The sequence below is a fragment of the Nelumbo lutea genome, chromosome 1, assembly GCF_056320005.1.
Source record: "Nelumbo lutea isolate HS-2025 chromosome 1, American lotus-T2T, whole genome shotgun sequence".
Taxonomy (NCBI): domain Eukaryota; kingdom Viridiplantae; phylum Streptophyta; class Magnoliopsida; order Proteales; family Nelumbonaceae; genus Nelumbo; species Nelumbo lutea.
In genome coordinates, this window is record NC_142684.1 from 208,676,180 (window position 1) to 208,820,358 (window position 144,179).

A 144,179-nucleotide genomic window follows, 5' to 3' on the forward strand; every position below is an offset into this window, starting at 1 on the left:
AAACGCTAATAAAAATAAGATTCTTAAATATAAAAATATTAATTGATAGTTATAATAATATTATTAGATAACTTATGAGTTGAGACCTTAATAAACACTAATAAAAAAATATTAATTGATAGTTTTAAAATACCAACAATTAATTAAAAATTGGAAAATTTCTAAAAAAACAAAACATAAATAAAAAAAATATTGAAAATTAACAATATTTTATATTAATAAGGGTATTTACTTAAAATAATTAAAATACTAAAATATAATTAATAGTATTTTATTATAAAAAATACCAAAAACTATTAAAAAAAATACTCAAGCCAAAAATTATTGAAAAATATTGAAAAGTAGTTGTATTTTGTAATAACTATGGTATTTATTTAGTTATTTAATTATTTTTACTAAAAGCAAATGCAAATTAATTTTGTAGTGAATAATATGAAAAAATAAATGATGAAAATATTGGAAATTATTGAAAATACTCATATGCAAAAAATACTAAATAATAATGAAAAACCACCAAAATTTAATTAAAAATCCAAAAATTCTGAAAAACCTAAAACTTAATTAAAATACTAAAAATAATTAAAAAATAAATTAATTGTATTTTATTGCAAAAAATACTGAACAATAATTAAAAAATAATGTATTTTCATTATTAATGGTAATATAATTAACAACAATTATTTTTAAATTATAATTAACAATAATTATAATTTAAGCTATAAATAGTAGAAAATTACATTTAATTAGTTTTAGCCAATAAATTAGCAATATTTCTGAAAATATGATAATTTTCAAAATTTATTGTATTTTAAATAGATACATTAATTTAATAATTATAAAATTTTAACAACTAACAATATTTTAATAATTTATAATAAAAAGTAACAAATCATTTATAACTTAACCTAACTCGATTAGGGCTATAAATTTGCAGGCTCAAGCAACTATTTTCTTTTGAATTAGGTTTAACTTATCAGGGATAATTAGATCCAAAGTCTAGTTGGGTATCAAACTTTTGGAGTCCAATGATAGCTTTAACGGATAGGACCCAAGCAAAACAACCCCTAATAATCTCAACTTGGAAATTATATGCATATATGGTTTATATTAACATACATAGAAATGCTATATATTTTTTATACTAGACTAGAATTAAATAAAAAATTTAATTTGTAAAAAATCATAGTTTTATAATTAACACATGCCTCTTTATCAACAGAAAATGTGCAAGCCCAAGACCGAGCCTGGCTTGACCATCAGCCCTAGATCTTGAGCTCGAGCCCAGCCCTTATATAAAGCCCAAAGACCGATCTGTACACAAAATGTCTTAATTTTAGTATATTTTTATAAACTAATATTATATTAATTTAGTAGTAATTTAATAAATTAATAAACTAATTTATATTTTCTAATAGTAAATTGATATTTATTAAGAAACACACACACACACACACACACACACACACATATATATATATATATATATATATATATATATATATATATATATATATATATATAACATAAGTACCTTTTTTACATATGTAATAGTGTCAGGCTGGGCTTATTTGAGAAAGCTCAAACTCGAGCCCACGAGCCTAAAATTGTCCAAGCCTGAAAAATAGCGAGTCATGCCAAGTTGGGCCGTCAGGCTACCTGGCCCATGAATATGTCTAATTGTATATATAAACAATTGTATACATCAAAAATCATATAAAATAAAAATTTAAACGCTTTTTTAAATGGACCTCTCATAGCTTGGCTCGATTTGCGGCCTAGCCTAGCTCAAGGCTCAGCTTAGCATGACCCAATTTACACCTCTACTTGAGTTTGCCCAATGTTGGGAATAGGGTGGCAAAATTCGAGGATTTCCCATCCTTGATGAGGAGTGGGGTGCCTTGCCCCTGAACTTGCTCGACATTGAGGAGTGGTTGCCTTGCCTTGAACCCGCTTGACATTGGGGACGAGGTGGGAATGGGGTAGAGTGTCTTAACGATGGGGCAGGGACAGAGATGTCGGTGCCCTGCCCTGAATCCAACCGTTGTCATTCTTATATAATTGTTAATTATTAGTGAAATTAATAAAAATGTTAGTTTTGTAGTTATTTTTATTTATTTAAAGTTCATCAAATTTTCATTTAAAAATAATAACAATTATTAAAATTACTATAAATTATTAATAAAACTAAATTTATTAAAAAATATTTGTTCATATTAAATTAACAATAGTTACTTTCTGTAAATCAACATTAAATAAAAATACAATTATTAAAATTTTAGATATTAACAATAACTTTGAATACTTGTAGTTAATTAACAAAAATTTTTTATTATTATTTTAATATTAATTAAAATTAAATAAAATTATTAAATCTTTCAGATTTTCTCGTGCATTGCACGGGTCCCCGCTAGTTTTTTAATTATTTCATCATATATATGCATGTTTTTTATAAAAAAATAAATAATATAACAAAGTTATAAAAATGCAATATAAATAATATATTTATAAATAAATGAATAAATAACATATATATGGATTTTATCTTAACAGGGGTGACCCGAATTCAACCAAATAGGATCGGATCTCCCGATCCAATCAATTTGCACCTCTACATCTAATCCAATTATTAAACGGATGCAGATTTTAGCATCCAAATCTGAGTATATGATGAATGGGTGTTAAAGTAGGTATTGGATTTTTGGAGTCCATTGACAGACCTACATATATGAAATGAGTCCAGGCCGGATATGCTGGCCACATTAACACGGCCATACATTGCAAAGCAAATATCAGCGCTATAAAATATAAGAGATGTTCTCAATGTGCAGTTGAGTGAACGTGGCCAGCAGATCAAAAAAAAGGAGTCCGGATCTGTTCCTCACACCGACCTTACAAGCACATCTCACCATGTATTGGGAACATCTCCCGTATTTATGTGTTATTATTCATGGGAGATATTCCCAATACACAGTGAGATGTGCCTATGTGGTCAGTGTGAGGCAGGCTTTGTGAGGAGCAGATCTCAATTCCTGAAATAGCTAATTAGCCAATTTGATGAATAGAAACTAGAAAGTCTGACAGTTGGACTTGGGTTGGACTAGTTTTGTTCTCAACCCAACCCAACCGAAGGATTGGGTCAGGCCGTTTTCAAGTTGGCCCTACCCAACCTTCTAAAGGGAAGTTTAGACACAATTATGGAAGTCCGAATTTGCTCCTCACAAAGCTTTCTTCACAAGAACCTTACATCATATTCCAGCTGCACATTGGGAACATCTCCCATACTATTGGTGGGAACATCTCCCGTACTTGTAAGTTGGAAGGGAAAAGGGGAAGGGAGTACACTAGTGGTTCCTTGTAGTCATCTCATGGCATCGCCTTCCATAGGATTCCATTGTTTCGTGCCAACCTGTCATAATTGAACAAATCTCATGGTTTATATAACATTGGCAAAATTCACTAGAAAAGCAACGAGCATCACATCTCTCTCTCCATCATCAATTTGCTTTTCTCTTAGAAATGACATCTCTCTTTCCCACAAAGGGCCGCCCCACAGTACATCCCCGCCGTGTATTGGGAACATCTCCCGATGATGACATCATCGGGACTGGTATTATCATCGGGAGATGTTCCCAAAACACAGCGGGGATGTGCTGTGGGGCATTGTGAGGCGGAGATGTGAACTCTTTCTCTTACCATTCTTAGAGTTATTGGAAATTTTTGACTTTTTTTTAAAACATTTTGGGTGTTGATCAATACAAATTGGTGAGAAATATGTATTATCCCATCACATAAGAGAATCACTTCAACTAGAAAAATGCATGTATAGAACTGCTCATTGAAGTTTCAGGTAGAATCAGCAATTTGTATTAATCAACGGAGAATGTATCAGATGAAAATAGCAATGGTACCAAACACAACCCAATGTCTCCAATTCCGACTAATTTCAAGACGATTAACAGAGTAGTCTGTTAGTTCATGCCCAAGTAGGCAAATTAGACCTGTTTTCTAAACTATTTCTGCTATATACAAGTTGGTGTTTTCATAGTGAACTCATAACTCGTTTCACGATCTGGGCTTGGGCTGGGCATGACCTGTTTGGTACTATTGTTGTTTCTATCTGATTATTGATGCTTATAGCTGAAACTAATAGCAATTTGTATTGATGATAGAAATTTCAGATAGAAGAAAAAAAAAAATCTCCTTCACAAAGCTGCTGTATTCATCAACTCAAAATGTTTTGAGGTAGAAACAGCAATGGTACCAAACAGGAAAAAATAAAAAATAAATAAATAAATTCTTGTTCTATGGGCCTCGGCAAGAGTGCAATTCACATGAAACATTTAGTTTGCGTGTAGATTTGGAGAGAGGATTTGGATTGGTATTGGAACCTTCTAAGTTAAGTCAAAGAGGAAGGTGAGTTTGATAGGCAATGTGGGACCAGAAGTCTTTATCAGTTTATCTAAGCCACAAGGCTTGGACAAGAGAGACTAAACAGGGGTAACAAGATTGATTCATCTAAAGAGTAATGTGGTAGCATTCTCAAAAAGGTAAACAACATCAAAATGATTTAAAGAATTTGATGCAAAAGGGTAATCATCAAGATATGTATAAATAAATAAATGGAAAATTATAATGAGAAATAGCTATTTTGCCAAATGGCAACAGAAATTTGAGAAGAAGAATGGGACCATTTTGGGGTTGTCCTTTTTGCTGAGTTGAGCTTAGGTTGGCTACTTCGCCCCAGCCCCCAATCCAACCAGCCTGATGAAGATGCAGAATTGGTCCTACAATTACAATTAAAGCCTTGAATTAATGTTTACTACCATCAATTATAACCCATCTTAATTACGCCCAGAAAAAAAAAGAATTGAATGTCAATCTCCTAAACATGTTAGAAAAACCTTGGCTGTCCTCAGGTAGACTTGCCATAGTCTTCATAGTTTTATATTTTGAACCAAGTGAAAATGTTTGGAGAGCTTGGCAAAACTCTCTGGTAATAGGAATTTGAGCAAGCCAAACTCATACAAAACAATGACATGGTTTAGATGAAGGGCCCAAGTAGGTCAATCAAATGGTGTCTCAGTTAGAACCATCAAGGGAGCAATAAACTTGCCAAGTTACAGTAAATTCTAGTAGCAAACTTCACCAAAACAGATTATCCATATTAAGCTTGTGTCCAGGGACAGTAGAAATTGTCCTGATGTAAGTTCTCTTATTCTCAATTGCTTGCACCTGATGTGCCTTCCCCAATTCTCTCTATAAGAGCAACATGTACTTGATAGAAATCAGAAGAGACCATGAACCCTCTATTCTCTATCTTCTCCCTCTCCTTCTGGCTCCTTCCTCTCCTCTCCAGTCATAACAATGTCTTTGTATCTAACATCATCGACCGCGCCTGCAGAACATGTGCAGAACGGTCTCCACACTTGAGCTACAACTTCTGTGTAACCTCTCTCCAATCTGTCCCTGAGAGCAGCAGTGCAGATCTTCAAGGACTTGGAGTCATTGCAGTACAATTGGCCCAAGAAAATGCCACCAGCACAATTGCAAAGATTAAGACTCTGTTAGAGAATGAAGATGATCAACCCGCCATGGCAAGCTTAAATGATTGTTTGGAACTATACTCGGATGCAAATTCTACACTGAAAAACTCGATCAGGTACTTTGAATCTGAGGATTACATTAGTGCTAATGCATACATAAGTGCAGCAATGGAATCAGCTTCGACATGTAACTCTGGGTTTGAGGAAGAAGGTGTAGTGACTCCATTAACAAAGGAGAGTGACAATTTCATTCAGTTGTGTGAGATTGCTCTGGTCATCAGCAAATTGCCCCCTTCTGTGTTTCTATATGCCTCACGGGTGATCTCAATCCTTAGTCATCTGTTTATACAGAAGTGATCTACATTAGTCTGTGTTGGTGTCAAAGTCATAGTTTAGATCTATATTTGTATAACCCATCTATTTCTGTTGTGTGATGGGGGTGATACATAGAATTCATGGAGGTTGTTCACCTGTTGGACTTGGCTCTGTATAACCAAAATTTCCAATGTCCAGATTGACAATTGTTATTGTAATTGTAACCTTCTGTTTTTAAGGGAGTTAGAAAAAGATTTTATGCTATAAACTTACAGAAAGAAAATAGTCCACCATATCTGAACATAGGAACTAAATTGCAGCACAACATCTGAGGGCAAACCAACTTTAAGATCAATACCAAGGCTTAACTGAGGGCTCTTCTAGTCCTCGCAATACCCAAGACTAACAGAAGGTAGCTTGTGAATGCACATTCAGGCTTGGGATCTAGGTGATTCTTTAGAACCGCTTAATTTCCTGTCTGATTCTTGATTCATATCCTCTTTGGCTGGTGGAGGGGCTTACCCAATTTGCAGATTTCTCTATCAACTGAATTTTTGAATTTGGAAGAGTATCTCTATCTCTGTGATTGCCATTCCTCTAGCAGAGAATTACAGAGTTTCAAGTATTAGGTGTCATCACTGGAGGCTGGAGCCCATGCTCTCACCCATTAAAAACCATCTAAGATTGAACTACCACCCTATCTACTTTTGGAAAGTTATGGGCCCTTCCCTTTTTCAGAAAATGTCCATGGTTCTTGATATCAAGCAGTATTCTGAAGAATCTTAATCATATCGTAAATTATGGAGAAGGTTGAATCAAATGGAATCATGAATTATGTCATAAATCACGAGATTAGATTATTTGGTTTTAAATAAATTATTAAAAATTTAAACATAAATATATATATAGAAAATTAAGAAATAATGGGAATGGCATCACACAAAACGGAATGGCAAAACAGGTTTTATATAGCCGACCCCATATATTTGGGATAAGGCTTAGACCATGGTTTTCCAAACCGGACCGGACCGACAATCGAATCAGAAAAACCGGGAACTGGTCAGGTTAGGTGACCGATTCTGTTTTACCTAAGAACTATCATTTTGCCAAAAACTGTTGATTTGGTCAGTAAACCACTGACTCGGGTGGTCAAACCATTCGAACCGTCCAATGATTTTGCCCGTTTATTTATTTCTTTTTTTTTTGTCAGAATGCGCCATCTGTTCAGTTTGGACGGTTGGACCATTTGACCTAGGAACCAAACCCCTGATGGATTCGTTGTCCAGTTCAGTTTTAAAAACCTTGACTTAGACAATGATGATGATGATATAGAACATCTCAATTAACTCACATAAAACTCTTCTTTAACCATGATGGAAAATAAACCCAATAAGGCTTCTAAATAGGTCTTAAATAACCTAAATAATTCCTGGTGAGGACAAGTGCCCTGGAAAATAATTTAAAAAAAAAATAAACATAATAGCATGACAAAGCAAAGAACTAGATCTGTCCCTTTTTTTTTTTTTTTGAAATGCGCAAATAAATAGCATAAATTGTAAGCTTGAGTTACCAAAAAAATTTGTAAGATCCATGCAGTAATCATAATTTTCTTTTCAAGGAAAAGAAATTCAGACATGATATTTGAATGGAATCCTTAGGGCTGTCAACGGGTCAGGTTTGGGTAGGGTACAGGTGGAATTGGAACCGATCCAATAAAAATTATTAGGGAGAATGACCGATAACCCCAGGGTCAGAATACATTTGGGGTAGGTGCCAGCTCTGAATTGATGCCAATTAATGGGTGGGTATAGTATGGTTTTTGAACCTTCTGAATGTTTATAGCTTTGCAATGGGAATCAAAAATCTGCATTAGGCTGTCCATACTTTTCCGAAATTATTAAGGACTTGGAATCAAATCAGACCCAATAGGGTCTGTAATTGTAGACCTAGCTAGAACTGAACAGATTTTTTCAGGACAATTGGGTCCCGACCCAATGGCCTTGATTATAATAACATTGAAAATATTATATATAATATTAATTCATTTAATGTATGTATAATTAAATTATATATAATATAAAAGGTTCAAAGTATTGATAGAGGGTGATACACCACTAGGGCATATCAACCTGTATTGGTCCTTTTTTTAAGTTTTATTTATTTTTTTCAATACCGGTTCAGAGGGGTCAGTTTATAGTTTTCAAGGTGCCAAGGCGAGGCTAGGCGATAGGGGGGTGCCTAGTCACCTAGGTGATGGATTTTTTTAAGTGAAAAATACATATTACACTGCTAGGGCATATCAACTTGTATCGGTCCTTTTATTAAGTTTTATTTATTTTTTCAATACCGGTTCAAAGGGGTCAGTTTAAGTGCCAGCCATAGTTTTCAAGGCGCCAAGGCGAGGCTAGGCAGTAGTAGGGCGCCTAGTTGCCTAGGCGATGGATTTTTTTAAGTGAAAAATACATATCCTAGGTAGTTTCCTAGGTTCCATAACCCTCTTTCCTTAATAACCATCCATAATTTTCATAAGAAAATTATAAACTTCATGTTTTTGTCTAGAAAATCAACATATTTATGAGAAGTAAAAGAAGAAAGAAAAGAAAATTCAATAAATATGGGGACTGAACCCCTATTTTTGTTATAGGAAAAGAAGAAAAGAAAAGATTGAAGAAGAAGAAGAAGAAGAAGAAGAAGAAGAAGATTTGATGAAGAAATGTGTTGATTAGACAAAACTTAAAATTTTCCCTTACTTATTGGTTCAAATTCTGAAGTCTTTGAGGGTTCAACACAGCAGTTAGCAATGTTTGTGTTGATCAAACCCTAACAAATAAGAAAATAATAAAAAGAAATAGTTTATAAACACAAAAAATGAATATTTTTGTTTAATAATGTCTATTTTCTAATTATAATCTCAAAAAAGTAACAATATAAAAGTATATTATAAGACAGTATACAAAACTACTAAGCGACTGGGCGAGGCAAGCCTCCAAGGGCACCTTGTCGCGTAGGCGTTGCCTTGACAACTATGGTGCCGACTACCCTCTGAACCAGGCCCTGACCCAATACAACCCCTATAGGAGCATATCAGGAAGGGGCCAATACGTAATGATTTTTTGAACATTGATAATATATATTAAATTATATATAATTTAATATTATATATATTAAATATATATCATACATTTAATATATATATAGCTCACTTCGGAACTGGGTGGAACTGGTTCTAACCCGTTAAGAATCAGGACAATATACCAGAAACTGGAACCAATCCATCGATTCCAATTCCTGGAACAAGAACCAACCCAATCTGTTTGGGTCCAACAGGCCCAACCCGACCCATTGAGAACCCTACCCTTAGACCCAATTGGTTTGGGTCCGTTAGGCCCAACCCAAACCATTGAGAACCCTACCTTAAGGATTCACAATTTGAATCATATCATAAATTATAAGAGTTTGGCAGCCATGCTTGATAGAGAAAATGGCAGGACAGTTTTAAACATTTTTTTTTTATTTTTTTGGTTGAATAATGAGAAATTTGGAATTCAGGCAAGACTGAATACCACCTGATTGGTCATCTCTTTGAAACTAACTTAACCGATGCTCAAGGATAATTTATGGTTTCTCATTTGTTCTCCAAGAGTGGATGGCAAAATCGATCTGATATTATTGTATTTTATTGTTTTTTTTTTTTTGAGGAGATACATTTATATTGGGAAAATTCTCGATTAGTACCCTGTACTTTGGGCCTAGTGCCAATTTGATCCCCAAACTTTAAAATGCGATAATTCAATACCCAAACTTCCAAAACGTGCCAACCCAGTACCTATTGCTAACTAACAACTATTAAGTAGCATTTGAAAAGACACAAATGCCCTTTGAGCATCATTTAATTCTCTTTATCAACCATCCAAGTATTGATAAAAATAAAGTCTCAAATCTTTGCCTCTTCAATTCAAGAAAGTTGGAATCACCAAAATGACCACTGAAACGTAACCCCAACTTTCTCAAATAGAAGAGGCAAGGATTTGGGACTGTTCATTTTTTGTCAATGTTTAGATGTTTGCTAAAGAGAATTAGATGACAGTTGAAGGGCATGTGTCTTTTAAAATGACACTTAACAGTTGGTTAGCAGACTGGTTAGCAACAGGTGTTGGATTGACATGTTTTGAAAGTTTGGGCACTGAATTGTCACATTTTAAAATTTGGGGCCCAAATTGGCACTACGCCCAAAGTACAGGGTACTAATCAGGAATTTGTCCATTTATATTTCAGCAGAAAAAAATATATATACATTTACCTTAACTCATTTATCTGGCCAACTGGACATAAGATGCACGACGCCATTTTTGCCTTTCTTGAACATGAGATAATGGTTGTGCTTAGTACCATCTGTTTCTACCTATTTTTCAGGGTCTTGGGCTTATCAAATTTTCTGTGAGAGAGTATTTCATCTAAAACATTTTGGGTTTATCAATACAAATTGTTCGAACACTAAAGTTTTGGCCCTTCACTTGTATAAAAAGTTAATGATGGGCTGATCAAAATACAAATTGTTGTTTCCTCCTGAAATGCTAAATTTGGCACTTCACCTATATAAAGGCTACTAATCAGTCCAAACCAAGGTTCAAAATATTAACACAGTTGATATGTTGATTGGGGCATATCGGCCTTATCTTTGCCTGCTTTTATTTTTTTTAGATCTTTTTTTTCAAACTGGTTCAAAGGGGTCGGTTTAAGGCTTGTCTATCCCTTTAACCAGGTCACACCCCGAAACACCCCCTATAGAAGTATATTGGGAGGCCACCAGTACAATATGTATCAACCAATACAGCCCAATACATATTGAAATTTTGAACATTGGCCTGAACATGCATTTTTCAACTTAAAGCGGCACTCATATGGGATGTGGTAACACATATTTCAAGTAGAAACAGCAATGGTACCACAACCAATGGTGTCAAAACGATGGGGAGTAAAAACCAATATTCTAAAAAACAACCCAGAACCAGAACCGCTTTCGCTACCAGTTTCTGGGTCAGCGATTCAACCGTCTAGTTTAAATGGATCAACTTGTTGTAATTTAAAAATAAAAAATGACCAAAACCATTGTTTGAGTTGAACAGGTCTACAATTCAACCGCCTGGATTCAGATAGGGGTGCAAGTCGGGCGGGTTGGGCTAGGTTTATGGTCAACCCAAGCCCGTCCCTAAAATTTGGGCTTAAGGCAGTCAATCCCAATTGTCCCGACCCGAGCCCAACTTAATTGGCCCTATAATTTGAACCCGCTCTAAATAAATAAATATATATATATATATATATATATATATATATATATATATATATATATATATATATATATTTATATGTGTGTGTGTGTGTGCAAAATTTACATATATATTCATATGTATGTATGAATCTATGTAGTTGGGTTGGGCTCGGGCTGGGTTCAGACTACCCAAAGGCTAGGCCCGAGCTTGGCCCAAAAAATAAAAAAGCCCGAATTCTTGGACCCAATACCAACTTGAGGACCAAAAAACCAAACCCAGTCCATGTAAAATTTCAAGCTGGATCGGTTCGGACTAGGGTTAGGCCCGCCCAAATTGCACCCCTAGGATCAGCAGGTCATGACCAAATCAATGGATTTTAACAAAATAATGGTTTAGGGGGAATAGAACCAATTGTTTGGCCAATTTCCAAACCAAATGGTCTGACCATCCGGATCAACAATGGTTCAAATAGGGTTGTTCATAAGAAGGCCCAACTCGACCAACCCGGACCAACCCAACCCAAGTTGGTCGGGTTTCCGTCAGCACGGATCGGTTTTGGGTTGTGCAAATTCCTAAACCGATGATTCAGGTCGGTTTCGATTTTCACACAAGAAAATCGACATTGACCCGAACCAAACCGACTTAGTTACTAGTTCAAACATGAAGTTCCAAAGCCCATTAGGTCACCTAGTTTTTGAATGATTGCAAAAAACTTTGGATTAGTGAATAGACAACTTTTGTGATTAACTTTTCATTTAAATTTTATCATAGGAGATAGCTGAAATGATGTTCAATTTATGATTGTTTTTAAAATTAACAAGATTTTATCACAGGGATGAACTTAGAATCGAAACCGACCCAACCCGACTCAAACTGACCAGGTCGGTTTTTCTTAACACTGGGTTGATTTCGATTTCTATGTCAAGTAACCCGACCAGGTCGGATCGGTTGGAAAAACCACAGTAAACATAGAATGTGTAGGTCTAGTTTACCTAGTAGGAATAATTCAGTCATACCAAACTCAAGCTTTCTACCATAAAATATAACGTCCTTTTACAAAGGTATTTTTGGCATTGAACCATCCATGAATCCGGTTCACCGCATCTACCATAATTTGATTGTGATCCGATGCATATGTCCAAAACGGCAGGCCCATACCTCCAAAGTCTCACATCTGTCTGTCTACGATCAACTTCTACGCAAGTAGTAATCGAAATTTAAGTATTCACACTTTACAGTTAACGAATTTTTCCGAGCTGACAGGCTTATAGTAATATACCAGACCTAACCGACAATATGACACATCCCCTTACTTCAAGGTGGCCAGCCCCATGGAGCGAAAAAATGACCCTTCAAAAAGATTCTTCATAAGATTTTTAAAAGGAAAATGATCATACCCCAGAATTTATAAGTTCAGTGTACTGTTGGGATAGGTGCCAGTCGGAATTGATGCCAATTCACGGGGGGGCATAAATGTATAGTGTGGGTATCGGTTCATTTGAATGTTTATAGCCCTACTGTATAAATCAGAAATCTGCATATTACTAGACGCCGCCAAGTCCAATCGTATTTCTTAGGCTGCGTTTGAAATCAAGGATCATCGGTGTAATGTTTTACACTGAATGACTGAACCTGAACTGTGAGAGTGCCTGTTGCTTTAAGTTCGATAAGTTTTACATCGATTATCAATATAAAACTTTACATTTGATACGTTTTACATCGATTATTAACATAAAACTCCACTTTGTCCAAATGTGCGTAAACATTCTCTTTCCAAATACGGATAAAATCAAACCAGTGCGTTCTTGATTTACACCGATTCTAAACGCAGCCTTACCAGCTGTACAACCAGCTTCAGGGATATTCTAATGGACCTCACAATAGAAAATTCCGAATCCAAATTAGGGCATAGGAGGAAATATAAGCACAAAACGCGCACAAGAACATCTCACTTTCCAAGAAACTAAGTTCTTAGGATCAATGGATTGATTTGCTAAAAAGAACACTAAAGAAACCATGTATTATACAGATAAAGGTCATATGATCAATCAAAAATCATTTTCAACCAAGTGACTACTGGAATCAAATCAAAAAGATACCGAGTCTAGGTCAGATACTATCAATCTATCATACAATGTGACCTTTGTCCCGATCCGTCCTTTGCTTTTCCATTGATTCAAATCATCACACAGGCACTCGTCTGCTCCTATACCTATCAAAGAACTGCGAAAAGAAACAATCTTCAGCTTGAAAACTATATCCATGATAATCCATCAAAAATAACTAAATGGATGATACAATATACCAGCATACAAATAAACCTTCCACAGCTGTAATGAAATATGATTACACAAAACATGGTCAATGATATGTTGTCCCAATAAATACAAGGCATCTTTGGCAAATCAGAGACACCGGATCCTCAAACAGTCACATGCAATGGTACTGCAAATGCCTTCTGCTAGCAGTGCATGAGTTTAAGCAACCATTGGGTTTTGCATAACAAAAAACTCATGTAGGAACTTAGCAAAAAACTATGTAGTATGGTAGCAGCACTAATTGGTATTTACTTGAGAGGCCATAACTTAAACTTACAAAGTTTAGGATAATAATCGACTCAATGCTCTTAAAGGCACTGATTAAACTATTTTTAAGAAACCAGAAGACAACTAATCATTCCACTTTTTTGCAAAGGAATTCGGATTAGTTGCGAACAATGAATCGATTTCATGGGCATGTGATACAATTTCATTTGTGATAGTGCTGATATAGTCCCGCTGCCCCTGCTTGTTAACATCTGAACTTTGTGGCTGCACAGGTATTGGATAGGCATACCAATATCTTAATCCATCCAAAGATCAATGGCTGAAAGGTCAATGCTCATTATTCAACTAACCTAGTTAGTTATAGGGTATAGAAAGTTAAACCAGATGTAAAGCTACGGGATACAAAACTAACAAATTTGCTTCTATTAAGTCTTCTGAGCTTAAAGTGTTTTAACTGAACACCAAAACATATTTTCTGCTGTTAAGAAATCAGTATTCTGAGTTCCAATTATCCTTACCGATGTCACAAATGGTTGCTGAAACACCCAACCAATAATTGGAATCCTCTGCAGAAATACGGCCAATGTAGGCCAGAAGCCACTGCACAGAAATCTCAGTCATAAATCAAGAATATTTAGAAGTAGATTATTGAGAAAAAAAAAATTGGAGGAAAAAATCCTACCTGAAAAGTACAATAAACCCATAGGCCTCCAAGATCATTCCCAATATAGGCCACCCAATGAGGACAAGAAAGAATCCAGAACCAAATGAGATTGTACCCTGTCCAACCACCGAAAGAGTACCCCCATGAGTGAGTGAGTGAATGTGTGTGTGTGTGTGTGTGTGTGAGAGAGAGAGAGAGAGGCATATAAAAATAAATAAATAACAACATAACATTAAACCTTGTAGTTTTGACGTTTCATGAAGAATTGCATGGTGGATTTCAAACCAATTGTTAGCATCACCCCTGACAAGAATAGGATCTGATTAAGTGCCAACACAAGTAAAACAATGGTTAAAAAGGCATCATATAACAATCAGATCAAAGAAGAAATAGAGAAAAAGCAATAAGATAAAACTAAAATGTCTAACTTACATTCCCCATGGCAAGAAGTCCCTTGTCGAAGAAGAAAATAATTCCCAGAAAAGAGAAAAATATGCCAAATCCTGTCAATCCTAGCCCAATCTCTGTTTTATTTGAAATTTGAAATTTTAGATGATGGGAACTTGTATTGAAATAAACATGGACAACAATAAAATTTTAAAAAAACAAGTTAACAGCTAATATGTAATATCTACAACTACAAAAATAATACATGTGATCACAGTGGTTTCATACGTTGAGGAAAGGTAGGTGCAAGGCAATCCAGTTGTTGAAGGCTTGAAGCCCAAGGTATAAGCCCCAAGGTGTAGGGTGTAAGCTTCATGAGCATCCATTTTTAATTAATAAATATATATTTTATGACTTTTTAATTAATAAATATATAAACAAAAATAAATTATAGAAATTATAAGTAGATATAATTCCTAGAATTTTCTTGTGCTGCTTGTCCATATTCCTAAGGAAGTCTTCCCTATTAGCCCTTACAGATAATAAATTAATCAAATGTATGGGGAGAAGACAGATCAGCATGTTCACTAATTCACCATGCTCTTTTCCTTTTTTTTATGAGTAACTGAAACAACTTTTATTAAATGTGGAAAGGAATATGTTCCTTAAACCCCATGAGAACGAAGACTCAACTGCTCACTCTTTAGTTCAAACTTTATTTCCTTTTAACAGTCTATCCCCCATGGCTATTTCCCAGAAAAAAAAGGAGAGAAAAGAAAAGATTCCTCCGTGCTCCTTGTTTGGCTAGTGTATCAGCTGCTAGCCTAATCTATGAACCAATTGAAGGTTGTGTTTGGGCTATTAGTCAATTGCTTGACTATCTCAATTAGGTGATGATATTGTCACTAATTTACCATTTCAATTTTAAATTTTTAATATCTTAATATATTAAACATTCATTATCAACAATTTAATTAGCAAGGTGGAAGAGAGGACTGCTATCCGAAGGAGGTACAGTAATTCCTATCCAGAGTGCTCTCTCAAATTTACCAATATATTACTTCTCTCTCATTCATCAGAAAACATAATACTTCTCTCTCCTTGGAGCACCTTCAGATATTATCAACCAGCTTGAGAAACTCAAGCGTGAATTCCTTTGGGAAGGGGCTGAGGATGAAAACTAACTCCATCTAGTGTGTTGGAATCAAATTTGTCTTCGCAAACAAAGGGAGGAATTGGGTTAGAAGCCATGAATATCACACTTTTGGGCAAGTGGATATGGCAGTTTGGTACTGAAAGAGAAGTTCTGTGGAGGACAAAGCAGCCAATTTAGTAGCATTGGCTGCAATAAGGACTCGGTGTCATCGTGTTAATAAAAAAAAGGTTTGGTGGTATATCAATGAAATGGCCCACTACAGAAACGAAACTTCTAAAGCTCAGGGACTTGAGAGTGGAACAAAAGGCGGGGAGACTCAACCATCTCCCAAAAAGAGATGCAGCAATGTTGAAGAGAATTATTTAACTTGCAAGCATATTTGGGTGGGATCAAATATATGTAATCATTGCTGATCAGCAAGAAGAACATCACTCTTTTGGGCTAGTGGATATAGCAGTTTGGTACTGAAAGAGAAGTTTTGTGGAGGAGGATAATCCAAAGTATGGGGAAGATGGTTTGAGCTGGACCACAAACCTGCTTTCTCGGTCATATGGATCAAGTTGTGGGAAGGGTATTATGAAGTACATGGAAAACTTCTCTCAATGGACTTCACTCAAGGTAGGAAATGGTGAAAGAATACAATTCTGGAAGGATATATGGTGTGGCTCCTCTCCATTGGCAGATTTTTTTCCCACATGCTTGAATTAGAAAGAGAGAAGATGCTTTAGTGCAGAATGCTTTGAAGTTATTGGTGGTCAAGTGGTTTGGAAACCATGGTTGAGAAGGAGATATTCAAGATTGGGAAATGGAGGAACTGAGCTCTCTGTTGGCAAGAATTATTTCCATTTCTCCCACTCCTGGTGGATCTGATAGGATGGTGTGGAGAAGGAGCAAGGAGTAATGATGGGATTTCCTTGGTAAAGTTTTATTCTCTTCTTTTATCAGATCACTGTTAAGATGAAGTGCCTTGGAAGTTGATCTGGAAGTCAGGCATACCATCCAAAGTGATGTTCTTTGCATGGACTGCTATCTTGAATAAGATCCAAACTGTTAACAATCTAATGGTTGGAGATAGGCTGATGGTGAACCAGTGTTCTTTATGTGAGAATGATTGGGGATCAGTCAAACATCTGCTTTTTAACTGTCCATACTCATTCTGTGTGTGGGCTCACTTTGTCATGCTTTTTGGTAAGGTTTGGGTAGATTTTTGCCCTGTTTTCTGTGTGGCCTGAGGGTGGTTTCAACAAGAAAGACAGGCTTTTGTCGTTGTTCTCTCCCCTTGTAATTTGCTGAGTCTTGTGGAGGGATAGAAACAAAAGAAGATTCAGGGATAAAGCATCTCAAGTGGAGGCTCTGATAGGCAAAGCAGAAAGGCTATTGACCAAATTATTGGCCATGACCTTGTCTGACTTTTTTGGTTGATCATTTTTTGTACATGCTCTGTATAGCTCATACCTGAAGTAATGAGACCATATAGTGTTTGTGAAAGCACGATGAATGAATAAATTACTTGTAAGTTTCCTCCTTCAACCCACAGAGGGCAGAGAGGGAATTACAACTGCCCATGCCTCTCCTATTCAAGTTATCCACCATGAGACACATGCCAATAAAACCAAAAACTACCTTTCCCTGAAAAATCATTGCAACAAGCAAAATCCCCAAACTTGTTTGTGCTTGTGAGTTTATTGATAACCACTTATTACAACATTATGTACCCGTCATTTGTTCCATACCTAAGTGTTGATGAGTTGATCAATATGATGGCAGCATCATCTCTGAGTTCAAGATCAAGAGGAAAGACGGGAACATAATATAACACAGAACACATTTTACAACTTATATCTATTGTTCTTTGTGTGTGTATGTGTATGTGTGTCTTTGTGCATCTATGCATGTGTAGAAAGCCAGACTGATAGTGAGAGAGATGCTATTTCATAGAGCCATCATATTGAGTCTTTGTGCATCTTTTCATGTGTGTGTGTGTGTGTGTGTGTGTGTGTCTTTGTGCATCTTTTCATGCATGTGTGTGTGTGCGTCTTTGTGCATCTTTTCATGCGTGTGTGTGTGTGTGTGGGTCTTTGTGGATCTTTTCATGTATCGAGAACCTCCAACACGAAATTAAATTTCAAAGTTTCATTCATACAACCAATTTGAGTATCTATGACCCCAGTATATGTAGAAAATAAGAGAAAATGATATTGATGAGACCTTAAAATAAAATCATGAGTTCCACAAAGAACAGATAATGAAATTAGACAACTAGCAATCATTCAATAAGCTAAGAGCATAAGTAATGGACTAAATTGTATATGTTTGCAAGGAATGATACAAATATGTCGTTTTATAGAAAGAACGCGTACTTTTTCTGTCGTTCATCTCAAACGAAACCATCTTGATGACACTAGAACCTCCAAACGTGAATTCTCCCAAACTGCAGCAGAATCGAAATCGGACTCAAACCACAAAATATTGACTTAGAAAGACTATAATTGCGACTATTTACCATGTAATATTATCTTCCAGTTTCAAGATCCATAAATTAATTATATGCCGATAAAGATCCTCGGTTAGTCCAATTCATCTAGTCTTTTTAGGGTTTCAACGTCAAATAATAAAAAAAAAAGAACAAACAATGGCAAGAAAATATACAACAATACCTTTAAATGTAAAGAAACAGCACTTGATCCGGCAACAATAGATCAATCTACGATCACCTACAACACCAAGATCGATCTAGATCACCAATTCCCCACCTACAAATGTTTCAAAATCCTGAACTTAATAAAAGAAGAAAAAAGAAGATCTAAAGCACAGAGAAGAAGAAAATTAAGCTTCACTAGAAGAAGAAGCCCCAAATGATCGGAAACTCTATGAAAAATCATAGTCTCGGAGCATTTTCATCGCAATCCAGCCAGAGAGAGAGAGAGAGAGAGAGAGTACCGGTCAGGCAGCCACCGTGGCTGCGACGTGAAGAGCTTCAGAACAGAAGAGAGAAATCGGGAGCAGTAGAGCTATTAGTTTGAAACCCTCGCGACGACTCCAATTTTATTTGGGGATGAGATGAAGATGTACGAACCACGAGGGGGAACCGAGATGGCGAGAACGAGAGGGGTTAATTTTCAAGTTGGGATCTACTATTTTACTGTAAACAAATGCTATAAGCTAACGCCATATATACAACACCTGACAGCTGTATAACTGGAGTTGAATAAATATTATAGGACAGCTGTCCAAATATTATAGGCTATATAGCGTAAGCGTACAGCATTTTTAAGTAGATCTTGATCATTGTTAACGAAAGTGATGCGGTGGATTTACACCTCGGCGCATGCTTACAACCGAAAGACAGAGAGAGGGGGCAGATCTGTTTTTTCCGAGCAACTGCGGCAAACGTCGTATTGCTTGTCTATTGGACCCGGACAAAATTGAAAATTGTTGCTTTTTTTATGCGTGGCCCAGGGCTGTAAATGGGTCGGTCTGGTCCGGGTTAGGTAAACCGGTTGCTGTTCAAACCTCGTATCTCATTATCGAGCTTGGAACTGTCAATTTTAATCCCAACCCATTTGACCCACCCATTCTAGTGGCAGGTTCGTATGAGGGTGGCTAGTTAGCCACTTTTGGTTCAGAGGTTAAAGATTTTAGGGTTTGAATGTTCCTCTTCTCATGTTCTCAATTTTTCTGCAATTTTTTTCACATATGCTATTCTCATAAATTGGTGAACAAAACCAGAGGCAATTATTCTTCTTCTTTGCATCATCTATTCATCTTAATTCCTCTCCTTTTTAGCAAATTAGGTGAACATGATTGAATTTCCTCATTTGCTGAGGATTAGGAAATTTGTCGGTCCAAAAGAAACACATGTTACAATCAAACTGTAGCTTGGAGATTTCTGAGATACACCTAGAAGCCAGTACTCTTTAGGTATGACCCATAACCACAGAGAATTCTCTGAATTCTTGAAACTATTATCTTCTTTCAATTCAATACTTCAATTGGGTTTTATACACAATTAGAGAGGGGAAAAGCTGTTACAACTATTGTAACCAACTCTTACCGACTTTGTTACATTATTGTTATGACAATCCCCCCCACCACCCACCACCACCAATTTACCATTGTCCTCAAGGATTGAAATCTAAGAACCTGTTGTGAATGGAACTCTAGTCTTCACACGTAGCATCTTCTAGAGTTGTGTGTGACCACTGAATCAATGCATGTGTAACTGGAGCATTATGTTGTTTGATCATTCAACGTTTTAGTACTGCTATTGGCAGAACTCTGAATTGATTGTTCGAGTCTGTCATTGATAGTGTGGGTTGGGGATTGATATTTAGCCCAACCTTCCATTTGAGCTAGGAAACATGAAAGATAGGATGCACCATAGAAGTAGGCGGCAGGTCCAACTTATAAGCAATTGTACCAATCTTTTGGAGAATCTTAAAAGTCCTCTTAGTGCAGCCCTTGTCTACTAATTGTTTCATTCTATTTTGTGCCAGGGATAGATTATCTTTGATGAGTTGTATCATTTGTTGTTTCTGTAGCAAAAAAAATCATCAGTTGCTGCTACTGTAGACTTCAATTATGGGCCAATAGACAATTGGGGTGGAACATAACCATAGAGGGCCTGAAAATGGCATCATTTTTAAGGCAATATGGTAGTTATTGTACCATAATTCAGCCAAGGACAACCATTTGCACCACAGTTTAGATCTTTGACCCGTCATGCATCTGAGATATGTTTCCAAGCACCTATTGAGTCTCTTAGTTTGCCCATTTGTTTGAGGATGATAAGTTGAGCTGAAATGGAACTAAGTCCCTAATAATTTAAAGAGCTCCCTCAAAAATCCATTAACAAAGATTGTCTCTATCTATGACGATGCTTTGGGGTAACCCATGGAGTTTGTGGATGTGATCTAAGAATAAGAGAGCAATGGACTCAGTAGAAAAGGGATGTGCCAAGAGAATGAAGTGGGCATACTTAGGAAGTCCTTCGACAAAGTCCATGCAAATATGGCTCCATGACTAGTTGGGTATGAGTAGTGGTTGAAGCAACCCTGGATAAGGGACAATCTCTTCTTTGTTTTGCTGGCATACATTGCACTCGGTCACAAACTTTTAAACATTTGTTTTTAGGCCAGGCTAATAAAAAAGAGACTTAATCCTATTGTAGCATGCATGAATGCCTAAATGCCCCCTACAGCTAAAGTATGTAGGCTACTAAGAATTTGTGTCTTTAGTGTGTTGTCAAAGCCCACATAAATTCTGCCTTGGCACCGCAAAATGCCTTGGTGATACTAATAGTGAGGTTAAACATCTTTACTAATGAAAAGGGATGCAATGAGTTGCTTTGCTTTATCTTGTCCATAGCTTTATTGATTTTTTCCATCCATAATGGTTGAACACAAGACACAACATTATAGCAACATTGATCTTCAATTAGCCTACAAGAGCATCAACAACTCTATTCTCCACTCCCTTCTTGTATTCAATTTTTTAGTTGGATCCCAACAACTTAGCAAGCCACTTTTGTTGTAGAGTAGTAGACAATTTATGTTTTAACAAGTATTTTATGCTTTGATAGTCAGATCGTATAGTAAACTATTGTCCCAATAGGTAAGACCTCCATCTTGTGATTGCAAAAGCTACTACCATGAGTTCTTTCTCATAGATAGAAAGGCCCAAATTCTTGGGGCTTAATGCCTTGCTGAGATATGCTGATGGCTTTCCATTTTGCATAAGAACAGTACCACTGCCCAAGTAGCATGCATTAGTCTCTACCACAAACTCCCTTTTGATATCAGGTAAGGCAAGAACATGAGCTAGACCATAATTTTCTTCAAATACTCAAAGGCTTTTATTAGTAGTCTCCATCCACTGAAAATTATCCTTATTGAGCAATTCTATTAAGGGCTTGCTAATGGCTCCATAGTTTTGGATGAACTTTCTATAATAACCAGGTAAGCGTAAGAATCATCTAAAAGCCTTCATATTAGTTGGTTTGGGCCAAGATACCATGCTTTCCTCCTTAGGTTTATGGCCACCTCCTCTCCTGATATAATATGGCCAAGATATTCAATTTGTACTTGTGCAAAAGAGCATTTGGACCTTTTTGCATAAAACTGATTCAGTTGCAACACTGTAAGCACCACCTTTAGGTGTTCCATATGTGCGAGGATGTCCAGGCTATAGGCCAAAATATCATTAAAAAACCAGCATAAAATGTCTAAGGTAAGGCCTAAGTATCTATTTATAATAGACTAAAATGTTGCTGAAGCACTGGTGAGGCCAAAGGGCATTACTTTGAATTCATAATGCCCTTGAGGTGTTTTGAATGCAATCTTGTGCACATCCTCCTTCATTCTAATTTGGTGGTAGTTTGCCCTTAAATCTAATTTGGAGAATACTTTAGTGCCTTCCAACTCATCGAACAAGTCATCAATCAAGGGAATAGGATGCTTATCTTCAACAGTTATGTCATTTAAGCCTCGATAATCAACAAAAAGCCTCCAATTGCCTTCTTTTTTTCTTTTTTTACTAAGATGACAGGTGAGGCAAATGCACTAGTGCTTGGTTTAATAATGCTAGTTTTCAGCATTTCCTTCACCAATTTTTCTACATCTACCTTTTGTACATATGGATACCTATAAGGCTTATAGCTAACAGGGGATGTATTTGGCTTAAGGTGTATTTGATGGTCTTGAGGCCTATGTGGTGGTAGTGTAGTTGGTTTTTTAAACACTACAAAAAAATCAGATAACAATCCTTCAAATTGGTAAGAGTGTGTTATCTATGGGTGCTGCCCTGTTGTGGTGTTCATCAAGAATAATTGTTTGAAAAGCCCATAACCCTTCCTCTTAATCATCTTATGTAGTGAATGAACATTGATAAATTGCAACTCTGCCTCTTCCGTCAAGCCTTTCATTGTCACCTTCTTACCCTTCCGACTAATGGTCAGCTAGTTTTTGTTGAAATAAAAAATGACTGGACCATGAGTTTTCATCCAATCAACTCTAAGGACCATATCACATCCTCCCAATCTAATGGTTATAAGATCTACTGAGAGTTCCATCCCTTTCACCTTCCAAATAAATCCAGGGCATACAGTTCTACTAACCATCCTATTTGTTGTGCCACCTCTAAATCCAAGAAACATTGGGTGCTCCCACTATTTATGAGAATGGTAATTGGCTTCCACTTGGCCAATCCTTTAATCTTGAGTCTAGGCTGGGCTGTATTGCCTACTAATGCATGCACAGACAATTCCATGTCCCCTTCTGCAACAATTTCTTCCTCCATACTCGCTGACTCTCCAAGACATTCATCCTCTTCTTCCTTAGGTGTTGCAACTATAATCATATGGAACTGCTTTTTCTTACATCTATGGCCAAGCCGCCACCTCTCATCACAATAGAAACATAGACCTTTTCACTTATAGCCTTTATTTCTAAGTGGTAGTGCAGTCTTTTGGTAGGAAGAGTTTCATTTGAAGACTTTAGTGGGTTGGGTTGGGATTGAGCAGTAAAGCTGTAGGTGGAATTAGGATTAAATGTAGAGGAGGGAAAATTTTTCTAGGTTGTTGATTGGCATTAGTAAAGGATGTCCTAGAAGTTGCAAGTGTAGGCAAGCTCAAATGGGCCCAACAATTTGGTTGCTCGAGTGGTGAACTTGGGTTCCGAGACAGAGTCTTGTTCCTTTTATTAAGGGCATCTATGGTGGTTTCCTATAATCTTGCCAGATTGAAGGCTTATGAGAGGGTCATGGGGTTAAACATCAAGACCATGCTCCTTATTTCCTCATTCAAACCACTCAAGAAACTATCAATGAAATATTGCTCAAAAAGCCCCTTGCTTTTGAGAATCATATAGGATTTCAGTTATTCAAATCGCTTATGATATTCAGCCACTGTAGATAGCTGTTGGAGCTTATTTAAATTCCCACACAATATTATCATACCCCATTTTGAACCTCTCAAAAAGAGTTGAAATTAAATTTGGCCATGTGATATGAGTCTTACCTTCCTGATAGTCCGAATACCATAGTTCTACTCGTCCTTCCAGATATAATGAAGCATATGTTGACATTTCTTCTTCTGTCATTGGGTTCATTTGGATGAACCTTCACCATTTATGAATCCAACCCCGTAGGTTCTCTCCATTAAACATAGGGAACTCCATCTTGGGTTTCTTGGAACACCATCTTTTCGAATGGGACTTGGCTCGATTACTAACTTGATCTTCAATCACTGCTAGGGCACCTTCTGGGGTGGAGGCAGACTCTCCTCTTCCTTCTTTTTCTTTGTCTGTCATTAAGCACCTCACCAGTTCTACAATCTGCAGCGTAAGACCATCCACCTTACAACCTAGCTCCGCAATCTATGACTCGTGTTGTACAAGTTTGTGATTTACCTTCCTCAAGGCTTCTTCACTAGTTCTTGATCATGTTGCATCCGCCATGGCTGAGGTTCTGGCTCTGATACCAATTTGTTATAGTCAAACTATAATTAGTTAGGAGATTTCAGAGATACACCTAGAGCCAATACAAGCTCTCTAGGTATGACCCAAAAACACGAAAGAGTTCTCTGAATTCTTGAAACTGTTATTGTCTTTCAATTCAATACCTCAATTGGGTTTTATACACAATTTGAGAGGGGAAAAGCTATTACAACTCAACTACAAGCCTACAACTAACCTTTAATTATTGTAACTAACTCTCACTGATTTTGTTACATTATTGTTATGACAACACCATTTCGAGCTATGGACATTGAAACAAATTCAAAGGGGATCTACTTTTTTTTTCCAGATCCATGGTTTGTTGGAAAATTTCCACCTTTGCTCTAGGAAAGGGAAACTGCAACTGCATGAAGAATAGATTCATTGCATGAAAAACAGACAATTTCCACCCTTGCAAGAGAAATAGATTCACCATGCGAAACAAATGATTCCTGCCATTCCCCATTTCAACAAGTCGTACCCACTTCACCATGAGTCTACAATTTCTGTTTTTTGCATTTTTATATATTTTTGTATTTTTTATCTTTTCCCTTACGTTTTATTTGCATTTTTAGTGCTTATATATAATTTCTAATGTTTATAATTTATTATGTTTTTCCAATTTCTACATATTCTTATATTTTTGTATTTCTTTATAGTTTTTGTTTTCTACAATTTTTATAATTTTATTGCAATATAATTTCTATTGTTTTCTTATATAATTTTTGTTTTCTTCAAATTTCTTGAGTTTTTTATCATTATCTATAAAATTATGCAAATTTTGTCATTTTTTCTAATTCTCTATAGAAAAAACTGTATTTTTTTGCATTTTTTACAAAAAAAAAGCACATAGATTTCTACATTTTATCAATTTCTTCAAATTCTGTATTTTTTCAATTTATTAATATTTGTATATATGTGTTAACCCAATCTGGATATGTCACGTGGCTTCCAAAATAAGGAACATTGGAATGGAAGTTTGTGTCTTTTAAATCTCCAATATTCGGGTGTGCGGGTTGACCTAATTTGTATTCGCATTTATAGGTGAGGGTAAGTGTGTCAACATGGGTGAGGATGGACAAGGGTCAAAATGGATGGGTCAAGTGGGCCAATATAGGTGGGTTAGGGTCATGATGGGTTGGTGGGTTAACATGGGTGGAATTATACAGTCCAAATATAGAGTCCACCCACCTACAAGTACAACCAATGGGCAAAGTCTGAATTCAGGTCTATGGTATAGTGATGATTGGCCACATCATTCTAACCAGCGGTCTTGCCATTAATGTCCCCATGCATCTGGAACTTCAACCTCAATCATCGCTTATTGTTCAAACTAAGGGTTCTTGTTGATAAGGGCAACTTTTGGCCCTTAATATCAATAAAAATAATCTTTCTAATATAATCTCTAAAATAGGACTACAAGATGTAGGCTTTTAGCCGACGATCTGCACCATCGGCCAAAGTGAACAAAACAGCTACAATAAGGATATCCCAACGGATGGACGACGATCATGTGAACGTCGTGTAATCTAGTGTCATGGTAACTTTGGCCGGTAGTTGTGTAGACTACCGGCCAAAACATCGTTAGGTTGGCGGTCAAAACCGCCACTTAAAGTAACAATATCCGCCAACAAATGATTGAAATAAATGACACTTTTAATACTTTTAGTGATAGGTTTGTTCACCATAAAATTTACAAATGAAAATTAAAACCATTGATACAATTTAAAAATCCACCGGGAAATGATGAATCCACTTTTGTGAGTAGGCCACTTCAATTCCAAGGAAATACCGTAGGGGACCTAGATCCTTCACCTCAAATTGAGTGGCTAATAGATCCTTTAGCCTTTGAATTTCAACTTTCCAATCACTTGTGATCATTATGTCATCAACATACACTATCAAAGCTGCAATCTTTTCTTCCCCCTTTCACAAATTGTGCATGGTCAGTTTGACATTGTTTGTAGCCAATCTGCTACATAGCTAGATGAAACTTGTTGAACTATGGTCTTGGTGATTATTTTAAACCATCATCAACACCCAATTTTTGCTTAATCCCTACACCCTACCTCTTTGTACCCTCCTTTGATACAATCCATATAACAAATAACAACCATGAGATCAATGTTAATGTACGATCAGACATCATCCCTAGACTTGGAAAATTATAACTTAGTTACACATTAATTTTCATAACTAAACTCCAGAGATCTACCATCCATCATGTCAGCCCCTTTCTAACGGTCCAGATCTATGCGACATTCTAAATCCAACTCATTGAAATCAAATCCAACACACCCATCACCTCAAGATCACTAGGAAACAATCAACTAGTGAACCCCACCACAAATCTACGATGATTAATTGCAAAAACATCAAGATCTCATTCTAATGGCCCTGAATGATTACCAAGATCGAACATATATTTCTCAAGATTAGAACCATCCACATGACTCCTCACCCTAATTCATACCTACCTACCAAATTGTAGCTCAAAATTCCCCTGTTTGACCCCCCCATCAAGCTTAGATCCTATTTTAACAAATCTCATTAATTAGAGCTTACTATCCCTAATCCCAATTTCATATGACCAATCAGACTTTAACATTGTATTTGGAGACACAAAAAACCCCAAAACATCAAATTTCACGACCAAACTCCACCATTTGACCATCAAAAAGGTAAGATTCCATTTTGGGCCCTCTCGCCGGTTGAAAAACCATAAGCTCTGACCACAATCTGAACTAAATCAGTCAATCTACCCCTTTGATCAAAGACCCATCACATCCATTAGTTTCAAGATGTTCAAAAAGTGCTAACCTACCAAATTTCATCCCAAAATTCCCCTATTTGACCCTTTATTAAACAAAGATTATATTTTAGCAAATCTTGTTGATTCGAACTTTTCAGACATAGATCTCCATCTTCCCAACCCTATTTGTTCGATCAGATCTCATCACTGTGTTCAGAGACCCAAAAACCCCCAGCACGCCAAATTTCATGACCAAATTCATCTTTGATCGATAAACTAGAAAATACCATTTCGACGCACCATATTAAATTACCATGTCATTTGTCCCAACCTAAAGCCTCATAATGGTGATAGCTGATGCTAGACCCATTCTTGACCCATTAGAACACTTGAACCAATGAAATAGAGCCTAATAGTCCCCAAATCCTAAAAATCCAAGATATTCATACTCAAAGCCAAGAAAAGACAAAATAGCATTTTAAAATTCATCAAATTTATATTTTCTGCCACTGACAGCCCCAAATACGAGATTTCCATGATAAGCATGCCCTAATCTCTCGTTGGACACACAAAACCCATGAAAACCACTCCTAAATCAAAGAAAATGTTTCACCAAATAGGAAATCTTGATTGGACATCTATTTCTTTGAAGAATCATTGCCTATTTGTATAAAAAACCTATGTTGAATCCCAAGCACTGTAGCTGAACAATTTCAGACCTGACCCCTCCTCCCTTCCTCTATAAATACTAACCTAATTTAATCTCAAAAAAAAGGAGAAGAAGGAAAAGAGAAAAGGAAACCTAAGGCAGGCCCCTAAAGAGAGAGGAGAGCTTTTTCCTAGCCCATATATTGCCTCCTGTTCACTTGAAATTCGAAGGTGCTTTGAACCTCAAATTCCAAACTTGCCTCCATTTTCAAGTGGAATTTGTTGCAATCAAAAACACTTTTTAGCTCAAGAACCCATTTAAACTTCATTTTATCTCATCTTTAGCTACTGAAAAACCTTTGACAATGTACATACGAAAGGTAAGTCTTTTTTAGTTTTTCTAAGTTACTAAATGTTCTAAAATGTTGGAGAACCATCATTTTCAATTTTTTCTTGACTGAGAATATAAGTAGATAGGCAGGGGTCTTAGGGAAACCAATACCTAAGACCCGATAACATCATCTTGAAATCGGTCTTAGGAGAAGTTGAAAGCATGTTCCTCCGAATTTAAGAAATTTCTACAACCATTTATGTTTTTCTCCAAAAGAAATTGAGTTTGAACAACTCTCATATTTGGCTGCTAAAGCAGCTTGGAGAGAGGGGTTCCTAATACCTTCCCTCTCCCAATCATTGGGACCTGAAATCTCTTGGTTATGTGCCTTTCCCATGGAGGACGTCACGAAGCCACTATCAATGACTTAAATAAAGTTTTTCAAATCTAAAAATGATGTTCCATTTCCTCTAAAAAATGGGTGGTGACTCCATCTCTTTGATCCGACCATGAGCTTCTCGGAGCTCATAGCTAGCGACTCTACTAGGGAAAACTAAAACCTTTACTAGGTGTTGTTCAGACTTAGTTTCATTCTATTTGTTTTGTATTGGTAAGTTTAAAAGTTGCTTGATTGTGATTCAAAATCACACCTCAAGAAGGTTGGGCATGATAGACATTCCCAACATAATCGAAGCCATTCCCATTCCAAAATCACACTTGAAGCTTTATCCAGAACCATACCTTTGTCAAAATTGCAACTCAAGTCCCATTGCAACCCAAAACTTTAAAATCACAACCTCTTACAACTTCATCACAACTTAGAAAACCAAAACCGCAGCCTCTTGCAACTCCATCGCAACCTAGATGCCTAAAATCGCACCTTCCTTCATGCTCGTTGCAACGCAGAAGCCTACAATCGCACCATCCTTTATGCTCATCACAACCCAAAAACCTAAAATTACACCTCCTTCATTCTCATCGCAACCCAAAACCCGTTCATTGTACCTTCCTTCTTGCTCATCACAACCCAGAAGCCTAAAATCGCACATTCCTTCATGCTCATCGCAACCCAGAACTCGTTCATCACACATTCCTTCCTACTCATCGCACTCTAAAACCTTCTCATTGCACCTTAGAACCTACTCATCACACACTAGAACTTGCTCATCGCACCTTAATACCTTCTCATTACACTCTAGAACTTGCCCACCGCACCTTAGAACTTGCTCATCGCACTCTAGAACCTACTCATCGCACTTTAGAACCTGCTCATCGCACACCAGAATGTCAATAGCTCACCTCATAATACCTTCATCACAACTGGAATCACCTTCTCTACCTTTCCCACACCCTGTTATCGTACACCATATCCTCCCTTGCAGCGCACTAGATGTCTATTGCGACTAGGCTTTAGCATCACTGAAAAAATTTATAGTTCCCGTCTGGCAGGCCCCGAATTTTTTTCCTTTTTTGTTGTTTTGGGTTTTTTTCTTCCCCCCCCCCCCCCTCCCCCCTCTTTTCCTTTGGTAATCTCAAAATTTGTAGTTTTTGCTTTCTTTATAATTGAGTGTAATTAACCTTATTTTTGGATAGGGGTAAATTGTATTTGTTTCTTGTTTTGCCCTTTCCTCTCTTTTGTTTTAGTTAAAAAGCATAAATAGAACTTAGCTTCTATTAGATCCCCAAATATGACCACTTGGAGACTTGTAGGATTGCTTGTAAATTTGAACATGTGGTTATATTCTCCCTTTGTTCTTTGTTGCTTTCTTATTCATTTTTCTTGCATGCTTGAACACTTTCACACACTCTCATGGAAATAGAATTGGAATCCCATTTTACCTATTAGGGTAAGGATAGTAGGTGTGTGCCTATAGACTTTAGTCCTCAAAGGCTCCACCAAAACTTTCAAACTAGCCACCAACTAGAGATGCCCATTTGTCCATGGGTGGAAGTTTAAAGGCTAGCAACCTTGTTGGAACTTTAAAGTCTAGAACCCACCTAACAACTCTATGCATCGCACCTAGAATATCCATACATAGAACCCTCATATGTAAATAGGATAGAGGAACTGTAGTGTAATTAGGACTAAGACACCATGAGTGTTGCACTATGTGGTTGCCATCTTTAAAAGTAGGATAAAGAATGAAGCCCAAACTCTTTCAACCTATTAAAAAAGTAATAAAAAAGAAGATTTTATTTCCCATTAAAAGACACTAAAACATCGTAAAAGTCACTGAAGGCAACACCTATGTCTAAGTTTCCAAATGATACCCAAGTCTAATCTAGATCCAAATGATACCTGGGTAAAACCTTTGCCACCAACTTGACCTTGTACATTTCTATTGTGCCATTAACCTTGTGCTTCAATTGTAAACACCCACTTGCACTCTACTGGTTCCTTACCCTCAGGAAGATCCACTAACTCCCATATACCATTTTTGTGTAAAGCATTTATCTTTTCTTTCATTACATCTGTCCATTGAGGTACTAAGAGAGCTTATACCACATTTTTAGGATCTGTCCTCGGGGAATCTGATCATGTTGGTGGTACAGTTTCAAGTTGCTCCACAATTCTTGAACTTAGTTGGCCCTTGCGATGACAAGAAAAAACATGAAACATAGGAGGGTCAAGCAAAGGGGGAAGAACCTCAACTCGTTTCTCCTCCACCTTATTCTCCTCCTAAGGATAAATACATAAAAAAGGGTCACTCTCAAAAAAAGACACATCTAAAGATACATAGTATTTCCTAGAAACATGGTCAAAACATCGATAACCCTTTTGAGAATAAGTGTAACCCAAAATACATAGGGAATGGTACGAGGACCTAGTTTACCATGAGTAGGAGATAAGGCAGCACACAACACAACACCTAACCAAAAACGTTTAGGAACATTCATGTGTATGAGTAACCCACGAGCAACTTCAAGGAGGTGGCGATTTTTTCTTTAGGCAACACCATTCTATTGGGGGTTCTAGCACAAGAGCTGCGGTGTATGGATCCACATGGAGTAAAAAACTCCGTGAGATCGCTATGAAAGTACTCTTTGCTATTGTTTGATTGGAAAATTTGGATCTTCGTTTAAAATTGAATGAATACCAAGCGTTGAAATAACAAAGCCCTAAACATCAGAATAAATAATATAGAAAGGAAAATCAAATCTATTATTCTTTGAAGTAAAATGATTTCTACAACGTTTGCTCAACTGACAAGTTTAACATGTGAAATTCAACACTAACACTGACTTAAATAAATCTGGTAACAAAACTTTCAACAATTCAAAAGATAAATGATCCAAACAACTATGCCATAAATGGACTTGACTATTAATAAACAGACTGTTAGACTCAACAGCTGCAAGATTAGCTTTATTCTTGTAAGCATAAGAAAAACCGGCTCACTTGCCACTTGGGTTGGAAATGGAGTCATCACCCATCAAATACGGAAATTGAGGTGACGAGACTTCCGACATTAACATTGGAAAGTGTGTTTTGTTTTGTTAGTGACTCCAAAGCCCAAACACCGGTCCAACCAGTCTAGGTAAGACCTGGCTGGGAGAGGGAAGGGGTTAGGCACACCTTTTTTATATTTTTTTATGATTACAAATCTCTGAAGGGATGAGAGATCCATCATATGGATGGCTGAACCCTGCAGGAAGGTTGGGCGAAAAGTTCAAAAATTTCTCTCTCTCATGTGGGATCGCATTCCCTATTTTAGAAAACTGAATTTCAATTATCAACCTTGAAACCAAACCGAACCACATCTGAAACCAAAAGGAAGGGGAGGGATATACCTGATACAAAATAATAATAACCCCCAACGAAGGTGTTCACGCCCAAGGAGAAGACCAAAGACTGCTTCCAGCAAAGATGACACGGTGTGAGGTGAAGCAGAAATCAGTAGGACGGCTCTTCAGCAAGAACCGAATTCTTCAGCAAGAATATGATGGAGGGCTAGTGAGAACGACTTTAGATTGCCTCTTCTAGCAAAAGGCAATATCAAGAACCGTTCTTAATCACTCCCACTGGTGGAGATCGAATTGGGTAAGGGCGGCAAGAGCATGAAAGAAATGTACAGAAGACAAAAACAGTCAAACTGTAATGTCTTCTTTCTGTGATCTGCGAACTCTGAACTCTTGTTCTGTTGTTGTGTCTGGAGGTTCACCCTGCTCTTCTATTTATAGCCTTAAAGAGAGGATCTCCTAATCCCATTAGGAGTTTCCTAATCTAAATCTTTTATTTGTATTTGGACTCTCTTTAAGAGATAAGGATAATCTCTTATTTTATCTACAGATAAAAATCACCATTCCTAATCAAATTAGGAGATTCCTAATCCAAATCTTTATTTGGATATGGACTCTTTAAGTGGATAGGGATAATCCCTTATCCTATCTGTTGATCCAAATCCCAGAATCGCCCCTATTTAATTAATCTTATTAAGCTAGTTCGAATTGGGTTTTAAGCCCAATAAGTCTATGTGCTCACTTATCCTCTTAATCTGCTGCCCAGTTGGCTCTCCCTATATGGCATGGGACCCAAACATTTATCTACACATCAGTCATATGGGTTCAGCCCAGCCCCTGTTACAAGGCCTGGCCGAATACACTATAGGAGACAGTGAACCTCTGAGTCCGTCACCATGGGCTCTTAATGGGCCCAACATTTACACTAAATAGTCATTGAGTCAAGCCACCTTATAAAAACCTAAGGACTGTGGGCAGATGCAAGATTAGTCCATCAAGTATTACCCTCAATGGTTTTACAGTTAACCTCTCAGCCCGTAATGATCAAACACTGCCCGACAAGAGATGACCTCTCCATCGGCTGCAAGGTGCAGTGCTGCACTCTCTACTCACACAGATCCCGAGAATTAAAACCTTTTGCAAACATTTTGAATTAGGTTTCCATTAGAGAGAGTGCATCCCAATCATTCACTTTGTCCGACAAAGGGGCTGAACCTATCACTATAATCACCCACTCAGATAAATTCTCGAATTGTCCCAACATACCCTAGTTTTGACCCCCTCTAAGGATCTCACTGATTGGCATATCAAAGACAGTTCAATCTGACATCTAGTATAGTATCATAATCGAATCTAGGGTCACGTGTAACATTCTAGTTTTTTCCATCTATCTCCAAGGTCCAGGGCAATATTGGAATTTTGGCCTGGTTCAGGGTTTTAAGAAAATCTACACTGCATGTACCTCAGGTCTCACCCTGGAAGTTGAGACAAGCCACCCCAACCAACTTAGCGGTACATTAGTGTCAGTCTTGGCAGGATAAATCTCCCCAAATCTACTCAACGGCTGTGAAAATTCTAAATTAACACGAGTCTCATAATTGTCCAGTTTAAGGGTATTACACAGAAGCACACCACAATGACATGAATCAATTATGTACTTTATTCATTTACAATAAATGTCAAAAAGGTACATCAATCTGATTGGAGCTAAAGGGCATAATTGTCTAACAATCTCTTTTTTCTTATTTGCTACCATTTAAATTTTTATATACATACATTATCTCCTTTTTTTTTATTTGTCTTTTTATATTTTGAAATCTTAGTGATGCTTAAGCTATTTCTCTCCTCTATTGTCATTCCCAAACAGCGAAGTCACGCCAGTCTAGCCTACAAATTAAACTCCTCACCGCAAAGATTCCCTTTTTATGTTTTTCCTTTTCCTTTTTTTTCGACAAATTACTGTATATTGCTATTATCTACTCACCAATCCATTGTTCCAAACCCGCACTCTCTCTTTCTCCCTTTTTTTTTTAATTTGGTCTACTACCCGAAAGAATTTGTTTCAACCTTTTTTGATAGTTACCCTCCTTTTTTCTTTTCTTGTATTTTTTCAATTTTTGTTTTTCATGGCCACTTAATTAGTTAATGCATTTCTATCCATATGGAGGTGGAACGTGGTGAAAGCTCTGAGAGCTCAAACCCCAGGCTATCTTTATTTCAGATATGACTGAACTCAGGTGAAAGATCATACGGTCTAAGCCTTATCACAAGTTCAAAGAATATGAACTACTGCTATGCCAATTTACTCTCGGCAGACGAAATAGGTGAAACAAGGAAAAGAAAAACAACAGAGAAGCGCACACAAATGACAAGGATGGGATTCAATTACTTCTACTAATGATTATTCTGAAATAACATACAGGAATGAGTATAGCTTGATGCCCAAACACGAAAATGAAAGCAAAGCGCATATTAAAAGAAGGCAATAGAAATGATTCCAAGAGTAAAAACTAAATTCGCACCACTAATTTACAGAAGTTGGTTCGGTGACCACCTCATCACCAACTTTGCTTATCCCTTATTGTAAAAAATGACATCACTACCAACACTGGTTGATAATCCTAGGTAGCTCTCAATGAATATTAGTCGATACAATGAACAAACGAAGTTAAAAAGAAAACAAAAATTACTGAAGTTCTAGAAATAACAGAGCGAGTTGTTAATCCTTATCGGCATTGGTTATTAATCATCAGCTTGAGAAGTACGCCGTTTGTCAATCATCACCATCCTTGACCAATCCCCCAGGTTAGAGTATATAAATAAAAAATACATCAATCAACTGGAGATTACAGAAAAAACAATTTCAAACATCTCATGCAGAGGAGTATTCGGTTAGATGACATGAAGAAGACAAAATAGAGTAATACCCCTTGTCACGCATTCACCATCAACCTGAGACCTTCAGAGACGGCTCAACCGAGTCTCACTATTGTCTCTAAGGGTTGATCTGTTATTGCATCTAAGAAGGGAAGTATATCAACCAAATACAGAAGCTAATGAAGAACAAGAAGAGTAAATTTACTTGTTGAAGCTGAATTGCAATTAGTTTAGTATTTTGGCCAATGATGCGAACGACGACTGATAATGAATATCTGTGTGAAGTTCTCAGGAGGTAGTACCTGAAGGTGATGGTGAATTTGACGGAATCTGGCTGACAACCTAGTGGCTTTCGCTGCTACATATCAATTCATTCACAGCCACAGAATAAGTAAAATAGGGGATGATTAGCTTTTCTCCCCTGTTTGGAACTTCCCTCTTCCTCTCTTTCTTGCTCTTTCTTGGCTATTCTTGCCGCACCCAAAATGAAGCATTTAGGTCTCCTTTTAAAAAAGATCCAATGGCAACTTCGTAAATTCTTATAAAACTAGGGGGAGGCTGATAGCTTTGTTCATGCGGGTCAAAAGGGATCTAAAGGGTTAATCCAAGTTCGGTTCAATGATGGGTGATTCGGTTTAAAGAGGATTGCGACTAGTTTGAGCCTAAAGAGGGTTTTTGTGCTAATAGGCTAATAAAATTGGCAAAAACAGAATCTTTCCCAATTGATGGGTAAATAGGGGGTTTTTTGGTAAAAACTACCAGGGTGAGGTTTTTTAAGAGGTCCTGAGTTGATTGGTGGGGTCAAATTGGTCTAAATGGGCTCGGATTAGACAGATCTAGAAAGGGTTCACTTCGGTTAATCTAGGGTCTCAAAATGGAATCATTGTGCGATGGAGGGGTAAGCAGAGGTGTTTTTGGATGAAATTTTATAGGTGAGTGTTTGGAGGTATCTAGGATTTGATGGTGTGGTCTGATCAGTCTTAGAGGGTCAAGATCACAGGAATTTGGGACAATGGGATATTTTAGAGTAGAATCTTGGTTTGATAGAGGGATAAATAAGGGAATCTAGGGTTAAAACTTCGTGGGTAGGTGTTTTGGTGTGTATGGAGTCTAAAGGTGTGGTTTGATCGGTTTGGGTGTGTCTAGATCAAGGTAATCTTGGTTCTGAGTCTTTAGGCTACTGAGGGAGGTTGAAGTGGAATCTTCTTTTAATGAGGGGGTAAAAAAGGGAATCTTGAGTTGAAATTTTATGGGTAGGTGTTTTGGGAGATCTTGGGTTTGATGGTTATGTTAGATCTAGTGGTTGAGGTGTAAGTTTGGGTCAATTAGGGCCATCAGATTGGTATCAAACAAGTTTAACAGTGGATCCGAGGGCCCTCAGGGTGAAACTTAAGTTTTCTAGGTTTTTAGGTGTTTTGGAGAGGTCGAAAGGGTCTGATCGGGTGTTTGGGGTGAATTGGAGGCTTAGGCGACGGATCGAGCAAAAATCGGGTGTTGACAATTCTTCAGCATGTAAAGACCATCCACCATATGACCTCCACCAATCATCTTCCCCGAGGCCAAATCCTATATCATACAAGAGGAAGGAAAAAGGTTGCTGAGCAGTTTAACGAATTTGTTATACTACTAATAGAGAACAAGTTTATAGGTAGTTTTAAAACATGTAAAACATCAGAAATGGTGAGTCCAAGAGGAAGGCAGATGGTTCCTCTTGGACTTACCCATCATATAAAACTAGCTATGGTGGAGAAAGAACAATTAGCAAGTCTCACATTGTCCCGACCAGATAATAGGTGATAAGATTGAAAACAATTGAACTTACCCATCATATGATTTGATGCTCCAAAACCTATTATCCAAGGAAAGTATGAGGGATGTGATGACACATGGAAAGTTGTGGCAGAATTACCGTTACTTGAAGTAGACGCAAAGGAAGTCAAGGGGGGAGAAGCAGGATTCATCTAGCATATTGCCCTCCCATACAACTCCAAATGGTCACTGAAAAAATTAATGATATCTTCCTTGGGATCAATCACAAAAGAACACATGGTAGTGTAGACGATTGAGGCTCCTGGGAGGCTAAGTTAGTTGCATTAAAATTCTTTTGGCCTTGTTGTCTCAACTTCTTATTTTGGTCTAATTTTTAACTCAACTCCTGAACCCACTTTGATTTCCCATGAAGTTCCCAACATGTATCCCGAGTATGTCTAGATTTCTGACAATGTGTGCACCATAATTTATCATTGTCCTCAACTTTCTTTTGGAAGTCACTCTTCTTAAAGGAATTACCACCTCCCATAATAACACTCCCTTTAGCTACTAATGCAATATGCTCCCCCTCAAAATTATTCATTACATTCCATCTATTGTCTTTTGACTATAGTAGAGCATACACTTCTTGCACTGATGGAAGATTTTTGCTCCCTAATATCTGAACCCTGATAGATTCATATGTGGAATTCAACCCTAAGAGGAAGGCAAACACCCGTTGTTAAGAAACTAGAGAATTGTATACTTTAGCATCTACATCATAATTCTAGTCTATATTCTGATAATGATCTAGTTCTTTCCAAACACAGGTAAAGTCTGAATAGTAGACGGAGAGACTCCTCTCCCCCTGCTTACAAGTAGAGGAGGAAGCCTGCAACTGATATATTTTGGCATAATGGCATTGTTTCGAATATGTAGGTTTAGCCTACTACCATATCTCATGAGCTATTTCTGCCCGCATGTAATTCTTTTTCACTTCTGGCATCATGGACGAAAACAACCATGACATCACCATGTTGTTTTCCTAGTCCCACCTATCATGTTCTACACATCCAGACTATGGTTCTTAACTCTGATATACCCCACTTTTCCCCTTGTAGCTATGTAGAGCTTGATTCCCCTTGACCATTCTAGGTAATTGAGACCATCAAAGGGAATCACAGCCATGGGAAAACTCACGTCAAAGCCTCCACTCATTCTACTATGACTAGAGGTCACACCAGACACACCAGAACCCTTAGAAGACATGGCACTTGATTTTAGTTCAGTCAAAGAACTAGTTCTCAGTTTAGTTCAATCAAAAAATTTAAAACCTTAGTCCGGCCACAGTTCTAGGCACAAAAAAAATATTGTTCTCACACAGCATAATCAAATATGATCACACAACATCACTTGTTCTCATATTACAACCCAACTGAACCAGCTCAGATGTATAAAACATATCAAAAATCGGGTTTGACCAGTCCCTCCAAACAATAATTCATCAATTTTTTACACAACCACTAAAGGAAAAGCTATTGTCACAATAGTTACAAAACAAGAGGGGAGAGGAAGAATCACACAGCAAGCCTCCTCACGTCAACTAGAAGTCCCTTTTCTTTGATTCGATCACCAATGGACAAAGAAAGCATCTAGAGAAAGAAAAGGATTGATTGCCCTACTCCTAAGACTTGATCTATGGCTTTGATACCATGTTTTCTTGGTAAACACATAGTAGGATCTCAAAAGTAAGAGAAGAGGAGGGAGAAGAGAGAAAAGAGAAAAAATGTTTTGGAGAGAAAAAACATCAGCTGGCGGTGCCAACCTTTTTGATATTTATATTAGGGCAATCACTCAAATAATAAAACAATGTAAAATTACATATGTGCCCTTACGACACTAAACAAAAGTAAGACTAGCTTATTCAACATATGCTATGTGGGTTCACAAATGCTAGAAGAATTAGAGAAGCGAAAAGATGTTTTGACGCAGTGCCAGAAAAGAATGTTATCTCATGGAATTCGATGATTGATGATTTGATTAGAAATGGTGATGTGGATGAAGGAAGGTTATCAAAGAGTTTAGTAAAAATGGGTTCAATTGATATATCAAGCTAGTAAGCTCATGTGTACCCATTACTCAACCACAATCTCAAGCAACTTAGTTTTTTTTTTTTATAATAAATAATTTACCTATACAAAATACAACTACTACTCCAAATTTCTGAATCATACAATGCTGCAAATGCAACAATATATGGGGTTCAACTATAATACTAGAAAGGCATGATACCATTGAAATTTGTAATAAATCAACTGGTAACTAATCAAGTGGAATTCATCAAAATTTATGGGGAGTTTTGATTGGTAAAAGCCTTCTTTTTGGCATCATATATCCACGTGCACTAACCAGAAATAGATGGCTCATCAATGTGGCCTACATGGTGCCTTTAATTTCAATAAAAGGATAAAAGCATCCCTAACACAAATGTTTGCACAAACCCCTGTTTCTTACCCCCCTAAAAAATTGTTTACATTATGTCCTACGATTTAAAGGTTTGTGATTGCTGATGGTATGAAATACTAGTATTTCTCTAAAGAAAGAATGCATACAGGATACAGCCACCAGAACCCTAGTTTACAACCACCATATTGCACTCTGCACTTCTAGCTGATTCCCATTTTTATTTGAACCAAATAATAGTTCATTCAAATTCTGATTCTAGTAGATTTCAACACCAATTGCAATTTTGACATATTTTCATTCCAATTCTAATTGCCAATTAAGGGTGGATTGGACCCCGTTCAGTCCAAAATCAATGTGGATAGACCAACAAGACATATCGGATTGGACCAATCCGGTCCAAAATATTTATTAGATTAGACTGGACCTGGTTTGTATGTAATAAACTTATATTGGATTGGGTTGGACTAAGCTAAAATATGGTCCATTGACATAAGATAAGAATATAGGTGTCGATGGATATGGTTTGAGTTTAAACCAATATGAATTAAAACAAATTTGAATAGATTGGACGACATACATTGAATTGGACTGGTGCAAAATCATTCAAAATATTAATTGGATTAGATTGGACCTAGTCCATTCGTAATGGACTGGATCGGATTGGACCAAACCCAGCCCAATTGACACTCCTATTACCAAGCAAATGGACCCTGAATACATTGTCACTTCTAAGGCTGCATTTGGAAATATAAATGCTTATATAACTTTTCAATTAAAATAAGCAATCACAGCTACTATACAACTCAAGTTAGGTAACTTTGGATAGGTTTTAAGCAAGAAATATAGGGACAACTTGATCACAACTTAAACTTACATTCTCATGATTGTGAGCCCGAGATTTTACCATTACACCAATATTAAACACAATTGTATGGTTTTATAGTTACATAGATTTAAAGGCATGAGGATTAAGAATCTACTAGCTAGAGATAGAAATGCAAGTTTTGCCAGTCAATGGATCTAATTATTTTACTAGTAATGGTGGGGTGCAATGTAAAAGGAGAAACTCTTTAACTGAGTACCAAGTTTCAAAGTATCTATATCTATATATATTGATGTGCATTGTACGACATATATTGGTTTTTGAATCCACTAATATGCTAAAGGAGTGTTCCACAACATGGTTGGTTTTGTTTTTGAAAACAAAAACAAGTGCCATATCAACAAAATCAAGGTTCAAAATTTCGCAACATATCGACTGATATGTATTGTATCTTTAAGGGGTCAGCACGACAAATGATACAATCCTTTGTATTGTATCTTTTCATTGTGCCAACCCCATATCGGGGCGTATTGAGGGTGTATCGAGGTGTATCGGCGAATGCACTATGACTTTTCTGTAGCCAAAAAATAAATTTAAAACTTTTGAGAAAAAAAGACTTATAACTCTTTCTAAAAGTCTTATTTCTCTCCCAAACTCACCAAATCATCCCTATACATTCTTTGGTTGTAAGATCTTAAAAAAAAAAACTCAAAAAGAACCTCTAAAACTCAAGATTTTTGAAGTTTTTTCAACTTTTTTCAAAAACTGCAAAAATGGGTATTTTTTTTCAACTTATTTGATAATATGTTGCAATATTCTTTATATATTTTTTCATTTTGATGCTTGGAAATGATTTTATATAGATTGATATATTCTCCTTGTGTTGATAATCCTATATTTTTTGGTGCTTTAAATAGATCTATGTAATTTTTTAAAGAAAATTCAGAAAATATAAAATAATAAAAAAAGAAAATTTCATATTTTTTATGTAATCTACCCATAAAAACTAATTGTGTCATAGATATATGGGTGATATTCAATTTTTTTTATAATTTTTAGAATAAAAAATATTTATTAGTTATTTTGTTATAAAACAAAGAATATTTATTTTTGTAACTTTTTTTTTAATTTTAGAATAAAAAAATATTTATTGTTTCTAATTTTCTAATTCATAGATCTATTGAAATTTATTGTAAAATATTTATTTTTTATTTTTTAATAATTAGAATACAAAATATTTATTTTTTCTAATTTTTTGTGTGATATGACCATAATATTTACCATGTTGTAAATCTATGGATGATTTATCATATCCATGGAGTTATATTTTGTTATTTTTTTAATTTTTGTTATAAAAATAAAGTAATTATTTGAATAAGAAAAAATAATTATTTAAAAAATTACAGAAAATGTTTTCTTAAATCATTATTAAGCTTATATTTTGTACTTATAACCTTATTAGAGAATACCCATATGTTCCCGTATGTTGATTATGATATGTTTTTTCATAAAAATCACTAAATGATATGATTTTCATGTATATTTAATGCATTTAGGCATTATATTTAATGTTATTGATGTATTTTTATATTGGAGTATCTATAGTATTTCATGCATATCTTAATTTATCGTCTGCATTCATGCATATCCAAGGCATATCTCCATACATCTCTTACATTTGTTTTTCTAATACACTTAGTGTTTTCAATAATATAAACCATGAGAAAAATTATATTGTTTTGATGACATGGTACTTGTTTTTTATTTTCAATAACAAAACCATGTTCTCGAACATCCCTAAATATTACACATTAATTAGGACATTTGGCATTTTTAAAGATTAACCTCCCTAGAGATGTCCTGGCTCAATTCTTGAAACATAAAAAAAACCCAAGAATATCACCCATTTTGAATTGCATGACACACAATTCTTTGAGTGTTGCCAAAAAAAAAAAAAAACTTTGGGTGCTACCCATATAAATACTTTGAACCTTGCTGAATACTTTGGGGAAGAGTAAGAATTGGAGGGCAAATTTGTAATCTTATGGACAATAAGCTAGAGAATCGAGATACTTATGACTAGACCTGTTCATGGGCCGGGCCGGGCCAGACTTTCACTCTGTATTAATCGATTTTTCTAAGGCCTGAGCCCGAGCCCGACTCGACCATCGGGCCTACAACTTGGGCCCGAGCATGAAATTTAGCCCATGCTGTTACTACTACTGAAGCAGCTGAATAGAGAGAGAGAAAAATTATAAAGAAAAAAATAAAAAATGCATATATTAAATTTTAAATATATATTTCAATAAATATTATATTATTTATATATTTTATATAATATATAAAATGCATATTATCTATTTTATAAAATATATAATGCTGAGTCGGGCCGGGCTGGGCTTTTTTGACAAATCCCAAGCCTGGCCCGAAACACAATCAGGCTTACTGTGTTAGGCCCAAGGTCAGGCCCACAGGCCTAATTACATGACCAAGCCTGACCGGGGTGCGGGCTGGGCCATCGGGCTACCCGACCCATGAACAGGTCTACTTACGGCTATACTAAAGGGACAAGTTTTAGGTACAAGCGAAAGATTTAATAATCAGAATTGGATTGGTCTATTCTCATAATTTGTTTGGTTCAGATAGGAATCAACAAATGTGAATTAGAATGAATGGGATTTATTCCCATGGAAAGAGGAAATGACCATTCCCTCAAATGGGGAAATGCCAATACACTAGGAATGGGAGTGGGGTTCTGATTATAACATTCCGCTTAGAGAGTAAGGTTGAGCTGAATGCTTTAGCTGAACAGCCTGCTGAACAGCTAAAGCGTTCAGCTAATCTGAATTCCCTTAAGTAAGCAATCCCAGAGTAACTCACTTGTTATGAAACAAAGCTGGAACAACATCGGACATGGTCTGACGGCAGCCCAAGCAGTTGATTGCTGGATGAGGGTCCACCATTTGGGTAATCTATTCCTCTTTTTAGAGTTCACATCTATGCCCCACAATGCCCCACACAACAATTCCACTTTGTATTGAGAACATCTCCCGCTAACAAGTACGAGAGATGATGAGACACTCTTGTTATGAAACAAAGCCGGAACAACATCAGACATGGTCACACGGAAAGCCCAAGCCCAGGCGGCCCAAGCAGTTGGTCGTTGGATGAGGGCCCACCATTTGGGAAATCTATTATTTTTAACTCAAAATTCCGCCCCTAAATTTGGTGCGCTCAATGTCAATGGGCAACCCCAACCCGTATAAAATGCGCGGAAAGACAGCGCCGAGTCACCGACCGTTAAGAAAAACGGCCGTCAAGGAAAGAAGAGGAAAGAGGGGAAGAGAAGTGGACTGAAGTCCGAGACAGGAAAGAAAAAAAGCAGAACTCAACTTGTATGATTCCCTCTCTGTTTCTCTCTGGAGGAGTTCTTCTATCAGTACACCATCTGGTTCTATCAAGGTAGGTAGGTTAAAGTTATCCCGAAGAGGCGCTGGTTGAGGTCTCTCCCGTGTTCAATTACCACGACCATGGCTACCAAATCGTCAGCTGTATGTGATGATGACTACTCGTTACTTAAGGATCTTAAGATGGAAATCGACACAGATGAAGGCACATTCTCTCTCTGTTTTTGGATTTACCTATTAAATGCCACCAACCCTCCGTCTACAATCATCCGACAGGTCTGAATTTCGCCTCTCGTTTCCGTTTTTTGTCAATTTTTTCCATCACTACAAGCGTTAATGCTGAAGTCTTGTCATTTAGGAAGACTACCCATTTCAGTATATTCACCTATGAAGTTGATTATTAATGCTTTTATGGTATTATGTACATTGATGATGGTGGAGATATGGCAGAGTTTAATTCCTTCTCCGGATTCTCAAATGCATTCCTATTAAGATTCTTTTCGTTTCTTCAATTGCTTTTTTTTTTGGTTGTTTTTCTTTGTTTTTTTTTTTTTGGGTACTTATAGCTTTGTGCATATATTGGAGAATCAAATATTCTGGATTCAGATTTCAAAATGAATGCCGAGGTGCAAGGGCAAGTACCTGTTCGTATTCTTATGTCCCTGCCATTTTTCACTGGAGGAAGTAATTTTTTCCAGTTAAATAAAGCTGTTGTTTTACTTCTTATGGTTTGTTATATCCATTTTGATGCATTCCGTCATCCATTGCATCATCTGGGTATTGTTTTGTTTTCAACAAGCTCTAAGGTTGTTTTGGATTAGGGCGAAAAATGGAAAACATGGATGGAAAGGTATTCAGGGTTCCTCTTCTTTCTGTATTTTTTTTTTTTGCTGCTTGGTTCCTGAAATAGCACCAAGTGATATGCAGGAAGGATTTCTTTCTTTCTTTCTCTGTTTTTTTTTTTTTGTTGCTGATATATTCTATGCTCATAACGGTAACAAACAGGTACTGCATTTATACTGAATTAATGTTTGTTTCTGAATGTGCAGATGCAGTCTGATATTGAAGGTGATGCTCCCTTTCTTGTTTTGAATGAGGAGAAGAAAATGACACTATTTCCGTTGTTGTCCCTACATGAAGAAGCTCCTCATCCTGGAAACTCCACTTCATTGTTCAAAATTCCCTGCATATCTTCGGAGGTTGAGTGCCCATTGGAAAAATGGGTTCATGTTGGATGTGAGGTTTGTTTTCATCCAAACAGAAGAATTAGTCTGTTTGAAGAGTTTGTTCCTCGCCTTAGCAATTTCTTTTTCTTCCTAGTGCTATGAGATGAATCAGTTGATCTGCTAACAGCAAGTCTTTCATTAAATGAATATGGGATACCACTTAATGTTGGTTTATTTAAGTTTATTGTTTTTTGTCATCTATATTAACTTACCCAATTTAGCCATATAATTGTGGCTTTATAGATTTTAGCAGCTTTTGACCAAATGACATTTAGTTTTAATGTTTGCATTTTCTATTCATTTATAGGTTACATAGAATAACATCTTTACTATATAATGCTGAAACTTTGTATAAGCAGCCTCATGACAATGCCACCTTTTCTTTATGTTATATAGGTAGCTTAAATATAAAAAGGTAAAAATTTTAAGAATTTTTTTTTCATAATATATATATAAGGGTAAAAAGTAAGCTAGGTTTCTCCCTCCCTCCTTCCATCTTCCATCCCTTCCTCCCTCTCTCTCTAACGTGCATTTAGTGTTCTCTCTCTTCCCTCTCCCACAAAATAGTGATAGGTTACACTAGAAACAACAATAGATAGAAAAGAACAATTAAATTGCAAACATTAAACATGTGATCCCAGACTAACCCCTTGTACTTTCATTTTCTTATCTATTAATCCACCTCTCTTTTTTCATTGTCAATTATACATTTAAAATAACAAAATTTATTTAACCAAATTATTTAAACTAGTTGAATGAATCCAACAAAAATACAAAATAGAATATAAAAATATTTGATTATCTTTCATTTTGATCAAAAAGGTTTCTGCAAAGCATAAAATCAATTGTTCTATCTAAGCATATTAAAGGACAATGGTTAAAAAAGAAGGAAAACCAGCATTCAAGTCAAGAATCCCTCTATTAACATATTGTATATGAGATTCTTTCTAATCCTATTGAAGGACAATGGTTTCAAGAGAGGGTAAAAATGGTACTAAGTCTAATAGTGAAAAAAGGGGAAAAGAGGGTCTTCAACCCTTTACTAAAGCATGTGCCTTTGTGCTAGCATTATATATGCATTTACTGTTATTATGGTAGTTGTTTCTCCTTCCATATTTAAGTTATACTGTTTTATATGTACATGGATCTTTACTGTTGTTTTTTTGGGACTCACGTGGTGTTTAATTTTAGTGTAACATTTATATACTTTTATGTAGTAACAAATGAAATATTCATTGGTTGTTGCATTGACATCAGGCATCTAAAGATCGTATGTGTCTTCATATAAATGGGGTGGTTGTGGGAGATAAACCACTGGCGTCTTCCTTGAAGAATGATTCTAGCCCAGATGATTTGAAGAAGGTAACTTTGGCTGGTAATGATGGAGGTGATGGGAAATTTCAGGCTTATGTCCATCATGCACGAGTCTTGCCTGTGACAGCCTCTGTTAAGGATCACTTTATGGAGGTGCATGACTGGAAATCCTGTTTTCTTTTCATAATTTCTTCCTCTCCTTGAAAGAGATGCATGATTCTATCTTAAGAAACGTTTTCTTAATCTGATAACAGAACCCACCAGTGGAATTATCCATTGACAGTTCATGTGCCTCAGAGATTGAAGAAGGCGGTGATGGTGTTTGGAGTGTTGTTGGTGGCAAGGTTAGAGATCTCTACATATAAGAAGAAAACTACTCTTCTGTAATAGTATTTCTCATGTTTGAAGTGGGACTATTGCTTACCTTTAGTTACTATTATTTTGAGTATGTCTGTAACTCCACATGTATGTGTTTTTTTAGGTGTATTATTATGATTTGCCTTGCGTTAACTATCTCAGCCTTCTGCAAGAACAATTTCATAATTGAAGTGTTTAGTTGTTAATGGAACATGCCCACAATCTGCAACTAAGTCATGGTTTAATGAACTTTATCTTCACATTTTTGAAAACCTTATCTTACCACTGACTTTATTAACCTAGAAAGCTACAAGGGTAACTGTATCTTGATAAGATAATCCTGAATTGAATAGTTTCCCATGCTTTGTATACCATCAACTTGAAGAGGTGGAGTCTGTTTTTTTATCAGGGCATGTTTGTCATGACATATATTCTTACTTTTAGTTTAAAAGAGTGTAAAGAGATGGTCAAGAGCTACTCTATGGATGATAATGGTGCTATAGTGAAGTTGCCATTAGGGGTGAAGGACCGGATTACTTTGTCAGGAATAGAGGAAGAGAAATAAGCATCTGCAACTGAGGAGAGCAGAGAGGGGACCTCAGAAAATTAAAGCCATAAGACAAGCCTAGGCTCTCACAGATTGGGACTGACAATACTAAGGTCTGCTTGTCCAAGGCAAGTCTAAATAGGTTGGGGAAAGACTTATATAGGGGAAGATGGCCCTACCAAAGGTCAGTCCAAATCTGATGAGGTTACCATCCCCAGAGTGAATCGAATAAAGCTAGAGAGAAGAAAGACTATGATTGAGTGATACCTTTCCATGGATTGGTGATAGTGGACCTACTTAGTGACTGAGAGCTGACCCTACCAATACCATTCCTACCATATTTGCTGCTAATAATGGAGGCCCAGAGAGAATCAGGTTCGTTCAACATCTGCCAGTGCCATTTGCCAAGCAATGTAATATTCCTTTCAGCTATACTACCCAGACACAAACCACCTTCCTTCTTGGATTTGCAAATAGTCTCCCAGTTCAAAAAATGATCTCTTTTTCCACCACCTCCTACCCCATCCGGAAGGAAATTACGTTGTAGCTTTTCAATGTGATTTCTCACCCTGGCAGGCACTTGAAGCACTGATAAAAAGGTAGCAGTCTTTGGATTTCAATGTGATTCAATAGTCTTCCAGGAGTTCATTCTTCTTCACACTTTTCAATTACTGGATCCCAAAAGGTAGCAGTCTTTGGATTTCCACCTAGTGGCAACCCAAGGTCTTTTATAGGCCAATTCTCAATGTTGCCTCTTGTAGCATCCCGTGGTTCATCAACTGCTGAGGGATATTAATTCCAATGATATTGCTGTTCTCAAGGTCTGCTTTCAGTCCAGTAACCGCTTTAAAGAACTTTGCGGTTCTTTTCAAATTGAGAAAATACTCTGCATTTCCTTGAAGAAAGAAAAAAGAAGATTATATTGTATCATCAGCATAATGTAAGTAAGAGATGTGAATTTTGTCCCTTCCCACTTAAACCTTGGATAAAGTTCAAAGAAGCTGCCTTCCAAAGAAAACATCAAGGATGGGGGGAGGGGGGGAGGGGACCCTCCAGAGGCTTTAAAGAACTCCCCAGAAGGGTACCATTGATAATGATAGAAAACCAAGATGATTGGATACCACACTTGATTCAACAGATCCAACTCTCCTCAAAGCCTTTTATCTCCACTATGTGCTACAAACAACCCCAATCCCTTTGTCATATGCCTTTTCATAAAAAAAAGTACTCACCTAGTCTACTTGTTTGACAGTATGCATGTCCATATGAATGCCAAATGATTTTTTAACCTTAGAATGACAATGATAAAATCCTGTTTGGATTTATTTATTTTTGTGTCATCATTAACTTTCTCATATTCCTTTATTGTTTCTGAAATTCTCCACATACTTTTGACAATAGGTTCATCAAGATACATTTATGCTTGGCTCAATACAGTGTTAATTTGATTTTTTTTTGGCTTCAACATACTAATAATACTTTAATAATTCATCAAATAACAGGCATCCTGTCGGAGGAACTTCTCACTGGATGTTGTTCTATCAGATGCCTTTGGCCATCCTGTAAATAAGGAAATGGAGGTCTCTTCTTTTTATTATCCTCCCACTCTCAAATGCTAACATATTCTACATAATGTTACGAAACCTGCTTACCAGTCACATTTAAATTGCTCTGTTATTTACAATGGTCAATTGCTTGTCTTCTTTAGGTTGTTGCTTCACTTTTATATGCTGACAATGGGATGCCTGTTGAGAAACCAAGAGATGCAGAAGCTCCCCTTTTGACAAGCTATGACGGAATTGAATATGCTTCTTTCAATAGACCAAGTAAACTATTGCATGGTCGTGCATCCTTTAAGCTCAAGATATCACAGGTGCATATATATGTGTATAAGGGGATTTTTTTTTTTAAGATTCAATCTGGTTTATATGTACATACTATGTAAATAAGGACATGAAGAGTCGTGAAGAGAAAAACTCTAAAATGATTCAGGTATCTTACATTGTCAAATGTGACAATGTTGTATAGGGCCCAAAACAACCTTACATTTTTCTCTTCATCTTCCATCTATAGAAGTTTCAACTAAAAAATTTGATGGAAAAAAATATTGTAAATTGAAGGAAGAAAAAAAGATCTTTTACACTGTACAGAAAGATTAAAAGATCACCTATCCTTTTCCCTGTTTATTCATTTATTTACAAATAAAAACCTCTTTTCTTTAGAAAAAAATAAAACACAAGCAATGTTCTTTCTTCTATGATTATAGTTTTCTATTACTTTTCATGAAACTGCTTTATTTATGTTGAGAGTGCCTGTAATAAAATCTAATACATATATGTACATATGACCTGAGAGTTATTAAATTAAAAAACTCCATGTTGGACGTGCAAAGTGGAAGACAAAATAAATGCTGGCAATTACCCTTCGGGGTGGGGGGTGGGGGGGGTCATGCTATTGGAGCAGTGTGTGGAAACTAAGTGATCTGGTTGGGAATCACCTGGTCTGGATCAAGTGGCAGGAGGTGCAGCAGGATTGGATGTTTACCAGGTGTTGATTCTGTAAGGTCTTCCTTGAATTGCAGTATCATTAAAGTACTTCAATCAGGTGACTACTGCAGACGGATCAAGCAATCTGGATTGGCCATATTTTATAATTGAGGAACAAAATATAAAAATTGTGAGAAGAAGCTGAAGCAGTGTTGATTGAAGATAATGTGCCCATGGAGCAAAGTGAAGTGGATTCAGAGAGTGGGTTGAATGTCGGGGTAAAGTAAAGGTTCGAATTAACAAAGTACATTAGGTGCACAATCAAGGGGCGATTGCTTGCTGTAATGGTAAAATATCAGGCTGACAAATGTTAGCACATTGGTTCGAATCTGAGAGTGGCTACTTTGTGTGAAAAAGTGCCGAAGGTTAGGTCCATATCCAGTGCACCTTTCCCATGACCCTAGATAACTGGGACCAACATTGGCCTAATGGTTTTTTTATCAGGTGCAAAATCATTTCCCTTTGGATGAATTGGTGGTTAAACAATGCCCAAATGGTAAAATATCTTTGTTTATTTTTCTTTGGGGGAGGGGGAGAGGTCTGACAGGAATTTACTGTGGCCACCTTTAATAAAAAGGAAATGAAGTTTTGTTGAGTAGGAGTAAAGGCTTGAGCTATAGAGAAAGATTATGATAATAGTGCTGTCTAAAGGAGATGACATGGCAGCTCAAGATCTTGATGTGATTGCAGTCAGATGGAAGTAGGGGGTGGTCAGAAGAAGGGGCAGAAACAAAAAAGAGTTGTCTAAGGCTGTAATTGTTTCCTAAGCCCTTGTGAGGGGATCCACCAGAAGTACCAGAGGTAAAGAATGGGGTGGGGGTGGGAAGAATTTTTTTTCTGTATTTTCTTTTGGGTGGTGATTGAGGATATTTGTTTTGCTTTCTTTAGAGGGGTTGGTTTGGCTTTATGATTCTGTAAAGTAAATGTTGTTATTTATGTTAATTATACAAAAATGTTTTTACTTGTGTTACGGAGCTCTTGATTTTTGTTATATCTTTTTTTTTTGTTTTTAATTTCTATTTAGGCCATCAAATGGGGTCAAGTTGGGAGGGGTTTTAGAGAATGAAGGCGAGCCAGTGATTAACGATGGTGAAGAAGGAAGCCAGGTATAGAATTTGGCCTTTGGATGATAGTGCTGAGAATGAAGATGAGGGATGGGATGGAAGATGAGCATGCGGAGGTGGTGGTTTTAGATGAAATTCATCAAATTGATGGAACTATTGATTTGGAAACTATCATAAAAGCAGAGGTTAAAGTTAGCTAAACTTTGTGATTGTTTTTCTTGGGTGGAGAAGAATTTCTGAGGGAGGTTTTTAAGGAGTTGGAGGAGAAAAGTTGAGAGAAAGATAATGAAGATTTAGTGACTTGCAAATAGGCTGGTTTTAATTTAGGGATAAAAGAATTTCTAGATTGCTTAAGTTTATCTGGAGCTTCAGGGGAGATTGACAGAGAGGGCGGAGAGATGGCTGTAATTCAAATCTTTAAGAAGAATATGGTTCTAGAGTTAGAGAGGATCAGTGCTAGATCTAAGGAGTTGAAGGAACTTGGGAAAATTCCTGATACTGTAAGGCACTTTAGCAGGTAGAAGAAACATCGAACGGAGGTTCAAAATTTTGTCACGTGCATATTGTATTGGTGGATCACCAATATGCAAAATAATGGACCTATGGGGTTTTGACTTATTTCAGAAGGTAGACAGGCCTAAAACCTACCCCTGACCTATTTTTGAAAAAAAAAATAAAAAAGGGGTTGCACAAGGTTCAAAGTACTGATACACCCCTTCCACCGTATCGGGGTGTATTGATATTTTGAACCTTACATCCAAATATTCAGGTTTCAAAAGATGAATAAATCAAGGAACGGTATTAAGAGTAAAGAGGTTCCTGTTCAAGCAGCTGGAGACATAGAATAGGTGAGTCTTGATTGGTGTGGTGTTAAGTAGGAGCATGGTGGTCTATGGTTGTAAGCTTTTGATAGTTTGCTTGGGTTTGGTGTTTTTGCCATTTGGTTGGTTTGGTGGTTCGTTGTAAACTTTTGTTAGTTCACTTTTTTCTTTGGTTTGGTGTCTTTCTATTGGAGATTTTTTGAATGCGATTTTGAGGGCTAGGAGTTGGGTTTTGGTTGGATGAAGGGATGTTATTTTTTCTCTTTTCCTTTCAGGTGATTTCTTGCCACCTTTCTTGTAATCTTCTTTTTATTTAATAAATTTTATTTTACTTCCAAAAATAGTATTTCTTTTAATACATTTTTAATCTATTATAAGAAAGCATGGATTTGGCACTCCACACTCCTCATTTAGTTGTTCTTTTTTTCCTTTCTTTTTTGATCAGTAACTGTTGGTAAGGTCTATGGCCGCTTGTAATGGAAGCTTGGAATCAAATCCCACTGCCATCAGGGTTAGGGGTTAAGGGTAAGGGGATGGGATACCCCCCATTGCGCATCCCCATATCTTTTGTTTGTTGAGAAATTTCCCCCAACTTTCTGTTTCTCTCTTATTTTCTATCAAACCAAACATAGCCTTAGATTTCTCCAGTACAATTGCTCTCTGTCAACCCCCTGCTTGGCCATAGAGTCAGCCAGTCCATTGGCTGATTTGTGGACCCAAATGAATCTTGTTTCCAGCTGTCTTGCAAGTGCATAATTTAAATAGGGTAGCATTTTGGCAAATAGACTTTTTTTTATCAATACCATTGAATTTTATTAAGGATTGAGAAATTACATAGAAAAGGATCTAAAAAATCTTAACTCCCTAATACACCAATGTACACCCAAACCATAAAACAATTACAAAAGAGCCCAAAAAATAGAGTGTCTATTCACCCCTTGCCTAGCTAAATCATCTGCCAATGAATTTGCACCTCTTTACCCATGTACAACGAACTTCAATGTCCTTAGTCAGCCACTTAAACTTCCTCTTTTCATTGCTGTTATTCCAGAGCTTAGAGTTGTCCTCTTTTAGCCAATTCACCACAATTTCTGAATCACCTTCTATGAGCAACTTTTTAATATGCATGTCCTTGGCCCTTTGTACCCCTTCAAGAGCTCCTAGTATCTCAGCCCTCAAGGAATCTCCCACCCCAATTGGACCAGAATACATAGCTAACAGATTCCCTTTTTCATCTCTTATCACTCCCCTATTCCGGAGGGCCCTGGATTGCCCATACTGCTGCCATCAAAATTCAGTTTGGTAAAGCCGTTAGGTGGAGGTGTCCAACAAGAACTTGAAGCCTTCTTAACTGAAGCTGAATTTGCAATCTCCTTCCAATTTCTTAGCATCTCATCAACTGAGAAATCTGTAAACAATTCCAAAGTTTTCAACCAATGTATCACCCTAATGTGAATAATCTCCAAAGTTACTTCCAAGCTTCTCTCCTTATTTGAAAAAATCTGTGAATTTCTCTCCTCCCAAACAGTCCAACAAACTGCAGCCCTAACACATCTCCACATGGTCTTGGCCCTTTTTGTTGGCCAATTAGGCATGGAAGTGAATAAGCTTTGCACATTCAAAGGGGGGGGGGTCCACCTGCACCCAAACAAAGAAATCAACCATTCCTAAATAACTTTAGCAAACTGACAGGAAATTAGTAAATGGTATCCAGACTCACCATCAAATTTATAAAGGACACACTAGTGAGGAGACAAACAACTATTGGGTCTTTTCCTTTGAAGTAGATCTCCTGTATTAACTCTTTCTAGAAAGGCTTCCCAACAAAAACTCCCAACCTTTGGAGGTATAGGTTGACACCACACCTCTTTAACATGGAAGGATAGTCCAACATAAGAAGGATGTAATAGGGCCTTAAAGAAAGAGGCATAGGTGTAGAAACCCGAGGGAGTTATCTGCCTTTGGTGGCTCTAGGAAGACCCCTTCAAGAATGGATAATAAGGCTGAAATACAACCTAACTCTGTGCCCCTGATATCTCTTCTCAAACCTAGGTTCTAGCCGAATCCATAAGGTGAGTTAGAAGGTACAAGGAAAGAGGAAACTAGTTCATTTTAAGGGTAGAGATAGCAAAAAGAGCTAGAAATTGTTTTTTCAAAGAGGAATCCCCAACCCAAACATGTTCCCAGAATTTAATGAGGTTGCCTAAGTGCAAGTCATACCTGATCTAGGGAGAGAACAAGGGCAAAATAACTTGAATAGCTTTCCAAAGAGATGCTCTTGTAGTAGTCCTTGCTAGAATCCCAAAGTCCCATCCATTGTTTGCCACCCCATGAATACTTTCCACTATCTTAATCCAAAGTTTTTCTTTCTCCAATGAAAATCTCCACAACCATTTCTCTAGTAATGCTAAGTTCCTATTCCTTATGTTCCCAATTCCCAGACCTCCCTCCTTCTTACTCCTACACACCACCTCCCACCTAACCCTATGGTCCTTCTCCTCCTCTGGCTCCCAGAGAAAATCTGTCATTAGTTTTTCCAACCTACTAGCCACCTTAACCAGAATCTTAAAGACTGACAAAAAATAGATAGGAAGGTTAGCTAGTGTAGACCTAATTAGAGTGATTGTCTCTCCAAGAGACAAATAGTTTTTCTTCCAATTGGCAAGTCTCTTTTCAAATCTCTCCACAACCGGAGCCCAAAAATCACCTTTCTGAGGATTATCTCCCAATGGCAAACCAAGGTAGTTTAAGGGCCAATTAGATACTACACACCCCAAAATGTTTGCACACTCACATACTTCCCCTTTCCTTATATTGATTCCAACTATAAAACTTTTCTCAAAATTCACTTTAAGGTTTGGCATTTGCTCAAAAAGTTGTATAGTGAGCTTCAAGTTTCTGATCCTATTGAGATCCCCTCCTTCACAAAACAGAATTTTGTCATCTGCAAATGGCAATTCCTAATGCAGCCCATCATCCACTTGCACCAATTGTGTCCAAACCCAAAATTGATAAGCACCTCCAATAGGAAAGACCAATCAGCCAAGTCATAAGCCTTTTCCAAATCCAATTTGCAAACCACCCCTCTTTTCCTAGATCTCTTGAAATCCTCCAAACTCTCATTTGCTACAAGTATCTGATCTGTTATCTGTCTCCCCTTCAGAAAAGCTCCTTGGTTATTTGCTATGATTGCTGGGAGCACCTTCCTAATTCTAATGGACAACACCTTAGTGATGATCTTATAAAGGCTATTAACTAAGCCGATTGGCTTGTAATCCCTCGGATGGCTTGCATTCATTTTTCTTGGGTACCAATGTAATGAATGTGGAATTTAGCCCAGGGTTAATCACTCCTCTAGTATGGAATTCATCAAATACCAGCCTTAGGTCCTCTTTTAGTATCTCCAACAATCCTGATAAAAAGCCATCGTAAAACCATCTGGGCTTAGTGCCTTTGATCTATCCATAGAAAATACCACCTCTTTTATTTCTTCCAAATCAAATTTCTTTTCCAGCCACTCCCTATCTTCTAGCATCAGTGTTGGCCATTCCAACCCCTCGAGCCACACACTATTATTTAGGGGCCTTCTAAATATAGACCTAAAGTGATCTGCAATGCCCTTGCAATCTCTTTTTGATTGGAAATTGTTGCCCCTTCAATCTCCAAACTTGAAATAATGTTTCTTCTCCTTCTTCCACTTGTCATAGCATGAAAAAACTTGGTATTTCTATCCCCCTCTTTCAGCCATTTGCATCTTGACTTTTGCCTCCAACTTATTTCCTCCTGAAGAAGATAGTCCTCTAACTGTTTGCGCAATTTCCATCTTTGTTCCTTATCCTCTTCTGTTAGGTAGCCCCTCCCATCTTTGCTATCCAGGTCTTCAATTTATGCAATCACACTCTGTTTCCTTTCCTCCAGTCTCCCAAACTCTAAAAGGTTCCATTCCTTGATTCTAACTTTCGAATATTGGAGCTTTTTGTGAAACCACATCCCACTCCACTTCACTGTTGGGTTGCTGTCTAACCACCACTCTTTAACTTTCTTAATGAATCTTGGGTGTCCTAACCACATATTTTCAAATCTAAATGAAGCAGGACCTGCATTTCTCACCTCCTCCTTCCAAATTACAATAGGCCAATGGTTGGAGGTCACCCTTGGAAGTGCTCTAGAGTTCAGATTCCCCCAATGTTCTTCCCAATCATTTGAAAATAAAAATCTGTTCAGCTTAGAGCAAATTGGATTGACTTGGAGATTGGACCAAGTAAAACACCTATATGACAATGGGATATCTTTAAGTTCATAAGCATCAACAAATTGATTAAATCTCCTCATAATTGTGGTTGACCTCTGCCTAGGACCGTTTGTTTCTTCCAAGAATCTGATTACATTGAAATCACGTCCTAAGCACAATAACCCATCCCACAATCCCCTTATGTCGGCCAGTTCTCCTCATAATTTCCTCCCCTCTCTGTAGTCATTCGGCCCATACACATTGGTTAACACCCATTCAAATCCATCCTCCACTTGCCTAAACTTTAAGGAAATTGAAAATTGTCCTATCATTTCCTCCATACCTACAAGTACCTCATTCTTCCACATTGTCACAACACCCCCCTGTAGACCCCCAGGAAGGTAAAGCCATCCAACTAATCCCCCTACCTCTCCACACACTCCTTGCCCACTTGATGTCAAATTCTGCTCTTTTATTTCCTGCAACAGTACCACATCTCTGATCTTTATTCTTTATTCTTTTTTCTTCCTTGCACTACCCAGTCCCTTAACATTCCAGCTTATGATCCTCATTAATCTCTATTCTCCACCCCTTAAACCTATCACCTCCACATATTTCCTTTCCCCCTTTCCCCTCTAACACCAAAGCTTTTATCTCCAACATCCTTCAACAGTCTTTCAGCCTCACTTATTTTTCTCCTTTTAGCCTTAACTTCTTCTCTCTTTTTTTGTAAGAACACTTTCAGATCATTTGGATATTTCAATTTACACCCCAACTTCTGCACAAACACTGCTACAGAGTCCTCACTAGTCAGCTTTCTTTTGTTTGTCTTTCTATTTCTCTCCTCCTGACCTATGTCCCCACCTCTACCTTCTTCCTCCTGAGTTCCTTCTACACTAGACTCCTCTGCCCCTTCCTTCTGTGAATTATCATGCTCTCAAGGAATTCCAGAATTCTGTTATTTCTTTTAGCTTCCTTTTCTCTTCCTACCTCTCTCCTGACCCTCCCTACCTCTGCTGCTATCTCTTACCCCTTCCTCTCCTATACAGGCTGCAGCCTCTGGACTGGGAATGGTATCTGGCACACAGGACACAGAGAAAACATTAGTATCATAACTTGAAAGGACACAGTTACCTGGGTTTTGCTGGGAAAGGATAGGAATACTGGAACTGGAGGCAAAAACTATCAGGTCGTGAAATGGTGTGTGAGAGTCATCTAATTCCTTGGTTCGGTTCTGATGAGTTTGCCTTCCTGTCTCCTTTGTTATACAGTGATCTCTTCCCTCACCTTCCTGTTTGTCCCTGACTACTATATTTCTGTTTTGTTTCTGGGAAGTTACGGATATTTCCTTACACATCTCCTGTCTGGCATAAAGATTTGGTGATGGAGCTTCTGAGAGTGAGTCAGGGTTTTCGCCCCTGACATTAGGAATGTGTTTCGTTCTGTTGATTGTCTCACAGTGTAGAGGCTGTTCTTTGCAAATTACTTCTGCTTCTTCTGTAAACAGAGTGCCAAGATTTAGAGTTGCTGCCATTTCTTCCTCTGACATCTTGTCGAGCTCAACACTTCCTATGCTGGACTGGTCATCAGAGTCTTCTTCCACTTCTGCTTCTTCCAAATGACAGTTCTACCCAGCTCTCATCAACACCCTCCTCCTCAATGCATTCTCTTGCGTACCTGGGATTTGGCCGTCCCTGTGCTGATTTCCCTTCCCAGGTATTTCAGAAACTAGGCGAGGAATCCACTATAAGGAACCTATGGCTTTCTCAGTCCGCCTGGTCAAAACTGAAGCACTGCCGAAAGTCTTCTTCTTCGAAGAAGATAGATGATTTCTATCGTCTATAGTCCCCAACATCTTCTCCTGGTCCACGTGCTCACTTAAACAATCACGTGGAATGGGTTTCGACCCCTTGGTTGGACCGTTCTGTCCTCCTATTGGTTCAGATAGACAGGCCTGCACCAAACCTTTGACTGGTCCACCCCTCTTTTTAACTGTCCGGGCCCCTAAATTTTCAGTTAATTCAAAATTATTCAATTTTTTTTTCTTTTAATGGCTTGCGTGTCTTTTGGTTTTCCACTACCAACTTTCCAGCTTCCCCTTTAGGCCTGTGCTGTTCTTCACCTCATCTTGCCAACACCTGTGTGTCACATGTAACCCAGCCCACCACGTCATCGTCATCTTCTACCTTGGTTCTTTGCCCCCAAAGCTCCATCTCTACCTCTGAAACCAGCCAAACTCTATACGAAACTCCATCAGCAAGCACTTTGATTGTTCTTGGGAGCGATTCTGGTTCCACCCCTGTAATCCTAACCTCATTAGTGGGAAAGAGGCATATGTTAGATATCTCCTGGATTGGGTGGATAATTTTTTGATCAAAAGGTAAGTATAACTGTATTAATTAACCAGTCCTCTGTACAATGAGAAGCTGTAAAAAACAAAAGGACCTCAAAAAAAGGAGGCTATCTGATCAAAAGTCCTACTGTTTCTTTCAGTCCACACTGCCCACAGAATTGCCAAAGGAATAGAGGACCAGCAAAAATTTCTGTTCTTTGTCATGCCAGATATGTACCAAGCCTCCAAACCAGTGTTTTAAAAGCGCAAGGTGCAGAGGTCAATTTGTGCCTGAGGTGCAAGGCGCAAGGCGAGGCACGTGCCTTTTTGAAGCAAGGCGCAAAAATACAAAAAAATGATAAAAATAAAAAAATGTCAGAAAATTCAAAAAAAAAAAAATTAAACATAATATTAATAAAAAATATAAACTTAAATTTTAAAATAAATGTTTTAAAAAACCTATTATCTAAAATTAAAATACATAAACATAAGATGTAAAGCATATTCAAATGAGAATTTAAAAATAAAATCAAACATATAAAACATTTTCAAGCATGTAAAACCTCTAATCTCTTTTTTCACTCAATTTCATTACTTCAAGTAGCTAATGTAATGTAAAACATATTACATTTCTGATTCTACGAGCTGCCTTTGTGCCACACCCCTCGAGGCAAGCCCAAGCAAGTCCATGTTAGGTGATGGGGGTCTGAGGGCGGAGCCCTCGGCCCAGCCGCTATGTTCAAAAAAAGCAAAAAAAGCGTCAAATTTTCGAAAGGCGGACGCCTGGGCTGAGGCGCAAGGCACATTGGGTGCATGCCTAGGCGCACCAGGCGTGCCTTTTGAAAGGGCTGTGCCTAGGACCTAGGTGAGGCGCATACCCCTAAAATGCACCTCACTTGTGCGCCTATGCGTGCCTTTTAATCCACTGCTCCAAACATGCTTTAACTGAGGTAGGCATGCTCCAGCTTACCTTTACGTTCTTTAGAAAATAGTTCCAAATCACTGTTACATACTTGCAGTGTAAAAAGCAGATGGTTAATTGCTTCCATCTCCACACTACACAGACAGCATCTCATTGCACATAAAACCTTTCTTCAGCAGCATCTCTTTTGTGAGGCATTTCTCTAAAACTGCCACCCAAACAAAAAATTTGACTTTAGAGGGTGCCACTGTCCCCAAAATGACCCGGCTAGGAAAAGGTACTTCATTTCCTCCTACTAAAAATCTGTAGAAGGACTTAACTGAGAACACTGCTGATCTATTCCACTTCCACACCAGTGAATCCTGACTTTGCAAATTCAGAGTCTGATCTTGGAGCAAAGCTAGGAGATTTCCTGCCTGATGAATCTCCCAATCATTAAAGTCCTTTCTGAAAGAGGGGATCCAGCAAATGTTATCTCCCCTCTGCACAAAAGAGTCAGCTACCAGCACCTCTTTGTCAACTGCCAGATTAAACAGAATGGGGAACAGCTCTTTGAGAGAGCTCTCCCCAGTCCAAGGATCTAGCCACAATCTGATCCTTCTGCCATCTCCAATTTTAAACCTGATGCAACGTCTAAACTGAGCGGTGGCTCTACATATTCCTTTCCACAGGTACAACCATAAGTCAAAAGTGGAGGACCACTGTCCCAACCATTATTGTCCAGCCCAAATTTCTCAGATATTACCTTCCTCCAAAGGTTGTATGGTTCAGTATCAAACCTCCAATGCCAACTGTCTAATAAGGCTAGGTTGAAGGACTTTAGATCTCTTATCCCCAAGCTCCTTTGTGAATGGGTTTTGCATATCTGACCCCAATTCACTAGATGATGCAAGTCTTTCCATCCTGCCCACAGAAGACCTACTTTGCAGCCCATCTTTTTTTTTTTTTTTTCTAAAAGCCCCACTACCTCCGAAGGGATTGGGAAAAGAGACAAAAAATAGGTAGACAGGCTGGCTAGAACACTTATGATAAGAGTTACCTTCCCACCTTTGGAAAGATACCTTGCTTTCCAAGTGGCCAGTTTTTGATCCATCCTCTCTAAGATTGGGTTCCAAATGGCTTTTGATGTGCACTTGACACCAAGTGGCAGCCCCAAATAACTGGTTGGTAGAAGACCTACTTTGCAGCCCAAAAGATCAGCCAAACTCTATATGTTAGAAACTTCACCCACAGATATCATTTCACTTTTTGCTAAGTTCACCTTTAACCCAGAAACAATTTCAAACCAGAAAAGGAGATGCTTTAGATGAATCACTTGTTCCTCCAAAGCTTTGCGAAAAAAAGTGTACTGACATTGTTAGAGACCCAGATGGAGATAGCAGGCCAGGGCAGGTTGAGGTCTATTAGAGCAATGCCCATCTTCCAAAGGGTATACTATAGAAGGCCATGTAAGAAGAAGTCAGCAACTGCAGTTATAGCTGCCTAATGGTTTAACAAACACTGTAACCATGAAAGCTGTTAGAAGTTAGTTAGACTGAATAACTTCCAGTCTGAGTTGTTACATGATGTAAACCTATGTAAGTGAAGGTGACAATAATAAGAGGTACTTATGTTTGCCAGTTCTCTCTCTCTCTCTCTCTGGAGATTGCATCCTCTCAAAGTGGTGCCTCAGTTGGGCATTGTTTTTGTCAGTAACTACATCATTTGGAAACCCTACTCATCATATTAATGACATACTTATTCTTGAAATGGATAAAACTGTCTAATTTTAGTAGGTCAATTATATAATTTGAATAGTGAGAATTCTCTTGAGACTGAAAACTGTGAAATTTTGGGTGTAGTCAATAAAAAAAATGTTTACTTATTTATTCACTCGCTATCTTCTGATATACTTGTTTCATGCCATAACCACTACTTAATCAATGAGGCTAATGAGTTTAATCCCATGACAATAGATAATGTTTATAATATTATATTATATAAAATTATATTTATAATACATATTATTTTTAGAAAATAATATATAAACTTCCAAGTCTACAGTTTGGGCAAAGGGAAAGATGGAGTCTGTTGAGTTATTGGGCCGGTGTTGAGTTATTAGGCCCAGCTTTGTTTTATTTTTATTTACTTTATTCAGTTAGGAAGTTATTGGGCCTTAGGCCCATTAGTTTATGTTAAGTTAAGCTGTGTCTTTTCAGCTACTTACAAGTAGCCGACCTACTAAGGGTATTCTTTTATTTGTACATTCTTTTTTCTGAAGTACATAAATCAAAGGAAGGGGGTGGCCAGAATTAATTCTTTTTGGCTTCCTCTCATTCTCATCTACTTCTTCTTCTCTTCCTTTCTAGCTGAAACCTTTCAGCTCTTTCTTCTTTTCTTCACAATGTTTATATTAAAAAACAGCTATCAGCTTTTCTACTGAGTCAAAGAAGGAGACTTTACAGGTGGACATGAGGAAAGTGGGGAAGTTGGAGGAAAGGATGAGGGTGTTGAGAGTGAGCTTGGTTGGAAGATTTGTGGGTTTGGATTTGGAAGTTTACAAGGTTGAAGCTTGGGTGAACCCCGAATGGGAAAGGACATGATATTGGGGGTCAGAAAATTGAATGGAGGTATGCTCCTTGTTTCGAATGCAGCTACAGTAACCCGAACCAGGAGAGAAGGAAGAAGAAGATGAAGAAGAAGAAAAGAGAAAGAGAGAACAGGAGGGTTTAGTCAAAACTGATTCGTTCACTGTTTATTCGACCCCCTAATGGTTATTAAGTTCTAATAACCTTTACAAAGACTAAACTGCCCTTACTTAAGTGTGGGCAGAGTATCTCTAATAAAATTGCCACATAAGCAAGGTACTTAACAAACATGAGATGACTAAACTACCCCTATTCGGTTCACTTTAATACTCCCCCTCAAGCTGGAGAATATATGTCATATAATCCCAGCTTGTTACATAGATAGTTCACTTTCCCTGAGCTTAGAGCTTTTATAAACAAATCTGCCCATTGATCATTCGAGCCCACATGTTCTGTGTTTATCTCTCCAGCAAGGACCTTCTCCCTCACAAAGTGGCAATCAACCTCTATGTGCTTTGTTCTCATGAAATATAGGATTGGATGAGATATGGAGTGCAACTTGGTTGCCACAATACAGTCTCATAGGTTTATCCATGTGAAACCCAATTTCTTGTAAAAGATTCCTCAACCACACTAACTCACAGGTAGTATGTGCTATGGCCCTATACTCAGCTTTAGCACTACTTCTGGCCACAATCGTCTGATTTTTACTCTTCCACGTCACAAGATTTCCTCCAAGGAATGTGCAATAGCCTGTAGTAGATCTTCTATCATTCACTGAGCCTGCCTAGTCTGCATCTGTATACCCCACTACTTCAAGTTTTCCTCCTGGTTTATACAATAGTCCACGGCCTGGAGCTCCTTTCAGATACCTTACAATTCTAAGAACTACATCCCAGTGAGGTATACGAGGGTTCTACATGAATTGGCTCACCACACTGACTGCAAAGGATATGTCAGGTCTCGTGATAGTCAGATAGTTCAGCTTCCCCACTAGTCATCTATACCTTCTAGGATCTTCAAATACTTCTCCTGTATCACTGCTCAACTTAACATTTGGTTCCACAGGGGTCTCAGTCGGTTTTGCACCTAACAGTCCTGTTTCTTCCAATAGATCAAGAACATATTTTCTTTGGCACAGATTTACACCTTGTTTTGACCTAGCAACTTCTATCCCCAAGAAATACTTTAATGTTCCAAGATCTTTTGTTTGGAAATGATTTTGCAGAAATACCTTTAGTTTGCCAATCCCCAATTTATCACTGCTAGTAATGACAATATCATCCACATAGACCACTAATAGGATCTTCCTAGCTTCTGAGTCATAGCTAAACACTGAGTGATCAACTTGGCATTGCTTCATTCCAAAACTCTTCACCACTTCACTGAACTTCCCGAACCAAGCACGCGGTGATTGTTTCAACCCATAAATTGCCTTCTTCAATCTGCATACCTTACCATCCTCCCCTTGAGCAATAAACCCAGGTGGTTACTCCATATATACCTCCTCCACAAGATCACCATGGAGGAAGGCATTCTTTATATCAAGCTGAAACAGAGGCCAATCCTACATAACTGCCAGGAAAATTAATACACAAACAGAACCAATCTTAGCCACCGGAGAGAATGTCTCCATGTAGTCCATTCCATACAACTGTGAGTAACCTTTAGCAACAAGTCTGGCCTTTAGATGCTCCACACTACCATCTGGCAAGTATTTCACAGTATACACCCATTTACAACCCACAACATGCTTACCAGGTGGGAGAGTAGTAAGTTCCCACGTTTGAGTATGTTGAAGAGCAGAAAGTTCCTCCTCCATTGCCCGCCGCCACCCAGGTGAACTAAGAGCTTCTTGAACATTGTTAGGTATGGAAATAGAGGACAAAAGTGAAACAAACTGGTGATGTGAGGTAGAATGATGAGATAATGAAACAAAATTGGAAATGGGATGGAGGGTAGAACTGCGTTTACCTTTCCGTAAGGCAATGGGTAGGTCAAGGTCTGAAGGTTCAACAATAGGAGCCATGAGAGGATCCGCAGATGAGGTAGAAGCTGGAGGAGGGGCCGGTGTCGTTCGACGTGTATACATTTGCCGGATTGGTGGTCGTTCGGTGGTGATCTGCACTGGATGAAGGTGCTTTAAGACTTGAGAAGAAGGGGACAAACTCAAAAAAGGTGACATCAGGGCAGACATAGCACTTCCGGGTAATGGGATTATAACACTTGTACCCTTTTTGAGTCCGTGAGTAGCCAAGGAAGACACATTTAATTGAGCGTGCATCTAGCTTGTCTATTCCAGGACTCAGATTGTGGACAAAGCACACACAACCAAAGACACGAGGAGTTAATGGGAATGGAGATAAAGTGGGAAACAAGATAGAGAAGGGGGATCGACCATGAAGGATGAAAGAGGGCATCTGATTAATGAGAAAACATGCAGTGAGTACAACATCACTCCAAAAACATTTAGGAACATTCATGTGATGAAGAATAGACCGAGTAGTTTCAAGAAGCTGACGGTTCTTCCGTTTAGCTACCCCATTCTGTTGAGGGGTGAATGCACATGAGGTATGATGAATAATGCCATGTTGTTCTAAATACTGTTGAAATGAAGTGAGAAAGTATTCATGACCATTATCTGAACGGAGAATTTTGATTGGAACGCCAAATTGTGTGCATATGCATGGAATTTTTGAAAAATGGAAAACAATTCACTTCTTTCTTTCATTAAGTAAATCCTTGTCATTCTTGAACAATCATCAATAAAGGAGACAAAATACTTATACCCATTATAAGACTCTATTTTGATTGGACCCCAAACATCTGAATGAACCAAAGAAAAATGACTCAACATACGACTCTCAACTCTTGGACTAAAGGACACACGACGATGTTTCCCAAATTGACATGACTCACATTGCAAAACTAACAAATGACTCAATGACGGGACTGTTAGTAAACCCTAGCAGATTCTAGGTTGAAGTAGAGAAGATGAAAGAAAAGAGAAAGAAGAAGAAGAAGAAGAAGAAGAAGAAGAAGAAGAAGAAGAAGAAGAAGAAGAAGAAAGAAAGGTTCGGCCAGACTAGAAGAGAGTCAAAATCAACTCCCCTAGCTGACCCACTTGTATTTATTCAAAAACATAGAGTTATAGGAAAGACCATTTTGCCCCTCATAGAAGATGGGACACATAACTTAAATTCAGATACAATAGACCTTTCACTCTCAAGCAGATAATCCAGAATGACCAAAATACCCCTGACTCGAGCATTCTAACACTCCCCCTCAACTTGGAGAGTATATATCATATAGTCCTAGCTTATTACAAATGTAATCTATTCTTCCCCGAGACAATCCCTTTGTGAGGAGATCTGCCCACTGATTTCCTGAGCTCACATGAGATGTGGTTATCACCCCACTTATCACTTTCTCTCGTACAAAGTGACAATCAACCTCAATATGCTTAGTTCTCTCATGAAAGACGGGATTGGAAGAGATGTGAACAATAGCTTGGTTATCACAGTATAGTTTCATGGGTTTGTCAATTGAGAATCCCATCTCTTGAAGCAAGTTCTTCAGCCATACTAGCTCACATGTGGTATGGGCCATAGCCCTGTACTCTGCTTCTGCACTACTTCTTGCCACCACTGTTTGTTTCTTGCTCTTCCAAGTTACAAGATTGCCACTGAGGAAGGTACAATACCCTGTAGTTGATCTCCTGTCTGATATAGAAACAGCCCAGTCAGCATCTGTGTACCCTACTATCTCAAGAGTTCCTCCACTTTGGTATAGCAAACCACGACCTGAAGCACCTTTTGGGTACCTAACAATTCTCAGAACAGCTTCCCAGTGAGGAACCCGAGGATGTTGCATAAATTGGCTCACCACACTCACAACAAATGATATATCTGGTCGGGTAATGGTCAGGTAGTTCAATTTGCCCACCAACCTTCTATATCTTCCAGGATCATCAAACTCTTCACCCGCATCAACACTTAGCTTGGCATTGAGTTCCATAGGAGTCTATGCTGGTTTAGCACCTAACAACCCTGTTTCTTCAAGTAGATCAAGAACATATTTTCTCTGACATAGGTTGATCCCATGTTTGACTTTGCAACCTCTATTCCCAGGAAATATTTCGGCTTCCCTAGATCTTTTGTATTGAAGTGATCCTGTAAGAATTTCTTCAACCTGTTGATTCCATTGCTATCACTCCCAGTTATGACAATATCATCCACGTACACGACTAGCAAGACTTTTCCATCCTTTGAGTTATAGCTGAACACAGAATGATCAACCTGACATTGTTTCATTCCAAAGGCTTTCATCACTTCACTGAACCTGCCAAACCAAGCACGTGGAGATTGTTTCAGTCCATAAATTGCCTTTTTGAGCCTATACACTTTGTCAGAACTCCCCCTGAGCAACAAACCCTGGTGGTTGCTCCATATACACCTCCTCAACTAGATCACCATGCAGGAAGGCATTTTTGATGTCAAGTTGTACAAGAGGCCAATCATACATAGCAGCTAATGAAATTAGCACCCGAATTGAACCAATCTTAGCCACAGGAGAAAACGTCTCCATATAGTCCACACCATACATCTGAGAATAACCTTTGGCCACCAACCTCGCTTTCAATCGCTCCACACTGCCATCAGGAAGATACTTCACTGTGTACACCCATTTACACCCAACTGTGTGCTTACTGGAAGGAAGAGCGGTGAGTTCCCATGTGTGATTATGTTGTAGAGCAGAGAGTTCTTCTTCCATGGCTCGCCGCCACCCTGGGGAGGCAAGAGCTTCCTGGACAGTCTTGGGAATGGGAACATATGAGAGTAATGATATAAATTTGCAATGAGAAGTAGAAAGGTGAGCAGTAGAAACATAGTGTGAAATGGGGTGAGAAGTACAAGTACGTTTACCTTTTTGTAGAGCAATAGGAAGATCAGGATCTGAAGGAGAAGGAGCAGTAGCAGGATTTATCGACAGGGGCTGAAGTGGAGGAGGGCCCGATGCACTTCTGCGGGTATACACTTGAGTGATTGGCGGCTTCTCAGTAGTAACAGACATAGGATATGCATCTGCAGTAAAAACATGAGCTACTGGAAGGATGTCCACAACAGGTATAGGAAGGGGAACCACAGAGGGAGAGGAAGAGACCCCAACATCTGTGAAGAACAGAACTGACTCAAAGAAGGTGACATTAGAGCACACAAACGATTTATGGGATTTTGGGTTATAACACTTATACCCTTTCAGAGTCCTTGAGTAGCCAAGAAAGATACACTTAGTAGCTCGAGCATCTAGTTTGTCTAACCCAGGCCCCAAGTGTTGAACAAAACAAACACATCCAAAGATTCTTGGGGTAAGAGGAAATAGAGATAAAGTGGGAAACAACACGGAGAAAGGGGATTGACTTCCAAGGATTGACATGGGCATCCGATTGATCAGAAAACAGGATGTGAGAACAACATCACTCCAGAAATGTTTTGGGACATTCATATTAATCATCAAGGATCGAGCAGTTTCAAGAAGATGACGATTTTTTCGTTCAGCTACACCATTTTGTTGTGGGGTGTAGGCACAAGAAGTTTGATGAATGATCCCATGATGTTCTAGGTATTGCTGAAATGGTGAGTAGTTGTAATCTTTGGCATTATCGGAGCGAAGGATTTTAATATGAATACCAAATTGAGTGTGTATTTCAGCATAAAATTTTTGAGAAATAGGGAACAACTCACTACGATCTTTCATAAGATAAATCCATGTCATCCTTGAAAAGTCATCAACAAAGATTACAAAATACTTATACTCATTGTATGACACCACTTTAGTTGGACCCCATGCATCGGAATGAACTAAAGAGAAAGGACTTGAGACACGACTATCAACTTTTGGACTAAATGAGACTCTATGATGTTTACCCAGTTGACATGACTCACAATCTAATGATAAAAGATGACTCAAGGAAGGAACCAGTAATTTCAAGGCCTTGAGAGAAGGATGAGCAAGTCTGCAGTGCCATTCAAGAGGAGTAAGAGATGACTGAAAAGCTACTGGAGGATCACCACATCAAGGTAATATAATCCACCTGCTTCATGCCCTCCACCAATCTTCCTACCTGTCTTGAGATCCTGAAACACACAAGAAGAAGGGTAGAAGGTTACAGAACAATTAAGAGACTTGGTTAATCTGCTGATAGACATAAGGTTAAAAGGAAACTTAGGAACATATAAAACAGATGATAAAGGCAAGGAGGAGAGATTAACATTACCAACACCACAGATAGGAGATGTAGAACCATTAGCAAGTGTAACTGTTTGAGGTGTGGAGGAGTGGGAAAGGGAAGAAAATACATCATGAGTCCCAGACATATGGTCCGAGGCCCCGGAGTCAATGATCCAGTGTGAGTCTTTAGAAACTAAGCAAGCCATACCTGAATGGGCAAGTGTAGCGGTGTTCTGCTGAGATGTTTGAATGAACTGCTCATATACTACTCACTACCCTTAGTCCTAACAGGGACCAAAATCTTGAGTGAAGGGATAGGAAATCCATCACATGGACGCCCAAAGATTGCGGAATAAGGGGGCGAATTTCAAAAATTTTTCTCTCCCTTCAACTGGGAATCGAATTCTCTATTTAGAAAATCATATTTTCAAGGATCATTCTTGAACCATAAACTGAACCAGATCTGAACAAAAAGGAGTAGGGAGAGATAATACCTGATACAAAGTAGTATCTCCCAATGGAGGTGCTCACGCCCAAGGAAGTATCCACAATCTGCTCCCACTGAAGATGGCGCAGTGTAGGGTGGAGCAGAATCAGTAGTGTTCTTCCAAAAGAACTTGATCCTTCTCAAGAATCACCTGGATGGCTTGTGAATACAACTCCCACCAATCTTTTCTCTAAAAGATTGGAATCAAGATCCAATCTTGATTTCTCCCAAGAACTGGAGATCGAACTGCTGTAGGTGGCGGCTGCAGGAAGGAGGCGGCAAGAGAGTATTTGCAGGGTGCAGAATTCTCTCTTCTGTGATTTCAGCTCTGAAGACAAGACTATTGCTCATGGTTGTCTATTGTTTTTGTGTCTAAAGGCTGCCGCCCCCTCTTCCTTTTATAGACTTAAAGGGATCAGCTTCTAATCCCATTAGGAGTTGCTAACCCAAATCATATCTGGATTAGAAGTCCCTTTACGATAAGGGATAACCCTTATCTTATCTGCAGATTAGATCAGCCATCTCCTAATCTAATTAGGAAGTTTCCAGATCTAAATCTTATTCAGATCTTGGACTCTCTAAGTGGATAGGGTGTGGGCCCAATCCTATCAGCTGATCTTATCTCAGAATTCGCCCCTTAAGTGACTAATCAAATTAGCCCAGTTCGAAATGGGCTTAAGGCCCATTTAGGGTTATGTATTCATTTAGCCTTCCAAACTGCTGCCCAGTTGGGCTTCCTTGTATGGCGTGGGACCCAAACATTGATCTACACATCAGCTACATGGGTTCAGCTCAGCCTTTGTTACAAGGCCTGGCCGAATACGCTGTTATGGACAGTGCACCCCCTGAAACCCATCAGATGGGCTCTATGGGCCCAACACTTACCCTAAGTGGTCCCTGGGCCAAGCCACCTTGTAACACCCAGGGACTGTGGGCAGATGCAAGATTAGCCCATTAGGTATTATCCTCAATGGTCTTACACTTAATCTCTCAGCCCATAATGATCATACACTGCCCGACAAGAGAGGACCTCTCCCTCGGCTGTAAGGAATAGTGTTTCACTCTCTCTTGTATGGATCCTGGGAATTAAAACCTTTTGCAAATCATTTCGAAACCATAATATATATACTTTTGTATCTCATATAAAATATATTTTGCAAAACAAATCTCAACGATTGAAATCAGCTGCCGGCAGTCTTGGTTTCCATTAGTGAGAGTGCATCCCTGATCATTACCTTTGTCCGACAAAGGGGCTGATCTTGTACTATGATCACCCACTTAGATGAATTCTCAGACTGTCCCAACATACCCAGGTTTTGACCCCCGCTAAGGATCTCACTGATTGGTACATCAAAGACAATCCAATCCGACACCTAATGCAGTATCATAATCGAGTCTAGGGGTCGGGTGTAACTTTCCAGTTTTGCCCATTAATCTCAAGGTCCAGGGCAATACTGGAAATCAGGTCCAGTTCAAAGATTCAATTAATCCTACACTGTATGTGCCTAGGGTCTCACCCCGGTAGCTGAGACAAGCCACCCCAACCGACTTGGTGGCACCACAGTGTCAGCCTTGTCAGGATAGGTCTCCCCAAACCGACCCACTGGCTGTGAACATTCTAAACTAACACGAGTCTCATTAAGTGTCCAGTTTAAGGGTATTACACAGAAACATACCAAGGGAACATGAATCAAATATGCACTTTTATTCATTTACAATAAACCCATAAAGTACATTTTGATTGAAGCTAAGGGCATACAAAACTGTCTAACAGCTCCCACTTGCACTTAGGTCCAATCAAGTACTAGCCGGAGTCCCATGTTTTTCACGTGTTTCTCAAACACTTTCTGTGATAGTGGCTTTGTCAATGGGTCTGCTACATTTTCCGCTGACGCTACCTTCTGAATCAGGACGTCCCCTCTACCAACGATCTCCCTTAGTACATGGTACTTCCTCTCGATGTGCTTCGACTTCGAGTGGGCTCGTGGCTCCTTAGCCTGAGCAATAGCTCCATTGTTGTCACACAACAATGGGATGGGTGATGTGCTGGACGGAACTATTCCCAACTCGCGAACGAACTTCTTCATCCACACGGCTTCTTTGGTAGCCTCATTTGCGGCAATGTACTCGGCCTCGGTTGTGGAGTCTGTAGTGGACCCCTGTTTGTTGCTTTTCCAGCAAACAACACACGACCCTATCATGAAAACATATCCAGATGTAGACTTTCTATCATCTGGATCCGACTGGAAATCGACATCAGTATACCCTTGGATCTGTAGTGAGCTACCATCGAAAACTAGACAAAACTCTTTTGTCCTTTGAAGGTACTTAAGTATGTTTTTCACAGCAGTCCAGTGCTCCTGCCCTGGGTTGGCCTGAAATCTGCTTACTACACTCACTGCTTGAGCAATGTCAGGGCGAGTGCACAATATGGCATACATGATGCTCCTTACGGCAGAGGCATAGGGAACGTCTTTCATGCCATCAATCTCCTCAAAAGTCTTGGGAGACATCTTCTTGGAGAGAGTGACTCCGTGCCTGAAAGGAACATTTCCTTTCTTGGAGTTTTCCATACTGTATCTTTTGATTATTTTGTCAATGTAGGCATATTGGGATAATCCTATTATCCGCTTCGATCTATCTCTATAGAGTCGAAGACCCAGTATATAGGAGGCTTCTCCAAGATCTTTCATGGAGAATTGCTGTGAAAGCCATACTTTCATCGTAGTCAACATTCCTACATCATTCCAAATGAGTAGAATGTCATTTACATACAAAACCAAGAAGGTAACCTTATCTCCACTGTACTTCCTGTAAACACAGGGTTCATCCGGATTCTGCTCGAAGTCAAACGATTTGACAGCAGAATCAAAACGGATGTTCCAACTTCTAGAAGCTTGCTTAAGTCCATAAATGGATCTATTAAGTTTACATACCATGTTTTCCTGACCCGCAGCTATGAAGCCTTGCGGCTGCTGCATATAGATCTTCAGTAAGATCTTCATTCAGGAATGCAGTTTTGACATCCATCTGCCAAATCTTATAATCATGGTATGCTGTTACAACTAGTAGGATCCTAATGGATTTAAGCATGGCCACAGGCGAAAAGGTTTCCTCATAATCGATGCCCTCTTTCTGAGTGTACCCTTTCGCCACCAGATGAGCTTTGAAGGTCTCAACCCTACCATTGGGGCCCTTCTTCCTCTTGTAAACCCATTTGCAACCGATTGCTTTTACCCCGGAGGGCGGATCTACTAGAGTCCAGACTCCATTGGTCTCCATTGAGTCTATCTCTGCTCTCATGGCCTCCACCCACTTCTGGGAATCTATGTCCAACATAGCTTCCGTGTAAGTCACGGGATCCTCCTCACTAGTCAAGGTTTTCACCAGGTAACTATCCTGGTCATAACCATAACGGACTGGTGGCCTGGATACCCGAGTGGATCTTCTAGGTTGGTCACTACCTGGAACTTGTGGGACATCTCCCACTGCTTCTGAGCTCTCCTCATCAAGAACAATTTCCTAACAATGGGTGTCCAGGATGTAATCGATCTCCAAGAATTGGGCATTTCGACTGCAGAACACTTTCTGCTCACTTGGGTCATAGAATAGGTAACCTACAGAGCCTTTTGGGTAGCCTACAAATAGGCAACGACTGGTCTTGGATTCCAACTTGTCTGCACTCGTTCTTTTAACGTGTGCTGGACAACCCCAAATCTTCAAGTGTCTGACACTTGGTTTCTTTCCGGTCCAAAGTTCATATGGAGTGTTCGGAACCGATTTGGTTGGAACTCAATTCAGCACGTAAATCGCAGTCTCTAATGCGTAACCCCAAAAGGATGTGGGTAACTCTGAGTGTATGAGAAGTGACCGAACCATATCCAATAAGTTCCTATTCCTCCTCTCTGAAACACCGTTAAGTTGTGGTGTAGCAGGAGGAGCTAATTGTGATACTATCCCATTGTCCTTTAAGTAGTCCCTGAATTCGTCAGAGAGATACTCGCCACCTCGATCAGATCGAAGGTCTTTAATTTCTCTCCCCAACTGTTTCTCGACCTCTTGTCTAAACTCTTTGAACTTTTCAAAGGATTCAGACTTGTGTCTCATTAAGTACACGTAACTATATCGTGAGAAATCATCTGTGAAGGTGATGAAATACACGTGTTGATTTCGTGTCCTAACATTCAGGGGACCACATACATCAGTATGTATTAGGTCAAGTGTGCCTGTACATCTTTCAGGCTTACCATTAAATGGCCGTTTCGTCATCTTGCCTTGTAGGCAAGGCTCATAGGTTGGAAGATCTTCTACAGTTAGAAAATCCAAAGGACCATCCTTTACCAACCTTGTGATTCGGTCAACACCGATGTGGCCAAGTCGGTAATGCCACAGACATGTGGGATTAACTGTATCACAGGCTCTCTTGGGGATTTCAGTCGACGTAGTTTCGGTTATGTTAGTTTCTAGAGAAGGATGTAAAACATAGAGACCGTTCTCTAGTTCCCCGTATGCGATGAATATGTTATTTCTTTTAATAGTAATCATATTACTAAAGAAGACAGAATAACCATCTGCACAGTTTTGAAACAGAAATCAAATTTCTTCTTAAATGTTGTATGTAGAATCTTTCAGTACAATTTTTCCTTCTCTAAAAATCAACTCCACGGTTCTTATTTGCCGCGGCTGCAATAGTTGCAGTAGTCCCCAAGTAGAGAGTGACTTCTCCTTCACTCAGCCTTCTGCTTACCTTGAACCCCTGCAGTGAGTTACACGCATGAGTTGAAGCCCCAGAGTCAATACATCAGGACGCAGAAGCTACCAATAAATTGGTTTCTATAACACAAGTTTCGAAATTACCTTTCTTGGATTCCAGGTAGGCAGGACAATTCCTTTTCCAGTGGCCGGTCTTCTTGCAGAAGTGACAGGCATCCGATGCTTTGTCTTTCTTCTACTTCTTATCCTTAGTGGCTTTCTTCTGAGGCTTCTTTGCCTTCCTCTTTCTCTTGCCCATCTTGCTAGCTTCAACAAGCATAGCTACAGGCTCATCCTTTCTAATCAGTTCTTCGGCTCTTTGCAACATATTACTGAGCTCTTGCAAGCTGACATTCAGCTTGTTCATGTGATAGTTCATGATGAACGGATTAAAGGAAGGAGGCAAAGAATTAAGGATAGCATCTATCTGGGTTGCAAGGTCCAGCCCGGATCCAAGAGTCTCCAGTTCGTTGATGTATCCCATCATCCGAAGACAATGGTCGTGAACTTGTTGGCCCTTGGACATTTGTGTGGTCATGAACTGTTTTAAAACCTTTTGTCGAGTAGAACGATTCTGCTCTTCATACATCGTCCTCAGACTGTCCAATATGTCATTGGCAAGTTCGATCTGATCAAACTGCCTATGTATTGGGTTGTCTAAGGAGGCAATGATGTAACACCGGGCTAGGGAGTTTTTCTCCTCCCATTCCTGATAGTCTCTCCTTCGGGCCTTAGAAGCCCTGTCACCCGGACGCTCTGGGGCTGGATTCTTTGCCACTTTGTCCAGCTTTTCAGAAGCTAGGACCAGCATAAGGCTCCTGTACCAGTCGGCATAGTTTGGACCCTTAAGCTTGTTGTCGTGAAGAAGCTTTGCAAAAGATCCGTTTGCCATTTTCTGATAAAAGAGCAAACATCAGTCCACAACCTAATTTGATTCATGTTCATTTCATAGATATGGATTTTAATCTACGATCCATTTCCATTTATACATCTCTGAGATTTTCCTCCTTTCTCAGTGACGGGGACTACGGGTTGTCTCTGGAAATGTGGGAAATCACATAGGGTGCATGGAGCCAACTGTTTCAGCTACATAACCCCACCACCTTTCTGTGAAGGATCATATCCACTCATGATATGAGTTCTCCCTTTGGCCTCTGTCAGACAAGGTATCGGAGCCATACCTGAATGGGCAAGTGTAGCGGTGTTCTGCTGAGTTGTTTGAATGAACTGCTCATATACTGCTCACTACCCTTAGTCCTAACAGGGACCAAAATCTTGAGAGCCTTGAGAGATGGATGTCCCAGTCGACAATGCCATTGTAGAGGAGTAAGTGAAGTCTGAAGAGCAATTGAAGATCCGCCACCGTCAAGATAATAAAATCCACCAGCTTCACGCCCCCCCACCAATCTTCTTCCCCGTCTTGAGATCCTGAAAAACACAAGTGGAAGGAAAGAAGGTAACAAAACAGTTAAGAGCTTTGGTTATTTTACTAACAGACATAAGATTGAATGGAAACTTAGGTACATATAAAACAGTGATAAGGGCACAAAATCCATGTCAACATCACCAACACCACAGATGGGAGATGAGGACCCATTGGCAAGTGTAACAGTTTGTGATGTGGAGGTTTCAAAAAGAGAAGAGAACACACCTGGAGTCCCGGTCATATGATCTGAGGCTCCAGAGTCAATAATCCAGGGAGGGGTTTTAGATGACATGCAAGCAATACCTGATTGGGCAAGTGTGGCAGTGGTATGCTGTGAAGTAGTTTGAAGGAACCGTTCATACTCATCACGCGGTACACTCACCATCTCCCTCCCAGAAGTAGATGTAGATATGGGAGGAGTTCGGTCTGCCGGTTTACCGTCACTGATATCAACCTCACCTGCTACAGCATGATTAGCCCATTTAGAGGGAGGGCCATGTAGGTCACAACCACGTCCTCCCCCTAAGTCACGACCACCCCGACCAATCATGGAACTGCCACGGCCTCCTCAAGGAGCATGACCTCCCCCTCTTGTACTATGTTCACCTCCTCTAGCTGTCACAAGTGCTGATCTATCAGACTGTGTGGAGTTCTCTGTCTGTCCCAAAGAAATTCTACGAAGCCTTGAGAATACTTCCTCAAGTGTAGGAAGAGAAGAGCCCCCTAATATTTGGGCTCTAACTGGTTCATACTCCGACTTCAACCCCACTAAAAATCTTGTAACATCTAGTTGTTCTCTTTGCTGTTGCTGAACTTTAATATCTGGAGTAAGGGGATGATAGACATTGAGTTCATTCCTTATATTCTTCATGTTGGCATAGTACTCTTCTAGTGTTTTGGTTCCTTGTTGTAAATCAAAGTACTCCTGATAAAGCTGATATACTCTTGTTGTGTTATCTTGTCCAGAATATAGCTTCTTAGCATGCTCCCATATATCCTTAGCCGTATCAAGGAACATGAAGTTGGCACTAATTTTGGGCTCCATACTAATCCACAGTCAAGTCATGATTTGAGCATCTTCTTGTTCCCAATCATCAAACCCTGGAGAGTCAGCCAGTGGCTTCTCATCTTTTACATGCTTCACTTTCCTCTTTGCCTTGAGAAAAACTTCCACAGATTTAGCCCATGGAACGTAGTTTTCCCCATTCAGTTTAATTGAGGTCATCTGTACCCCTAGGTAGTCGGGGGAAACCACCACACTAGGTTTCTGATCATTGTACCCATCTCCTATTGCTGCCATTGTACTCTTTCACAGTTGCCTCTAACCTGATTTCTCAGCTACAAGCTGACTAATGTTATTCACAGTTTGATATTTCAGCACCTATTGCAGCGCCTAAAAACAATAGTGAGAGCCCACACCTTGTTCTTATTCACACTACTGCTGTCTTCACAAACCCACGAACCACATAAGCATCAATTTAGCACTCACTAATCACATGTAGGCCCTCTTACAACCATTCAATAGAAGTTGTGCACCACAAGCTCCATAACACAGTCAAATCTGCTACACCCAGTTCAGACTTGTTTAACACATTTAAGAGGGCATTACACAACCACAAAGAACTCGGCTAGGTCACTGCATTATACCTTACACCACTCGGCCACCTGCAGCAGCCGTAACCCACTCAACCACTTACAGCAGCCCCTACACCATTCGGCTACTGTACACAGCCCGTTCTAGGGCAACAATGAACCTAGTTCTCTAGGTTCTAATCAGTACTAACTGATTCTTGGAGGGTTTCTACCCAGAAATACCAGCAACACAAAAGGACTAGATAACCAACATTCCTTTGAGAGTATCAATCAACCATTCACTGCTGAAATCACTTTCGTTGATGAAGAAAACTGTGCGCAGCAGAGAGAAACGAGCTGTGATGTCTCAGACCTAGGGCAAACCAGTTCTCTCCATTAACTAACCAGAAACGAAGAAGAATGTGTCACGAGCACAGCTGAGATGCTTTACAAACCGAAGCAGGTCAGGAACCTCGCTCTGATACCATGTTTCGAATGCAGCTACAGTAACCCGAACCAGGAGAGAAGGAAGAAGAAGAAAAGAGAAAGAGAGAACAGGAGGGTTTAGTCAAAACTGATTCGTTCACTGTTCATTCGACCCCCTAATGGTTATTAAGTTCTAATAACCTTTACAAAGACTAAACTGCCCTTACTTAAGTGTGGGCAGAGTATTTCTAATAAAACTGCCACATAAGCAAGGTACTTAACAAACATGAGATGACTAAACTACCCCTATTCGGATCACTTTAACACTCCTCTTCATGTTTCAGAGTAGAGAAGGGGTGGAAAGGATGCTGGAAGAGGAGTTGAAGAAGGTGAGGTAACTTTTCTCAGACTTGGGTGGTGGTTCCACACAAGAGGTGTGCTGAGTGAAGGAGGGAGTTGCAAGGCAGTTTGGACTTTGGGTTGCAATCGCGGGAATCCCTTTGCATGCCCGGAGCATTGTCACCTTTGAGGAATTAGGGAAACATTGTGGGAGGTTGGTGAAATTCGACAACAAAAATAGAACTTGGGATAGATTGGACAGGGCTCGATTACTAGTAGAAGTGCAGGATGTTTTAGCTGTTCCAAATAAGATGATGTTAAAGTTTCCAAGGGAACTCTATGAATTGAGGCTCATGGTAGAAGGCAAAGATGGCATGACGTTGGGTTTTGTACAAGGAAATAGGAGGAAGGGGGTAAGGGAGAGAAGGAAGGAGAGTGCGAATTTGAGCTCAGAGGGATTAGAATAGAGGGTGGGAAGTTGAATAGTCGGATAGAGGTAGAAGAAGACGATGAAAGGGATAGTAAAAAGAGTAAAAATGGTATTTCAAAAGGAAGGGGGATGTAGGAACAAATAGGGGGGTAGACATGTGGAGGGGGAGGAGATTAAAGAAAAGGAAGCCTAAGAGTCGTGTCTCAAAACTAAAAAATACTTCGAGGAAAAGGTGGTGGGGGAAGGTAAAGGGGGTTTGAATTTTGGTTGGACCCACACAAAGTAGTAGTGGTTCGAACAAAGCTAAACCCGGGTTATGTTTGAATGGGATACAATTTAAGAGGGATAAGGGCATGATAGGCAAAAGATAAGGGGCAAGGGGTATTTGTAAGAGTTGGGTGGGAGAAATTAAGAAACCTTAGGAAGAAGATTGGGTCTGGGTGATTGCTAGGTTTGAAGGAGGCAAGAAGTCCCTAGAGATTTAGCAAAGCAGATGCAATAGTGAAGAGGTATATGAGATGGGAGCTCTAAGAGAAAAAGACATTCAAGGAAGGACAAACAAGTGGATGGTTCAAAGCTTATGAAACAGGCCGATAACGATGGTGGCCAGTCGGCGGGGGTGGTGGTGGTAAGCTTTGAGTTGTCGCAAATTCACCCCCTTTAGACAACAGAAAGGGGAGTGATTTGCTTAGAAGAGCTGTGGGTGGAAGGAGCTGTTGATCAGTCGGCTTTTGAAAGTGGGGAGCTCAAGTGTGAGATTGCTTCAAATGTTGATCAGCCCGTTGGTGAGGTATGTATGTTTAACACTGCTATTGAGCAAGCACTGAGAGAGTCGTGTAAGGTTCAGTTGGAAGGAGATAAAAGGACCAGGAAAGAAGAGAGGGAAGATGGAAGGAAGAGGAAGGCTTTGGATGATAGTGATAGGGATGGCAAGCCAAAAAAGGTTTATAAAAGGAAGAGGAGAGTGTTTGGAACCAAGTTAGTTCTTGAGGAAGAAAAGGAAGCTGAAGCAATAAGCCAGGATGAGAATATAAAGGAAAGAAGGGGGGGGGCAAAAAAGGAGGAGAATAGGAGTGAGGAACAAGGAGGGCTCATAACAATTGAGGATGGAGCAGTAGAAATTAACAAGATAGTAGAGAGGGAGGTGGCAATGGGAAAATCCTTGGGCCTGTACTTTTGGGGAGGGGAAGACTGCAAGAAAGGCATTTGAACAGTTTGAGAAAGATAAGAGGGAGGAAAAAAATAAAAGAGGGGAAAGGAGAGAAGAGGAGAGAGAGTGGGGCGAAGAAGGGGGTGAAGAGAAGGCATTGGGTGAGGATATATGAAGAGTCAATCCCTTTGGGTGGAAGGAATTGGGTAGAGGGGGGAAGGATGTGGGTGCTGAGCTGGAATGTGAGAGGTTTGAGGGAGAGAATCAGGAGAATTTTGGAGAGAAACCTGATCAGATGTCAGAATCCAGTGGTTGTTTTGTTTACAGGAAACAAAGCTGGGGTCTTTTGACGTTGGTTTGAAGGACTTCTGGGGGAAAGCAGTGGGGATTGGTTGGAGCTGAATGTGGAGGGGCTATCAGGGGGTTTAGTAAATCAGCAAACTTCACTTGGAATTTCGATGGTTTACTGTTTGGAGTCGGAACATCTCAGCCAAGATCAAAGCAGAACTCTTCTCAGCTTGGCCAAGCATCTGTGGTAGCAGGAAAGCAATGACCTTTGGAGCTGTATCCCTTCTGTGGTCAACTGGGCCCTGTGGAATGACAGGACCCAAAGAGTATTTGAAGATAAATCTACAAACATTGAAATACTTGTACCTTTGCTGGGAACTAGTAGCGATTGGGCTTGGTGCTTCCAGAGTTTGCTCAAATTAGTAATTCAGATATGGGGGAGAATTTTTGGAATGTCCTGGGTTCTCCTTATTAATGCTTTTCAGTTTTCAGTATGTAGTTTTATCTTTTTGTATGGTGAGGTAACCTCTTTCCACCTCCTTGTCTGTACTTCCTTCTTTTGTTTAATGAACTTTTTTTCTTTTTACTCTTCAAAAAAAATCTTTATATGCTATAAAATATTCAGATTACTGACACTGCATTCATTGATCTAGAAGTTGAAAAAGAAATTTCTCAGATTGGAGTTCAAAACCATTCTCAGAACCTTCTTTCTTTCTTTTTTATTTTATTTTCTTTTCAGAGATCAGAGTTTGGATCTACTGAACGCCACCTAGGAGAGTGATATGTGCCCTCCCCACTTAAAAATAGAGGTAGGACCATGCGTGGGACTGTTTTAGAGAGTGTAAATGGGCCTTAAATTGGCCTATTTAGACATTTTAATTGAGTTCACTTAAGTGGTCCTATTTCTGGTTAAAAAAGACTTTTTTTTTTGGATTGGAAACAGTAACTTCATTAACTCTGTCAAACTGTGTCAAAGTACAAACTGTCAACTCCTATTATGAAGTTGACCCCATTTACATACTCATTACAACACTGCCCAAAACATGTTCTCCCTTACAGTCCCTTGTTTTGCTAAGGTATTGCTAGCCCATTGGCTGACCTTCTTGTCCACTTAAAGCATACACTAATCTCCCTCGTTATATTGATTATTTCCCTTATCATCTGTCTATATTTCAATGTTCCCAAGCAACTTGACTGCATCCACCCCATTAACAGCTTAGAGTCCCCTTCAATCTCCATTTGATGCAGCCCCAATTGTTTTGCATACCTTACGCCTTGAAGTAAAGCCATCACCTCTTCTCTTAACGAATCTCCTTCCCCTATTGGCCTCGAAAACAAGACAACAATTCTTCCCTCCCCATCTCTAAATACACCCCCTATACCCGATGGGCCTGGATTACTTATAGAGCCGCCATCAAAGTTCAACTTTGTACTTTGGAAAGCTGGTGGGGACCACGTTTCCTGTACCACAGGCTTTAGGGATATAGTACCCGCCACCTCACCCCATTTTCTGTAAATGTCATAGTTGAAAAACTGTCCTAGAAGTAGGGACAGTGTTTGAAACAAAGAAAAACTAGTAAGAGAAGATTAGAGTAGAAGAGAGAACTGCGACAAGAAGGGTTAGAGGATGAGGAGTTCGAACTTAACCTCCCTCTAACTCTCTAATACACTTTTATTAAGTTAATTTTTTAGTAATTACAAGAGAGGTCCTTAGTTGGACAAGAAATTACAAAAGAGGAACATAAAAGAGTATGGGCCCAGAATAAGGCCCATTACAGAGAAGAACATAAAGATAATATACAGTAACAGCCTATGGGCCATTCGGCCCATCTTCTCTACACTCCCCCTCAAGCTGAGCATAGATGTCAATCATGCCCAGCTTGCCAGTGTCATGATGAAGTCTTGCCTTGGAAATGCTCTTGGTGAGAAAGTCTGCCAATTGTCCTTCAGAAGTAACGAATGGAAGGCACACTTCTCTGGAGGAGACTCTTTCTCGAATAAAGTGTCTATCAACTTCAATATGTTTGGTTCGATCATGTTGTACCGGGTTGTGAGCAATGTTGATGGCAGCCTGATTATCACAGTACAACATCATGGGTCTGTCATGATCAATCCCAAGTTCTTCCATTAAGGACCTTAGCCACAACAATTCCGAGACCCCATGTGCCATGGCTCTATACTCTACTTCTGCAGAGGATCTGGCCACAACAGATTGTTTCTTACTCCTCCAAGAGACAACATTACCAGCCGCCAGATTGCAATATCCTGAATTAGATCTTCTGTCATCCATATTTCCAGCCCAATCAGCATCAGTATAGGCTTCAAGTTTCAGGTGGTCATGCTTGGTAAATAGGATTCCTTTCCCTGGAGAGCCTTTCAGATAGCACAAAATCCGTTCTGCTGCTGTCATATGAGTATCTCTAGGAGCATGCATGAACTGGCTAATGCAACTGACAGCATACGCAATATCTGGTCGAGTCATGCACAGGTACAGAAGCTTCCCAAGAAGTCTCTGAAAAACCCCTTTGTCTTCCAACAGAGTTCCATCTGTAGCTGAAAGTTTGTGACTCATATCAATGGGAGTTGCATTTGGTCTTGCACCTAGTTTTCTAGTTTTAGACAATAAATCAAGAACATATTTCCTTTGGGAAATAAGGATCCCATCCTTGGATCTGACAACTTCTATGCCAAGGAAGTATCTCAACTCCCCCAGATCCTTAATCTCAAATTCTGTACGGAGGAAAGACTTAAGAGCCAGAATGCCTGAGGCATCATCACCAGTCACTATAATGTCATCAACATACACAATGAGATGCACTGCTAAAGATCTACTTTTCTTCCCAAACAGAGTATGATCTGACTGTGTCTGAACATAGCCGAATTTAACAAGTGCAGCTCTAAATCTCTCAAACCAGGCTCTAGGAGATTGTTTAAGACCATAAAGAGATTTCTTCAATTTACATACCTTTCCTTGCATATCTTTCCCATACATCCTTGGGGGAAGACACATGTAGACTTCCTCACGTAAGTCACCATTCAGAATTGCATTCTTTACATCCAACTGATAGAGAGGCCAATCAAAGTGAGCTGCCAGAGATAAAAGAACCCTCACAGATGTCATCTTGGCAACAGGGGCAAAAGTCTCCAGGTAGTCAATCCCATATGTCTGTGTGTAGCCTTTTGCAACAAGTCTAGCCTTGTACCTCTCAATAGTTCCATCATCCTTGTATTTAATGGTAAAAACCCACTTGCACCCAACCGGATCCTTCCCTTTAGGCAAATCCACCACCTCCCAAGTACCATTTGCATGTAGAGCATCCATTTCGGTTTCCATGGCATCTCTCCATTCTGGAATCCCAAGAGCTTCTGAGACAGACCTAGGAATGGGGTTAGAAGCAACAGAAGAGAGATAGGCAAAGTATGAAGGAGAAAGCAGGTCATAAGAAAGGTGTTTGGAAATGCAGTGTGCAGTACATTTCCACTTCCCTTTCCTAACAGCAATGGGGACATCAAGGTCTGGGAAAGATGATTCCAAAGGAGTTGAAGCAGTACCTGTTATCTCATCTGTGATTGGGAATGTATGAGCTTCATCTGTTGTAAAGGAAACCACTTGCTCATTCCTGGATCTCTGCCTTTGATACAATTTGGGATTATGGATAGGGCGAGGGGGTAAAGAAATAGGGTCCCTAGGACAAGAGATATGAAGTGATTGATCCTCCTTTGACTCATTTGGTGAGGATATAGGTTTGTCAAGAGACTCAACTGGGACAGGAAGAGGAAGAGCAAAAACTTGTGACAGACTCTCCCCCTGTGGACAATGTCCATCCTGAGAGGAACCATAAAAAGGAGAAAGTTCATTAAAGGTAACATCCATAGAGACATGTCGGGTGCCAGTCTTTGGATCAAAACAACAATAACCCTTTCGTGTGGGGGAGTAACCAAGGAAGATACATTTGTGGGCTTTCGGTTCAAACTTGTGTCTTTGCACACTTGGAATGTGAACATAGCAGGTACAGCCAAACACACGAAGAGGAATTGGGAAGAGATCCTTGTCTGGATGAAGAAGACTGAAAGGGGATTTAAACCCTAATACCCTGGATGGCATACGGTTTATGAGATAGGTAGCAGTAAGTACAACATCACCCCAAAATCTTGTGGGAACATGTGAGGCAAACAAAAGGCTCCTTGCAACTTCAACAATATGTCTATTTTTCCTCTCAGCAACTCCATTTTGTTCAGGGGTTCTAACACAGGAGCTTTGATGAATAACCCCCATGTCAGAAAGATACAAGGATAAACTGTTCTCAAAATACTCTTTTGCATTGTCAGATCTGAAAACCTTAATTCTGGTATCAAATTGAGTTAGAACAAGCTCATGAAATTGCCTCACAAGTCTTGGGACTTCATCCTGGGATTTCATTAAGTATATCCAGGTGAAACTAGAGAAGTCATCAATAAACAAGATAAAATATCTGTAACCCCCCATAGAGGATAAATGGTATGGCCCCCACACATCAGAGTGCACAATATGAAAAAGAAAAGATGATCTTTTATTGCTCACAGGGTAATTTTTTCTACAATGCTTTGACAACTGACAGGACTCACAATTGAGACTGGACACACTGACTCCCTTAAACAGTTTTGGAAACAAATGGCTTAAAGCAGAAAAAGGTAAATGACCCAACCGACAATGACTCAACATAATTTGACTAACAGACTCTAAAAAAGTAGAACCAAAAGCAACATTCTTGGGATGATCAAAGCATTGGCCAGGGGTGTCGAGCAAGTATATTCCATTCGCTTCATGGCCACTCCCAATCACCTTTTGAGACATCAGGTCCTGAAACACACATTGAGAAGGGAAAAATGTTACACAACAATTCAATGATTTGGTCAGGCTACTTATAGATAATAAGTTGGTATTTAATTTAGGCACATGAAGAGTGGAAGATAAGAGTAAGGAGTCTGTAGCCTTGACAGTTCCCTTACCGGAAATAGGGGCAAGAGAACCATCAGCTAAGGTGATTTTGTCACGGCTAGGAAGTAAATCATATGAAACAAATAAAGTGGAAAGGTTGGTCATGTGATCAGAAGCACCTGAGTCTATGTTCCAAGGGATTTTGTGTTTACCTGAGGTGGATGCATGGTTAGCGGAAGCCCTTATACCTGAGTGAGCAAATGCAATGGTGGCTGGACTTCCAGAAGGGATGGATGATGAAGATACACCTTCAAGCTGACTGATCATCTTTCCAAACTTCTCATATTCAGCTTTCATGGCTGCCAACTGTGCACTGGTAGACTCAACCTCTGTATCTGTGCCTGTGGCTGCATGTGCTCTTCCTGTCTTTCTACTATCATTCTTCTTCTGGAATCTGATAGGTACAAGATTGGGATGCAAATTCCAGCACTTGTCCTTTGTGTGTTTCGGCTTCTTACAATAATTCACACACCACTTCCTTCCTTCCTGTGCCACTGTGAGCTTCTGTAACCCCTTTGGGTTTAATTCCCATATTTGCAAAATGATCATTGATACCAACTCCTTGAATTTGCACTTGCCTTCTACTTTCCTCACTGCTGACCAAAGTATATGCTTGTGACAATGAAACATCTTCCTTGGACAAGATGTTTTGCTTTGTAATATCATATTCAGAATTCAGCTTTGTCAAGAACTCAAAGACCCTATTCCGTTCAACCAATTTCCTATATGATTCAACATCCTTAGGGGTATCCCATGTCACAACCTCTATCAAATCAATCTTTTGCCATATAGATTTTAAGGTTGAGAAGTATGCTGCAAGTGACTTCTCCCCCTGTCTTAGATTCTTCACATCACTTCTCAGTTTGTAAACTCTAGCAACATTCAACCTCTGGGAGTAAGTCTCAGCAACACTATCCCAGATTTCTTTAGCCGAATTCATCCACAGATAATGTTGACTGATTTGTGGCTGCATTGAGTTCACAAGCCACCCAATCACAGTGTAGTTTTCTTGTACCCATCTCTCATAAGATGGATCATCCTCTGAAGGAGCTTTCTTGCTCCCAGAAATAAAACCCCATTTTCCTTTGCTACAAATATGGATTTTCACTGATTGTGACCAAGCCAAGTAGTTGGTCCCATCAAGCTTGACTGTAGTTACAGCCAGCATAGAATCGGTTGGGGTTCCCAAAATCTGCCCATATTCAGCAGCATTCTTGTTTTCAAGGTTTGAGAAATCCATCATGCAAAGTTCGGTGGTAGTTCTTTCTTTACTGTTTCAGCCTTCAAAGGACACCCAACAACCTCCAATCACAAGGTATTTCAGATTCTAACAGCCGTCGTCCCAAAGAGGAAGAAAAAAGACCACAGTCCTTAAGAGACCTTTTGTCGAACACTCAGTGTGCAATACTTAACAACCTACTGTTAACTGAAGAAACCACTTCAAAGTATTCAGTATAGGTCCAAGAAGAGGCTGGAATGAAGATGAGACTAGTATCACTTAGTTTTAAAACAGTCTCAGCAGCTTCCCAACCCAATAATCAGCCGAATAGGACCTCCAAAGCAACCCAGAAATTTCTGAGTAGGAGCAGTCCAGCAACAGTGGGCCGAATGAAGCAGTCTCAGCAGTAGTGATTCCAGAGGTATTTCGGCTACTTGACAGTCCAGAAAAGAAATGAAAAACAACCCAGAAATCTCTGGATTAAACCAGACCTGAGGATAGCCGAATAGCTGTACTGTTTCCAAAGAAACTTTGGACTTTTAACAGTCCAGAATAGTAAAAAAAAATAACCCAGAAACAACTAAGCAAAGACTTACAGTAAGAGAGTCTCTGGTTTGAACTATAAACCAGGCGACTTGTCCTCTAAGATGACTTCGAAAACCCTTTTCTCTGATTTGAAATCAGGCCAAACAACTTGTTCTCTGATTCTTCCTAGTCACCGAACCCTTCTCCAAGTGTGTAGAAGCTTGGGCACCCTCCAATGACCTCCAAGAACTAGGCGGATGACTGTAAACTTTCAGCCCTAGAACCTCCTCATGTAGTTGGCTGAACTAGAACCACATGAGGGACATGCCAAGCAATGGCCTGCTCTGATACCAAGTTGAAAAACAGTCCTAGAAGTAGGGACTGTGTTTAAAACAAAGAAAAACTAGCAAGAGAAGATTAGAGAAGAAGAGAGAGTTGCGGCAAGAAGGGTTAGAGGATGAGGAGTTCGAACTTAACCTCCCTCTAACTCTCTAATACACTTTTATTAAGTTAATCTTTTAGTAATTACAAGAGAGGTCCTTAGTTGGACAAGAAATTACAAAAGAGGAACATAAAAGAGTATGGGCCCAGAATAAGGCCCATTACAGAGAAGAACATAAAGATAATATACAGTAACAGCCTATGGACCATTCGGCCCATCTTCTCTACAGTCATCAGCTGAGAAGTCCTTAAACAACTCACTTGTTTTCAACCAGTGAATAACCTTAATAGTTATTCCTTCTACAATTTTCTCCTTGGATCTTTTAATATTCTTAAATATCCTATTATTTCTTTCTTCCCATATTTACCAAAGAACAACTGCTCTTGTAACTCCACATGATTCTACCACGTCTCTTTGGTTGCCTTTAAAAGTTTGGGTCAAAAAGGCTTACCACTTCTGGGGGAGGGTCCACCTGCAACCAAAGAGAGAAGAGAAGCAAGACCAAATAAAAGACACAAAAGGACAAGATATTAATAAGTGTGTGGTTGTCTCACCAGAACCTAAGCAGAGGTTAAAAACGATTTTTGGGCCTATAAATAGGCCCAATCAAGTTTTCTTTGGTTTAAAAGAATTCAGGTAAGCCCGTCCATTTGGTTTTTGATACTAATCTGGATGCTTTGCCTGTAATAGATATCCTGGAATCTCAACCAGAACAACCACGTGGCAGTAGGGGAGTGATGAATGAGAGTGCTGGAAGTCGAATTGAGAAGGAGGATTATTTAGTAGATAGGAAACAGGAGGAACTAGAACGGATTTGGGAGCAGATTTGTACACTGTTGGAGGAATATAAACAAAAAGAGGAAATGATAGAGGGGACCCCAAAAAAAACCTGAAAACATATGCAAGCCCCAACAGATTGGGGCAGGGAACAAGAATTAAAGGGCCGTCAGGGAAGTTTGTGGGTAATAAGGGTAGGAAAAAGAAGAAGAAATGTGAAGTAGAGAGACTAATTTTGGACATTGAAAGGGATATTGAATTCAGTGGAAGAGGGGAGAGGAAAAAGGCCTCTAAATGAGGGGAAGATAGTGTCTTAGAAGGCTTAAATCAAGAAGGTTAATGAAGACAATTAGTTGGAATGTGAGAGGTTTGGGCAATGCTAGAAAAAGGAGATTGATTAAGGAGTTACTTAGGAGAGAGACCTGATGTCGTGATGCTATAGGAGACCAAACTAGCTGAACTGGATAGGAGGTGGGTCAGATAGATTTGGAAAGTAAGAGGTGTGAGGTGGCGCTCAGCTCCCTCGTGGGGAGATTCGAGGGGAATAACAACTCTGTGGAGGGAGGACTTCGTAGAACTAGTAGAGGAGTTTATAGGAAACTTCATTGTATCCCTAAAATTCAGGACGGTGGAAGATGGCTTTACATGGGTGCTAACAAATGTGTATGGGCCAAATAATTATAGAGAGAGGAATGAGTAATGGGAGGAGCTTCATGGCATCCAAGGTTTATGGGAAGGCCCTTGGTGCTTAGGGGGGGGGACTTTAATCAATAAGGTTCACAACTTAGTCAAATAATCCCAGACAGTCCATCACAATTAGTATGAGGAAATTTAATGACTTAATTAACTCTTGTGAGTTACAAGAGCTTCCTTTACTACAAGCTATCTTCACTTGCTCCAACTTCCAAGAAAACCTAACTTGTTTGAAGCTTGATAGATTTCTTTTCAATGAGGGTTGGGAGAGCTACTAGAGAGGCTTGGTGTCTAAGGCCTTACCCAGGGTCACCTTTGACCATTGCCCCATAGAAGCAGGACAATAACTATTTGAAAATGGACCTAGACCTTTCAGGTTTTAGAATATGTGGTTAATCCATCTGGATTTTTTGTCTAAGGTTGTGGAATGGTGGAGCGAAGAGATGAGGGGAGTGAAATGGAATGGGGTTAGATTCCACAAAAAATTAAAAAAGGTTGAGAGGCAAAATAAAAGAATGGAATAGGGATCAATTTGGAAGAGTGGAGGAAGCAAAAGCTAGCCTGTTGACTCAGATTGAGGATTTAGATGCAAAAGAATCCCAAAGGATAATGAATGTGCAAGATAGAGAACTGAGATGGAAATTGAAAAAGGAGTTAGAGGAGGTTCTATTAAGGGAGGAGATCTTGTGTAGACAAAGGTCTAGGCACAAATGGATCAAGGAAGGGGATGGGAATACTAAATTCTTTCATGCTATGGCTAATGGGAGAAGGAAATTTTTAGTACTTAAGATAGAGGTTGATGGAATTGAAATAACCTCTCAAGAGGAGATCGCAAGTAGGTTTGTGGCTCACTTCAAATCAATCTTCTAGAGACCTTTGGAGAATCGGCTAAGAGTAGGGAGGACTGACCAACTTTGAATGAGATAGATAGGGGATGGTTAGAAAGATTGATTGAGGAAGAGGAGATTAAACAAGCTGTCTTTTCAATGGATAGAGCTAAGGCAGCGGGTCCAGATGGGTTTACAATGGCATTTTATTAGGACTGCTAGGACATAATCAAAGAAGGTTTAATTGGAGTCATTAGAGAATTTGAGGATAAACATATTGAGAGTCCTGGAATCAACAACACTTTTCTAGCTCTAGTTCCTAAAAATACTGCTGTCAAATACTCCAATGATTTTAGGCCAATCAACTTGGTGACTAGCATTTATAAGATTTTGGCAGAAGTGTTCTCTTGGAGGATCAAAACAGTTCTCCCTTCTCTCATTAGCCAAGCACAAGGAGCCTTTGTACATGATAGACAAATTATAGATCAGATTCTCATTGCAAATGAGAGTGTGGAAGAGATGGGGAGATCTGGCAGAAAAGGCTTTGTCTACAAATTGGACTTGGAAAAGGCTTATGACCTAGTGGATTGGGGTTTCTTGTTGGAGGTGTTAAGAAGGCCTGGATTTGAGAACAAATGGTGTAATTGGATAAATGGATGTTTAAATTCATGTCATTATTCAATCTTGGTTAACGGAGTGGTTAAGGATTTCTTTCTAGCCAAGAGATGATTAAGACAAGGTGACCAACTTTCCCCTTTTCTCTTTACACTTGTTGCTGATGTTCTCAGTAGATTGATCTCCAAAGCAGACGAGGAGGGCCTAATGAAGGGTTAGAGAATAGGGAGGAGAGGCATTTCAGTAACTTACCTTCAGTTTGCTGACGGTATTGTTATTTTTTGTGAAGGGAATGATTTAGGCAAGGTGGACAATCTTAAGAATTTAATAAGAGACTTTGAGCTTGCTTCCAACTTGAGGATAAACTTTGATAAAAGTTGCGTGGCTGGAGTAAACATGGAGGATTGGGAGGTAGAATCCATTGCAGAGTGTTTAGGTTACACCACCTCTTCTTGGCCTTTGACCTACTTAGGTCTCCCCTTAGGAGCCAACCCTAAAGAAAGTAGTTTCTTGGCCCCTATTGCGGAGAAGTTTGATAAATGCTTGAGTGTTATATATGTTGTTTTATGTTTTGTTGCCCTATAAGGGCATAGTTGTCTTTGTACTGCTCTATTATTTTTGGTATAAATAATAAGTGAAGGGGGCGGCTTGATTTATTGCTCTCTTTTCTTTTCAACTTCTCTTCTTCTCCTTCTCCCTTCCTTCTCTCTTCAAGAAACTATTTTTCTTTCATATTTTTTAATTCAGCAGATTTCTACTTAGTATCAGAGCATTGGCTAGGGTTTCTTGAAGCATTCTCATGCAGCCCTAGATCAACCGACTACATGAAGTAATAAAGGGCTGATCGATCTGCTATACATTGCCCAGTTCTTGGATTTTTTGGTGGGATCTAGTCACTAGGAAGGTGATCTACTATTTGGCATCAAAATCAGGAAGAACTAGAGTATGGGGAAGAGTCCCATAAAAGTTGGATTCTTTGTTTTTAACATGATCTTGGGCGCCCAGGTATTGTTAGTTTTCTTTTGATTTTTTGAATAGGGCAGTTTGATTTCTGGAATTTTCTAAGCCTCATGGAGTGGTTGATTCACTCTTCTCTCTATTGGGAGGCGTGTGGAAGAGAGAGATTTCTCTCCAAATAGGGTTTTCTTCTTCTGGAAGGGTTGGTTTCTATGTATGTGATATTAAATTATTTTTGGAAGGTCTCCAATTTTTCTTACTGTTGAATTGTTTGAAGTAAGATGGAGAGTTGGAATACCGAGATGGAATCTACCGTTACTGTGGGACTGGGTGTTGGAGGTAGTAGTGATATTTTTGGGTCTGGGATCATTACTACAGTAAATCTTGATGGTACAAATTATTTGGAGTGAGCACAATTAGCTAAGATGGCTATTGGTGCCCATAGAAAATTAGGATATCTCATTAGGGAGGAGAAGAAACCTGATACACTCTTCTCGATGGGTGTAGGAGAATTACATGGTAATGTCCTGGATGTGTAATTCTATGTTACCTCTGTTAGACAGTTTTGTATGCCCTTAGCTTCAATCAAAATGATGTACTTTATGAGTTTATTTTAAATGAATAAAAGTGCATATTTGATTCATGTTCCCTTGGTACGTTTCTGGGTAATACCCTTAAACTGGACACTTAATGAGACTCGTGTTAGTTTAGAACGTTCACAGCCAGTGGGTCAGTCTGGGGAGACCTATCCTGACAAGGCTGACACTGTGGTGCCACCAAGTCGGTTGGGGTGGCCTGTCTCAGCTGCCAGGGTGAGACCCTAGGCACATACAGTGTAGGATTAATTAAATCTTTGAACTGGACCAGATTTCCAGTATTGCCATCGACCTTAGAGATTGATGGGCAAAACTGAAAAGTTACACCCGACCCCTAGACTCGATTACGATACTGCACTAGGTGTCAGATTGGGCTGTCTTTGATATACCATTCAGTGAGATCCTTAGTGGGGGTCAAAATCTGGGTATGTTGGGACAGTCTGATAATTCATCTGAGTGGGTGATCATAGTGACAGGATCAGCCCCTTTGTCGGACAAAGGTAATGATCGGGGATGCACTCTCACTGATGGAAACCAAGACTGCCAGCAGCCGATTTCAATCGTTGAGATTTGTTTTGCAAAATATATTTTATATGAGATATGAAAGTATATATATTATGGTTTCGAAATGATTTGCAAAAGGTTTTAATTCTCGGGATCCATATAAGCAAAGAGTGCAACACTGTTCCTTGTAGCCGAGGGAGAGGTCATCTCTTGTCGGGCAGTGTATGATCATTATGGGCTGAGAGGTTAAGTGTAAGACCATTGAGGATAATACCTGATGGGCTAATCTTGCATCTGCCCACAGTCCCTGGGTGTTACAAGGTGGCTTGGCCCAGGGACCACTTAGGGTAAGTGTTGGGCCCATTGAGACCATGAGATGGTTTTCAGGGGGTACACTGTCCGTAACAGTGTATTCGGCCAGGCCTTGTAACAAAGGCTGCGCCGAACCCATGTGGCTGATGTGTAGATCGATGTTTGAGTCCCACGCCATACAAGGAAGCCCACAGCAGTTTGGAAGGCTAAATGAATACATAACCTTAAATGGGCCTTAAGCCCATTTCGAACTGGGCTAATTTGATTAGTCACTTAAAGGGGCGAATTCTGAGATGGATCAGCTGATAGGATTGGGCCCAGACCCTATCCACTTAAAGGGGCGAATACTCTCTTGCCGCCTCCTTCCTGCATCCGCCGCCTCTAGCAGTTCGATTTCCAGTTCTTGGGAGAAATCAAGATTTGATCTTGATACCAATCTTTTGGAGAAATGATTGGTTGGAGTTGTATCCACAAGCCATCCAGTTGATTCTTGCGAAAGGTCAGGTTATTTTGGAAGAACACTGTTGATTCTGCTCCACCCTGCACTGCGCTTCAGTGGGAGCAGATTTTGGATCCTTCCTTGGGCGTGAACTCCTCCATTGGGAGATACTGCTTATCCGTATCAGGTATTATCCCTCCATACTCCTTTTGGTTCAAATCTGGTTCAGTTTATGGTTCAAGAATGATCATTGAAAATATGATTTTCTAAATAGGGAATGCGATTCCCAGTTGAAGGGAGAGAAAAAATTTTTGAAATTCGCCCCCTTATTCTGCACCAACCTTCCTTGTTGTATTGAGGATTTCCCTTATGGTTTGTCTATAAATCCAGGCTCCCAACTTCCCTGATTGTAGCCAATCAATAAACAATTTAGGGTTTCCCTCTATCTCAATTTGGTGTAACTCCAATTGTTTGGCCACTCTCAATGAGTCCCCCACTCCTATTGGCCCCAAAAACATAGCCACAATTCTGCCATTTTCATCTCTAAATACTCCCCTATAGCTGAAGGCCCCGAGTTACCTCTAAAACCCCCATCAAAGTTCAGTTTCACTCTTTGTTGTGTTGGTGGGGACTACAATTCTTGCACAGTAGGTTATATGGACGTTATAGATGCCACCACTCCCCAATTCCTGTAAATATCTTCAGCTGAGAAGTCTTTTAACAACTCCACAGTTTTTAACCATTGAATAGTCATAATGGTTATTCTTTCTACAGTTTCCTCCTTGGATTTCTCCACTCCTTTAAAGATCCTATTGTTTCTTTCTTCCCAAACTGACCATAGGATATCTGCTCTTGTGGCTCTCCACATATATCTTCTACGTCTCTTCGGTTGCCTGAAAAAGCTTGGGTCAAAAAGGCTTGCCATGTTCGGGGGAGGTATCCACCTACAACCAAAGATAGAAGAGAACTAGGCCCAAAAAAAGAACACAAATGGACAAGAAATTAATAGGTGTGTGGTCGTCTCACCAGAACCCAAGCAGAGGCTACAAACATGGGATGATCGTCCACCTACATTAATGAATATCTGTGACACATTAAATCAAGATATCAACTAGTCGCGTTAAAGATGTCATTGGTCTACTTACTTTTCATTGGTTCACATTTCACAAGGTGTACTTACCATTTCAACAATGCTAAAAGTAGTCGATCAAGACTACAGCCAGTCTTGAATTCCAACAGATTTCGGATTGAGAAAAGTAGAAGAAAGAGGGAGAAGAAAGGAGAAGAAGCAGAAGTACACAAGGGTTTTGAAAGGAGGGACAGATCGAATGAATCTGCCGCCGCCACTCTCTCAATATTTATAGTTTATGTTCACTAAATGTAGGAAAGGACAGAGTTGCCCTTAATGCTTACATGGCAAATAAAACAAATAAATAACTGAGATAATAAGCTGTCTAAGATAACTACCAACTAACACTGACAAACTAATCAAAGGTTACATGTGCTGTCATACGAACACAGTGGGGACCGCAGCCGTGGGGCCCACATCAGTGTTCTCTACACTACCCCTCAAGTTGGGAATAGATATTTGTCATTCCCAACTTGAATAGGTCTGCCTCTAACTTCTTCCTTGGAACGGCCTTGGTGAGAAGATCTGCGAGCTACATGTTGGAGGTAATATACGGGAGACACACTTCTTGTGATGAAACCCTTTCTTTGACAAAGTGTCGATCAACATCGATATGTTTAGTTCTGTCATGCTGCACCAGATTGTGAGCTATATTAATAGCCGTCTGATTATCACAATACAACATCAAGGGCTTCTCATAATCAATGCCCAACTCTTCAAGTAGTGACTTCAGCCATAGGATTTCAGCCACTCCGTTAGCCATTGACCTATATTCAGCTTCGGCACTAGAGCGGGAAACAACACCTTGTTTCTTACTCCTCCAAGAGACAAGGTTACCTCCTACAAGGGCACAATATCTAGAGGTAGACCTCCTGTCATCAGCACTCCCAGCCTAATCAGCATCTATATAGACCTCCACCTTCATGTGATTATTGTTCTTGAACAGTATACCTCTACCTGGGCATCTCTTCAAGTATGCTAATATTCTCTCAGCTGCAAGAAGATGTGTAGTTCTAGGGGAATGCATGTACTAGCTGACAACACTAACTGCATAACTGATGTCTGGCGTGTGAGGCAGAGATATAGGAGCTTTCCAACCAACCGTTGGGACATAACTCTGTCTTCGAGAGGCTCTCCGCCCTCTGCACTGATCTTGTGATTCTGTTCAATGGGTGTATCGACAGGCTTGACACCTAACTTTTTAGTTTCCTCCAATAGATCTAGAACATACTTCCTTTGAGAATAAAGATCCCCTGTTTAGATCTAGCAACCTCAATACCCAAAAAATATCGTAGTGCACCAAGATCTTTCACCTCAAACTCTTGATGAAGGAGCTATTTGAGGGACTCAATCTCACTATTATTATTCCCTGTCACTACAATATCATCCAAATATACAGCAAGCAAGGTCAAAGAAGAGTTCACTCTTTTAACGAACAGTGTATGATCTGGCTAGGCCTGTACATAGCCGAATTTTCCAAGGGCTAGTCTGAATCTATCAAACGAAGCTCTGGGGGATTGCTTTAATCCATACAATGCCTTATTCAGTCGACAAACCTTCTTACCTGTATCTGTATCATAGAATCCAGGAGGCAACTGCATGTAGACCTCTTCCTGTAAGTCTTCATTCAGAAAGGCATTTTTAACGTCCATCTGGAACAAGGGCCAAGAGTAATTTGCTGCAAGGGCTAATAAAACGCGAATAGTGGTCATCTTTGCTACTGGAGCAAAAGCCTCCAAGTAGTCTATACCATAAGTCTGAGTAAATCCTTTTGCAACCAACCGAGCTTTGTACCTTTCAATGGAGCCATCAGCATTATGTTTCACAGTAAATACCCATCTACATCCAACCGGTTTCTTTCTTCTGGGTAGGTCAACTAGCTCCCAAGTATTATTTTTCAAAAGGGCATCCATCTCAACTTTCATTGCATCTTTCCACTCCGGAACTGATAAGACTTCTTGTACTGTTCTGGGGATAGGGATATTGGCAATGGAAGTGAGATAGGACCTGTAAGAGGAAGACATGCGATCATAGAATAGAAACTGGGAAATGCAGCAGCCTTCATCACTCAATGGAATGGGTAAAGGAACAACCTCAGATGAGTTAACCCCACTCTCACTGCGCTCCCCCTGAGGAAAAAGACCCAAATTCTCATTACTCTCTCCTTAGGGAGAAACCCTAGGATAATAGGGTGCCTCCTCAAAGAAGGTGACATCCATCGAGACAAATCTCCTCCCTGAAACAGGATCATAGCAGCAATAACCCTTTTGAGTTTGTGCATAACCGAGAAAAATGCATTTGGAGGCCTTAGGGTCAAATTTGGAATGATGAGGTCCAAGAAGCTGAACAAAACAGGTACAACCAAACGTTTTAAGAGGAACAGTAAACAATTCCTCATCTAGGTATAGAAGAGTAAATGGAGGCTTCATATCAAGAACCCGAGAAGGAACCCGATTAATGAGATACACTACCGTGAGGATAGCATCACCCTAGAAACGGATAGGCACATTGGAGGTAAACATGATGCTTCTAGCCACCTCCAAAATGTGCCTATTCTTCCACTCGGCAACCCCATTCTACTGTGGTGTATGAGGACAAGTGCTCTGGTGAATAACTCCATGATCAAGTAAATAAGAGGCCAGTGGCTTAGCAAAGTATTCTTTTGCATTATCAGATCTGAGGACTTTGATTTTGACCCCAAACTGGGTTAAAATCATCTGATGAAAGTTTTGGGTCAGAGCGGGAACCTCATCTCGAGAACGCATAAGGTAGACCCAAGAAAAACAGGTATGGTCATCAACAAACAATAGAAAATATCTGTACCCACCCATTGAAGGGATGTGATATGGCCCCCAAACATCGGTATGCACAATATCAAAAGAATTATTACTTCTTTTATTACTCAAGGAATAAGATGTTCTATAATGTTTGGCAAGCTCACAACTCTCACATCTCAACAGACTCAAATTAAGTAGGAAACAGACTCTTCAAAGACCAAAAAGATAAATGACCTAATCGATTATGCCAAAGCATAACTGGACTCACAAATTGAGAAACAAAAGACTTCTTATCCACTGGCTCTTGCCAATGAGAACTTTCTCCAAGCAGATAGACCCATTCGTCTCACGGCCAGTCCCAATCACTTTCCTTGTCTCCAAGTCATGAAAAACACATCGGTCAAGGAAAAATGTTACTGAACAGTTCTGATGTTTGGTAATACTACTGACTGAAAGCAAATTAGTATCAAGTTTAGGAACATGCAAGACCGAGGATAAAGAGATAGTATCGGATAAATTGATGTCACCCTTGCCAGAAATGGGAACGAGAGCCATCAACAATAGATACTTTATCTCTACCAGAAGATAAGTGATAAGTAGTGAACAATGATGGCAAGCTAGTCATATGGTCAGATGCACCTGAGTCTATTACCCAACAGTGTTCAGTGTTACCTGGAGCTGAAGCATGATAGGCTGAGGCCCGAGTACCTGAATGAGCAAATGCAAATGTGGCAGGGGCTGATGGTGACTGAGATGACTGAGCTGAATTCCCAACCTCCTTTTCCAACTGTATTAGGGCAGCCCAAACAACTTCTAAGGTATCTAGGGGCGTGCCTGACGAGGATGCAGAATCAGTATTCACAGCCATATGAGCATTACCTCTTTTATTCTTCAGTTTTGCTGGGACTAAATGAGGGTGGAGCTTCCAACATGTATCTTTCGTATGCTTGGGTTTCTTGCAATGTTCACATACCAGATCCCGTTTATCTTCCTTCTTCATGTCCCTTTCTATATCACCCCTAGACTTAGGTTTAACTGCTGCCAGGGCTGGGGGAAAGGGCTGATGTTGCATCATAACCTTCCTCCTGGTCTCTTCACCATGCACCAAGGAGTATGCTTGAGAGAGGGTCACACTGTCTCTTGTCAGTATCTGCTGTCTCACAATGTCATAATCTGAATTCAGGTCAGCCAGAAATTCAAACACCCTATTGGTCTCGACTTGCTTTCTATGGGTCTGTGCATCTTTTGGACTTTACCACTCAAGAGTCTCCAGATGGTCAATTTCATGCCACAGGGATTTCAAGGTAGAGAAATAAACAGAGATTGATTTCTCTCCTTGTTTAAGATTATTCACCTCACACTTCAGTTCATAGGCTCTAGCAACATTAAGGGGTTGGGAGTAGGTCTCTTTCATGACATCCCATATCTCCTTGGCTGTCTTTGCCCACAAGTAATTTCGACTGATATGTGGCTGCATAGAGTTGCACAGCCATGTCATAACCAAGTAGTTCTCCTAAACCCACTTGGAAGATTTTTTCTGTTAGACAGTTTTTTGTATGCCCTTAGCTTCAATCAGAATGATGTACATTATGAGTTTATTGTAAATGAATAAAGTACATATTTGATTCATGTTCCTTTGGTATGTTTCTGTGTAATACCCTTAAACTGGACACTTAATGAGACTCGTGTTAGTTTAGAATGTCACAGCCAGTGGGTCGGTCTGGGGAGACCTATCCTGATAAGGCTAACACTGATGTGCCACCAAGTCGGTTGGGGTGGCTTGTCTCAGCCGCCAGGGTGAGACCCAAGGCACATGCAGTGTAGGATTAATTGAATCTTTGAACCAGACCAGATTTCCAGTATTTCCCTGGACCTTGAGATTAATGGGCAAAACTGGAAAGTTACACCCGACCCCTAGACTCGATTATGATACTACACTAGGTGTCGGATTGGGCTATCTTTGATGTACCAATCAGTGAGATCCTTAGCGGGGGTCAAAACCTGGGTATGTTGGGGCAGTCTGAGAATTCATCTGAGTGGATGATCATAGTGACATGATCAACCCCTTTGTCGGACAAAGGTAATGATTGGGGATGCGCTCTCGCTGATGGAAACCAAGACTGCCGGCAGCCGATTTCAATCATTGAGATTTGTTTTGCAAAATATATTTTATATGAGATATGAAAGAATATATATTATGGTTTCGAAATGATTTGCAAAAGGTTTTAATTCCCGGGTTCCATATAAGCAGAGAGTGCAACACTGTTCCTTGCAGCCGAGGGAGAGGTCCTCTCTTGTCGGGCAGTGTATGATCATTATGGGCTGAGAGGTTAAGTGTAAGACCATTGAGGATAATACCTGATGGGCTAATCTTGCATCTGCCCACAGTCCCTGGGTGTTACAAGTTGGCTTGGCCCAGGGACCACTTAGGGTAAGTGTTGGGCCCATAGAGCCCATGTGATGGGTTTTAGGGGGTGCGTTGTCCATAATAGTGTATTCGGCCAGGCCTTGTAACAAAGGCTGGGCTGAACCCATGTGGCTGATGTGTAGATCAATGCTTGGGTTCCACACCATACAAGGAAGCCCAATTGGGCAGCAGTTAGGAAGGCTAAGTGAGCACATAACCTTAATGGGCTTAAAGCCCATTTCGAACTGGGCTAATTTAATTAGTTAAATATGGGGCGAATTCTGGGATGGATTAGTAGATAGGATAGGGTCTTAACCCTATCCACTCAGAGTGTCCAAATCTGAATGTGATTCAGATCTGGAAACCTCCTAATGAGATTAGGAGAAGGCTGATCTAATTTGCAGATAAGATAAGGGTTTATCCTTATCACCTAAAGGGATGTCTGATCCAAATAAGATTTGGATCAGCAACTCCTAATGGGAGTAGGAGCTGATCCTTTAAGGTTACAAAAGAAGGAAGGGGCGGCAGCCTTTAGATTATCACAAGATCATCAGATCACTGCAAGTCTTTAGAGCTGAAATCACAGAAGAGAGAATTCAGCATACCTACAAAAACTCTCTCTTGCCGCCTCCTTCCTGCTTCCGCCTCACCTGCCAGTTCGACCTCCTTTTCAGTGGGAGAAATCAAGATTTGATCTTGATATCAGTTTCTTGTGAAGGGACTAATAGGAAGCTGTGCTCACGTGCCATCTTGCTATTTCTTGCGAAGGACTAGGTTCTTGGAGAAGAACACTGCTGACTCTGCTCCATGAGAAACCCTAGATAGGCTCTGATACCATGTAGTCGATCAAGACTACAGTCAGTCTTGAATTCCAACAGATTTCGGATTGAGAAAAGTAGAAAGAGGGAGAAGAAAGGAGAAGAAGCAAAAGTACACAAGGGTTTTGAAAGGGGGGACAGATCGAATGAATCTGCTGCCGCCACTCTCTCAATATTTATAGTTTATGTTCACTAAATGTAGGAAAGGACAGAATTGCCCTTAATGCTTACATGGCAAATAAAACAAATAAATAACTGAGATAACAAGCTGTCTAAAGATCACTACCAACTAACACTGACAAACTAATCAAAGGTTACATGTGCTGTCATACGAAAACAGTGGGGACCACAGCCGTGGGGCCCACATCAGTGTTCTCTACACTAAAGATGTAAACTGTTGTTTTGTCACTGGTTTATGTTTTTCGTTTCACAGTGCAGTTTTCGTGCACCATATATTTTGCGTAGAAAAACAGTAAGGTTATTGTGTTGTAATGAATAAGAGCAGTTATTATCGTTATTCATTTATTTTTGATGAATAATAGGCGCCATCTTTATTTATCTATTTAACTTAATGTGATTCTACAAATAGAGGGAAGGCATAATCTCTGTCTGTGCATCACAATAGTAGTTCTCGTGTTTGGATTGGTTGCTTATAAAGGTGCCATTGCATAGCTACTTCTTGCACATGGGCTACTATGCTTCAATTTTTTTTTTTTTTTTATGTAAACAACTACTACTGTTTGTTTTTTACTTCTTTTGATTCTTCTATTATTTTCTTTTTGCTTCTATCAGAACCTGTTAAATGACTTCTTTGCCTTTTTCTGTTTCAGCTTTCATCCAAATGTGATAGTAGGTTATTCCGAATTCGTTTCGATTCACCTAAGACTGGGGACTTCCCATTTCTTCAAGCATACTCCTGTCCAATACGCTGCATTTCAAGGAATCGTAATACTCGAACATCTTCAATGCCATTGAAGAAGTCAATTTCTGTAGGCCATCCGCTCGATGGGCCTCAGTCATCTGGAGTGGATGATGGATCCATAGAAACGCAACAAAATAATGGAGAAGGGCTCTTCTCAGTATTTTCTATGCGTGAACCAAAGTCCAGTCCACCCCCAAAACGCATTAAAGTTGGATCTGAAAAGTCATCTGCAAGAATCCAGGCTAGCCCCATTTCAGACTGTCCTGATATTGGCTACAAAGCTCATTCATTTTCTACTAACCAGGTATTTGATGAGCCATTCTCTTTATAGAATAGTGTTTCTTTTCTTTTTCCTTCTACTTCCTGCAACAATCAAAGACATACCCCATTTGATGGCTTCTTTCTGGGATGTTCAATTTCAAAACACTCTATTAGATGAGCATAACCTTTTGCTCAAAATGCCATAGTGATAGGCTGATAGCTACTTATTTTCACACCATTAGGAACAGTTGACACTATGCATAATGGTTCCTCTGGATTATCTTGTTCCAACTTCCAGCTGTGCCAGCAGCTGCTTCCAGGAATGTTGGCCTCATTTCGGGAAGCTGTCTATATGTGTGTTTTGTTTTTTTCCAGCTCTAGTGGATCAAAGGAAAGTTCAGTTATTAACATTTTAGCAAACTGGCCAAGAGAAAGGTTGAACCAGTTTTCAAAAGTATCAGCTCAAAATTCTTTAATTCCTTATCTTATTGGCCTTTCTGAGATGTCTTTCCTGGAGGGACAATTGAAATCCATTTTATCAATAATTCCCCCAATGGCCCAACACCAAAGAGATGAAATTTAATTTTCCCACTCCAAAAAAGAAATCTTGTGCACCTCCACATCTTTTTTTCCTCTTTATGTTGAAGGAGAAAAGAATGCCATAGGAAAAAGCATTGAGATAGCAATTGGGTTAGCTAAACAAGGGGTTTATAGGGACTCTTTGTTTTGGGCTATATTGTAACTGTCTTTTTGTTTTGTTATTCTGTATGGTGAGATAAGAGTGTTTATCTCCCTTGTCCCTACTCCTGTACCTGTGTTTTTTTGTCTCTTTTTTAATAAAATCTGAGTTATTTATAAAAAAAAATCAAATAGAGACAATAAGTATTGCATAAAAGGCACATATGGGGTGATAGGCAACAAGGTACACTTCTACTTTGGTACTCATCATTGGTCATAAACTCACAATCTTTATATGAAAAACCTCCAAAGAAATAAAAAAAATACAAAACACCACCCAGGAGAAAGCATCCCACGAGGATTAACAAACTTATACCCTTTTATCCTATCTAATGCATTATGAAATGAACCAGACAGACGATCCAAAAGATTAGTAGCATCTTGTACTTCATGATGTCGTAGACCGTTAGAAAACTCAAACTTGCAAGAAAACACCGAATAGGACCAATTGCAAAAATCAATAAGAAAAGCAGGAAACAAGACACTTGAGTGGAGCCTCCCCAGAAAAGGTTCTTCCAGAATGCTTTTAAGGAAAGGAAGTTAGAGCCTGCCCTCTTCCTAAGGAAATCTCTACAACCATTTCCCTAATAATTCAGTGTTTTGTAATTCAAATGCCTAGTTCTTAACTCACCTGTCTTCATGTTAAGACAAACCGTTCTCTAATTAATCAAGCGATCCTTTTCTGTTCACCCAACTCCAAAAGAAAGTCTTAATGATCTTTTCAACTTTCTTTACCTTCTTCATTGGGGCCCAAAAGCCAAGAAAAAATTATACATCTAAAATTAAAAATAAAAAAAGTATACATCTAAAATCGGAAAAAGTATGCTCAATCAAATAATCAAATTTACTCTCCCAGCCAAAGAGATACTATTCCTTTAATAGAGTAAAAGCTTATTGTATCCAAAATTACATTGTATTTGGTTTACCATTTAATGGGAAACCAAAGCTCATTGGTAGAGAAGAAATTTCATGGCCCAAAATTTTAGCAAAATCTCCTGTTCCCCATCTTCCGTATTAATTCCTACCATATAACATTTATCGAATTAACTTTAAGGCTATGAACCTAAAAAAAAAAAAAAAGAATAGTTACCTTCATCTTTGAATACCAATTGCTTCATCCTCTTTGCAAGAAATGATACTATTATCTGCAAATTGGAGATCAAAAACAATTACATCACCTCCACCCACCTTAAAACCTATTAAGTACTAACAAGTCACCTGATAATATCTACTTACTAATCTGTTTACATCATCGGTCAATAAAAGTGCATAGAAAAGAGAAAAGGGATCACCCTGCCTAAGATCTCTTTTAATCACGAAAATCATGAACTGAGCCATTAATCAAGATTGGGGAATAAGCATATAATTTAAACACTCTTAAATCCATTTCCATGCCCAAGTTGGATCATAACCTAGTCCAAGAAAAAGAAATCAGCATATCAGATTATTTTTCAAAATCTAATTTATAGATCAATCCTTTCTTCCCATCCTCTTTGAGCTTTCCAGTTTTTCATTTGCAATGAGGGTTTGAAATCAGTTTGTCTTTCCCTTAACGAAACTCCTTTGATAAGAGGAAATGAATGAATCTGGCAGTGCCCTTATCCTTAAAGAAAGCATTTTTGGTAGCACTTCTTAAGCACTGCCCACAAGACTAATAAGATGATAATCTCTTGATATTGAGCTATAGAGATGGTATTTGCGTGCTTATTGAATTTTCTCTCGCATGGATTTCCTTCTACACCTCCATCAAGCCTCTTTATTGAATTTTCCTCTCATAGGCTCAAGCTCTTCTTCATTCTCTTATCATTGAAAGTGGTTTTACAGAACACAGATAAACACGATAATAATAATATCTGAGCATGCCATATTTTGGCCTGCTCTTCCTATTTGATTTGTGTTCTCTGATCTCTATTTTTATGTTTATGCATTTTCTATTGTATCTCACTAGTTGACCCTTAGACAGGGTGACAATGCCTTTGGGATGACGCTTGAGGAGAAACATGAAAATCTTGAAGGAACAGATGATACCCCCTCTGATTCTGAAAGTGTTCAAGCAAGAAATTCAGCTTTCAGGAGGGTTGTGAATACCAGAAATCAAATTTCAGACATGACCATTTTCAAATATTGCTTAGGAGGAATGAGTGAGCGAGCTCTACTTCTCAAGGAGGTTGCATCCACTGCTACAGACCAAGAACTAGCAGACTTTGCACAGCAGGTTTCCCTATACACAGGATGTTCCCACCACCAGTAAGCTGAAAGAATATATAGTAACCTTGGTAGTTTTAATATGTTAGCTACTTATATCCACTTAAATAATTCTTGCATATATTAGCTGAATGTAGGAATGGCAGAGTACATTACCCACAGGCAGAGGGAGTTTACATGTATCAGTAGAGTTGCAATTCAAACTGCTTGGGTTGGATTGCAGGCCCAACCCAGGTCCAACCTAGGGCACTGATGATCGGATCTGCCACATCATCCCTCCGTGTGGCATAAATAAACTAGATTATATAGTGAAGCTCCTTACTTGACTCGATCAGGAAACCCTCCCTCCTTTCCTCTCTCTCTCTCTCTCTCTCTCTCTGAGAAATGGATTGTGTGGCTTGCATCTTACAATCACCTAACTTGGGTTTCATAAATGGTATCTGGAACGATTTAGTATTTCTTCATTCATTCCCATCCAACGATTTAGTACATAGCCTCTTGTTCCTGTACCATGCGTGCTCATATCCTAGCAGTTTATAATTAATGCATTCTGCACAAGTTTTCAACTTAGATATCTTGTCTTTTTTAATATGTTCTCTTATGTTTCTTTAGGTACCAAATATCAATATCAAAGCGATTGGTACAGGAGGGAACCAATGCATGGAATTTGATCTCACAAAACAAACATCAAGTTCTTTGGGAGAATGCAGTCTTTGAAATTGAGGAGCAATTCATGAAAATCTCTGGCTGCAGTTCTAGGGGTCTAATGGAAGAGGTAACTCAATTTCTTGATTTTTGTCAGTTGAAGTGATTACTTTTTCCTTGATAAGGCTTAAGAACACCTGGAATTAGCTGCCTGTTTATGGTAAGACATCACTAGTTGAAATGACTTGGTGGCCTCAAGTCTTTGACAAGTCTTGAATGTTTCTGTATTAGTTAATATATGAAAATGGCTGTTCATATGGAAACTTGGCAAGATGAGTTCACTAAATCAGTTGAAGGTAGACTAAGATAGCTTGGACATGTTCATGGAATAATACTTACTGCACCAGAGCCAGAGGGATCTAAAAGATCTACCTACAACAAGGCAAAAAAGGAAATTGATTGAGACAGAAAGACAAATTTAGAAATGTTTAAATAGAATTCATGTAGAACACTCAAGTCAGGATAAGTTGAACTGGAAGCCATGGAAGTTCATAGCTTTCAGGGTTCAACCACCACATTAACCTCTCAGAATTATTAAGCTTTCTCAGAATTTCCAGTCTGGATATCCTGGTGGTTCCTGGGTTTAGGATCAATTATCTGGTCGTCAAAATATTGGCTGGGTAAACCTTTATTGTGTTAAGCAGTAATGCAAAGGGAGCTCCATTTGTCTCAGTAAGATTGTTACACGAACACCCTGATTTAGGACGGATCCTACATTTAACTTGGTGTCCATACGTGTTGGATGAATTTACACTTATGCTCACCATGTTGAAGCACCTTTCCGGACATGCATCTGATTCTGATTCCCATGTTAAAGTGCACTCAATACTGTTTAGTAAGCATGAAAAATTATTTGACTTGGTCAAGACAAAGTTGATTTTGTTTTGTTATCCAACAACTTATATAATGCATAGAAATCTTTCTCAGTTTAATCTATCTTATTTCACAGGACTTTGAAGTTCTGCGAAGAATTTCTGGATGCAGGGACTACATGACCCAAGAGAACTTAAATAAGATGTGGAACTGGTTATACCCAGTAGCCTTCTTATTATCAAGAGATTGGATGAACGAAATGTGGGTTAGTACGTCACCCAGGTGGATAGAAGGATTAATCACAAAGGAAGAAGCAGAGTCTTCACTCAGAAGTCCAAGACTCCAAGAGCCAGGGACCTTCATACTAAGGTTTCCTACTTCACGGAGTTGGCCCCACCCAGATGCTGGTAGCCTGGTTGTTACTTATGTTGGTGCTGATTACTCCATTCATCATAGGCTGTTGTCCATTGATTATAGGTGTGTATTTAATTAAACTATTGCAGTTTAGTTTTGTTTGATAACAAAGTATTCATCCATTAGAAAAAGCAGATGGGATGAAATATTGTTATCTCCTGTTTCACTGTCACTGATAAGTAGGGCATCATCTGAATCCGCCATTTGATAGTTGTCAACCAGAAAAGCTCTTAGACTACAGAGTTTCTTCATCTGGATGATCTTTAACATATATTAGTCAATCAGGAAATGTGGAAATAGGTCTATATGAGTTCACATCAATTGGTTAAAATTATTTGCTTTTGGTTTTAAAGACCTTTGTGGGTTCTATTTATCAAATGTTGGAATGTTGGGTTTCAATCTGTTCGTCTGTCTGTACAAGATTGTGGAGGTGATGGTTCTTTTTCTTTTGGTCGGAAAGTAGGTCAGTGTTCAGTTGTTAACAGGGTCAAGACAGAACTCTTAAGGCTGATTACAGGTCTGGAGCAAGAATCCTTTAAAACCTGCCAACTAACTAGATGGTAGCTTCAATTTTTTTTCCACTTATTTGGTGGTCTGTCTTGAAGAAACATGGAGAATATGTTTCAAATGCAAAATGTGCTATATCAGAGTTGCGGCAATTTTCAGTTGCCCTTTGTCTCAAATTTCAATTGGTTGTATTGATTAATGGACCTAGATTAGTGAGAGCACATGCAGTGCTGGTATAATTGGTAATTAGGCAAATAGTCAACATTCAGTTATCTCTGAAACATTCTCTATATTGATGAATCCATGAATTGGCTGCCTACTGTTTGGATTATCTGGATTTAGACCATGATTTATATGAAGGAAGCCTACTGCTATTCTATTTCTTTGACCAAATGAGGGCTTCTCATAATGAACCTGAACGAGTGTTGTATTTTTTGAACTATTTTCAATCCAATAGGTGGCCTAGCATTTGGTGCCCGTGCCTTCCATTTGTAGGGGAATTGAATACTTATTTAGAAATGTCTATATACATATTTTTGCATGCACAGCTTTTCTTCGTTCTCTCTACCTGATATTCTCTTTATCCTAAATCATTTGTCACAGGGAGATGAGCAAAGGAACACTGCAGGACTTGATACTGGAAGAACCCCGACTCTCACGATTGGGAAGGCAAGAGATATCTCAACTTCTTTTTTTTTTTTTTTTTTTTTTACTTTGTGGATTGAAACACTTTGTCCCAGAATGGCAATTTGACTCCTCATCTCCAAGTGAGGGAACCGGAACAGGAACAATGTAACTATATATATATGCATAAATTGTCTTGTACCAATATGTCTTTTCTGATGATTTGAAACTAATGATAATGCAGGGTAACAAGGGAAGTTAGCAAGTTTGCTTGAGACGAAGTCTGAATATCATTCCTCACTTGGCAAAGATGATTGAACATTGTACTTAGCCTTCCTTTTCCTGTTTGTGTATAATGTTTTTTTAATTGTATTTACCATCTTTCCTTGAACACATATTTGTCATGCACAAACAGAAAATAGCAGTTAAATAGAAATGAAACATTCTTTTCCTCTTTATTCAGACCACATAGGGAGCATGGGGCCCGCCCAAGTGACCGTGTTATCAAAAACTCATAACCAGTGTTTGCAAAAGTATCTGACAGAACAATTGATTCAACAAGGATGCACACATCTAAAGGTGTTCAATTGTCTATACTTCTCTCAGTGGGTTGGAATCCGATTACCAGCACATTTCCCCTTTCTCGGCATATAGGAATAAAGTGATTATAAGTCAAAATAAAAATTTCTTCTAGCCTAAGCTAATCTCTCTGCAACTGCAGCTATGAAATTATTTGAACTTGTCGGATGAGGGGTATAGAAAAAGAAATTGAAAATTTCTTGTGTTACCATAAGCATAGAATCAGTATTAGCCAAAGAAATTGAAAATTTGAAATATTAACTGATTCCGAAGGGTAGCCCACAGCTAGTCAGCTATGGTTTCTATTCTCTTCACCATTGGCATGAATTGGCATGGAAAATGAATTCCCTTTGATCATTTGATGCCAGTCCAGTAGTCCAGAGGCTAAAATGAAAAAAAAAAAAAGAAAGAAAAAAATATTCCTACTTGATCCCTGGGACTACTACAGGTGTGAAGTTTCTTAAGGATATGTTTGTTTTGAAGTAAAAGGAAGGGAAAGAAGGTAGGGAAACCCATACAAGGTTTTCCTACTTTTTTCTTTAAACCAAACACAGCCTAAATGTATAGAGAGAGTCCGTGTTCTGTGAACCCGTGGGTGCACGGGAAGCGTGAACCGTCCAATAGGAGGTGTGCACGTCACCAACTTCATACTCATGTTAACGTTAACGGGATTCAAACGTTAGCTACTTGAATCCGGTTGAACCAGACACAAAAGGACAAATAGAAATGAAAACCCATTATTTGGGATTTGGGATTTCATTTGAACTCTTTCCCATTTTCCTTCTCCTCCGAGCCCTAACCCAAAACTAAGCATCCCGCTCTCCCACCGGCATTCATAAACGTGGAATCAACCAGTCGAAAAAAATCAACCGACAGCCAGCCTTCTTGTCTTCTGCTTCCTATTCTTCTTCGAATCTTCTTCTTCTTCCTCTATTTCGAATCCTCACTTGTTCTTCTCTTGTAAACAGATCGAAGGTCCATTGTTCCAAAGCCGACGGTCATCAATCCTTAGAACGAAGGTCCCCCATTGGGGCAGCATGATATGGGATGATAATTTTGCTCTGAAATTTCTTGTTTTTCCTGTTCAGAGGCCTAATGCTCTTACCGTATCTCTAGCGTGGAGGTGGTCTCTCCCTCTATTGCTTTTCTCTCTTTAATGAAGTTCTTCTCACAAAATAATTAACTAAATAAATAAACAAACAAAAACATTCCCATTCAATTTTCATCATCTATATCATATTTATCTGAAAACATATGTGGGTCTCTCATTGGTGTTTTGTTGTTAATGGAATTTGTATAGGGTTTTTGGGATGATGGTTGATTTAATTTTCCTACCTATTTCTATTTTATCCTGATAATGGAATTTGGTTCTAAAAAAAATAAAAGAGAGTTGGTTGTTAACCCATTGGGTTGCATGGCCGATACACATTAAGAACACCATGAGGCAAATAAAAATGTGGACATGAATATATACACATAAATCGGAAAAGAATAAAATGGAAAACTTTATTCCTCTCATTTCTAACTCTCTTTAACCATTTTCCTTGGTTTGTATCATTTAGGCCATCATCTATGGTAAACAAAGTCATTCTTTCTCATCATTAGGCCCACCCTGATGCAGGATTACTGCTTGGTAGAGCCTACAATGCTGGGTCTAATATAAAATTTGAGTGAAGTTTGAAGATAAAATGATTCAATTTTGGTTTAGGTCTAGAATTTAGATTAAGAGTGAAAATAGATTTGGGTTTGGATTAATGATTATTTATGTCTATAATCTCTACCATTCTCACTCTTATATCCATGTTTTCTTCTGAGTACCTTCATAGATGTTCTGACAAAAGAATATGTTCTGACAAAAGAAAGGGATTTGGTGGTTCACATCCATCGCCCTCAATTTGCAAGTATTGCTTTAAAAGTTATTCATTGTGTCCGTTTTGCCATTTTGGCAAAATGAACCAAGAGGGACGCTTCATGGCTGCAACTTCAATTACTCAAGTGGCAGGTTGGGATTGCATGACACTCTGAAAGACAGGCCCTGTTTGTTTTTCTGATAAGTTATTTATCCGAGTAAATGTACTTACTCGGATAAGTGTTTTCCAGGAAATATTTATCCAAGTAAGTGCATTTACCCATATTTTTTTATTTCCCATGTAAATAAGGTAATTGCAATTTTAGCCATAAAAACCTATTATTAAAATGGACATTTTTGTCCCCTTCAAGTGTTTGTAATTTCCCCCAGGTGGGAAAGTTATTTATCCACATAGGAGATGGGTATCACTTACCTGGATAAGTAATACCCAGAAAAACAAACTTTCTCTGGTCCCTACATAAATCTGAAAAAGGAACATGGGATTCTTCGTTAGTGAGAATCAAAATCTCATTGACCAACTTCCCCCCCTCTCGAAATCCAGAAAAAGAACGCCCCCAAAATTGCAAATTCAGTAGGTTGTGATGCTTGAAAATGCAATGAAAAAAGAACATGGGATTCTTGGTTAGTGAGAACAAAATCTAGAAAAAGAACACCCCCAGAATTGCAAATTCAGTAGGTTGTGATACTTGAAAATGCAATGATTGTGATCAGGCAGATGTAGGATCAAAACAAACCAATGACTTGCTAGTTACAAACTGACCATTGAATTATCTTGTAGTGTATCATGATCATTCTCATTGAATTATCTGGGTCCTATCTAATTGCTAATTTGCTCTCTAATTTTGTTTAGATTTTATGAATTTGCTTTTAATATGGATATGGAAGTGATAGGCCCCCAATTAATTTTACGTATGCCAGGAAGGGGAAAGGTCAGCTTTCGACCAAGGGGGGAAACAGTTGAACATGGGGGAACTTATGGCTGGAGGGAATAAAGAGAGTTTTGTAGCATTTATAGCTTGTCAGTTGGGAATAAGAAGAGTGTGGGGCATTTATAAGTTGGCCAGTTGGGCATTTATTATGGAAGGCAGTTATGCTGTACGATGTGTATAAGAAGGGGCTTTGGGGGATGGAGGAGGGAGACTTATGTTGAGTACAGAATTCTGAGAGTGCTTGGGAGAGTCGACGGTCTCTCGAAGAACCAACCTACTGTAAGTGATCTTTTTTTCTTCTAAATGAATATCAATTCCCTATTGATGTACTAGTGGTTTGGATTCTGCTGTGAGTCTGTGAACTGCGTGTCAAATTTTTGGGTCATATCAGTGGTATCAGAGCCCGTCTTTCCTCGGCCATGGTGACAGTTAAAGAAGTGGCATCATAGGTGGAGGGATTCAAAGAACGCTTGTCTTCTCTGCATTCTGATTTGCGTATGGAGATGGATGGCTTACGTAACGATTTTCAGCATCTAGATCCAGACAAGGTAGTAGCTGAACTTTCGAAGATCTCATCTTTAGAGAACTCGGTACAATCTCTGGAAGGAGGTTTTCAAGATCTGGTGAGACGATTTTATTTGTTGCTTCAGCAACAGGCCTATTCAGCTCCTTTTTCTGCAACTGACATTGCTTCTTCTTTAGTCACATCGAGTCGTGCGGCTGACAAAGGGAAGAGTGCAGCTTTCCCGACGTCTTCTTCGATGTCGGTACCCGAACATACTTCTGATTCAATTCCTCGGAAGTTGGAGTTACCTATTTTTGATGAGGAAAATCCAGGCGGCTGGCTTTTTCGTGTGGAGCGCTATTTTGAGATTAATGGCTTGCTTCTTGTGAGCGTCTGCGAGCAGCCGTTGTCTGTTTAGAGGGTGATGCATTGGTGTGGTATTATTGGGAAGATGGTCGGCGACCTTTTCATGGTTGGACAGAATTCAAAGAGCTCATCCTTGAACGTTTTCGATCGACTCAGAGAGTAATTTACATGAGCAGCTCTTCTCGTTACATCAGTCTTCTATTGTTAAGGAGTATCGTCGCCAATTCGAGGTGCTCTCCGCTCCCTTGCGTGACCTACCGGAATCAGTCCTTGAAGCAGCATTTGTTAATGGGTTGCGCCCAGATTTCCAGGCCAAACTCCGAAAGATGGAACTCGTTGGGTTGATCAGGAAAATGGTTACGGCCCAAAAGATTGAGGATAAGAATCAGGCCCTTTGGGCTTATCAATCAGGTTCATTTCCTCGTTGCCCCACAACATCCCCCTCTGGAGCTCAAGTTGGGTTGAAGCGCAATGCTTTCATTGGAAGTTGTAGGTATCAAATACGGCAGGCTATAGGAGCATCATCTGCTGCTCCGTATTACCTTGATGATTTCTCTGATGATGTAAACTACTGGCAAGATGGTACAATTGAAGCACACAAACCCACTATTTTCACCATTAGAGATGCACAACTTCTATGGCTTGATACAAGAATTGACTGTTTGGTATCCATTGGATGTGGTTCTGTCCCAACAAATCCTCGAAAAGGTGGGTGGCGTTATCTGGATACTGGACAAGTTTTGATTGAGAGTGCATGCTCAGTGGAGCAAGTGGAAGAGGAAATGAACACTTTGCTACCAGTGCTTCCTGAAATACAATATTATAGATTCAATCCAGTTGATGAACGTTGTGGTATGGAACTGGATGAGATAGATCCTGCAGTTTGGCTGAAACTAGAAGCTGCAACTGAGGAGTACATACAAAGTAACTCCCAGGCCTTTAAAAATCTATGTGAAAGATTGGTTTTACCATACCAAAATGAAGAGAAATTGTCAAAGAAGTTTAAGCCGCAGCAAATTCCTACAACAAAAGCTTCAAATGTAGTGCTAGATGAGAATATCCCTTCTTTAGGTTGGAGGCGTATGATACTTCTTGCAGAAGCTTCTCATAGTCCTGATTCAAGAAGAATTGTCCACCATGTTCGGTCTCTGGAGACATTTTGTGCAAGCAATGGTATAAGATTGTCTCTTGTGAGCAAAGTATCAGGATTCTCAAAGGCAGTGCCAGCAACAACATTTCCTACTCCTTTCACATCACCTTTGTTCACTTGCTTTGAGACCAATTTCCTCATTTTAACCTTGAGGACAAGGTTAGACTTTGGGCGGTGGGTAATGATAGGCCCCCAATTAATTTTACGTATGCCAGGAAGGGGAAATGTCAATTTTTGGCCAAGGGGGGAAATAGTTGAACATGGGGGAACTTATGGCTGGAGGGAATAAGGAGAGTTTTGTAGCATTTATAGTTTGTCAGTTGGGAATAAGGAGAGTAGCATTTATAGCTTGTCAGTTGGGAATAAGAAGAGTTTGGGGCATTTATAAGTTGGCCAGCTGGGCATTTATTATGGAAGGTAGTATGCTATGAGATGTGTATAAGAAGGGGCTTTGGGGGATGGAGGAGGGAGACTTATGTTGAGTACAGAATTCTGAGAGTGCTTGGGAGAGTCGGCGGTCTCTCGAAGAACCAACCTACTGTAAGTGATATTCTTTTCTTCCGAATGAATATCAATTCCTTGTTGATGTACTAGTGGTTTGGATTCTGCTGTGAGCCTATGAACTGCGTGTCAAATTTCTGGGTCATATTAGTGGTATCAGAGCCCGTCTTTCCTCGGCCATGGTGACAGTTAAGGAAGTGGCATCACAGGTGGAGGGATTCGAAGAATGTTTGTCTTCTCTGCATTCTGATTTGCGTCTGGAGATGGATGGCTGACGTGACGATTTTCAGCATCTCGATCCAGACAAGGTAGCAGCTGGACTTTCAAAGATCTCGTCTTTAGAGAACTCGGTACAATCTCTGGAAGGAGGTGTTCAAGATCTGGTGAGACGATTTTATTTGTTACTTCAGCAATAGGCCTATTCAGCTCCTTTGTTTGCAACTAACATTGCTCCTCCTTTAGTCACATCGAGTCGTGCGGCTAACAAAGAGAAGAGTGCAGCTTTCCTAACGTCTTCTTCGATGTTGGTACCCGAACATACTTCTGATTCAATTCCTCGGAAGTTGGAGTTACCTAATTTTGATGGGGAAAATCCAAACGGCTGGCCTTTTCACGTGGAGCGCTATTTTGAGATTAATGGCTTGCTTCCGGTGGAGCATCTGCGAGTGGCCGTTGTCTGTTTAGAGGGTGATGCATTGGCATGGTATTACTGGGAAGATGGTCGACGACCTTTTCATGGTTGGACAAAATTCAAAGAGCTCCTCTTTGAACGTTTTCGATCAACTTAGGAGGGTAATTTACAGGAGCAGCTCTTCTCGTTACATCAGCCTTCTACTGTTAAGGAGTATCGTCGCAATTTGAGGTGCTCTCCGCTCCCTTGCGTGACCTACCGGAATCAGTCCTTGAAGCAGCATTTGTTAATGGGTTGCGCCCAGATTTCCAGGCCAAACTCCGACAGATGGAACCCGTTGGGGTGATCAGGAAAATGGTTGTGGCCCAAAAGATTGAGGATAAGAATCAGACCCTTTGGGCTTATCAATCATGTTCATTTCCTCGTTGCGCCACAACATCCCCCTCTGGAGCTCTAGTTGGGTTGAAGCGCAATGCTTTCATTGGAAGTTGTAGGTATCAAATACGGTAGGCTATAAGAGCATCATCTGCTGCTCCGTATTACCTTGATGATTTCTCTAATGATGTAAACCACTGGCAAGATTGTGCAATTGAAGCACATAATCCCACTATTTTCTCCATTAGAGATGCACAACTTCTATGGCCTGATACAAGAATTGACTGTTTGATATCCATTGGATGTGGTTCTGTCCCAACAAAGCCTCGAAAAGGTGGGTGGCGTTATCTGGATACTGGACAAGTTTTGATTGAGAGTGCATGCTTAGTGGAGCGAGTGGAAGAGGAAATGAACACTTTGCTGCCAATGCTTCCTAAAATACAATATTATAGATTCAATCCAGTTGATGAACGTTGTGGTATGGAACTGGATAAGACAGATCCTATAGTTTGGCTGAAACTAGAAGTTGCAACTGAGGAGTACATACAAAGTAACTCCCCGACCTTTAAAAGTCTATGTGAAAGATTGGTTTTACCATACCAAAATGAAGAGAAATTGTCAAAGAAGTTTAAGCCGCAGCAAATTCCTAAAACAAAAGCTTCAAATGCAGTGCTAGATGAGAACATCCCTTCTTTATGCTAGAGGCGTATGATACTTCTTGCAGAAGCTTCTCATAGTCCTGATTCAGGAAGAATTGTCCACCATGTTCGGTCTCTGGAGACATTTTGTGCACGCAATGGTATAAGATTGTCTCTTGTGAGCAAAGTATCAGGATTCTCAAAGGCAGTGCCAGCAACAACATTTCCTACTCCTTTCACATCACCTTTGTTCACTTGCTTTGAGACCAATTTCCTCATTTTAACCTTGAGGACAAGGTTAGACTTTGGGCGGCTGATAATGATAGACCCCCAATTAATTTTACGTATGCCAGGAAAGGGCAATGTCAGCTTTCGGCCAAGGGGGGAAATAGTTGAACATGGGGGAACTTATAGCTGGAGGGAATAAGGAGAGTTTTGTAGCATTTATAGCTTGTAAGTTGGGAATAAGAAGAGTAGCATTTATAGCTTGTCAGTTGGGAATAAGAAGAGTCTGGGGCATTTATAAATTGGCCAGCTGGGCATTTATTATGGAAGGCAGTTATGCTGTAAGATGTGTATAAGAAGGGGCTTTGGGGGATGGAGGAGGGAGACTTATGTTGAGTACAGAATTTTGAGAGTGCTTGGGAGAGGCGACGGTCTCTCGAAGAACCGACCTACTGTAAGTGATCTTTTTTTCTTCTAAATGAATATCAATTCTCTATTGATGTACTAGTGGTTTGGATTCTGCTGTGAGTCTGTGAACTGCATGTCAAATTTTTGGGTCATATCAGGAAGCTGTCCAGACTCCAGAGGACCCGGGGAAAGAGGAAGATGGCTTTGCATTTCATTATATTTTTGGCTTCGTTCAGTCATACTACGTAGAAGATGATAGGCTTCGTGCAGTGTGTTTATTGTAATCATATAGTCTTCTCTTTTGATGAGAGTTTGTAATTTTAAATTTCTTTACAAGGCAATCTTGCCCAACCTGGTTTTTGGTTGTATCTCAATAATAATACATTTAGCTATGCATTGTTATGGTGTATAAGACTTCATTGGGATCATTGGGCATGAATATTATATTTCTTAGAGATTGGTGGATCAGAATATAAAGGAATCAGATCATAAAATGTAATCAGGACCTGGAAACCAGTCATGGCTTAGGGGGAAAGTTCTTTTATCTGCAAATCCACTTACACTCCCCATAATGTGCAAAAGGTGTGGATTCCGAAGAAATGCATGACCTACGCCCTTTTAACGTTGAAGTATCTCTTTTGGGGGCTGAAAGTTTTTAAAGAACATGTGAAGTGAGACAATGATTCCAATACTTTTAGACGATTATCCATGTCAGCCATCAATCTGGCAAGTTCATAAATTCGGGTTTCTACATCTTCTTGATTGTTCATGGATGAAGTGTCATCATCCTCAAGGCCTTCTGGATCTGTGCACACAAAATAATCATACCACTTCCCATTTGGTTTGTTTGCCTACATGGATGAAATATATTAGTCAACAAATATCCATAGAAGATGCTCTAATAGCAAAAATTTATAATTATCTTCTTGCAGATTTGATTATTTCTCATGCTTTGAGATGAAATTCACTATTATTTGATAAAGATCTTTGCTATTTTTTCAATTTATATACATGTTTTGTACATTAAACTATAGAATTAACTAATAACTTAATTTTTTTTTCTTTGCAAGATTCCATCTCAAACTCATCACTTAGGGGCTCATTGTCACCTAGAATTGCCTATTCTCCACAATCATGAACGACATTAATTATATATAGCACCTTGTGTTGACCTTTATAGAATCTGATCAATTGGCAAATACAGATAATAGCAGTGTAGCAAACATATGAAAATTCATATACACACACTTTAAACTAAGCCAATTAGGTTGTAGAGTGTATCTTATCTAATTCAAGTTGGCCAATTTGTGGATCCATTGGAATGAAATGTTCCCTCTATTTACCATGAATTTTGCAGCCCTGGTAAAGTGTGCTGCAGAATTGAATGACTCTCATATCCATCCCTCATTCAAGAAATCACAAAAGCTTAGAATTTTATAGATTATGGTCATATTAAATATATTTATTTCAATAGTAAGTTCTACACTACAATATTGACTGCACTATTTTTCTTTTTTATTTTGGCGAGTCAAGAGAAGATTTATAATCTACCATAGACCATAATTTGCTAAATAAAGAGAACTACGTTATATGGATAACGTAGAAAATTTGGAAAACTGATTGAATCATGCTTTGGTATTGTAGTTGTATATGACTATTTGTACAGCGGAACAGAACAAACAACCGCATAGTTGCCTTTGCAAATGGCTCCCTGGATAAGAGTGAGTCTTTGAGATGGAATTAAAAAAAAAAAAAAAAAGATAAACTGCAAACTTCCAATGTCTCCCTGTTCTCTTGCTTAATGAATCTCTATTTGTTTGTCAAGTGTCACAGCAGAGGATAGAGTAGTCTTATTCAACTATTTAAAACCACACTCCACATGAGCAAGAATAGAGTAAATTAAAAGAAACGCCAGACGAGGAGGAAGAGGAAGAGCTCACTGTTGGTCACCGGTTGATTCTTTGCCGCTAGACGTCGGTTGGTGTTGGTCGCCGGTGATCTAGTAACAAGGTAGGGCTTAGATGAAGATGATACATTAGGGAAAGTGCTTGTTCCAATGGTGGACCTTCATTCTGATGACTGATAACCGCCGGCTTCGGAACAATTAATGGACCTTTGACAAGAGAAGAACAAGTGAGGATTCGAAGAAGAATAGGAGGCAGAAGACAAGAAGGCTTGCTGCCGGTCAAATGAAATCCCAAATCCCAAATAATTGGTTTTCATTTCTATTTGTCCCTTTGTGTTTAGTCAACCGGATTCAATTAAGTAGCTAACGCTTGAATCCCGTTAACGTCAGCATCATGAGTATGAAGTTGGTGACGTGACGTGCACACCTCCTATTTGAGGGTTCACGCTTTTCATGCACCCACGGGTGCGCAAAACGCGGACTCAGCGAGAGAGAGGGAGTGGCGGAGTGCTTTGATGCAGGCAAACCCCCGCTCCTGGAACAGTCGCCAAACTCATGCATGGCTATTAAAAGTCAGCATGTTCTGGTGAGGTCTCAAGAATTTAAGAACTGAAGATCAGCGATGAACTTCTTTCTTTTCATCACTTTGATTCTTTTCTTGGACGGATATTTGCTTCTGCTTAGAATCTTTGATTTTTTTCTTGATTTATCAATCTTCCTCTCTGTCCTCGTTTGTTTGGCCCTTCAAGTAGCCGGAAAGGATTCTCCGGCAAGTGTTTGAAGTAGCCGAACTCGGCAAGCCACTACATCTACATATTACCCGCCAAATTAAAGTTGAGTAGTTTATTTGGAGCCACAATGAATGCAGACGTCTAGAACACTTCTTTGCCTGTTTTGCCGGTGCCTCTGACACCTCAGGTTACAGTTGAGTTTATAATTTTATTTAAGAGCTGTTAGAACGTCCTGCATCCAGACCAACTCTAACAGCTCCGTCTGTAAGCTTAACCGGCGACGTGTTCCTGGAAGAAGAAATCGTGAAGGGATTTCCGATGATAAGGAAGCGGGGGGGCAGGCTTTCTCTGTCAACCCCATGGCTGGTATGATGGAAGCATCTACGTCGACCATCGAGCCAATCCACTGAGGGTCGACAGTAGCGTTCGTATTCTCTTCACTGGATGGAGGAGAATGACGGATTTCCATCGGTCCGAGGAGGAAAGTTGGAGGTCTAAGGTCTAGCTAGCTAGAACTGGGGTGTTGGGTTTCATGGCATAGCGTTCTCACTTGCCACCTCCTCAGCTCCTCTCGTCTTCATGGTTGATCGCATTCAAATATTGCTTATCGGATTAAGAACGAGAAAAGAAAAACAGTGATTTTGTAATTATAATATATTATAGAACTCGATCAGAACCAACATCACTCAACCAGAAACCAACACTCAGAAAACAGAACAAGACTACTGACAACAGCAAAAGAACTTAGAACCCGAACATTCCTCCCTAGAACGTAGCTCTACGTGTCTTCTGGCCTAACCCATAACCTCCAAACCGGTCAGAACCAGGCCAGATGGAGACTGCACCGGCGACACCACTTGTGGAGTTGGAGGAGGAGCGATTGCGTCGCAGTAGTCTCGGAGTATGTCGCCCTCCTCAGCAGTAAAACCGAGTGAAGTAAGCATGGAAGGCCAGCACTGTCGAGTGATGATGCGGATGGATCGACAGCAATCAAGGCCGAGATAAGCTTCACCGTTCAAGAAGAAGAGGATTATTTCGTTGCTGCATGATCGCAGCTCAAGGAGTGCAGTCAAACAATCCACTATGCCGCCTTCTCCAACCTCGAGTCGTGCAGCGAGGTTGTACCCGGGCTGAAGCGGCAGTTGTCTCGCTCCCGCCGTGGAAATTCCAATGACCATGAGCCATGAAACCGCTAAAACCACTGCCATCTTGTTGAGAGCCATGATTTCCGCTAAATCAAACCAGAGAGAAAGAAATCAGAGATGGGTTTCTGCTAAAGTTTGTTTCAACCCGTCGAAGGTCATGACTTTATATAGGCACTGGAAGGGAGGGAAAGAGACGTAGTAATTTATTTTGCTAATGGTGGGAATTTATTTTCCAAACTTCCCGGCCGTTCACTGAGGACGTGGGTTCCGGGCCTTCCGGCATCCCTGGATAATTGATATTGATTAGGCGTTGGATTTCTAACGTCGCCGGTGAGAATCCATTCAATAGTCAGTAATAATATAACTAGTTAAACCTTGAACGATTTCATTATTAGTTCTTTGTTTCTCCCTTCACATTCGTACTCAGCAGAAGTCAGAAGTCGAAAGACCTTTTTGTTTCTCCCTTCACGTCGGCGATTCCTCAGGACGCCGATTAATTTTTTGTTTGGTAGCCGATCTTCTTGATTCTTGAAAAATCGTTGAAAAAACGACCCCTGAAATCAGGCCCAAAGGAGGGATCACAATTTTCGGTGATTCCTCGATTTCTGGCCGATTCTTTTCTTTTTTGGAAAATGCAGATTAGTACCTATTTTGGGGGGTTAGTTTCATTTTGGCCCCTAATTTTTAAAACGTGCTAATTTAGCATCTACCTTTCCTTAACTATCAGTTATACGTATCACATGTGCGACTTAAAAACTTCTAAAAATATAAAACTTTTGAAACAATCTGTAATACCTTATATTCAGGTTCTGAAAGCCTTGATCATTTTATTCAGGTTCTGGATCAAAAGCTTCACACACTCAATGGGAGCATACAACAACAAAAACACCTCCCGTCAAGAAATCAATGCCAAAGCTGGAAAATCCTTTCTCTTTGGGGGCTTGGGCAAAGATAGTGAAGCAGAGGGCGGAACTGTGGACAGGCCACAGCTGATGCTGCATGGCTACACAAATGGGTATTACAATCCTGCACTGCTATAATTTCCATATGTAAAACGTCTACGAAGGACTATAAAAGGCATTGCTTCGAGTAGACACACCTCGAGAGACTGGTTTATGTGGAAGTGGTAGATAAAGAAAATTAGATGACATTTCAAGGGAAATTTTGTCTTTTTACATGTCACTTTATGTTAGTTGATGATTTTGGACTATATTAGCAGTATTTGGAAGTCTTGGGTACTACAGTGGCACATTTTGAAGTTTAGATAATAAACTGAGACTACCCCAAAAGTAAAGGGTACTAATTTGGAATTTTCCTTGAATTAAAATACCTAGAATACAACTAGGAGTGGGTAGGAGTGAGAAAAAAAATCAAAAAACTGAACCGTCGGTCAATGTTTTTGAAAAACTGAAGGTACCAGTTCATTTTCGATTAACCAATACAGAAAACCGGTGGTTAATTGAACCGATCGGTATACATATATTTCTATATATTTTATATATTTTGTATATATTATAAATAAATAAATATGCATTATACATAAATATATATTTATAATATATGATAGATTATTTATTATTTAAAATATAATATTTTATATATATATTTATATTTTTTTATTATATATTTTTATAATATATATTGTAAAAAAAAAACCGACAAACCAAACCTACGATTAACCAAACCGGTCAATTGGTTAACCGATAGGTTTCGGTTTGGTTTCGGTTACTGGTTTTCCAAAAACCAGTACTACTGGTTTGGTTACAAAATATGCCCCATGGTTCGGTTAACCGAACCATGAGCACCTCTAGGAGTGGGGGATTTCTCGGGTTGGGAAGTTGGTCACTTGAAACTGATCGACCATTAGTGAAAACTAACCAACTTGAATTGCATCGGTTTGAGTCAAATTTCGGTTTGGTCGACAGTTTAAAAGATTTAAACTTTAAAATTTAAATTTAAATTTAAAAAGTTATACTGGTATTATTAAAAGTAAATTAAAAAATTAAATTTATAATATAAAATATTTTAGACTAAGAAATATGGGAACTTTTCCACTCTCCTATATTAAAAATATTATATTTAAAATATAAAATGTTAATATATATATAGTTTGATCAGTTTGGTTTTGGTCAATTTACAAATGTCTAAACCAAGACTGGCCCAACCCAAATTAACCCTTCCAATCCTGATTAAACAAAGGAATATATATTTATAATTAATTATTATATATTGGCATTAGGATAATTTTGTTATAAAAATGTAATAAGGTCGGTTGGCCATTCAGGGATAATTTGATCATGTAAAATATTAAATGATTATGTGGACAATTTCCATTAGCGATCATTAACAATTATTTAACAAAAAATTTAATGAAAGGTGAGTTTTGGGTATTAAAACTCACTAACAAGGGTCCCTCTAGAGGTTTTGAAAAGTCATCGTGAGTTTAAGAGAAATGTGAAAAAAGCCATGGTGAGTTTTAGATAATATCCTATTTTTAAAGAACCTAGCTTGAGACTAAGTCTAGCCTAATATTATTATAAATAGTATAAACTATTATCAATAAATATTAAGTAATAACTTGTATTTTGTGTGTGTGTTTTTTTTTATTTTGTTTAAACTTAGGTGTATAATTGTATTTTGGGAAGGAGTGATTTTACCTGTGGGATCTTTTCAAAAAATAAAAAAGATAAGACCAAGTAGAAAAATGGAATTAAAAGATAAAACTAAGATATTAATAGTATATACTAGGCTTTGGGCTCGGGCTTTGAAATTTATATTAGGGCTAGGCTCGAGGCTTAGACATTTTCTATTAATAATGTGATAAATCCCAACCATTAAACAAGTCTACTTATAACTTCATAAACTTTTAAAAGTTTAGATATAATTTTATATTTATTCTTGGTTTGTGTCTATACTCTATAGGGGAAGTAATACTTAAAATTTATAAATCAAATTCCAATTTAAATTAATGGTCCTTGACTTTTTAAAATCTATATTACTATACAAGTACAAATAGCGTCTAAAATTTCTAGAAATTTTCTTGACTAAAATACCTTCTTTTTTGAAATATGGTCCCTCTTTATTGTGAGGGTAGAAAATGCAATTTGAATTCTACTATTCGATGCATTCAATTCCCTCTAATTAAATCCCACATTTAAGGTATTAACTCCCATTATCCTCAATAGAATATATATTTAAGGCATTTTTGTTTTTCTCATACTAAATTCCACTAATTAAATCCATACATAATAAATTAATAATTCTAATAATATAAAAACGCATCTTTTAAAGTCTATATGGAAAAACAGTGTTTCCATCTAGGTGGTGGTAAGAAGTTAAATCATTTTGAGTCAAATGGGCCAACCCATTTTGCCACAATTAAATAATAAAAATTCAAAAATAGATAAAATGCAAAAAAAATATAGAAATTAAAACTATTTTCCTTTTCTCTTTCATTGAATCTCATATCTAAGGTATATTCTCTCATTAAATCCTATATTTAAGATATATTTTTGTCATCAGTAAATTCTACTAATTAAATCCACAACATTAATTTTAATAGTATAAAAATTGATATTTTGAAAAGTAATTTCAAAATAAAATCTTTAATATTGTATATTTATTATACTAAACAAAAATGAGTATGAAATGTAAGAAGTATTTTTATTAATGATGGAAATGGCATGTTAAATCCAAAATCAACTTAGAAATGAAACGATGTCATTGTCAAATAATAAAATTTTTAAATTAGAAAATACAAAAAGTCACAAAAAATTAAAAAAATAGAGAAATTTTTGGGCAGATATCTAATGTTATATATTTATAAAAAATAAAATATTGAATACATCTCTAATATTATACATTCATTATATTAAACAAAAATAAGTATTATACATAATAATTAATTTTACCAATGATGGAAATGTTATACAAAATTTGAAGCCAACCTAGAAATAAAGCTATTGTCAATGTTGGGTTAGTGGTTTAATTGGGTCAAATGGATTAACTAATTATGTGATAATTAAGTAATAAATCTTTAGAAATAAAAATTTACAAATAATCAAAAGAATATAAACATTATAAAAAGCTTGGACTCATCTCTAATATTATATATTAATTAATTATATCAAACAAAAATTAAGTGTGATAAGTAAAAATTATTTATATGATGTAGGTGAAATTTATAATTTAAAATTGATCTGAAAGCAAAGCTATCTTCCTATCTATATGGTGGGTCAATGATCTAATTTTCCAAATAAACTTATGATGTCATAATTGAGTAATAAATATTTTAAAAAAGATAGAACACAAAAATGAAAAAGTACATAATTTTGTGGAAAACATTTCTAATATTAAAAATTATTTTTATTTATGAGGTAAATGGAATACAAAATTTCATAATAATGATAATAATAATAATAATAATAATAATAATAATAATAATAATTGTTATTATAATTTAAAATTTCCATGTGCAATGTATGTGTACATTTAGTAGTGTGTACTATAAAAAATGCAATAGATCGCATGGGATTGAACCTGCCTATAAGATCATCTGATCAGCAGTTTCAGAAACCATACGTTATTTTAGAAAAGGCTCAAAATTTTGATACCATTTGGGCGTATCATATCATATCTTTGGGGTCCTAATACACATGTTTACAAGTGTTTTGAGACCTTCTATTTTTTAATACCAATATGCCTCCACTGACACACGGGCGTATCAATACTTTGAACTTGATTTTGGGTCGGATTTGACTCGATGGAAGAATTGGAGGATCGGGTTATGGTGAAAATAAACATATCCAACGGCGTTTTGGTCACAAGAAGAAGAACGTGTGTATTCCCTTCTTTTTTCAAGCTTCAACCTCATTGTGATGCATGCCATCGATGGTGAGACTTCACACAATCCACACACCCAGAGGCACCGCTCCGTAATCGACTTTCGTCTATAATGGTTTATAAGTTTATACTTCATACACAGCAAGCAAGCAAGACTCAAGAGATCGAGATTGTGATACATCAAGAACAAAAAGCAATTAAGATAATGAGAAGCGTCGGATTAAAATCCCAGTGTTGGAGGGCTAACGGGATGGCCATGGAACCATGGATGATATCATATTCATACGATACAAGCCAGTTTAACTAACTGTGGGGCCCAGTTGTACAGTTGGCAAGGTTCAGTGACAAGATTTCGCAACAAACTTCAATTCTAAGTCTAACGGCTTGGCTTGCTCATCTTTCCATCTTTAAACACCCGACGCCAACTCCTCCCACTATTCCAAGCTCCAGTTACTCAATCTCGCCCAGACGCCCAGACGCCCAGTTCTTTTCTCCATGATGACCATGGCGGAGGTTCGATTAGCGCAACTCAATATATCAGGTCTCTCTCTCTCTCTCTCTGACCTTATATTACTTACTATCGATTTTTCAGAAAGTCCATAACCCTAATACAGTTTTCTAATCCTTCGATCATCAAAGAAGGGGTAGCAACAGCCCTTCGGGGTTTCCTCTGAATTTCATATAAAGGTGTGAATATCTTTTTTTCAGCAAATAAATATTGGGTTTTCGATTGGTAGAGATAAAAGATGAAGTCACAGACCTGCCTATTTGTTCTGACAACCAAACCAGAAAAGATGAGCAAGCTTTTAATTTGTTTCCATCAGTACCAAACAGTGTGCCTCCTGTTTGTTCAAAAGCCACAGACCCACAAATTCCAAATATAGCAAAACTGGTTCCTTCATTGTTTCGACAAGGCTTGTTACTCACTTATTCATATATGCTAATAGGTTTGATAAATATTTGTTATTACTCACACTTTGAAATTTGAAAGTGAAAAAAAAAAAAGCAAAGGAACAATTTATATTTTTTTAATCTATTCTGGAAGGAATGATTATAGACACAGTATGTTAAATTGCTTTTCCCAGACAATTCTTAGAACAAGTCCCGACCTTCCACCAATTGAAGAGCAAAAGGTTTCTTGGTTTTATCCAATTCCTATAAATAATGTAAGCAATTGGGTTACTGCTTTATTTCAATTTTATTAATTTGTATTTTTGAAAATTCTCCTATTATAACTTAGGGAGAGAATAGTACAAACCGAGCCTAAAAACCCGAAAATCTCAGAAAGCCCGAAAAAACAGACAGAACTCACACAACTGACCACTTCCCAACCAAAACCAAAACACCCAGAAAGCCACAAAGCAAAAACAACCTCAAAAAACTCCTCGAAGCCCCGAAGACTAGGCTGCAGGTCAAGCTGGCGCCTTACCCCTACCCCCTCTTCCTCTACCTCTAACCGACTTCTTTTCTCTCTCATCTGCTTTGATAGAAGCATTCACAAAATAGTCCTCCAAACCTGAACATCTCGTCAGCTTCGGTCAATGAAGCGTCGTCTGCCAAGAAGGTTCAATGACACACAACCATGCTTCAGTATGTTGTGTTCTTTCTCCCCTCTGTGAACCATTTTGGAATTTGTGTACTTTATATTGCTAATATCTTCTTTTATAGGTTGCAGTTGTTTCAATGTCATATGGGTGAAAACATGGTTTATACTGTAAAAGGTGTAGAATAAAGCTGAAATACTTCACATAAATTTTTTTTTTATCTATTTTATAATGAAACTAACAAAAATGGATACATGGGGAAGAAGGGATACAATGGTCTAGGTCAAGTGCAGGTTCGCGAAAGCCAAATACCAAGTACCCAAGTAAGAAATGGTCAACCAGATCGTAACTTGAAACCATTAGAGTCATTCACTATTTGGTTAGACATAACATCTGTTATCCTTAAGAAATTTGCATTGATCTTATTAAAGGAACACCTCTTTATACATAAACTAATTTCTTCTTGTTCTGTACGGTTTCTACTACAGAGAACCAAGAACTGGGACTGCCTAAAGATGGAATTGCTATCAATCAACCACCCCTCAAACCAAAGAACTGGCGTTGGTGGCTCTTAGTGGCACTAAACACTGCCTTTCTTCTGATCGGCCAATCTGTTGCCGTTCTTCTGGGAAGGTTCTACTATGACCAAGGTGGAAATAGTACATGGATGGCCACACTTGTCCAAACTGCAGCATTTCCAATCCTCCTCCTCCCATTGTTTCTCTTTTCATCCTCCCAAAATCCTTCCACAACTTCTGCCAACTCTGCACAGCCTTCTATTGTTACTGTTGTTGTGGTCTATTTGTTCCTTGGCATACTTATAGTTGGTGACAACATGTTGTACTCAGTTGGGCTCTTGTACCTTTCTGCCTCAACTTATTCCCTCATCTGTGCAAGCCAATTGGCTTTCAATGCAGTCTTCTCCTTCTTCATCAATTCCCAAAAATTCACTGCTTTAATATTTAATTCTGTAGTTCTCCTCACCTTATCTGCCTCCCTCATTGCATTTGGCTCTGATTCTTCAGAACCTGAAGGAGTCTCTAAAGGAAAATATGTGCTTGGTTTTCTATGCACACTTGGTGCATCTGCCTTTTACTCCCTAATACTTTCCCTCATGCAGCTTTCCTTCCAGAAGGTTCTGAAAAAGGAAACTTTCTCTATAGTCTTGCAAATGCAAATATTTACATCCCTAGTTGCAACTTGTGCTTGCATTGTGGGCCTTTTTGCCAGTGGTGAATGGAAAGGCTTGAAGGAAGAAATGGACCAATTTGGCAAGGGGAAAGTATCTTATGTGATGACTTTGGTTTGGACAGCTGTCTCTTGGCAGATTTGCTCTGTGGGGGTTGTGGGTTTGATTTTTGTGGTGTCTTCTCTCTTTTCCAATGTAATTAGTACCTTGGCTTTGCCTCTTGTTCCCGTTGCTGCTGTGATAGTTTTCCATGACAAGATGGATGGGGTGAAGGTGGTGGCCATGTTGTTGGCAATCTGGGGATTTGCTTCTTATTTGTATCAGCATTATATTGATGATTCTAAGCTGAAGCCAAAACAAACTAACATCAATGAGATAACTTGCGAGTCTATGTCTTGAGAGAGATCTGAGAGAGAGAGAAAGAGAGATGCTTCAGTGTTTTTTTTTCTTTTTTTTTTATTACAGTGAGAAATTAGAGGAAGATGCACAAAGTAGGGCCTCCCATGGAGGAACTGTTCAGTGATTCTATTTTAAAAGATCATGTTTATCTATTTAAACACATATAGCTGACACTCTTTGCAGTGACTTACTGAGGAGAAATGAAAAAATAAAGATTGTGTTAGGACATGGGTAGTTTTCCTGGCTGTGTTTGGTTGCAGTGCAGATAAATTTGTATTGATGAAATACTATGGTAGTGAAATTTCTGATTTATTTTTGTTTCAAAATGTACCTTATTTTCTTTGATTGTAGTACAAATAAAGTAAAATAAGATCTGAAGCATAATGAAGTAAAACCCAAAGTAAAATTAAACCAAAATTTGCATTACTTTCATTTGCACTCCCCATACATTGTACCAGTGCAAATAAAATTGTACTGCAATCAAACACAGCCTTAGCTCAGTTTGCAAAGAGTGCAAATGCCTGTTCAGTGCATATTTGCACTCTGGTTCAGTTTTGCTAGTGTTTGGTAAGAATGCATTTATGTTTTCAAAATGACAGCAAATACAGATTTCAAGACATGTTTGCACCCAAAGTTGATCATTGTTAAAAAGGTATATTTCGTTCTCGGGATTTGTGTTTATGTCATAGCTAAAAATCATGTTGCAATAAAGAAACTTTTATCATTTCATAACTAAACCCATTTCTTTCTTTGTTAACCATTATAATGTATATTTGGACACCTATGGGTTCAATAATTTTTCTTGGTTTTCAAAAACTGAAAAAAAAAAATATTGTCAACCCTAGATTACAAGATATAGGGGTCAAGTGACCATTCCACTCTTCGTATTCGGGTTACTAATCCTTATTGATGTATATTTTGACACTAATGGTCAAACTGATTAACTTTAATCTAATTTGGCCACATATGGTTCAATAACATTTTTTTTGGTTTTCAAAAACTGAGATATAGGGGTTAAGTTTAGGAGAGTGCATATAGCTTAAACTCTGCCTAGAATACAATAATCCACCCACAAAATGAACCTAACCTATGAGCCATATTTCCCAATATCCTAAGGCTTTATCCAAACACTTCAACTACTCATTTACATGAATACTCAGATTAGCTAATGGCTTAGCTAATTCATTTCCTGTAAGTAAGGTAGGAACCAACAATTTAAATGGGTGGCATCATGCTCATTAACAAGCCTGTAAATTCGGCATATATTTATAGAAGTATAGAAACTAAAACTTAAAATGGGATCTAATTCTTCTATCATTAAATCACATGCTCCAATTCACAACTTTGTGTCATCTAGTAGAGAACTAAATTTTAGATTATTAGTGGAGACCTCTAGGAAGCCTTTATATTTTCCTCCCAAAAGTTAATAGGGGAAAGGGGAAAAAGACCTCAATTGGGACAAGAAAATTGGTTAAGTGAAGGGAGGAAATGGTAGCTGTTTTTATTTTGTAATGCAAAGAGAGGTAGCTTGACATGGGCTTCCTTCCAAGAACGAAGATGAATCACAACACAAATTCAAAACAAAAGTACGTTCCAACAAGATAATGATAACTCTATGAACTTGTAATCCCATGTTGTTGGGGTAGATGAGAATTGATATGAGAGTCGTGCTTTACATGGGCTCTATCATATTAGTAACCCAAGCAATGTCTTTCTTCAAAGAGGCAATGAAATTGAGTCTTTGTTTGGTTGCAATTAAAATGAAGGAAAATGAACCATTTCTAAAAAAATCACAATTTTATAGTTTTTCATGTAAAATAGCAGCAGTATCAATCAACAAGCGCGGAATCAAAACGCAGACACACAGAAAAAGCATGGTCCATCCCTAATTCTCAAGAAAAAGGTTGGTCATCTCTGTTCAAATTCATTTCCTAAGTGAAACACTAGGAAATCCTTTTTTCCTTTATTTATTTGCAATCAAATATTGCATCTTGAGATATATTTGGGATTGTTATAAAACCCATGACCATATTAAGACCAAATAGATTCAGATTTTCCACTCTAATAACCAGAATTTGGAGTCTTCTTCTATAGATCAATAAATAGAGATAAAATAACAAATACATTCATGGTATAGGAGTCTAAGAGACCAGAAGCAACAAAAGTAGGTGGCTACTATAATTCTAAAAGAGAAATTACAAAAATAAATAAATAAGGTAAAGTGAAACCTTTGCTCCAACTTGAAAGAAAGATGAAAAACAACCCCTGAAAACATATATAACACATATATGGTATTGCCAATATTAAACCATGAATAATTTAATACTAGAAAAGAGAAAAAAAGAAAAGAAAATTTGAAAAGAAATTCATTAATAACTTATCTTACTTGAACAGTATTTATAATGTTGGGCATTCGATACATGGCAAACAGCCCCTAACACATATACATTCTTTTCCACAAACCAAATGAAGTTTCGATCACCCTTGATTTATCCAGATAGTAGGAAAAGGGGGGAATTTCTACTTATTTGGTATATGTAATTAAACTCAAAATTTTATTTGAAAAAAAAGGATCAAAATTAAAAATCCTTTAACATATGTGCAGGAAGAAATGACATGATGACGACGGCCTCCTTCCCTTGGAATCTCCTCCCTATCTTCTCCATGTTTTCTTAGCTCCATGTTATTTGTGGCGGAAGGTAGCACTCGCTCCCTTTGTCCAACACAAAAGAGATAAAGAAAGTTAAATGGCTGCACTAACATGAAGGGAGATAAAAATCTAAGAGAATAGAAAATAAGTTCACAAAAACATATAAAAACAGATGAAAAGAGGAGAAATAGAATGATTTTTATGGAGAAAACTTTGTTCTCTCGTCTCGGTTCCATGAAAACTACAATAAACTTTGAAGTTCATGTTCAAAAGAGTAAATTGAAAGAAAAAGTGAAAGTTACATTGGTTGTATTTATAGGGACATTTTTGGAATAATAAATGTATATAGCTACAGTAGTCCATACTGTACATGGACAACTTGAAGTAGTGCCCCTTTTTGCTATTATTTTTAAAAAGTTGCCCATCCAAAGTAATTCCCCTCTATCGATGCTCTAAATGGATATTAACTAGGGGTGCAATCGATCGGAGATCCGATCCTATTTGGTCAAATTCGGATCACCCCTAATCGGATAATAAGATCCATCTGGATTGGATTCGGATCATCCCCTATCCGGTTCTCATACATATACAAAATACATATATATATTATTTATTTATAAATATATTTTATATTATATTTTTATAGATTTGTTATATTATTTTTTTATAAAAAGCATGTTTATATGACGAAAGTTTAAAAAATACTTGTATTTTTTGTTTTTACTTTATTTAAATTAATATATTTTATTTTTCTTTTAATTTTTAAAGAATACAAGTCGGATTGGATCAGATCCAAATATCCAACTTACTAATAGGATCTAAATTCAAATTGAACCCTACAAATCCGATCGGATTTGAATATACCTTGATTTGAATCAGATCCTATTCATTTGCATCCCTAATATCAACCCCCAAAAGTTGCCCTTATAGGCAAGAAAATTGTAATTTAAGTAAATTGTAATTAAGCTTTTTATTTTATTATTTTTTCTTAATATATTATTTTTAAATGAAACTTACATAGTTTTGTAATTTTATTATTTTTAGTAAATATAGATTTATTGATGTTACTAATTGATTTATTATTATTATTATTATTATATAAATTTATATAAATCTTTATTATACTTAAATTGATTTTAATTTTTATTAATTATCAATTTATAATTTTATTTCTATTGGACCGGATTCAGGTATACCCCAATTTCAAATCCAATCTAATCCGTTTGCATCCAGGGATATGATGCATAAACTCATGTCCCACACCTCACTATGCTTCATTACAAAAAATAGAGAAAAAAATGGATCTAATTGGCCCACACATAGGGAATCAAATAAAAAAAATATATAAAACCTACATTTCGATATAGAAATTAAAAACAAAACGACTCACCATTCAGTCCCTCATCTTCCCATCCCCATCTCTAACCAAGCAAAACAATGCAATAAAAGGGGGAAAAAAGAAACATAAAAACAACCTAAAAAACCTCTGCCAAACATACCAAATAGCACATATCGTTGTGCTGCTCAGCAAAGCTTACCAAATGGCTTCAAATCTCCATCTTCACATGTCAAAACTTGACTGAATGGCTTTAAAACCAACCAGCAAAAGAATTAGTGAAAAAGAAAATCATCAAACCTTGGACTGATACATGTAGAAGCAAAGTAATTGAAGGTGTCAAGATATCCCATTCAATTTGTTTGGATAGCATAGGATATGATCTCGAGAGATGAAATTCCAACCAAGTCTTTGCAATTGTTCCAAACCTAGTTCAAGCTTTGAAACTCAAAAGATTGGGATATTCAATTCTTTGTTGTTTATTCAGTCTCAAACTGATGTAACTCTGAACAAAGAAGTGAGAAACTGGAATGACTGACAGACTGAGGTGTTTGGGTAAGAACCTGAACATTTGGAAGAGAACCTATTGAAGCAAAAACAAAATGAGATGAAAGATGAATGTGGTGAGAAGATTTTGATTGCAGAACTTGCTTATCTCAAATGTAGAGATTGGTTGAAAGTTGAGAAGAATAGGTTGATTTGAGCAAAGATGTTGAGCTCAGAAGTAAGGAAACGTTTTACTTTCCTCCTATTCTCATATTTCCAAGGCGGGAGACATTTAGGCTATGTTTAGTTTGAAGGAAAAAGTAGGGAAAGGAAGAGAAATGCAAAGAAACTTAATACAAGCCTTTCCCTATTTTTTCCTCCAAACCAAACATAGCCATAGTATTCATCCTCGGAAGGCAAGCGTCTCCAATGAGCTTTTGATACTGACATGGAATTTTTATAGGAGAGATCTAAAATTCAAAAATAAAAAACCGAAAATTCAGAACCAAACATCACTCAAAACCTGAAACCAACACTCAGAAAATAGAGCAATACTAACGACTACAGCAAAAGGAGAACTTAAAACCCGGACATTCCTTCCTAGAACGTAGCTCTACGTGTCTTTTGGCCTTACCCATAACTTCCACTCCGGTGAGAACCAGATCAAGTGGAGATTGCACCGGCGACACCACTTGCGGAGTCGGGGGAGGAGCGCTTGCGTCGCAGTAGTCTCGGAGTACGTCGCCCTCCTCGGGCCTCGGCAGTGCAACCGAGTGAAGTAAGCATGGAAGGCCAGCACTGTCGAGTGATGATGTGGATGGCTCGGAAGCAATCAAGGCCGAGATAAGGTTTACCGTTCAAGAGAGGATTATTTCGTTGGTGCATGATCGCAGCTCAAGGAATGCAGTCCAACAATCGGCTATGCCGCCTTCTCCAACCTCGAGTAGTGCAGCGAGGTTGTACCAGGGCTGAAGAGGCTGTTGTCTCGCCCCCGCCGTGGAAATTCCAATGACCATGAGCCATGAAACCGCTAAAACGACGGCCAAATTGTTGAGAGCCAAGATTTCCACTAAATCAAACCAGAGAGAAAGAAATCAGAGACGGGTTTCTGCTAAAGCTTGTTCCAGCCCGTCGAAGGCCATGACTTTATATAGACACTGGAAGGGAGGGAAAGAGACTTAGTTATTTATTTTGCTGATGGTGGGAATTTATTTTCCAAACGCCCCGGCCGGCCGTCACTGAGGACGTGGGTTCCGGCATGCATCCCTGGATTATTGATATTGATTAGGCGTTGGATTTCTAACGTCGCCGGTGAGAATCCAATCAATAGTCAGTAATAATAACTAGTTAAATGATTTCATTATTAGTTCTTTGTTTCTCCCTTCACGTCGGCGATTCCTCAGAACGCCGATTAATTTTTTGTTTGGTAACCGAGTTTCTTGATTTTTGAGAAATCGTTGAAAAACGATCACTGAAATCAGGTCCAAAGGAGGGATCACTATTTTCGGTGATTCCCCGATTTCTGGCTGATTTCTTATGGCATACCGTGTAATGTAGAGGCAATGATTCAGTGCATCACAAATCACGGAATATGTTACTTCATGCTAATTTTCTTTCTTGTGATATTTTATGCATTTTTTTGGGGGTACAGTCTAAAAATCCCTTTTATTTTGCGATCATTTCTGAGAAATTTTTGCAATGTCTACAGTACAGTTGTATGTGATATTTTAGATCGTTTGATATGAATTTATCATTCGGGCCGTTAATGGTATCTAAAGCATGTGAGTACAATACACTGAATAGTAACTCCAATGAGAAAAATACCTTTTAGATCACTGATTTCGTAAAAATAATAACTTTTAGTGCACTACCAAACAAATTCATAAAAATAATACCTTGGCGCTCGCTCATAAACTATCAACCTTGAGCTCGAATTCGACCTCGACTTGAGTCAAAATCTCGAAAGTTTGAGTTTGATTATTTTTTATTGCATGTCTCTCAAGCAGATGAGGTGTCGAGTCGAGGTCTCCCTCAATTGCTGAGGTGGCAAACCGAGGTCTCACTCAACTGCTAAAGTGTCGAGCTAAGGTTTCCCTAGCAGGTGAGGTGTCAAGCTAAGGTCTCCCTTAGTTTGACAAGGTGTTGAGCTGAGGTCTCCCTCAATTGTCGAGGTGCTGAGCCAAGATCTCCCTTAGTGACTTAGGTGCCGAGCCGAGGTCTCCCTCAGTGGTCAAGGTGTCGTCTAGCTCGAGCTCGATTCGAATTAAAAACTTCAGCTTGAGCTTAGAAGTTTGAGCTCGACTCGGCTCGAACTCAACTACCCTTGATTGTAGGTCCCCTAGCAACCGAGATGCTGAGCTGAGGTCTTCCTCAATTGGAGAGAGAGAGTGGCATTCTTGTAATTTATGAGAAAGAGAGAGAGAGAGAGAGAGAGAGATGGCATTCTTGTAATTTGTAAGAGAGAGAGAGATGGCATTCTTGTAATTTGTAAGAGAGAGAGAGAGTTGGTAGGAGAGAATGGCATTCTTGTAATTTGAAAGAAAAAAAAGAGCAAAAGAGAGAGTTTGTAGAGAGTGGCATTCTTGTAATTTCTATGTAAAAGGCAACAAATACTATTAGATTCCATTTCCCCGTGCCTTCTTACTACACATTTTAGCTTAATATATTGATATAGATAGTTCACTACCAAACAAATTCATACTCATTTTTGAAAAAAATCGATTTACATGCCAAAAATGATATCAAACAACAAAAAATGGTGATTTTTGGAAATCACTGATTCCAATAATCACCAAGTATGTATGTATGTATATGTATGTATGTATGTTTATAAAAATGCTAAAATTGGAATTTGAGGTAAAATAATGGTTTTTTTAGAAAAGTTGAGCTCGGCTTTGTTCAAAAGCTCGCAAGTTCGAGCTCAACTGCAAGCCAAGTTTTTTTCTAAAAAATAAAAATTATACATATAAAAATAATTTTTTATTTTACATTCAAAAAAATCAGAATTATAAAAATTATTTACTATTATACATAAAAATAAAAATATTATATAAAAATATTATTATATATAATAAAAATTATATATATATATATGTATATGTATACGTATGTATGAATATATAATAAAAATTATTTATTTATTATACTAGGCTCAATTAGGTTTGTGAGCCTCATGAGCCAAGCTTCACCAGGCTCAAGATTGGTTCAAAGCTCAGATAAACCGAGCCAAGCCAAGTCCGAATAGCTCGTGAGAAGCTCGGCTCATGGCCACCCCTCCTTGGAATGCATAAAGCTCAAAAAATTATCCAAAATAAATATAAAGATCAACTCAATTGAACAACCAATTGAACACAAAAAGTTACAGACTCCAAAATTTTTCACATACATATAGTGTGTAACCCGTGATCTGGTGACCAGATCGAATGGACCATTGGTTCAACTACCAAGTTGAACAAGTTTTGACCAATCAACAATTTTTGGCCAAATCCTAAGTTTTAGGAAACATGGATCCAAAATCAGGAATGGGTGACATTCAAATAGTTTGACCATTAGGGTCAACAATGGGTCAAAAACACTAGCTCTGCAATTAGGGATAGAAATTTTCCCCATTCCCGCCAAGTATTCGACCTCCCTGACCCAATGGGGTCGGGGATGGGGATTAATAGGAAACCCTGACCAGGGCCATATATATTAAAATATTATTTATATTTTAAAATTTTCTTTTATTTTAAGTAAATTTATTTTTCAAAAAACAATGTTAATTAAAAAATTATGGGGATTGGGGTTGAGAAAAAGCATTTATAATCGGGGTTGGGGATAGGAAATGTGATCCCCACCCCTAACCCGCCTCGTTGCCATTCCTAGTTGCAAGTTGCAATGACTCCAGAACCAAATAACAGACAAATAAGATGTAATAAGCCAATTTTATTTGTCTTGCTCTAACCTGGCTTGGGTTGGTGGTGCAGAGGTTTTTCAAAACAAAGATGGAAGTTACTTGTAATGACACTGATGAATTGTGGGCTATCAGATATGTCCTTCCTTAGGCTTGGAGCCTTGGATATATAGGAAACTTGCTCCTGATACAGATTCTTTGTCAAACAGTTTTGGCCACTTAAGCTCTCAAACCACCACCTAAATGGGCAACAGGTCCTGGAATTGCTTGGAACTTGGAAATGATTCGAAAGTCACTATCCTGTATTGCTACAGAGAAGCAAATAGTGAAATAGATGTGCATATATGGCCTAAGCGAACCTGGTCCAGAACTAAGTAATACATATTAGAATTCATTCCAGAACCCCAGATCAGATTTTGTATTTTTTTGAGTGAGTATATTTGTGGATTGACTTAGAAACCCTTGTACTCTAATATGTTGTAATTTACTGGTTTTCTATTTTTCTTAGTTGAATGGAAAAGAATTAATGTAGAGATTCCAGCATAGACAGAGGCTTTCACCAAAAGAAGCTTAGGCCACGGATCGAGAGGAAGAGGAAGAGGGTAAGGTATCGTAATAGGGAGTTTCACCCTCCGTTCCCCGCTGATTAGTCCAGTTAAAATTCTCTCCTGGGAGTAAAGACCATATCTATGCTTAATAATCATAGGGATTGGATCTAGGGATGGATTCAAACCGAGCCGAGCCGAATAGTATGAGGCTCGAGCTCGAGCTTGAGTTTGGTTCGAGCTAGAACCTTGAGCTCGAGCTCGGTTTGAGCTAGAACCTTAAGCATGAGCTCGGCTCGACTCAAGCTCGATTTAAGAAAAAATGTTTTATAAAAATAAAAAATTATATACAAAAATATGTTTTATTTGATATTTAAAAATTTAAGAGTTATAATATTTTTATTATATATATATATATTCGAGCTTGGCTCGTTTATTAATCGAGCATGTAAATTGGTCTCAAGCTCGACTTGAAACTCGGTTGAAACTAAGCCGAACTGAGATCGAATAGCTCATGAAGAGTTCGACTCGTGGCCACCCCTAATTGGATCAATTGGATATACCTCGGAATTGGAATGGTCCATTCCGCCCACTTGTTTGGCTCAGATGGGAATTAGAATTGGAACCGTATTAGCTGGAATGGATTTTCATTCCCAAGCTCAGATGGAGGCATTCTGTTAATAATGAGAATAAGATTCCGATTCTGCCCAGACAAACAATTGGACCATTCTGATTCCCATTTCAGACCCTATTCCTGTGAACTAAAGTGACCCTTATATCTAAATTCAAATTTAATATTGTATATAAGATTTGAGGAAAAATCTATGATGCAGAAAAAATATGGTATAGAAAACCCACCCATGAATTTTGATTAATAACACCTTATTCGCTACCACATTTATGATTCCATATCATAGTCAAACCCTTCATCTCGTGAAGTTTTATACTTAACCATAAAACCAACCTCTACGAGCCACCCTCCCTCCTGTGAATTTGGTATTTTCCCAATTGAAACATGACATCAGTCCCATGTGAATTGAGAGGCCGAGATTTGGCCTTATGATGAAAAACTTCACCAAATGATATAACAATCGAACCAATTTTATATAATAAGTAACTAGTAGAGTGGCACGTGCAATTGAATATTTTACATAAATAAATAAAAATCAAATCAAATATTTTAACTATTATGAATAGACATCCAATTATGAAAATCGACAAAACCAAAGGAATCTAACTCAACGATGATATAATTTTCCAGGAAAAGTCGTGTCATCAAGCACCTTTGAAAAATTAAAAAAATAAATAAATAAATGTAATTTTCTAAGATTGCAAACCACAATTCTGATTTTTTTTTCCTTCTGCTAAAAAATGTATAAATTCCTTTCCTGCCATACATACCACAATACTGACAATAAGCAAACCCCCTTTTTTTGATAAGCCCTTTTAGTTTGAGGTCACTAAAAAATGTACATTTTTTGGCAAAGAAAATCAGTGATTTCATTGATCCAATCATCCAACTGGTTAGAGAATGTACACGGAGTATAGTTGCTTCAAATACAAAATCCATTTGATATTTACATGCAAAATAGGCTACGAGCTATCCAATTACATGATCTGGTGATATGTACTATTCCTATGCTAGTAAACATTCCTTATAGTTCTGAAGGCTGAAGTAGTAACATCTTCACTGTCCAAAAAATATCAGAATTCCACTATCTAGGCTTCTATTGTTGATCTTTATAATCAGTGCCATACTTCAACATCTTCACTTTTACCCGCTCTACATTTGAATCATGCTGTTGCAATAGTAAAATTATAAGAGAACATGGCCTATTCCTACATGAGCAGATACCGGGTGCCTCTTTTTTTCCCTCTTGTTGATACCAATCTCAGAGAAATGAAAAACCACGAGTGTTGGAATAATAAAGAAAAAGAGGGTACATTTGGTTTAGCATTAAAAAAAATCAAGGTCCATTGACCAACTTTTGCTGGCATGGGCTTTTCTACTGGTGCCCAAGTTTGGCCTACAAATAGAAGTGTCGATTTTCATTTTTGTTAAGTATAGAACAAAACAATCACATGTCCAATTGTAAGAGATTACCATCCAAAGGTAGTATTAGGCATGGGATGATTCCTGCATCTATGAGACTCTAGAATTAGAAAGAGACCCAACATTTGTAATAGGCATGATTCCAGCATGTAGCACGAAGCATCCATCAATCACTTTCCATCCTATTATGTAGGATTTACGTTTCTTTTTGTTTGTCATCTTCTCTTGCAACATTCACCTCATTTCTCCAAGTATTATACGATTAGAAAGCATGACATGAACAACTGAATTACCAATTAGTCCAAGAGTTCTTATGATACAATGATTCCTATAATGAAAGTAATTAACACTACAACTATTATAAACAGGTAGTAGTAACAAATATGAATTTCACATACCTACCAATATAATTGACAGTATTGCATAACCAATGAATGAGGTACTACCTAGAGCAAATTGGCTACCTTCAAAACATGGTTTCACAAAACAAACCTCAGGCAATCTTGCAGTGGGCAAACAAATAATCAACACCCGCAAGCTCCCAATAAGCCATCTATAGTTAAGACATTCTAAATTGAGGTAAACCATAACAACATGCTCACATTTTATGGCACAACAATATTCCAAATTATCTTGCCAGGAAAACTACTATTTTTAGCTCAACTCATTTCTAGTGAAGGATATGATTATAAAACAACCATTATTCTCTGATTTCAGATGTAGTTATCCTTCCCAACTCCAATATTTTGATTTGACAATAACCGAAATAGATTTAGCATATCATCAAATTCTCGGTCATGCAAACTCCTGTGAAATATCGGTATTCTTCTAGGAACACCATAGTGTATAATAAGAAAAATTAATCTTCTTGAATAGTTGAGAAATAAATTATAATTAATAGCTATAGGTCTATTTGAGAAATAATTCATATTTCTCTTGAAACTATATATCTAAAGAAAACTTAAAACTCAAGAAAAACCAGGCACTGAACAATAGTTTCCTTCACATCTTTGACGATACCTATCATATCTAAAGACAAACAAATCCAGCCACTAAACCTTCTAAGATAAGGCTGAGACATTATTCAAGAAGGTTGGGGTTGACATTAAAGACAGATTCTGCAGTTGAGAGATCAATGGCAATTTCATTTTCAAACTATTTTTACCAGTTATTCAAACTGGAATACTTGAAAACCCCACCTCAAAACCCTAATGAAAATACGTTCATGCACCATCTATCACAATTAGTGCAGTTCTGTTATCCTAAGCAAATTTGTTGGACTGTGGGCCATTAATGTTTTTTTAAATACATGACTATAAAATCAATCAACTCCAAGAATAAGGAAGAAACAAGATCTAGCACAAACAAATGAACCAGTAAATAAATCAAACAATAACATCCATAATATGGTTAGGGTACACATGCACAATGTACTTGATATATCAAATTGGTAGTACAAGGGGCGGAGAAGCCTGCATCACATTTCTTCCCAAACCTGTTTTAGTTTATTCCAGATGTCTTAACAGTGTTTCTTATAGCAATGAAGGCACTCCGAAAACAAGCTGTGCACTGAGGAGGTTCTAATGAAGAAGGCACTCGGAAAACTATTCTCTTAACTATCAATTCACAAAAGTTTTTTGACATCAAAAGGGAATGGAGGAGATCCTTGAAGATAGAAGCAAAAAAAATCCTGTTCAAAGAGATGAGAATCAAGGGGAAGATAAGCCTGAAGGTAAGGGAAGCAAAAAAGGGTACAATATTGCTGGAAGGATTAAAAGTGATCGAGTGGCTAAGAGAGTTCATAACTGGAGCCTGTTCAAAAGGTAAGCAGATAAATTGCTGGAGCCTGTTCATAGCAGATAAGCCTGAAGGTAAGGGAAGCGAAAAAGGGTACAATATTGCTGGAAGGATTAGAAGTGATCGAGTGGCTAAGAGAGTTCATAGCTGGAGCCTGTTCAAAAGGTAAGCAGATAAATTGGCAGGATTTTAGTACATTAGAAGGGAGAAGATATGTTGTTGAATGTAAGAGAAATAGAAAAGGCTTCTTCATAGCTTTGGCTGAATTTTTTGGTAAGGGACGAAGGCAACTGGTGTGTCTACCAGCAGGAAAACAGAGCCAAGGATGGGGGGAAGTTGACTGGTTCCTCAAAGGGTTTTTAGCTCAAAGAGTAGCAAATGATAAAAAAGCCTCCATAAGGGAGGAGAAGGCATATCTCAGCAACAGTAGGGTAGAACAAGGGCCAGTGGTCATGGCAAAAACAAAAGGCCAATGCAAAATGGTGGGAGGTCTAGAGAGAGGAGTGGGATAGTAAGTTTGTGATACAAGCCAAGGAAAAGGTTAATGATTGGAGGAGGGTAGCTGACTTACTGGCAACCAGGTTGAAGCTGAAGAGTGTCTTCATAGTAACCCCCTTCGATAACCGTAAAGCCCTCCTAGATCCAGTAGAGAATGAATTGGAAATAAATTGGAAATATCAGCTATCAATATTCAGGCTGATTTCGGATCATTGACAGTCTTTAAATGGAATCCAACATCCAACTCCAAGGATTTATTTGTCGAAGAAGGTGTGGTGGTGCGTGTAATAGGCTTGCCATTTCATCTGTGGAAACAAGAAGTAGCAGAGTCTATAGCAGTATTGTGTGGAGGAATCTTGAAAGGAGCTTTCTGGGGTGATCTTTATTCAGTAGCAATCCTGCTAAGTGGTTTGAAGCCAGAAGACATTCCACGAAAGGTAGAGGTACGAACAGAGGGGAGTTTTGTCTTGTGTGGCTAGCATCCTCCATTGAAGCAGGGCTGTGGAAGGAGGCTCGTATGGTAGGAGGGGAGGAGGAAGAAGAAGCTTTACGTGGACTTGTGAGATTGGTTAATTCAAATGGGAATGAATGTTTCACTAAAAAGGGCCAACAAATTCCAGGAAGACAAAAAGCTTTGGGGCAGATGGAAGGTCAAACCTGTAGAAAGCAAGAAAAGGCTATGACAAATGGCAATTCTTTTGCGCAGGTGGTGTCAGGGGAAATAGACAAAAATATACCAGTGTCTAAAGAGAGAGGGCTGAACCAGCAACCTCAGACAGGGAGGGTTGCTGGTTCGACCATTAAAACAGGGGGGCATGACTTGTTAAGAGGTCACGTGAGAGGAAAAGACTTAGAAAACGGGCCCAGTCAAGTGGATCCCTTTTCTGGTGGGCTGGAGAAGGCAACTCAAGTAAAGGTTTTAAAGCTGGGTTCTTATATTACAAGTTTTGAGCCTAAGGCCCATTACAAGACAGATGGGCCAAGGGACCCTTTAAGTAAGCATGTGACTGGGAGGAGGGATGAGCTGATAGACGAGATTAAGCGTCCATCTTCTTCTACCCCGAACCCCTCCTTTTGGTCGAACAATTCAGGCGCAAAATCTCAAGACTCTCAGTTTCGAGGCTCTCTATAGTGGGTCCCATCCAACCTGGCGAACCGTCTCTCACCAGATAGGCGCAACCCAAGATACCTGAAGCCTAGTGATTTGAAAAAAACAGGGTCTGAAGTTTGGTTGAGTGAAGAAAACAGCAATGATGATTCTGATAGAGACGAAACTGTAAGCTTGGGAAGTCTGTCTCCGAAAAGCAACAATGATTTCCTTGAAATAGAAAGTTTGCATACAGAGTTGTTGTTTTTAGAGGAAGAGATTGAAGAGGAAGGTGGCGGGAAGGCTAGAAATGGCGAAGAAAATGGTCCTAAAGCTGTGAAAACTCCTCTTCCCTTCGTCGAGGGAGCTAACCCTGAGTCTAATGAATTACACGATGTTGGTGGAGAGGGACAAGAATCGGCCATGAGGATGGATGTGGGTTCCAGTGTCGGAAACATAGAGAGGATTTCCAAGTGGGTAGGTTGTCAATGGTCCTAAAGCTGTGAAAACTCCTCTTCCCTTCGTCGAGGGAGCTAACCCTAAGTCTAATGAATTACACGATGTTGGTGGAGAGGGACAAGAATCAGCCGTGAGGATGGATGTGGGTATTCCAATGTCGAAAACACAGAGAAAGGATTTCCAAGTGGGTAGGTCGTCAAGAAGTGATTCTTTCACTATGTCTACTTCACAACTTTGTCCAAAAAGGGGAAAGGCCTTAAAACCATTTGTTGCCTGTCAACAACTAAATTCCAATAATTCTAGTCCTACCCCCATCCTACCAAGTATGGGTGTCAATTCTTTTTTAGGTACTGAGTTGTGTGCTATGCCTGTAACAGATATGCCAGCTTCCCATTCAGGAGATTCTGATGCAAGAGAGAGGGTGATAGTGGGAGGAGGAGAGAGGGTGATGGAAGGAAGTAGTAAGTGGGAGGCGGACAGAATTTGGGAGTTGATTTGTACAATGATGGAGGAACTAAAAAACAAGGAAGGATTCTTAGAGAGATGTTGTAGCCAAAATAAGTGTGAGCAGGGTAAAATTCTTCCTCAGACATTGGCTGGAAAGGATGGAGAAAAGAAGGAGGATAATTGTTATATTAGGAAGGGGGGGGGAAAAAAGGAACAAAGAAGAAAAAAAGATCTGAAGTGAAAAGGCTAATCTCAGACATTGAGAGAGATTTAGAATTTAGTGGTAGAGGAGATAGGAGGAAGGGCCTAAAATGAGGAGATTATGGCCTTTTCATGGGTGTTTTTGCTATTTTATCTCGATAAAAATTATTAGTTGGAATGTAAGAGGGTTAGGGAGTGCAAGAAAGAGAAGGGTGATCAAAGACCTACTCCGAAGGGAAAAACCCGAAATTGTGCTATTACAAGAATCCAAAATGATGGAATTAGATGGAGATGGGTGAGGAGTTTTTGGAGGTCTAGAGGTTTAGGTTGGAGCTCGTCTCCTTCTTGGGGAGCCTCGGGGAGGGTCGTAACACTGTGGAGGGAGGATGTGGTGGAAGTAGTGGAAGAATTGATAGGCAGATTCTCAGTTTCCATTAAGTGTAAGAATGTAGAGGATGGATGTGTATGGGTCTTAACCAATGTTTATGGCCCTAATTCCTATAGAGAGAGGAATGAGATGTGAGAGGAACTATATGCAATCAAGGGGCTATAGGATGGCCCTTAGTGCCTGGGCGGGGATTTTGATGTCATTAGATTCTCTGATGAAACCAGTAATCCCCAACAGGTAATTACAACAACCATGAGGAAATTTAATGGTTTTATTGAAGAATGTGAATTGAAGGAAATACCTCTGTTGCAAGCCAGTTACACTTGGTCCAACCTTCAGGAAACCCCTTTGTGTTTGAAGTTGGACAGGTTCTTATTTAACCTTGCCTGGGAGAATAGTTTGGAAAACTTGGTTGCTAGAGCGTTACCCAGTGTCACCTCCGATCATTGTCCTATCCAGATAGGTACCAAGTTTTTTCCTACAAAACCCAAACCTTTTAGATTCAAAAATATGTGGCTTACCCATCCAGATTTTGTGAAAAAAGTGAATGAATGGTGGGGTGAGGAGGAGAGGGGGGTAAGATGGAAGGGGATCAAGTTTCATAAGAAATTAAAAAAGTTGAGAGCCAAAATAAAATGAGGAGCAAAAATTGTGCCTAATCTCTCGAATAGAAAACTTGGATGTAAAGGAATCTCAAAATGGGTTGACCGAGGAGGACAGAGTGTTAAGGAGACAATTGAAAAAGGATTTGGAAGAGGTGTTATTGAGGCAAGAATTCAGTTGGAGACAAAAATCTAGACACGAGTGGATTAAGGAAGGCGATGGGAACACTAGATTTTTCCATGATTTGGCAAATGGGAGACGAAGAAAGAATCTTGTGACCAAATTAGAGATAGGAGAAGAGGTGATTACCAACTAGGATGACATAGCCAGAAAATTTTTGGACCACTTCAAATCGATTTATAGAAGACCTTTGAGTGAGAGAGCAGTCGTGGAAGGGTGGAATGGCCCCGAATTGATGACAAAGTGGCAAGGTGGATGGAAAGGGACTTCGAGGAAAAAGAGATTAAGAAATCTGTCTTTCTAATGGATAGATCCAAGGCTCCATGTCCAAATGGCTTTACAATGGATTTTTATCAAGACTGTTGGGAGGTGTTGAAAGAGGATTTAGATGAAGTCTTTAAGGAATTTGCAAACAATTACATTATAAGTCCTTGAATTAATGCCACCTTTTTGGCCTTGATACCCAAGAAGAATGATGCCAACCACCCAAAAGATTATAGGCCTATTAGTCTGGTGACAAGTATCTATAAAATTCTGGCTAAAGTGCTCTCGTTGAGGATCAAAACAGTCCTCCCTTCTATCATTAGTGAAACCCAAGGGACTTTCATTCAAGGGCGACAAATAACAGATCAGATCTTAATTGCGAATAAGTGTATGGAGGAAATGAAAAGGTCTAAGAAGAGAGGTTTCATTTGTAAATTGGATCTTGAAAAGGCCTATAATTTGGTGGACTGGGAGTTTCTATTAGAGGTTATGCGAAACTGTGGGTTTGGAGACAAGTGGTGTAGTTGGATTTTTGGGTGTATCAATACTTGTCACTACTCTATTATAGTAAATGGTATGGCGAGGGACTTTTTTCCAACTTGCAGGGGTGTCAGGCAAGGGGGTCTACTCTCACCCTTCCTTTTTACCTTAGTATCTGATGTGATTAGTAGGATCATTACTAAGGCTGACAGTGAAGATGCCATTAGGGGTTGGAGAATAGAGAGACACCAAGTCCCCGTCACCCACCTTCAGTTTGTAGATGACCTAATGATCTTTTGTGAATGAGGTTTTAGCGAAAAGGTAGCAAACCTAAAGGAGCTAATCAAAGGATTTGAAAATATTTCTAATTTGAGAATAAATTTGGAAAAGAGCTGCATAGCGGGTATAAATTTGTAGGTAGGGGAGGTCGAGGCTATTGCGGAGTGTCTTGAGTGTTCCACCTCTGCTTGGCGATGTCATACTTAGGGATTCCTTTAGGGGCAAATCCTTGGGAGAGTAGATTTTGGACCCCAGTGATGGAAAAGTTTGAGAAGAGATTAGCCTCATGGAAGAGGAATTATGTCTCTTTAGGAGGGAGAATTACCCTAATAAGAGCTACCTTGGCTAACTTACCTACCTATTTTTTGTCTGTTTTTAGGATACCAGTTAGGGAAGCTAGGAAACTAGAGAAGTTTATGAGAGATTTCTTATGGGAGCCGGGACAAGAAAAAAAGGATCACTTGGTTAATTGGGAAATTGTGTGTAGAAGTAAAGAAGAGGGGGATTTGGGTCTTGGGAGGGTAACTAGAAAAAATCAAGCTCTGTTAGGGAAATAGTTATGGCGATGGCCATTGGAAAGAGAGAGATTGTGGCATGAGGTGGTGGGAAGCATTCGTGGGAGGTCAGAAAATGGATGGGATGATGGTGTATCAAGGCAAGCTAACCTAGTAGCACCTTGGAAGGCCATTCACAACACCATTCCTCAATTCCTCAATTTTATCAGGTATGAAGTTTGTTCTGGCAACACTGTTCATTTTTGGGAGGATATTTGGGTAGGAGACACACCTTTAAAGGATTTGTTCCCTTCGCTATTTTCTGTTTCTTTGTGGAAAAAAGAGGTGGTCTCAAAATTTGTCTCACCTTTGGGAACACCCTTAAATCCTACTTGGGATTTTGGGTTTCGTAGAGGACTTAGGGATGATGAAATTGAATCTCCTTTTGTCTTGCTTGGTTGTCTTAATCAAGTTTGTTTGGATCCCTCCAAGCCAGATAAGAGGGTATGGACTCCTAGACCCAATGGAACCTTCACTTGTGCTTCTTTCTTCAAGCCCATCTCTCAACTTTCTACTCACCAACCCTTTCCATCAAAAGAAATTTGGTGGAGGCCAGTTTCCCAAAAAATTATGGCGTTTTGTTGGAAAGTATTCCATGGGAAAGTAAACACTCTAGTTAGCCTACAAAAGAGAAGACCTTTCCTTTGT

General features: G+C 38.7%; 3 protein-coding genes and 1 pseudogene across 5 annotated transcripts; 3 read left to right on the top strand and 1 right to left on the bottom strand.

Annotated features, from left to right (window-relative positions):
- Positions 1 to 5,261: 5,261 nt before the first annotated feature.
- LOC148880689 (putative invertase inhibitor pseudogene) lies at positions 5,262 to 6,141 on the top strand (annotated as a pseudogene). Its single transcript, XR_016107994.1, has one exon. The product of XR_016107994.1 is annotated as a putative invertase inhibitor pseudogene (transcript).
- Positions 6,142 to 13,080: 6,939 nt separating this feature from the next.
- Positions 13,081 to 19,031, bottom strand: LOC148880690 (vesicle transport protein GOT1-like). 2 transcript variants are annotated; one of them, XM_088962660.1, is made up of 8 exons: positions 18,822 to 19,031; positions 18,539 to 18,634; positions 18,242 to 18,312; positions 14,771 to 14,862; positions 14,577 to 14,657; positions 14,357 to 14,454; positions 14,193 to 14,274; positions 13,081 to 13,351 (listed from the first exon to the last, which is right to left on the bottom strand). In XM_088962660.1, exons 3-8 carry the CDS (start codon positions 18,270 to 18,272, stop codon positions 13,313 to 13,315), a joined length of 423 nt encoding a protein of 140 aa, XP_088818786.1. In that variant the 5' UTR covers positions 18,273 to 18,312; positions 18,539 to 18,634; positions 18,822 to 19,031; the 3' UTR covers positions 13,081 to 13,312. The 2 variants fall into 2 exon arrangements, with proteins under 2 accessions (XP_088818786.1, XP_088818787.1); XM_088962661.1 differs by having other exon boundaries at positions 18,539 to 18,595; positions 18,822 to 19,027.
- Positions 19,032 to 42,986: 23,955 nt separating this feature from the next.
- LOC148880691 (SH2 domain-containing protein A-like) lies at positions 42,987 to 105,857 on the top strand. The gene is made up of 12 exons (XM_088962663.1): positions 42,987 to 43,443; positions 44,217 to 44,408; positions 45,651 to 45,860; positions 45,962 to 46,051; positions 48,114 to 48,191; positions 48,320 to 48,484; positions 99,041 to 99,436; positions 102,095 to 102,378; positions 102,949 to 103,111; positions 103,991 to 104,331; positions 105,379 to 105,444; positions 105,644 to 105,857. Exons 1-12 carry the CDS (start codon positions 43,291 to 43,293, stop codon positions 105,672 to 105,674), a joined length of 2,169 nt encoding a protein of 722 aa, XP_088818789.1. The 5' UTR covers positions 42,987 to 43,290; the 3' UTR covers positions 105,675 to 105,857.
- A 16,743-nt stretch (positions 105,858 to 122,600) lies between these two features.
- Positions 122,601 to 125,566, top strand: LOC148880692 (putative purine permease 11). Its single transcript, XM_088974309.1, has 2 exons — positions 122,601 to 122,741; positions 124,233 to 125,566. The coding sequence occupies exons 1-2, from the start codon at positions 122,696 to 122,698 to the stop codon at positions 125,330 to 125,332; spliced, it is 1,146 nt and encodes a 381-aa protein (XP_088830435.1). The 5' UTR covers positions 122,601 to 122,695; the 3' UTR covers positions 125,333 to 125,566.
- The last annotated feature ends 18,613 nt before the right edge of the window (positions 125,567 to 144,179 follow it).

Coding starts and splice junctions, on each gene's coding strand:
- LOC148880690 (XM_088962660.1), bottom strand. CDS start 18,272: ATGGTTTCGTTTGAGATGAACGACAGAAAAA. Junction 14,658..14,770: donor GACTTCTTGCCATGGGGAAT/GTAAGTTAGACA, acceptor GCACTTAATCAG/ATCCTATTCTTGTCAGGGGT. Junction 14,455..14,576: donor TGAAACGTCAAAACTACAAG/GTTTAATGTTAT, acceptor GTGGTTGGACAG/GGTACAATCTCATTTGGTTC.
- LOC148880691 (XM_088962663.1), top strand. CDS start 43,291: ATGGCTACCAAATCGTCAGCTGTATGTGATGATGACTACTCGTTACTT. Junction 43,444..44,216: donor CGTCTACAATCATCCGACAG/GTCTGAATTTCG, acceptor CTGAATGTGCAG/ATGCAGTCTGATATTGAAGG. Junction 48,192..48,319: donor CTGTAAATAAGGAAATGGAG/GTCTCTTCTTTT, acceptor TGTCTTCTTTAG/GTTGTTGCTTCACTTTTATA.
- LOC148880692 (XM_088974309.1), top strand. CDS start 122,696: ATGATGACCATGGCGGAGGTTCGATTAGCGCAACTCAATATATCAG. Junction 122,742..124,232: donor AGCGCAACTCAATATATCAG/GTCTCTCTCTCT, acceptor TTTCTACTACAG/AGAACCAAGAACTGGGACTG.